General features: G+C 43.1%; 1 protein-coding gene across 3 annotated transcripts; it reads right to left on the bottom strand.

Annotated features, from left to right (window-relative positions):
- Window positions 1–409: 409 nt before the first annotated feature.
- Window positions 410–83,806, bottom strand: IL2RB (interleukin 2 receptor subunit beta). Of its 3 annotated transcripts, none has more exons than XM_073592480.1 (12): window positions 83,691–83,806; window positions 83,112–83,196; window positions 80,957–81,037; window positions 54,719–54,833; window positions 34,996–35,077; window positions 34,308–34,419; window positions 31,158–31,297; window positions 27,583–27,760; window positions 17,524–17,556; window positions 17,030–17,117; window positions 9,852–9,936; window positions 410–5,308 (listed from the first exon to the last, which is right to left on the bottom strand). In XM_073592480.1, the coding sequence occupies exons 3-12, from the start codon at window positions 81,018–81,020 to the stop codon at window positions 4,682–4,684; spliced, it is 1,524 nt and encodes a 507-aa protein (XP_073448581.1). In that variant the 5' UTR covers window positions 81,021–81,037; window positions 83,112–83,196; window positions 83,691–83,806; the 3' UTR covers window positions 410–4,681. The 3 variants fall into 3 exon arrangements, with proteins under 3 accessions (XP_073448581.1, XP_073448583.1, XP_073448584.1); XM_073592482.1 differs by lacking the exon at window positions 83,691–83,806 and adding an exon at window positions 83,511–83,673; XM_073592483.1 differs by lacking the exon at window positions 17,524–17,556.
- Window positions 83,807–121,896: the final 38,090 nt, after the last annotated feature.

Genomic DNA, 121,896 nt, shown 5'->3' with positions numbered 1-121,896 from the left:
GGCTGTAAAGAGAGGTGCAGGATCTCTGAGAGGAGTTCTGCCCTCTCTGCTGATGACTGCTGAGACAAGGTGGGGGAAGAGACAAGGGGGATACCGCAGCTGCAGGAAAGATGCAAGGGCTACATCAAACGGTCTGGCAGGTTGGATTCAGCTCGTGGGCATTGTGTTTGACACATGTGCTTTAAAGGAACATTGCTGCTAGAAATGCTAATCTTGACTCATGAGAACGGCTTGCTGACAGAGGCCTTTAAAACCTTAAGGTATGCAAAATGGTTAAACAGTAATTACTAAATAAAGTGGTGCATGACAAAACTTCAAGAATTGGTCTGGTCAACTAAGACATTGACCAGAAGCTGTGCATCATATCGATCAAGCAAATTTAAAAGACAAAGACAACAAACCACATACATAATTATTACTGCTTTTATTTATTTATTTTTAAATCTGAATTTATTATCTTTTCACAGCATTATAAAAAAAAAACACAGGGAAGCTGTGAACAAATTACATACTGTTAGTATGCTCTTGTTAAATAAACCTTTCCTTAACATGGGAGCTGTCATTCCTGACCTCCATTTGAAAACGCTAGTTGCCTGGCTACCTAGTTGACCCTCTGGCCTTAGTTATTTTTATCTTCTGACCTAGAAAAAGTAATCTTATCTCCTGGGTTAGGTACTCAAAATTTTGAAGCCAGCAAAAATGATAATGAGTCATTGATTTTCAATAAAAAAGTTTCAGTAAAAGAGTTTTGGTATACTGATGCTCCAGTGTCTGGTGATCAGAGGGGTTTTGGTGACATGGTACAACTTGGAGTTTAGAGCAGTTGGCAAACACATCCTCTGGCAGAAAAATCCAGTCACATTCATCCTCTAAGCCAGTGATTGTCAACTTATAAGCTTAAGGGAGCCTAAAATGTGGCCCCTGACATCACCAAAGGGCCACACATAATGTTAAATATATATGATGCTTGAGAGGACTGTGAGAAATTGCAGACCTAATAAAGGAAATAAGGTTCAGTGAGTGTGGACATGCTACATTTTTTGGCTTGGGATATGCTGCAGAAGACAAGACTAAACTGGGAGCATGAGGCTAGTAGAGAACAATGCTATTACCCTAATTAATGTACCTGCTACAGGTTGCTGATGTCTGAGAGCTGCATATCATATACAAAAGGGCTGCAAGCAGCCCTGGGGCCGCAGGTTGGGCACCAGGGCTCTAAGCAATCTCTTGGTACCCTCATCTAACAAAAAGATGCTTTGTTTGTTGCTATACACTATTGGGAGCTATGCAGCCAACTTACAAGGTGAGTATGTTTTAACTCCTTTATTCTCATCAATCTACCAACAGTGTGCCCTCTTCTTTTTGCTCTACAGAACTAATGAAACTACAGGACGGTATCCAAAATGCTGCCCTGCTACTGTGAACACATATATATGCTAATTCAGTGGAACCTCTCCAGATTTCAGAGGGGATCTCCCCAATAAATGGGGTAATTTCTCAGTGTTGAGGAATCATCAATAACAGCTTTCATGTCACAGGAAAGGTTACCTTCAAATGTTTTATAGAATCCTAATGCCAGGCCATGTTATCTGGCGCTCATCATATCTGATGAAAACATTGTTCACATGCTAAAACATGGTGGCCATTTTAATGAACACCTCTGTGAATTTCTTTTGCAGAAACAAAATATATAACCAAGGACATTTAACCTCCTGTGTTTGTTATTATTCATGTTATTAGACTTTAAAATGTGATGCTTGGATCAGCGGTTTTAGTACATGATATTGCTACATCTTTGCTTTATTGCTGGGCATAGTTATTGGTGCATTAGTGGCCACTACTGCTACATTATATGTTATCTGATGTGTAAGCATTTTACTGTGTACTAGTACATAATGCACAGCATGAAGTTCTACCCAATTAGAATTACTAAATCTGTGAGCCTTATTGCTTCTACAGTCTCAAATGCAGTAGACAAGAAAAAATCATTACAGATTTTTTTTCTTAATAAACTTTTGTTTTATTTTTTTTTACTATATCAATAAAGACCTTATGTTAAAAAGAATGTATATGTATACTAGTTTGCAAAGCATTAAAAGTGTATTGGCAGCCTTTGTAATTAATTTAGTTGGTTCTATTTCCACTAGGAAAGAGGGAGGTGGATGAGTCACTGGCTGAATCAGTTGTATGTGTTTAATCTGATCTCTTCTGACATAATGGCATGTGATGAATACAACAGTCATATATATAGAAATACAGTTTTATACAGAAGAATATGTTATATACATGGGACATACTATAATATATATATATATAATGGCAACTACAGTATTATTTTTTACAGAAATTCAAATCCTACAGCAAGGAACCACAGTATGCAGCCACATCAGCCTTTCTCAACCTGGGTTCCATGGAACCTTGGGATTCCTCTAGAGGTTGCTAGAGATTCCCTTCACAATGAGCAATTTCATCCTCTCAGATAAAGTAACTGCTGACACCAATTTTATTTAGCTGTAAGCAGGAATTCTGTCCTATGACTACAAGTTAAAGGAACATTGTTCCCAGTGTCCATCACGCTAATGTACCATGAGCTGCAAACGTAGTAATTATTTGCAGGGGTTCCTTGAGACCAGATAGTTATTTAAATGGTCACTCCATGTTAAAAATGTTGAGAAAGGCTGTTCTTTATAGTCATTCCAAAGCTTTTGCAGTATATGAATACAAATACTTTATCCAGAAGTTTTATTACATGCAAATAAAACCATGTTTTGAGTATGCACAGAGTCCTTTATCAAGACATTTATAAATAATTGATAAAGCAACCAGCTGTAACAGTCGTGTTGGTTTTTCCATATGCAATAAAACGTTGTTAATAATAAAGACTCTTTTGAGGTGCTAGTTCTCATTACCTACATACATACAATGGTTCCATTTGTTTGGTGATTAGAGTTCATAATAGTGGCTTTTTTAGATCAAGGTGTATAGTGTAGACTGTTTTATTACCCAATGGAGAGAATTGACACCAACTTTGTGTCCCTGTGACACCAGGACAATAATTGAAGGTGTCAGGGAATTCATAGACAATAAAAAATCCTCCCAGAGGTTCTAATCCTTTCCGATTCTTCTGATGGAAACAAGAAAAAAGGTGCAAGAAATGTGGATCCAACAGTAAACCTTGAACAATAATATTGCATGCAGTTTTGGTGCGAATAAAATAAGTCTTTAGTGATCAGTTTGAATTCCTCCTGAATGTGCAAATGCTTAATGTCCATTTTCAATTTGAACTTTTTGGTGCTAAAGATTAACAGACAAATGTAAGCCTCTGAAATTTAGTCATAGAAAATACTTCAGCTTGATTTATTTTTTCATAACCAAAGCTCATTGGATTCCTGTCAAGGCTCCCTATTTGCTCCAGCTTGAAGCAGCTTGTATGCAATAATAAAAAAATAGGACTTAAAAAATAGGCAACAGACAGGAAGGGACTACGGTTATTTTCTAGAGTACATTGAAAAAATTGCTGTACTGCCTGAAAATACAATGTTATGGCAAATACTGTATATTAAAAATTCATGGCTTAACAGAAAAAGTTGATCCCTTTTTTTTCTATAAAACGTAATAAACTTCTGCACTTACCATAATATATACTTTCATTTGAGGTGTGAAGAATGGAGGGATATAAAACACGAATAATGAAATCATATCTGCAGTTCCCATTCAGCAGCAGTGATAGTGTTATGCAATAGAAAAAGCAGTTTTTTTTACAGCCTTATGCCCCGTACACACGGTCGGACATTGATTGGACATTCCGACAACAAAATCCTAGGATTTTTTCCGACGGATGTTGGCTCAAACTTGTCTTGCATACACACGGTCACACAAAGTTGTAGAAAATCCGATCATTCTGAACGCGGTGACGTAAAACACGTACGTTGGGACTACAAACGGGGCAGTAGCCAATAGCTTTCATCTCTTTATTTATTCTGAGCATGCGTGGTACTTTTTATGCGTCGGATTTGTGTACACACGATCAGAAATTCCGACATCGGATTTTGTTGTCGGAAAATTTTATAGCTTGCTTTCAAACTTTGTGTGTCGGAAAATCCGATAAAAAATGTGTGATGAAGCCCACACACGGTCGGAATTTCCGACAACAAGGTCCTATCACACATTTTCCGTCGGAAAATCCGACCGTGGGTACAGGGCATTAGAGTTTTGGCACAGATTAGACATGTTTCAGAAGGCAAGGTTTAGTGCATAACAGTATTTCTCCTCAAATGTTATTTCATTTATGCTTGTATTGTATTTGTACAGGAGTGAATGCTTTCAATTTTAAGCGCACTGCCTATTTGCTATTGCTTTTCACAAACTGGTATTGGCTGCATCTTTTGTCTGGGAAGGAACATACCACAGTCTGGATTTGGTGATTCATAAGTCCATACTCTATTATATTGTCTTTACTGTATAGAGATATACTCCTAGAGTAATAGGTCTCTCCTGGATGCCTTAACTTGACTGTATCAAAACACAGAAACAATTAACTTCTCAAGCTGTGCCAACTCTAATGTATATTCCTCTGATGCTAGATTTATGATTAAGGTATGATAGGGAGTGCCATTTTGGGTGTCAAAAGGTGGTGTATCTACATGCTTCAGGGATGGAAATCCATCCATGGGTGGGACAATCACTTCCAGTGGCCAGCATGCTTCTGGTTAAGCTCATTCAAGGAGAAGTACCCTGCTGAATTATCAGATATTTGTGATGCAGGTGGAACATCATGAAACACCAAAGCAGCTGTGGAGGAAGCACCTGGTGACTCAATAAAATCTTCATTTTCTTCAATCAGTTCCTCGGTTACTGGTAAGTCTGATGAGCAATCATGTTGATTTTCTGCATTGTAAAGGATTTCCTCAACAAGTATTGGCCACTGCAAGTTTCTTTGGGGTGAATCCAGCTCAAATGACTTATTGTGGAAGCCGAGACCTGCTATGGAGAACGGGGCACATAGGTAGTCAGCATGAAAAAGTGGCATGTGTTCAGTTGGGGATGACAAAGGCTCATGAGGTGTACCTGTTTGGAAACTTTGGTGGTCAACATGGTCATATGTAAGACAGTTAGGGGTAAAGTACCCCCTGTTGGAGAAACTTGATCCACAATGTATGCTCTTTGCAGTCTGAGTCTCATGTGTGTGATCAAATAGAGATTTTTGATGATGTTCCTCCTTATTCCAGTTAACAGCCACAGGAGAAATATCAGGAGGACATGGTTCTGGAGAAAATGAAGAGAATGGGAAAGGAGAGGACAACCATTTCTGTAGAGATAGGAGAAGAACAGATCGTTAATAATAGCTGAATAAAACAATATTCTGTATGTCCATTTGCAATCTTTCTGGTTATTGGATCAGATCAAACTATAGCCCACGGGCCACATCTGGCTTGCTACAATATTTTAACTGGCCCGCAGCACCCCCAGTTGGCTAGCAATCGATGTGCCCATCTCCAAATTATAATACACAGACTGATGCATCCATTGTCATTGCCAAACCTGCACCACCCCCAGCAGGCCCGGACTGGGAGAAAAAAATAGGGCTTTTAGACTGAGCAGCCATGGCATATTTACTGGCCCCTTCCCCAATCTCCATCCTAATGGAGGCGAGGGGGACTGGGAAAGAGCACAGGGGGGGTCGTAGAGCATGAGGAGATGGTAGAGAGCATAGAGGGATCTGGAGAACGTGGGGGAGTGAAGGGCACTGTGGGGGGCTGGTGGCTGGAGAGCAAGGGGGGCCAGAGAGCATGGGGGGGTTGTAGAGCATGGGGGCAGAGAGCACTGGCGGGGTCTGAGACTTGGGGACTGAAGAGCACTGGGGGGGATGGGGAGCCTGAGAGTACGGGTGGGCTGCAGAGCACAGGGGGGAAGTCAGAGAGCATGGGGGGGTGGAGAGCACATGGGTGGGGGGAGCCTGAGAGCATGGGGGGCCGAGAGCATGGGGGGGCACCTGAGAGCCCAGGGGGTGTCAAAGAGCACTGGGGGGTGGAGAGCACATGGTGGGGACCTGAGAGCCCGGGGGGCAGCAGAAAGTAGCCAGATAGAAGGATATAGAATAATCAATCTCTCTATCTTCCTCCTGCATCCTCTGAATGCATGCGGGAGAGAGAGGAGGAGAAGCAAGTTTTAAGAGGTTGCAGGAGTAGAATAGAGAGATTAATTCTTCTATGCAGCCACCCTGCCGCTCCTCCGATCCAGGCGCACAGGGAGCTTACCTTCTTTCAGGTCCGGTGTCTCCTCCATATCCCCTCCCGCATCATGATCACAGATCACCTGACCTGTAGTTTCCGCCCCCCTTCCCCAGCCTGACGGCGGAACAGAACTGGCGTGAGCTCAAGGAACAGCCCAGCTGCTTTGGTCATACCAGCACATGTGGCCTGGCATCCCCGGCGTGCCCCATAGCCTGTCCGGGCCTGTCCTCCAGTATGTATTCTCCCCTCCCTCTGCCCTGGTTGCTTGCTAAAACTCCAGCCTGAAAGGTATGGTTGGTACTCTGCTAGGCATTTATGAATGTAAGGGGGGATCTCATGGGTACTTGAGCATGTAAGAGGGGACTCTGCTGGGCATTCCTGGATGCAAGGGGGGATCTGCTGAGCACTCCAGAATGCAAGGGAGAGCTAAATATTTCATTTCAATTTTATTCATTAATTTATAAAACTTATTTTTTTTAGGCATGTGAATATATGCAAAATAAGTGATGTGGCCCTAATACTGAAAAGTTGGAGACCCCTGAACTAGATTATGCATCTATTTTTTAGAATTTCACAATTATGGAGTTTGCCAAAGCAGACCATGATGTACCATAAAAGATAAATGAGTATGTTAGCACTTCATAAAATAACTTTACAAAGCTCTTCAATTATAACGTTCTGATTCAACCTGTGCACTGTACTATAGCTGTTGATGAAGGGGACTGTAAAACTAGTCATGGGTTTAAAGTAGGAGTCAAGTGTGCAAGCTTAGTGCACCTACTGGAAGATCTTTCGCTGAAATGTGGTTCCATAAAAAACAATACTTAAATTGTCCAAGCATAGGTGTAGTAGTAATAAAGGTAGTCGAATAAAAATATGCATCAGAGCCAATTATTATTTCCCCTAACATTGACTGGAGGCTGTTTCTGCTGGAGCCCATAGACCCTTGTACTTTTAGCAAACATGGGTGAGGCAGATTCATATGACTAGAATAGGTGATAGGAGAAATCTTGTGGTATCCTTTTTTCACAGAAGATTGAATATTTATTAAAATATAATCATTCAGGGTACTTGAACGCTAACACGAGCAGCTGCGGAGGAGCGGAGGAACATACGACCCAATTGGACCCTATTGGATTTTTATTATCTCCGTCAGAAATAGAGTGTGAGTACCCTGAATGATTCAATTTTAATGAATTTGTTTAAAACGATACAGCACTATCCAGCCTTATCTTCCATATATGTACTGAGGACTACATCACTGAATAGCCCAGGATCCTGCAGAGCCTATACAATAGAACCCAGAGGTGGTTCAGCTGCGTTGTCAGACCAAATTTAAATGTGCGCTCACACGCCCTGAGGTGAGGAGAACCACAAAGGTGTGGGGGGCACAAGTTTGCTGGCACGTTTGGATTAAGTTTGGAGCACCATCACAAAGTTTCCACTACAGAGAGAATATTTATAAGGATCACAAAGTTACACCTACATAGAAAATTTTATAAGGACTTTTTCATATTCAGGTTTACTACACGTAAATGATTAAGATATTATCAATTTATTATTGGCACGTCAGCACTTTACTAATAGAATGTATTATTCACTATATAGATTTGAATTTGCAATGGATGTATATATATTTGTTGCACTACAGGATCTCTTTTAAGTGTACAGCGTGGCACATTGGTCTGTATTATTCACTCATGAGCACACATGTATGGGAGTGTGATTAGTGCCAGCAGCTGAAATAACTGCAGTTATCTATATTAAGGTTATCTGAAGTGAATATCTCTGGCAGCTCGCAAGGTTTTTTCATGGAAAGGGTGGTGGTGTGGTTTGGTGACAAAATCAAGACAAGCACCAACCTGAGTAAACAATATATATACACAAGGATTTTTAAGGGGATTTTTTGGGTGCTGAGATATTAAAACACAAATTGTTTGAAAAGGTAATTATTTTTTTACAAATAGAAAACAGATAAAAATGTTTGCTCATAAAGGACAAACATTAAAATCAATACAGCTTGTTAAAGACATTCAGCACAGTGTGGGAGTATCTTATCATAAAGGTGGTGACAATAGTGTAATTATCCTGACATTTTTGCCACCTTGGGCTTCCTCAGGGTATATGATTTGTTACACGATATGCGTCACTGACTTTAGCTCTCAGAGACTGTCAAAACAGGCCAACGCCAATGCGGCAAGCCCCAAGGGCGCACGTAGAACTGACAGGAGAGGTCCAGATGGACCTCTCCTGATAGTAAAAGCTGTTGATATTGAAAAAGATCAAGGATGCCGTATAGTGTAAAGAACACTAATTTGTGATGTCCGATGTCCAAATGAGTGTGGTCAACCTTGTTGCATCAAGGGTGACCATACTCAGTTGGACATTGTTCTCAGCCTCCCTTTTTTCCACTATTTTCCCAACTGCGGCATATCAGATAATTAGTGTTCTTTACACTATACGGCACCCTTGATCTTTTTCAATATCAACAGCTTTGTTACTCGGTCCATCTGGGCCTCTCCTGACTGTTCTATGTGCGCCCTTCGGGCTTGCCGCATTGGCCTGTTTTGAGAGTCTCTGGGAGCTAGAGTTGGTGACGCATATCATGTTACAAATCATATCCCCTGAGGAAGCCCAAGGTGGCGAAACATGTATGTTTTTTTCATATTTAGACAGTGCTAGGAGGGTCTTTTCATGCGACTGAAAGGTCATTGTTGAAAATGCACAAATTCTTTACATAACGCGCTTGGAGGATACCTTACAGCTATGGTTTTACGGAACAGTACAATTTTCACAGACAGTATTAGCAAACGTGTGCACTAGCTGTGCATATTTGCCTGTGAATTTTTTTTTTCTTTTACAATTAGTTTGATATACATATAGTAGTGTCACCCCAAATATAATTAATTTCAGTTTGAATGTAGTAATTAAAGTAATAAAAGAAAAATGTAACAGGAAACAGTGTGGGATTCCTCTTAATATCCAGGTCTGTAGCCCTAATATTCTAACCAGATCCTTATCCGGACATGTGGCCTGGGTGCCTACGGAGCTTGCAATCAAAATTAACGTAGAGTTTCCTAACTGACCCTAATCTTCCCCTATAAGTTTGTCTGCCTTCCTTATCCTTTCTCTGCAACAGCTTCTGAACACTGACACTGCTGCTCTTTGGCTGCAGCATGGGTGCAGCACAGTATACCAACCATTTTTCATGTGGGTTAGCTGCATTTTTCCATTGAGTTCTATTATTCTATTATGTCCTGCCATTTTGGTGAGCTTTCTGAAAGTGCACCAAAAGTCCTGCATGTATTATTGGTCCTTCTAAGCCGGCTGACCAGCAGTGCATTAATATATGAATATGGACAAGTGAACGGTTGCATTGGTTTGGTGGGTCTGCAAACCATGAAAAGACAAGGTTAACTTTGAACCCATAGTAGACCTGAATGTGAACCTCATCCCTAGAATTATATTATTGTCATGGTATATGGTTGGTGGGTTAGGTTTAAAAGGACCTTCAGGAGGGAAATTTTTTCTTGTGCACCAGAAGCCCCACACTGAAGCTACCAGCATCTCAGCACTGAATGAAATGTACCACACTGACTTCATAAGTTTAATTATTACCTGAAAGTTTCCTTTGTATTCAGACATTAAAGGGTCAAAAAATGAAGAAGGACTTGGTACTCCAATCCAAATGATTTTCTTAACCCTGCAAGATAAGATTAATGGGACATGTGAGTTACAATTGTCATGTACTGAAATGAACGTTAGACATAAAACACATTTTCAAAAAGAAAACTCGCAGCATTATCTACAATATGAAGTGTATCTGAAGCCAGAATTTTATTGAAAGGCTGTTGTTGCAATCTGTGCACCTACTGGGGAAATTCACCTGTCCTGGTAACTATTGTCACTGGAACAAAAAATTATGGGATCCATAACTTTTCAGTGTCACTAGAACAGGAATACAGAATATATTTTCCAACTGGGACAAGTTATGGTGATAGCTTTCCAAGAGGGGATTTCTACTCACTTTGCAGAGGCTATTTTCGCACTTCCATTTGGCTTTAGATATATTTTAACTTTAATATTTGTGATTTTGTTGTGCCTTCTTCTGTCACAAAGGCATTTGCGACAGAAGAGACCGCTAGGACCCCTTCTGTTATAAAATCACTACATGTCAGTGGTTTTTAGCTTTTTAACTTAAAGAGTAACTTCACTTTTGTTGAGAAAAAGATATTCCCCTCTGGGTGATCTATGTACATTACAAGGATTGTAACAAACTATATTGCAGGTTCCTACCTTTTGTTATCCTGGAGAAATAGCTGTTTGTTTGTCTGTGTCCATGGGCAGAGTAAATCTGTATGGGACTGGTTTTATAATTATCAATCAGCTACTGCACCTGCAGGGCTCTAATGTGGAAAATTGCAGGATCTGCACCCCTTTAGATTTGATTTCCCTTAGGGATAGTTCACCAAAAATGCAATTTTTGTTGCAGGGGTTGCTCAAAATCGAATTTGTATCTTAGTGCAGACTTCTGGGAAAATCAGTGAGCCAATCACACAAGCAGGAAATGACATATCAGGGGAGCGTTCTGTACACCATCTGTGCACAGAAAACCTCCAGGTAGCCATAATGCATTGCATTTTACAGAAAATTGTCGCAATTGTATACGAAATATATTTATTTTATTATTTTCTCTTTTTTTTTTCCCCGCGAAAGTGGAAATTGCAACAACAATTATGCGGTTGTGTGACGCTGTACCCAAATAAAATTGATGTCCTTTTTTCCCACAAATAGAGCTTTCTTTTGGTGCTATTGGATTACTGCTGCGATTTTTATTTTTTGCTCTATAAACAAAAAAAGGAACGACAATATTGAAAAAAAAACAAAAAACTATATTTTTTACTTTCTGCTATAAAACACACCCAATAAATTAAAAAAAAAAATCTAATTTCTTAATCAATTTAGGTCAATATGTATTCTGCTACATATTTTTGGTAAAAAAAATCCCCATATACGTATATTGATTGGTTTGCACAAACGTTATAGCGTCTACAAACTATGGGATATTTTTATGACATTTTTATTTAGTTATTTATTTTTACTAGTAATGGTGGCAATCAGTGATTTTAGCGGGACTGCCACATTGCGGACAAATTGGACACCTATCAAGGGCGATGAAAGGGTTAAGTGTGCTAGTATCTGGTGCTTGCTAACTGTGTGGGGGATGGACTGACTGAGGGAACACAGTGATCCGTGTTCCTGCTTAGCAAGATCTGTGTCCTCCCCTTTCATATGGTGGTCTGCCTTGTTTACATAGGCAGATTGCCATTCTGCCTCTCTGGTGAAAGATTGCAGGTGGACAGCGGACATCGGGCTTCCCCTCTGTCCAATGGGTGTGCGCGCCCACAGTATCTATTGAACGAAATGACGTACAGGTATGTGATTTTGCGCAATAGAGCCGCCCTGTCACACTATATATGCGGTAGGCGGTCCTTAAGTGGTTAAAGCTGAAGTCCAGGATAAATGGATAAATACTCCAATGGAATATATGTATATAGTAGCTGTTTAACCTGCTAATGTATTTGATTCCTGTCCAGCGAGTACTAGAGGGGGAAAAGCCAGGCTGGTGATGTGACTTTTCCCCGCTGCAGTTAGAACTGAAAAACAAAGCCACCTCACTATCCCCAGCCTGTGAGTGGACAGGGATAAGGCCTCCTCCAACTCAGGTTATGTCTCTACTCTTCCATTCTGTCAACATTACTCTGACAGTTGTCCACACGGTAAAATGCTGCGTTTTACTGTGCAGACTAGTGTGAACAAGCCCTTTAGATACATCCACTTAGAAATTGATAACATTTTCATTTTTATATAGATTCAAGTCATTGATATAACTGACTTTTATCCACATGTAAAAACTCTAGGCCTTTTTGACATTGTGTTCTAGACAGCCAGAAGCACTGACCCTTTAAGGTTTGATAAAGACCCATCAGACTCTACAGCCAATAAGGCTCTACAACATACACATGTGCTAAAGGGAATTATGCAGTGGCGGAACTTTCAGGGTCGCAGCAGTCCAGTGGCGGCTGGTGCTCAAAATTTTTTTGGGGGGGGCGCAAACAAACGATTTTGTTGGCGCAAAAAATTCTGAAAAAAAGAAAAAAACATCAAACGCCGCCACTGTGCCATCAATTGTCGCCACTGTGCCTTCAATTGCTGCCACTGTGCCATCAAACACAGCCACTGTGCCATCAATGGCTGCCACTGTACCCATCAAACGCAGCCACTGTGCCCATCAAACACTCCCACTGTGCAGTGTAAGTGAAGCATAAGAGGGAGATATGCACATGAATTATAATATTATTCACTCCAGCCCCCCTCCCTTACAAATATAATACAACAGCCTGGCACTGACAGCCATCATACTTACCTTACACAGGCAGCTCCGCTCGGGCTGTGCGTCCCACGGAGCTGCCAATGTCACTTCTGGTTTCCATCTGGTCTCTGGAACAGGGAAGATGGAAGTAACTTGAACAACAAAGCATCCGCCCGTAGTAATACTACGGGTGGATTCTGCCCGGTGCAATGGATTGTGCCACAAGGCACCAGCCTTGCGGCACAATCCATCGTACTAGGCAACAAGCCCACAAATGAAGTTCCTCGTCTGCAATCTCGTGATTGCATAGACATGGCGCTTCCCATAGTGCATTGTGTCTGGCGCCCGAACACAGTGCACTCAAGGACCCTTTTTTCTATTTTTTTTTTTTTTAAAGGGCCATTTTTAAAAATGTTTTTTTCTTAATTTTTTTGTGACTGCCTGGAAGGGCGGCGGCACCCGTGCGCCCCCTATGGACGGGCCGCCACTGCAGCAGTCGCACTTGCGACTGGGCCCTGGTGTTCTGCCACTGTGGGGAGGCCCAAGACCCGGCATATCCCCTGCACCTCTGGATGCCCCTTTTAGTAAGCAGTGGGGGAAGGTGGGAGGTGGCAATCGGCAGCTCTTTGGTGTTCGCAGGTCACGGCATCTCCCTGGGGCTTGTAGTTCTCTCACCGATTGTATACAGTGGAAAGGGGAGGGGCCTCTGACCCGAGCATGTATCGGCTTCACTTTTCAGTGAGTCGCTCTACTTCTACACTCTTCCCGATACATGCACGGGTCAGAGGCCCCTCCCCTCTCCACTGTATACATTTGGAGAGAGAACTACAAGCCCCAGGGAGATCCCACGACCCGCAGGCACCATAGAGCTGCAGATCGCCGCCTCCCACCTTCCCCCAGAGACCAGTCAGGTACACGGGGAACCTCTGGAAGGGGGGGTGGCTGTTTAGGGACCCTGATGTAAGGAAGGGGCTGTCTGGGAACCCTGAAGTAAGGGGGCCCTCTGTGGGCATCTGATGTAAAGGGGGCCTTCTGGGGACCCTGATGTAAGGGGGAGCCCTCTGGGGATCTTGATGTAAGGAAGGGGCTCCCTGGGGACCCTGATGTAAAGAAGGGGCTCTCTGGGGACCCTGATGTAAGGAAGGGGCTTTCTGGGGGACCTTGATGTAAAGGGAGGCTCTTTGGGGACACTGATGTAAGGGGGGCTCTCTAGGGACACTGATGTAAGGGGAGGCTGTCTGGGGACCCTGATGTAAGCAGGGGCTCTCTGGGGACCCTGATGTAAGGAGGGGCTCTCTGGGGACCCTGATGTAAGGAGGGGCTCTCTGGGGACCCTGATGTAAGGAGGGGCTCTCTGGGGACCCTGATATAAGGAGGGGCTCTCTGGGGACCCTGATATAAGGAGGGGCTCTCTGGGGACCATAATGTAAGGGAGCTCTCTAGGGACCCTGATGTAAGAGGGGGAGGGCTCTCTGGAGACCCTGATGTAAGGGGGGTCTCTCTGTAGACCCTGATGTAAGGAGGAGGGCTATCTGGGGACCCTGATGTAAGGAGGGTTCTCTGGGGACCCTGATGTAAGGAGGGGGCTCTCTGGGGACCCTGATGTAAGGAGGGGCTCTCTGGGGACCCTGATGTAAGGAGGGGCTCTCTGGGGACCCTGATATAAGGAGGGGCTCTCTGGGGACCCTGATATAAGGAGGGGCTCTCTGGGGACCATAATGTAAGGGAGCTCTCTAGGGACCCTGATGTAAGAGGGGGAGGGCTCTCTGGAGACCCTGATGTAAGGGGGGTCTCTCTGTAGACCCTGATGTAAGGAGGGCTATCTGGGGACCCTGATGTAAGGAGGGTTCTCTGGGGACCCTGATGTAAGGAGGGGGCTCTCTGGGGACCCTGATGTCAGGAGGGGCTCTCTGGGGACCCTGATGTAAGGAGGGGGCTCTCTGGGGACCCTGATGTAAGGAGGGGGCTCTCTGGGGATCCTGATGTAAAGGGGAGGCTCTCTTGGGACCCTGATGTAAGGAGGGGGCTCTCTGGGGATATATATATATATACACACACACACACATTTTATGAATACATACATACACACACACACACACACACACACGTATATTATATACAGTATCTCACAGAAGTGAGTACACCCCTCACATTTTTGTAAATAATATTTTATTATATCTTTTCATGTGACAACACTGAAGAAATTACACTTTGCTACAATGTAAAGTAGTCAGTTTACAGCTTGTATAACAGTGTAAATTTGTTGTCCCCTCAAAACAACTCACACAGCCATTAATGTCTAAATCGCTGGCAACAAAAGTGAGTACATCCCTAAGTGAAAATGTGCAAATTGGGCCCAAAGTGTCAATATTTTGTGTGGCCACTATTATTTTCCAGCACTGCCTTAACCCTCTTGGGCATGGGGTTCACCAGAGCTTCAAAGATTGCCACTGGAGTCCTCTTCCACTTCTCCATGATGACATCACGGAGCTGGTGGATGTTAGAGACCTTGCGCTCCTCCACCTTCCATTTGTGGATTCCCCACAGATGCTCAATAGGGTTTAGGTCTAGAGACATGCTTGGCCAGTCCATCACCTTTACCCTCAGCTTCTTTAGCAAGGCAGTGGTCGTCTTAGAGGTGTGTTTGGGGTCTTTATGTTAAAATACTGCTCTGTAGCCCAGTCTCTTAAGGGAGGGGATCATGTTCTGCTTCAGTATGTCACAGTTCACGTTGGCATTCATGGTTCCCTCAATGAACTATAGTTCTCCAGTGCCAGCAGTACTCATGCAGCCCCAGACCATGACACTCCCACCACCATGCTTGACTGTAGGCAAGACACTCCCACAGACGCTTGACACTATCTGAACCAAATAAGTTTATCTTGGTCTAATCAGACCACAGGGCATGGTTGCAGTAATCCATGTACTTAGTCTGCATGTCTTCAGCAAACTGTTTGCGGGCTTTCTTGTGCATCATCTTTAGAAGATGCTTCCTTCTGGGACGACAGCCATGCAGACCAATTTGATGCAGTGTGAGGCGTATGGTCTGAGCACTGACAGGCTGACCCCCCACCCCTTCAACCTCTGCTACAATATTGGCAGTACTCATATCTCTATTTCCCAAAGACAACCTCTGGATATGATGCTAAGAACGTGCACTCAACTTCTTTGGTTGACCATGGCGAGGCCTGTTTTGGTGGAACCTGTCCTGTTAAACCGCTGTATGGTCTTGGCCACCGTGCTGCAGCTCAGTTTCAGGGTCTTGGCAATCTTCCTATAGCCTAGGCCATCTTTATGTAGAGCAACAATTCTTTTTTTTTCAGATCCTCAGAGAGTTCTTTGCTATGAGGTGCCATGTTGAACTTCCAGTGACCAGTATGAGAGAGTGAGAGCGATAACACCAAATTTAACACACCTGCTCCCCATTTACACCTGAGACCTTGTAACACTAACAAGTCACATGACACTGGGGAAGAAAAATGGCTAATTGGGCCCAATTTGGACATTTTCACTTAGGGGTGAACTTTTGTTGCCAGCGGTTTAGACATTAATGGCTGTGTGTTGAGTGTCATTTCTTCAGTGTTGTCAAATGAAAAGATATAATAAAATATTTACCAAAATGTGAGGGGTGTACTCACTTTTGTGTGATACTGTACATGTGTATGCCCGCTCAAGCGTATGACTCTCTTTACTTCGCTGCTATAGGCTCTAGCCCGAGATCTTTTGTAGACCTAGCAATGCCCCTGGTGGGGGCCCTTCATGGTTTCTTGCACCGGAGCCCTGAAGATTCTAGTTACGCCTCTGGAATTATGCTGACAGGAGAAGAGAGCAAAGTGAACAGAGCTATGACCTCATCAGTCCCCTGCCTCTTCACTGTCAAATTAGCAATTAGTTGAATTTTGACCACATTTTCTTGACCAAGCTATGATGATTTGGCTGTGTTATCTGTCATAGGTGCCTACATCACAGTAGCTGCATAGATTTACAAATACTTTCATCGGCTTTTTAATAGCAAAACAAACTATAGTTATTTTTGAAAGTCCAATATAAGCTTGCTTGAAAAATCTCCTTTCAGTTTGCAAGGTTTGCCTGCCTGCTGGCCTCTTTCCACAAATTCCTGGATTTTCTGCATGCTTTGCAGATTCTCCTCCGCTGTTTACTTTCAGTTTCTAAGGACTACATATCCCATAGTACCTTGCTGTCTATGAGCAATGATTCCTGTACTGACTCCGCCTCCTATCACTCCTCCTCTCACAATCTTTAAATGAATATATGATTTTACATTTTGACCAAAGATATACATTAAACTTTGTACATAGCTGCTTTTCTGGAGATTGGTGTTATGCAAAACTGAAGCTTCATTTAAATATCCTCATCCTCTAATATATGCAAATTCATAGTGCGGTTTTGTGTAATACTATACCTATTCTTCTGGTTGAAGATGATCACCATTACTATAAACAAGGGCACAAGGACCATAGCCACTATCAACAATGATGTCATGTTTGAGCCTGTAAGATATAACAAATGACAAATGTCATACTTTATGTATACTGTATAATATATATATATATATATATATATATATATATATATATATATATATATATATATATATATATCTGTATATATACAGTGGGTAAAATAAGTATTGAACACGTCACCGTTTTTCTAGGTAAATATATTTCTAATGGTGCTATTGACATGAAATTTTCACCACATGTTGGTAACAACCCATGCAATCCATACATAAAAAGAAACCAATACAATAGGTTCAGAAATTAGGTTATGTGTAATAAAATGAAGTGTCTGTTGTGCGCAACATTGTCAAGAAGTTTACAGTCCATGGCACTGTAACTAATCTCCCTAGACATGGACAAAAGAGAAAAATTGAGCAAAGAGTTTGCCAAAACATACCTGAGGAAGCCGAAATCCTTTTTGGAGAACGTGCTGTGGACAGACGAACAAAATTATAGCTTTTTGGTAAAGCCTATCAATCTACTGTTTTCAAAAAATGAAATGAGGTCTTTAAAGAAAAGAATATAGTCCCTACAGTCAAACATGGTGGAGGTTCCCTGATGTTTTGGGGTTGCTTTGCTGCTTCAGGCACTGGATGTCTTGCCTGTGTGCATGGCATTATAAAGTCTGAAGACTACCACAGAATTCTGGGGTGCAACGTAAGGCCCAGTGTCAGAAAGTTGAGTCTTCATCAGAGGTCATGGGTCTTACAGCAGGACAGTGACCCAAAGCACATATCAAAAAGCAACCAAAAAAGGTTTAAGTCAAAGTGCTGGAGAGTACTGAACTGGCCAGCAATGAGTCCAGATCTAAATCCCATGGAGCATCTGTGGAGGGATCTTAACCACTTTAAGACCGGGCCTCTTTTTTAGATGTGGTGTTTACAAGTTAAAAACTGTTTTTTTTTTGCTAGAAAATTACTTAGAACCCCCAAACATTATACATTTTTTTTCTAACATCCTAGAGAATAAAATGGCAGTCGTTGCAATACTTTGTAACACCGTATTTGCACAGCGGTCTCACAATCGCACTTTTTAAAAAAAAAAAAACACTTTTTTAATGCAAAAATAAGACAACAGTAAAGCCCAATTTTTGTTTATATTGTGAAAGATAATGTTACGCCGAGTAAATTGATACCCAACATGTCACGCTTCAAAATTGCGCCCGCTCGTGGATGGCGACAAACTTTTACCCTTAAAAATCTCCATAGGCGACACTTAAAAAATTCTACTGGTTGCATGTTTTACAGAGGGGGTCTAGTGCTAGAATTATTGTTCTCGCTCTACCGATCGCGGCGATACCTCACATGTGTGGTTTGAACACCGTTTTCATATGCGGGCACTACTCACATATGCATTCGCTTTTGCACGCGAGCTCAACGGAGCGCGTTTTTAATTTTTTTTCCCTATTTTACATTTTACTTTTTATTTTTTACACTGTTTTGAAAAAAAAAAAGTGTCACTTTTATTCCTATTACAAGGAATGTAAACATCCCTTGTAATAGAAAAAAGCATGACATGACCTCTTAAATATGAGGTCTGGGGTCAAAAAGACCTCACATCTCATATTTACACTAAAATGCAATTAAAAAAAAAAAAAAAATTGTCATTTAAAAAAAATAAACAAAATAAATTGGCCCTTTAAGAGCTTCCTCCCTGCAGTGTCATGGAGACGGGTGGGGGCCATCTTCCCCTCACTCATCTCCATGTCAGCCCAAGGGACAGGCGCGAATGCCTCTGCTGCTGCCGACGGCTCCAGTAAGCGGCGGAGGGCACCGGATCGCGGTGAGAGGGGGGTGTTGCGGATTGTCACTGGCCTGCCTTCAGATGCAGATTGTCACTTGCCACACCTTGCGGATTGTCACTTTGCCACGTCACCTGCCGCACATTGTGGATTGTCACTTTGCCACGTCACCTGCCACACGTTGTGGATTGTCACTTTGCCACGTCACCTGCCACACCTTGCAGATTGTCACTTGCCTGCTAAGGTGGTGTTTTGCTTGTCTCTTGCTGTCCCAGAGTCAGGCAGCAGAGAGATAATGTAATCTCTCTGCTGCCCACGCTGCCTGCACAGTGAGGGCGGAAGTTACTGCAGGGATGCAGGGCAGGCGCGGGGCAGTGAGAGATGATCTCATCTCTCTGCTCCTCTGCCCCCTGGCTAGCTGATTGGCCAGCTGCGCGCTCACACCGAGCCTGTTTTCTCACTCTCATCCGCCAACACACACACACTCAGCCACCCACAAACCGCGCTGCCTGGCCTGCTCGCTCTCTTACCCACCCATGGAGCTGCCCGTGGAGGCGCCACGGAGCCACCCGCTCTCACCCACCCACGGAACCGCTCGCGGAGACGCACGCTCTCTCACCCAGCAAAACATTTCTCGGGGGTGGCAATTTCCCCGTTGCCCCCCCCTGGATCCGCCCCTGCCTGAGCTACTGGAGCAAGGCAATTTTTATGGCTCAATCTGAGACGTGAAGGATGAAAGATCTCCAAATATGGCCTAAAATGCTTGCCTTAATGGACCACGTGTCATTTACCAAAGCCGTACCTATGTCCACAGAGGAACCACATAGTGCCCCTAAGGCATGTATTTGGGAGGCACAATCCCAAAATAACAGAAAGCATTCTGACATGGAACTCTTTACTGACTTACTGCGTTAGATTCCAAGTTTTTCCTGGGCTCCCAGCCAGAAAAGAAAAAGCAAACCTCTCTGGAGTGAGAGTGAGCGTGGAAACTGACTCTTGAGTTTTTCGGTCACCTTTAACTCAGCAGACATTCATCTTGAGGCAGGAAGCCAAACTGACCACTATTAAATTTAGGCTTGACCTTCTACGATCACGAAAAATGCAGTGATAGCGTTTGTCCTTGAAGGCCACAACATCTTCTGATAGTAAGGACATGTATATGGCCAACCCACAAGGGACACACACTGACCAGAGGGGTGATCCCAACCCCTGGACATCTTTCAGTTCAAAAGGGCATAACTTTCACATCCTGCTGTGACGACATACTCCAATCTTGTAGACCGAGCACTTGATCCATCCAACATAAGAGAAGTGTCAATCTGTCCTCTGGAAATACTTCCAAAGCTTCACTTCTATTTAAAGGCATTTCACCAACCTTACCAATCTGGACAAAGGTCATCCTCAGCTTCCTGTTCAGAAGAGACTGAAGAGGATTGATTGGCTTGAGAAAGCCCTGAATAGATGGCCCTTGCAGAAAATGAATTCAGCAATTCCTTTAGAGTGTCTTGACCATATGCTTAATTTTGACAACTTGGTCACCATCATCTTAATCACAGCCTGTCTGAACAAAGTAGGAATCACATTCATTCACCTCTACTTGGGAAGAACAACCGGTTATGTGTTGTCATCTTTATCCTTGGTCGCTTGAACAAGGCAACATTCTTCTTGCAGTCATGCTCGTCTGTCTTCTCTTTGGAAGAATCTGAAGCAGATTGCTTGCCTGGGAAGGCTTGAGACTGCTCAGTAACCCTTTCACAGAGTGAGTGGAAATACTCCTTTAGAGTGTATTGACCACAGGCTTAATGAATGTGACAACCTGTTAGGTGTCGTCATCCTTATTCTTGGTTGCTTGAACAAAGCAGAATTATGCAGTCATGTCCATCCGGAAATTCGGAAAATGAGCTGTTTCACCTGGTATGGCTAGGCAGCTTCTCAGTGCCAGAGCAAGTAACCCTTTCAAAAAGTGAGCAGAAAACACTCCTTTAGAGTGTATTGACAATGTGTTTATTGAATGTGACATCCTATTAGGTGACATCCTCAACCATGGCTGCTTGAGCCAGTGGGATACATACTGTCATGCCCATCCATGTATTCCTCTTAGAGTCTGAAGAGGGAAGTTTTGCTTGGGAAAGCTGTGAGACCGCTCCTTGCCAGAGAAGTCAACCCCTTCGAAGGGGAGTGGGAATAACTCCTTTGAGTGTATTGGCCACTTGTTTAATAAATAAGACAACCTGTTAGGTATCATCATCCTCATCTCTGGTTGCTTAATCAAAGGAAGATTCACACAGTCATGTTCCTCCACATCTTCCCCTTTGGAGAGTCTGAAGAGGCTAATTTGCCTGGGAAGGCTATTAGACTGGTCATTGCCAGAGCATATAACCATATAAAAGCAAGACTCATACAGCCATGTTCATCCACATCTTCTTTATTGAAGAGGGCTGTTTTGCTCTGAGACTGGTAATTACCAATAGATAACCTTTCCACAGGGTTTTTTTGTGTCATTTAACAAACCAGCCCAAAAAAATAATTAAATGCAGTAAAATAGTAAGGATGAGCTTCGACATGTTCGCACACCCCGCCTGCAGAGCCCGCCAGGAAGTCAGCACTGCACTACGCTAATCACAGGCAGTGAGACATTGTCCCGATGCGCGGCTGCAGAGATCGGGAAATGACTCACTGCCCGTGATTAGCGCAGCGCAGTGCCGACTTCCTGGCGGGCTCTGCACGTGGGGTGTGCGAACACGCCGGAGCTCATCCTTATAAAACAGTTAGCTTAGTAAAAAAAAAAAAAAACCCTGAAGGGTTAACCACTGCTTGAGGGAGACTAAAGCCTCCATCTGCAGCCCTGATTCAGCAGGTGGTTCATGAGCTAAACCTAGTCCTGCCAGGAATTAGGGCATAATGAAAAAGTTTGTTCAGAACAGTGACAAAAAAAGGTAGGCATTTTCAACAGAATTACAATAATATTCTGCAATGTACACAAACCAAGGGAATTGTAGACATCATAAACATGCTTCTCCCTGTTTTTTTTTGCTTGAAAAACTGGAGAGCACATAGAAATATAAAAGTATATCCCATATCTCAACAGGCCAAGGCTGGCTCCAGTAGTCATCCACAGGTGACTCCTCTACCTTCTCTGGAAATCCTGGTCTTTTGAGGGGGTTGGCATAATGGCAACAGTAAAGCAAACATGAGAAGCCACCAACAGGTTATTGCCATGTGTGAACAAAGTGTTACATTGTGTACCTGTTATGCAGAGTACCCCCTGTGGAGGAGCTCAGGCTATGCATAGAGGGAGCAAGGCACCACAATACCCAGCAATGCAGCATTCATTTTGATACAAAACATTTTTCAAATTCAGCTCACCCATCCTCCGTCATCCGACCTTAAACACTGGCACAGTGCGGGTGCGCGTGCATAGGGGAGACTCTGCCAACACCGCTGTCCACTTTACATGGACCCAGCGGACCCCAGACAAGGTTGTTAGCCCTGACAAAAGCTGCCCGAGGACCAGCAGCGGGGCTCCCTGGATTATGGGTCATTTAGCCAAGACACCAGGGACTGTGTCCAGTCTAATCCACACATGGACGGACGGACGGCCAGCTATTTAGACCAGCCAGGTAGAGGAGCACACTTAGGTCCTGTGCATAGGAGGAAAAAAAAAAGACAGCTGAGGCTGTAGGTGGGCTCAAATTTATATGAGTTAAGTCCTGGAGGCATGGGGGGGGTGGAGCCTATACCCAGCTGTGCTGATATAGAGCCGTCAGGAAAAGGTATTTATAAAGTTTTTTATATCTATACACAAATGTTTGCCTTTCATTTCAATTTTAAACTGAATGGGTTGTTTTACAAGGTGATCACTTACAATCACTTTAACTTTATATCCAAGTCTCCTTTTGTCCTTTTCCCACTTATACTTAAAGTTTAATGAAAGGCAAAACTTTTTTTTAGTTTTGGATAGAACTGAGATGGATTAGAACACCCACTCAGTTTCTTATTGCTGTTTGTGCCCCATTATGGAGATTACCCCTGCCCTTTTGTCCTGTTTACCATTATTGTTGAAAGTGAAAGCAAAAATCCCAATTTTTGGGTTGTGCCTGGAAAAGAAATATAGGGGAAATTTTCAAATGAAGATACTAGTTCTGGTGGCCTGGGGGGCCCAAAGGGATTTCCCTAATTTGCAGGGATTTTCTCTCACTTCCTGTTTTAGCTATGGCACAGTAAGTGTAGGTAGATCTCCCCAATGGGCAGATGGCAAAAAAAAAGATGGTTATAACCCTCCATTACACTGTCCAAATGTTCATATACAGTACTTTATTCTATGTAAAGTATTTTTAATACATGATTCTTTACATCATTACATTGTTTGTTACAGCTAAACAATCCAGCTAATTAAGCTAAGGCCAGGTGCCACGCAGTGTACACGCATTTTTTGTGAGGGTTACACTCAGTTTCCTATAGACTTTCTATCATGTTCCGTGTTTTTGTTGCGTTTTCTGAAAGCATGACAAAAATGCAGGACATAAAAGAATGTTTATGGGAAACTGTAGGTCGCCCACATAAAAATCCACAGGTACACTGTACTGCACCCGTGCTGCAGACAAAACGCAGCCAGCCAGTGTGAAAGTGGCCAAACCTGAAAAGGGGATTCTGTTTTCTAAAATAAGGACTTTCTTGTAGCTTTTCTCTCATCAGGGAGCCAAGATGTGAAAATGCATCCGTTTCATTTATCCAGGTCCAAGCACTAAAGGTTTATACCCAGAGTATATATCCTTTTGTGCTGATATACTAAAATAGCCATCGCAGCATCAGGGCAAGCAGTTTACAAATTTTCATAAAGAGGACTCAGCACCTTCTAGATCAACAGCTGTTTCTAGTGGAAGGTGGATGTGGATGAGTTTTAAAGGCTTTTTATAGGCTCTGAGGGGGGATGAGTTGCACTAAGCTAATGACATCACTAATAAGGGGTATGAAGGATTAGGGATGGTCCCGATGTTCGAGCCGATTGCTCACAAACAAACTGAACATATGGGGCGTTCGCGGCAAATTTCGAGCGCCACGGAGCGCCCCATAATGCACTGCGGAAGGCTGCTGATTGGCCAAAGCATGCACCTGACCTACATGCTTTGGCCAATCTGCTGTGAGAGCCATGATTGGGCAAAAGCAGGATGCCTTTAGCCAATCATGGCTCAAGGGGCAAAGTCCACATCCCACACTATGTAAGGCTGCTTACACGGCAGCTGTATGTAGTGTGATGTGGAGATTGAGAGAAATAGACCCCTTTCAAACTGGGGTGTCTGGTCCATTAGCGGTAAAGCGCCGCTAGTTTTATATAATACAGTGTGTACAGTTTCTAATACACTTCAGGCGGTGTACACAGTATATAATACAGTGCAGTCGATGTACAGTACATAATACAGTGCAGGCGGTGTACACAGTATATAATACAGTGTGTACAGTTTCCAATACACTTCAGGTGGTGTACACAGTATATAATACAGTACGGTCGATGTACAGTACATAATATAGTGCAGACGGTGTACACAGCATATAATACAGTGTGTACAGTTTCTAATACACTTCAGGTGGTGTACACAGTATATAATACAATGCAGGTGGTGTACAGTATATAATACAGTGTAGTGCAGTGTGAAAAAATATCCCCATCGTGTCTGGAAGGCCACCAAGGAGAGGCAGGCGCTCACAGGCCACTAAAAGAATGCAAGCAGCCTCTGTGTCTACAGTGAAAAATGGTGGCCTGCACATAGTGCATCCTCTGCGGACAGGGCACGCTTGTCCTTTTTTTCTGCTGCTGGCCCTGTTATTGAGCCACAACATGCAGAAGAGTTGATAACTAAGCTGTCCTCACCCTCCTCATCTTCTGTCACTCAGGCTCATACTAGTTTACCCTCCAACGCAGCTGCCAAAGCGGACTATTCCACCGGCTTCTTGTCCACAGCTTCTCCTTCAACTGCCCCTACTACGCTCAGTGCTGTCATTAGAGCAGAGACTGTAAGGGAATCTCACTCTACAAGATACCTATTGGGAACTATGTGCCATGGATAAGGAAGCTGTAAAGTTAGTGGGGGATCCCCTAACTGATCCAGACATTGCCACATTAGTTGTCCTCAATACCCTTATACTATTGGTTCTGTCAACCATCATCAATTGTCCTAAGGTCTCGGCTGTGAGGTTGCCTTATGAATTGGTTTAGAAGTAACGTGAAGATATTTCCCCCTGAATTTCAAGCTTCGCTGTGGATACTATTCTCTGCTTATCCTTCCCCTCTGTTTTTTGACTAAAAATAATACGCCATAAGCTCCTGAAGAAGCGTCTGTTGAATACGCGTAGAGCTGAGCTATATTATAACACACCGCCTTTTCATTCCTCTTATCAAATATTGGAGAGCAACCTGTTTGGTCCCCCATCTTTCGTAAATTACTGTATATGTATGTAGGTGGTGTGTTGTTTATGCTTCAAAGCATTTTTGTGAATATTCAATGAAATTTTATGCAATTGTTTTGTATGTTTTATAAATAATAAATGTAATACATTTATTTTATAATCTCTACTTGTGTTATGCCTATAAAGTCCTTCATCCACAAACCTATTTTTATATTTATATTTATTTTTTAATAAAGGAATTGTCCAAAACTGTCTATTGTGGTTTTTACTTTTTGACACTTTTTTTGGTGAATAAATTTAAATTAAAATCCATACCAGACCCGAAGGACCTGGTATGGACTGGGGGGGGGGGATCCACACCGATTTTTTCCTTGATTTTTCATCTATATTGCCGGAAGCCAGCAATACATTAAAGCCCCGAGCAAATTTAAATGACATTTTTTCCTTTATAAATGTAATTTGCTGCGGCACTGTTGTACACATCACACAGATGCGCCTCTTTACAGGCAGACTAAGGGGACCACCCAGGCAAGATATTCAAAGGAATATTTCATTTTTATTGTTTCACTTTAAGCATTATTAAAATCACTGCTCCTGAAAAAAACTTTTGTTTGCATTGATACATGTCCCCTAGGGCAGTACCCGGGTCCCCATACACTTTTTATGGCAATGACTTGCATATAAGACTTTAAAATGAGCACTTTTGATTTTTCATGTTCAGTGATTCTTTTTTTTAAATAACAAACATACTTACCTGCTCTGTGCAATGATTTTGCACAGAGCAGCCCGGATCCTCCTCTTCTAGGTTCCCCCCATTCACTCCTGGCTCCTCCTGCCTTTGCTGTACCCACCTTAACAAGCCACTTGCTGGGGAAGTGGGGACTCCTGCTGGTTGATCCCAAGCTGCACTGTGTGCATCTACTGACATGCACAGTGCGGCTTGTCCCTGGCCCTTTTCCCTTTCACTGGATTCAATTGATAGCAGTAGGACCCAATGGTTCCCGCTGCTCTCACTGAGTCCAGTGAGGAGGGAGAGAGAGAGAGCAGCGCCACTGCTCTCAGACACATCGCTGGATCCAGATCGGGCTTAGATAAGTATTTAGGGGGGGCTGGGTGGAAGCTGCACCTAAAAGTTTTTCTTTTACCTTATTTACAGAGAATACATTAGGGTAGAAAAACTTTTGCTTTTAGAACCACTTTAAGGGGGATATGGGGGATATGATCATCTTGTATAAATACAGTAAATGGTTTATATGGTAAACTTACAACAAAATTGTTCACTTTAAGATCATTGCGAATGACAAGAAGGAACTTTTTCCATCTGAAAATAAAAGAGGTTTAACCTCTGCATATGGAAAGGCTTTTGTACAGTAGAGCTGGAAAAATGTGGAATAGACTTCCACAGGAGCTAGTTCTAGCCATCTCTGTAGTTTGTTTTAAAAAAGAGTAGTTGTATTTCTAATGCCCTGTACACACGGGCGGACTTTTCGGCAACAAAGGTCCGACAGTCTTTCCTATGGACTTTCCACAGACTTCCGACGGACGTTCGAACGAACAGACTTGCTTATACACGATCGCACCAAAGTCCAACGGATTCATACGTGATGACGTACGACTGGACTAAAATAAGGAAGTTCATAGCCAGTAGCCAATAGCTGCCCTAGCGTCGGTTTTTGTCCGTCAGACTAGCATACAGACGAGCGGATTTCTCGATAGGAACTGGGTCTGGTGGAGTTCCAACGTAAAGATTTGAAACGTGTTCCAAATCTAAAGTCCGTCAGATTTTCGACAGAAACAGTCCGATGAAGGTCCGATGAAGCCCACACACGGTCGGATTGTCCGCCGGATTCGGTCCGTCGGACCAGTCCAGTCGAAAAGTATGCTCGTGTGTACAGGGCATAAATGTATATAATATAAGTGGCTGGTAATATTTAAGTAATAAAACTACAAATTGTTGATTCAGGGAGTATCTTTTGCTGGCTGAAGCAAATTACACCATACTTTATAAGGGTGTTTTTGTATTTCTCTGGGTCAACAGTGGGTTTAGGGTTCTGTGGATGTATGTTTTTTTCTGTTGGTTGAACTTGATTGACGTGTTTTTTAAATCTATGTATCTTTCTGGAATTTGAAGGGTCTCATCATGATTTACAACCAGGCTGTGAAGAGCTATTTAGAGTGTTTTTGTATCCAAAATTGTGAAATAAGATCAGAAAAGAGGTACACAGATTGTAACGTGTCTTAAAGGCAAAGCATAGCTGCTGTATATACTCCATGACCCTCCATCACAACAATGCATACAACACACAGTACCTTCGCTAGGCGTTCTCCATTCTACAGACGGGCTCCAGTGACTCCATTTTGCTCCTGGCTGATCTTCAGTTTTATACCTGGATTTTACTCGCACCTTGGCTTCATATGAAGTGTCGAGTTTGAGGCCACGCAGTAAAACGAAAAGCTCTTTCTCCCAAAGTGTGATATTGTTTGCTTCCTGAGAACAGTAAATATTTTAATTTTAATCTGTAAAAGTCAATACGCTTAATTTATCAACATTCAAGTCCATTAGTACAACGTGTTCCACATGCTTCCTAAAATCCTACTGTCAGTCTGCCACAGATCTCAAAATACATGGTTGTGTCAAATCCCTCTACCTTTTTGATTTGAAAATCAGGACAGTTGTAGTAATATAGTGCTAAATGAAAGTATGACTCCTGGTCTTGTACAGAAGACGTTTGTAACATATCTAGTATTCACAATGAATTTTTTATATTACCAATGTCTTAGTAAGGCTATTCATAGTGGTGATTATTTGATCATTTTGGAATTTATTAGATGACATTATCTAAGGATTTAGGCAGGCAACAGTTCTCATTGGAAACACAGATTGAATAGGTTAGAAAATGTTGTTCCCTTGTAAGGTGGTATCAGTAGTGGCATCAATATTGTATGCCTACATCAGTCTACTTTTGTTAACTCTGTTCTTATAAATATGAATGCTCAGTTAAGTTCATCTTTATAGAAACCCTGGCTATATAAGGTGTAAGGGAAGAGTTATGGACACCTTTTAGATACCGTATCTCACAAAAGTGAGTACACCCCTCACATTTTTGCAAATATTTTATTATATCTTTTCATGTGACAACACTGAAGAAATGACAATTTGCTACAATGTAAAACAGTGAGTGTACAGCTTGTAACTCAACAAATAGCCATAAATGTCTAAACCGCCGGATACAAAAGTGAGTACATCCCTAAGTGAAACTGTCCAAATTGGGCCCAATTAGCCATTTTCCCTCCCTGATGTCATGTGACTTGTGATGATGTGTTAGTGTTACAAGGTCTCAGGTGTGAAAAAGGAGCAGGTGTGTTTGGTGTTATCGCTCTCAATCTCTCATACTGGTCACTGGAAGTTCAACATGGCACCTCATGGCAAAGAACTCATGGCAAAGAACTCTCTGAGGATCTGAAAAAAAAAGAATTGTTGCTCTACATAAAGATGGCCTAGGCTATAAGAAGATTGCCAAGACCCTGAAACTGAGCTACAGCACAGTGGCCAAGACCATACAGTGGTTTAACAGGACAGATTCCACTCAGAACAGGCCTCGCCATGGTCGACCAAAGAAGTTGAGTGCACGTGCTCAGCGTCATATCCAGAGGTTGTCTTTGGGAAATGGAAGTTTAAGTGCTGAGAGCATTGCTTCATAGGTTGAAGGGAGGGGGGGGGGGCAGCCTGTCAGTGCTCAGACCATACGCCGCACACTGAATTTAATTGGTCTGCATGGCTGTCGTCCCAGAAGGAAGCCTCCTCTAAAAGATGATGCACAAGAAAGCCCGCAGACAGTTTGCTGAAGACAAGCTGACTAAGGACATGGATTACTGGAACCATGTCCTGTGGTCTAATAAGACAAAGATAAACATATTTGGTTCAGATGGTGTCAAGCATGTATGGTGGCAACCAGGTGAGGAGTACAAAGACAAGTGTGTCTTGCCTACAGTCAAACATGGTGGTGGGAGTGTCATGGTCTGGGGCAGCATGAGTGCTGCTGGCACTGGGGAGCTACAGTTCATTGAGGGAACCATGAATGCCAACATGTACTGTCACATACTGAAGCCAAGCCTGATCCCCTCCCATCGGAGACTGGGCTGAAGGGCAGTATTCCAACATGATAAGGACCCCAAGACGACCACTGCCTTGCTAAAGAAGCTGAGAGTAAAGGTGATGGACTGGCCAAGCATGTCTCCAGACCTAAACCCTATTGTGGGACATCCACAAAAGAAAGGTGGAGGAGTGCAAGGTCTCTAACATCTATCAGCTCCGTGATGCCGTCATGGAGGAGTGGAAGAGGACTCCAGTGGCAACCTGTGAAGCTCTAGTGAACGCCAGGCCCAAGAGGGTTAAGGCAGTGCTGGGAAATAATGGTGGCCACACAAAATATTGACACTTTGGGCCCAATTTGGACATTTTCAATTAGGGGTTTACTCACTTTTGTTGCCAGCGGTTTAGACATTAATGGCTGTGTGTTGAGTTATTTTGAGGGGACAGCAGATTTACACTATTATACAAGCTGTACACTTACTACTTTACATTGTAGCAAAGTGTCATTTCTTCAGTGTTGTCACATGAAAAGATATAATAAAATATTTACAAAATTGTGAGGGGTGTACTCAGCAGGGAGTTGCAAATTTCGATCCATGTGTTGCCAGTGCAGTTGAAAAAAAAAAGTCAATATACCAATCAACTTCTGTTCAACCACCCTGTCAGATAAAAGTCCTTTGATCAGCGGTTTTAGCCAATAGTTGCAGCTGCTGATCTGTGTATTCTGACAGTGGGGGAGTCATCCCATGTCAGAATACAATAGGACAGCAGGAAGGATCCCCCCATCCACCGTAAATGTGTGGATAAGGAAATCAGTTCAGTCTTTTTCGTTCAGCTTGATTGATAACTGAAAAAAAACTGAACAGCATATGGCCAGCTTAAGAGCTTTCCATAGACATGCAAGACTTTTTTGGCTGAAAATGTATGTTTTTGTACTATGCAGACACCCCGAGCGATTCCTGATATACATCCAGGTTAGTGACACAAAAAGTTTTGAAGGAAATGGAGCTGCATTTTTAAAAGAAGAGGTCAGCAAAGGAAATCTACATGTTCCCTCAGTACTGGCTACCTTTATGGCTTCTAAACATGGAGGTTTGTTTGCATCTGAGCTGCTGTTCTTCCCCATACAATACAACTCATTGTGAATGTAGAAACAACTCAATACAGCTCCAAAGTAGCTCGTACACAGCTCAAAGCTAACCAAAAACAATCAAAAGCAACTCAAAGAGCCCGAAAGCACACCACTTTTGAATAACTTCTGAGTTTGATGCCTGTATATACAGGTGCATCTCGTAAAATTAGAATATCATCAATAAGTTAATTTATTTCAGTAATTCAATTCAAAAAGTGAAACTTATATATTTTATATAGATGCGTTATACACAGAGTGATGTAATTCAAGCATTTCTTTCTTTTCATTTTGATGATTATGGCTTACAGCTAGTGAAAACCCAAAATTCAGTATCTCAGAAAACTAGAATATTACATAAGACCAATAAAAAAAAAAAAGTATTTTTAATACAGAAATATTGGCTTACTGAAAAGTATGTCCATGTATAGTATAGTATACACTCAATGCTTGGTCGGGGCTCCTTTTTCATGAATTACTGCATCAAGCCATGATCATCACAATTAAAATAAATAAATAAATGCTTGAAATATATCACTCTGTGTGTAATGCATCTATATAAAATATACAAGTTTCTCTTTTTTGACTTACTGAAATTAACTTTATGATAATATTCTAATTCTATTGATGTTTCGATCCAAGACAGATGCATAATTTGATTACCTGCCAGGATGCCCTTACAGGTTTATAGAGGACTTCAGTCTTTGTATAAAATATATAATTTGAAATAATGAGCCAGGTAAGATTCCATATACCATCTTTTGTCATCTTAATATCTATAGACTCTGGTGGATCCAGGCGCACTGTAAATAATAATAATAATTATGTTAATACTGTTTGTCATATAAAAACAAAGTTGCAAACATCCTTTTAGGACCAATGTGAAAAGAAAGCTTAAACTGCACCTCTGTCATCCCTGACCCATGCATAGATACACCCTGAGATGAGGAGTATTTTTTGAAGTGGCACTAGCAATAAAAAAAAAAGAAGATATTCTATATATTCTTAACCAAAAAAAAAATAACAAAAAACACATTCTATTGCTCTCAGCCTCCTCCAAACTATTTTTTTTATTGTTGCTGTGATCCGCTTTCCTGGTAGATGGTGGTTACGTTTGATCTCCATGGTCATACTCTGTGTAGGAACGTAGCCACCCTCTCTTACTTGCTCCTGAGATGGAATAAGGACTGTGAACTATAACATTTGTTGTGTGCATAGATGACCACAACTAACGTGCACTGCTTGTTCCAAAGAAAAGAAGAGGTTCAAGAGCTCACAGAGGATGTTACTAGGAGGTAGAAAGATACAGTAAGGAACAATTTAATTTAAGGTCACGGGGCCATTAAGTAGTGGATGTGTATAGATTATTTTTGTAGAGTAAGGATAATTGTTTTTTTTGTCACTTTAAAATCAGAGATAATATATTTATTTATTTATTAGTGCATTCTTATTTTTTATTATTCTGTTTTGTAAAGCTTAAGGCCTCTTTCACACGAGGGATCCGTATGTCCGTTTTTTATCCTTCCGTTTTCGGATGAAAAACGGACATACATGTATCCCTATGGAGGGTCGGATACCAGCGGTGACATGTCCGCTGACATCCGACCCGCTCCGATCCGAAAAGTGTAACGGAGGAAAACCCTACTTTTCCATCCGTTTTTGGATCGTATCGGGTGACGACGGACACTACGGTCCGTCGTCACCCGATCCCCCATAGGGGAGAGCGGCGCTCTGACAGGTCCGTCGCTGCACAGTGTGCAGCTATGGACCTGTCATCTTCCTGCTCAGCGGGGATCGGCGGAGCGGGTGTTCACGGGGCGGATCATCACTGATCCGCCCCGTGTGAAAGAGCCCTTAGAGTTCGATAAAACACTTCACAACCTGGTAAAGCTGCACTCAATAACTTAGAAATGTATCTCATACCTTAAAGCGTTTGTTACCCTACAAAAAAAAAGGATCCTGTTTCTTTAGAGCATGAATAACAGCACATTGCTTGTGCAGTGTCATTTGGCCCCCTGTATCACCTGAAATACCTGGCTGATCCTGCCTGGTTTTGCCCTCCCCCTGTAAACTGACCATGGTTTATCATGGCTGCTGAGCCCTAACACCGTGGTCAGTTTACGTGCCTCCAGCATATGCAGCTCTCCTCTCTGCTCTCCCCCGTCTCCCCCCTCCCCTCTCTGCCTGTCGGCTAGTGACAGTGTCAGCCACTCCTGCGGATAAAATATCATTTACATTTTATATAATCTTCTGTTTCCTAATCCTCTGTGTCCCTGTGTGTGTGTTTTATTAAAAACAATGCAATCTATACTTTATGCCAGAGCGTTGCTCAATGCTCAAGTGACCGTCTGCCTCTCTCCTCCTCTTCTCTCGACAGATGTCAGTGGGGGATTCTCTGCCCCTCCCACTGCAGCTGTCAGATGGAGAAAGGAGAAAGGCAGCCAGTCACATGAGTGAAATCAGGTGGAGACGGCATTTTCTTTTATAAAATGCACACACAGGGGCACACAGGATTAGGAAACAGAGAAGATTATATAAAAAGTATATAGTGGCTTAATAACCACTTTTAGGCTGGGTTCACACTTGAGAACACAGCAGCTCACAGCAGGAGGCCGTGATTCTCCATTCACCATTTCAGGTCTGATTTCAGCCAGAATTTTGGGCTGAATTGGGGCCTGAAATGGACCAAAAGACGCACAGGTCTCCCCTTAAATGTTTTCCAAACAGCAGTAGTTGTTTGCTTGCCAGCTGTCTTTCTCTAATTGAAACTTTGTATGGAGTTTTGAAAAGAGAAATATGGCAGAAAGATGAGTCATTTGATTTTCAAAACTGTAAAGCAATTGAAACATAAAATGGTGGTTTTGATTGATTGCAAGAAAATGTTATCGAAACTGCTTCAATTAAACCTGCCAGAAAAGTCGAATTGATTTCAATTAAATTGTCATAGGTCTTTTTCTGATTTTGATTTGATCTTTCAACAAACTGTATTGAAACTGTCAAGGTATTGCCTAATTTCCACTTTACAGTAAACAGAAATTTGGTGGTCAATCGAACACAGGGGTGCAGATATCTCGGTTTCTGATGATTACTTGTGATTCTATTTGTGATTCTTGGGAGCTAGAATGGAGTTAAAACCAGACCTTAAGCTATTAAACACTGTAAAAACTGACTAGCCTAGATGGGCACCTGCTGGCTAGAAATCATTTTTTTAATTAATCATTTATATGCCATATTTCATAATTATTTCATCAAAAATGAAAGCATCATTTTAAAACTATTAATTTTAACAAAGAAAAAACAAAAAAAAAACAAAAAAAATTATATATATATATATATATATATATATATATATATATATATATATATATATATATATATATATATATATATATATTCTCAATATATATATTATTATATATATTCAAACACTATACATTCCCTGTAAAATGTTTTATGCTCTGTCAGTTAAATTCAATATGGAAGATAGATGACAGTTGGCATCTCAATGTGTCTTTCTGCTTGGTGGCTTTGGAGCAATAACCATAGTTTAGTACTGACATTTGCATACACAAAGTCCATTCATAGTTTCTGAAATCAAAAGTGTCAACCACTTTCAAACCTTTCATTGAAAACAGAATGTGTAGAATGAAGGTTTGAACCTGATTACCTGTTCCTGGGAAATACAAACAATTCATTGTTTGACAATGAAATAAAAATTAAAAAAAGAAAGAAAAAAAAAGAAAAAAAAAAAAAAAAGAAATAAAGAAAGAAAGCATGAATACAGTGCAATAAAGAAGAAGAGTGACTGCTTACCATATTCATATGGTGCAATTTTTTTTTTACTTGTCACGATTTTCTTGGCATGTGCATCGCTACAGTCCACATTCATGTTTACCTCATGTGCAATTGTCAAAGGACTGTCAATCTAAAAAAAAAATAAACAAGACAGCACATAAACAAACAGGTCAGGTGCAATGCCAAAACACCATGGTGAACTGTTATTCTTTCTCACTTTATTAAAGAAAACCTGTGCTGATACCTTCCCTTTTAAAAATGCTAGTTGACTGAATCCTTCTAATTTCAATATGTTGAACCAAAATTAGAACATCATAGTGTTGTCAGCTCCAATTTTCTTCAGATAAGACTAGAGATATGCATGTCAGCCAGTGAATTCTCTCGTAGGACTATTGACATGGTCAAAGGGACCACATACCAGTTTACTTCCTGGCCCTTAACCAAAATGTTCTCTGCCCCCTGGACACATCTGGTCATTTGATAGGATTCAGTAGCATTATATTTTTAACAGGAGCATGACACCACTGTTTGGTGAACTAAAGTTCTCCGTAGTTTCTGTACAGGTCAAAATCCAAAGACACCACATTTAACTATGCATTGAAAGAACACTATACCATGCTTCATGTTACTATTTACATATTAATAAAAATACTTTAAGATAATAATTTAAGAATTCCAAGATTTAAGAAATAGCATTTATACTTACATATTTGCCATTATAGGTTAAACGAACTGCACAATTTCTTGGGTTTTCGTTGAGTGAAAGAGTGCAGGATCCAGATATATCACTGTAAGACAGATAGAAGATTGCTTTATAGGGACATATTACAGATATTCCAAGTTACTGTCACAGCTGCCAGCTCAATGTTTAATTGCTTATTGTTATTTCCTCCGTTACAATTTTGTGCAAACCTGAAATTTACATGTGCTGAACTAAAGAAGGGGACTGTGTCAGGGAAATTGTATGCATAATCGTGAACAAAGACGTGCACGAAGATGTGCATTTGCTAATAGGAATTCTCGAGTGACTAGAGGTTCCGTAACTCGTGTGCATGCGCATAAGAATTTGCGACTCACTAACATGCGTGAGTACTTGGCTCCCTCTTGCCTATTTCAAATGGATCTATTGACCAGAAGATCACTGCATGGTCGTCAGCTTCTACCATTTGTGACCGATCCTGTGCTTGTTCCTGTGTATACCCGGCCAGTTTGACTCTGCTCGTTACTGATACCTGATTGCTGACCTGGCTTGTGACCTGACTCTGCCTTTGGCCTACTGTTCCGGTGCCTTCTCTGCTTGCTTGATATCGACCCTGGTTTAGCCCTGACTCTTCTCTGGATCCGATTCTGTACCTCTGCTGCTTGGCCGTTACCGACGTCTGCCTGCCTGACCACCCGAGACCCTGTATCCTCCTGCTCTCCACCTTGGTTGCTGTCTGCTGTCCTGCACCTGCTGCTGTGTACCTGCACCTGCCAGTCCACCAGCCTGCCTGCTGTCCTACACCCTTTGGCGTGTATCCACATCAGCCAGTTCACAAACCTGCTGGCTGCTTGGCACCTGCTGCAAGTACCTTCTGTCCAGGATCTCCAACCAGGCACCCATGCCACTCCGTACCCTGTTATATGCTGTGACCACCTTCAGGAGAAACAGGACAGGAGGTGTAAGGGAAAGCCCTTCTGTCAGCTCGATCTCAACCAGGTATGTGACAGACTGACACTGCAATCTAGTAATCCAATCATCAAAGTCCTGATTTGCATAGATTGAAGTTTGCCAGAATAGACCCCTCAAAATTGTAATTTAGCTCTGGTTGACATTCCCGTATTTCATACATTACTAGAATGCGCGCATGATATTGCACCATAATGTGCATTAACGCACTCCATTAGGCCAGAACGATCTGGGTAGGCCCTTATTCAACCACCCTTTGAAAAAAGTGATAGCAGTCATGGAAGAGTATTATAGGCATTTTAATTATTGCTGATTATCAGAATAATTACCTTAGAAATAGAATACAGTGCCTTGAAAGAGTATTCATACCCCTTGAAAGTTTCCACATTTTGTCATTGTAACGGAACGTCCCACACTCTGCTTGAGTGCGTCCATCATCATATAGCCTCCTCAAGTCTGAACATCAGATATCAGATATAACAGCCCATATATTGTAACTACGAACCAGGTGAGACTAGCTCAGTTACACAGCTTGAACATAGAATGATTTATTGGACAAGAATACAGCCTTTTATACATTTGAGAAGTATGTCAGTAGTTCCAGTCCCCCAATGCCGGTATCCACACAGTACCCCAAATAAATTGTCCCAAACATAGCATTACTCACCCAGCCAACCTCTGCCTCTCTCAGAGAACATACTGTACCCACCGCTGGGGAGAAGTGCAGACTGGCTCTTCTCCCTGGAGTCCTTTTAGCTGCTGGAAAGAAGACAGGGTGGCTGGGCTCACTTCATCATGCTGCCAACTGCCCAGCATCCCTGGAGTATACAGGTGGACACTGCATCTTTTGTTAGTTGAGGGCAGAGGCCAGCAGCAATCTGCTTTGTTGTCAGCTCTTCTACTGGATTGGTGGCATCATTCTAGGGTGCCGTCTGCTGTTGGGAAGCGGAGCCAGCTGCTCCATCCCCCTTACCCTCATCAGGGTGCTGGGACGACAAGTCTATGGTACTGTCTCCCAAGTGCACAGATCTTTGCTGGGTCTGAAGGATCACTTCTTCCACGATGGTCAACTGTTTGGAAGGGGGAACGAACGCCTCCTCTTCCTTCTCCCCCTGGATCTTAATCTGCTGCTGGGAAGGGACCATCTCTTTCTTACCCTGGGCCTCCGGAACTGCCTCAGGTGTGGGGCAGAGGTCTTGTACCCTCTGTCCAGTTGTCAGCGCTTCAGCTCGAGAAGTTTCTGGCATCTCCACAGATGCTGCTGTTGGTGCTAGGCAGAGCTCAGTGATGTTTGGCCCTGATGCCAGCTCTTCTGCTGGAGGCTCACCAGATTGTCCTTCCTCAGCAGAGAAGTCTATTAAATCCCCAGTCTCTGGAACTGGTGGCTGGGAAAAGAGGTTCACCATCTCCTGTCCATAGAACTCAGAAGATGTTATCGGTGCTTGGCAGAGGTTAGCAGAGCTCTGCCTTGTTGTCAGCACTTCAGCTTTAGAGACGACAATCTCTGGAGTTACAACTGCCGATTCTCTGTCATGCTGCTGAACGTGTTCTAGCAGTTTCCTGTATGCCCTTTCCAGATGCTGTTCCTTCCTCCAAATATTCAAGGTCCAGTTTAAGCTCTGAGACCCCTGCAAGACTGAGCATAGCCTCTCTATAATCTCGCAGGTCCTCTAGGGTAGGTTCTCCTTCATTATCAAACACAAAACCTTCTATAAGGCTCTCGCACAGCAATCCAGGGCCGCCAAAGTCATATCCCTCCGGAGAACATTCTGTTGTCTCCCCTAAATATTCCTGCTCTGTATGCCATTGCAGAGCCCGATAACGATTGTCCAGCTCTATCTCCTGCTGGACCAGCCTGTCCAACTCAGTCACTCATTGCTTCTGGAGCCGCCCTCCCAGGCATGGCATCCGTACCTCCCGTTGGTCACTGGCTCGTTGCTCTGGGGTTGAAAAGCACTTGTCCTGTTGCATACCAGCAATCTGGAGGGCTCCAATCCAAAGCTCCACCCGAATCTGTTGCCTGAGCTCCAGGTATCCACATACACTGTCCTGGAGTATGCTGAAAGGACTATCCGCAACAACCCCCGGGAACTCTGATGCCAGATCCATATCTCCGCTGGGCTGACCGAAGTCTGCTATCCGGATTTTGGATCCAGGTGGAGGTTTGGATGTCCCAGACTGCAGAAAGCGTCCCACTGCTTGCCACCAATGTAACGGAAGGTCCTACACTCCGCTTGAGTGCTTCCATCAGCACACTGCTTCCTCCAGTCTGGAACTTCAGATATCAGATATTACAGCCCATATACAGTGGGGCAAAAAAGTATTTAGTCAGCCACCAATTGTGCAAGTTCTCCCACTTAAAAAGATGAGAGAGGCCTGTAATTGTCATCATAAGTATACCTCAACTATGAGAGACAAAATGTGGAAACAAATCCAGACAATCACATTGTCTGATTTTTGTAAGAATTTATTTGCAAATTATGGTGGAAAATAAGTATTTGGTCAATATCAAAAGTTCATCTCAATACTTTGTTATACATCCTTTGTTGGCAATGACAGAGGTTAAACGTTTTCTGTAAGTCTTCACAAAGTTGTCACACACTGTTGCTGGTATGTTGGCCCATCCCTCCATGCAGATTTCCTCTAGAGCAGTGATGTTTTGGGGCTGTCGCTGGGGAACATGGATTTTCAACTCCCTCCAAAGGTTTTCTATGGGGTTGAGATCTGGAGACTGGCTAGGCCACTCCAGGACCTTGAAATGCTTCTTACGAAGCCACTCCTTCATTGCAGTGTGTTTGGGATCATTGTCATTCTGAAAGACCCAGCCACGTTTCATCTTCAATGCCCTTGCTGACGGGAGGAGGTTTGCACTCAAAATCTCATGATACATGGCCCCATTCATCCTTTCATGTACAGGGACCTTTGCAGAGAAACAGCCCCAAAGCATGATTGTTGCCACCCCAATCCTCTTCTGGATCATCCACATGCTCTCTAGCAAACCTCAGACGGGCCCGGACATGTACTGGCTTAAGCAGGGGGACACGTCTGGCACTGTAGGATCTGAGGCCCTGGCGGCGTAGTGTGTTACTGATGGTAGCCTTTGTTACATTGGTCCCAGCTCTCTGCAGGTCATTCACTAGGTCCCCCTGTGTGGTTCTGGGATTTTTGCTCACCGTTCTTGTGATCATTTTGACCCCACGGGGTGAGATTTTGCTGGAGCCCCAGATCGATGGAGATTATCAGTGGTCTTGTATGTCTTCCATTTTCTATTTATTGCTCCCACAGTTGATTTCTTCACACTAAGCTGTTTGCCTAATGCAGATTCAGTCTTCCCAGCCTGGTGCAGGTCTACATTTTTGTTTCTGGTGTCCTTCGACAGCTCTTTGGTCTTCACCATAGTGGAGTTTGGAGTGTGACTGTTTGAGGTTGTGGACAGGTGTCTTTTATACGGATAACAAGTTCAAACAGGTGTCATTAATACAGGTAATGAGTAGAGTACAGAGGAGCCTCTTAAAGAAGAAGATACAGGTCTGTGAGAGCCAGAAATCTTGCTTGTTTGTAGTGACCAAATACTTATTTTCCACCATAATTTGCAAATAAATTCTTTCAAAAATCAGACAATGTGATTGTCTGGATTTGTTTCCACATTTTGTCTATCATAGTTGAGGTATACCTATGATGACAATTACAGGCCTCTCTCATCTCTAAGTGGGAGAACTTGAACAATTGGTGGCTGACTAAATACTTTTTTGCCCCACTGTATTGTAACAATCAGGCGAGACTAGCTCAGTTCCATAGTGCAGTTTTGTAACTGAGCTAGGTATGGTCAAACCACTTTCTCAAACTCAGTCTTTTTAAAACGGAGCTTATTCTTATTCTTATTCGTGACTTTACCATTAAGATCAGCAGCACAACCACTGGTCCCTTTACACATGCCAGAGTGCTGGGTGTAATCCTTGACTCTGACCTCTCCTTCAGCCCCCACATCCAATCACTGGCTAAATCCTGCTGCCTTAACCTCCTCAACATCTCCAGAATTTGACCCTTCCTGACTAATGACACCACGTCGGACAAGTCCAGTCGAAAAGTCCGCTTGTGTGTACGCGGCATTAGAATAGCCCAGTCAAAGTCCAGACCTAAATCCCATTGAGAATCTGTGGCAAGACTTGAAAATGTTCACAGAAGCTCTCCACCCAATCTAACAGAGCTTGAGCTATTTTGCAAAGAAGAATGCGCAAAAATTTCAATCTCTAGATGTGCAAAGCTGGTGGAGACATACCCAAAAAGCTGTAATTGCAGTGAAAGGTGGTTCTACAAAGTATTGACTCAGGCCCAGAGGTTACCCTGGACCCAAATTGAATCCACTGCTACTAAAGCTGATCTAAAGCACCTCTTGGAAACATCCTGGATCCAACAAACCACTCCAACACTGTCAGGTCACCTGAGTCCAGGTGACAGATGCACCCCGTTGGAGTCTGGAGTGCACCGCAAGGTAGTGGACCCTACGGCTCACTGCTGCGGATGGAGCTCTAGGATATACAGGAGAGCAGGTACTCTGTAGTACCTACACAGATGACACTGGGAGCTAAAGCATGAGATTTCCCAGGGCATGGAGTCGAAGAGTCAGCGGGTGTTCGCCAGAAGCCCCTAGTGGTGGGGATGGATTTAGCTGCAGTCTGGCTCCAGGTCACGACCCCTAGGGCCTCCCAGCTCATGATCACGGTAGACTACAGGGTGGTAGAGAGGAAGCAGCAGACTTCGACAGCAAAGGATAGTCAGGAGATAGCCAAAGGTTGGGGCAACAAGCAGGCAAGGATAGTCAAGAACGAGCCAAGATCGGTAACTGGAATCAGACGTAGAAGACACAGCAAGTCGCACACGAAAGCTAAAAACACAGTGTTGATCAGCAGCGCTGGCTTGCAGTGCACAGGTTAATATAGAGTTCCCTGATAGGGGCTGAAGTGAAGCCATGCTTTGAGGAAAAATTACTTAAGCAGCCAGGTGAGAGTGGCTGGTCTCTTAATCTGAACACATGGAGAGGCAAGCTGACAGACAAACATTACTGCATAACCATGACAGTACCCCCCTCTTACGAGGCCTCCCCCTCCCTTGCCTGGGCCCAGGCTTAAAGGGAAACTTCAGATGGAACCTCCTCAACAGATGAGGCATAAAGACCTCAGATGCAGTGATCCAAGACCTCTCCTCAGGACCAAACCCTTTTCAATGTACGAGGTACTGAAAAATGCCTTTACAGAGCCAGGAATCCAGAACTTGACTAAGCTCGTACTTTAGACTATCCTCAGAGACCAGAACCGAGATAGGGAAAGGACGAGAAGACTTATTGAGGACTATAGGCTTTTTAGGAATGGGTAAGGGCATGAGAAGACCATCAGGAGTCTGAGCAGGGTCCCCCAGACCCTTAAAGATGAGCTGGACATCCAGCACAGGACCAGACTGGGCAGAGGTCAGTGGATCCCTGAGGCCCGGTTGGTTAGAAGGTGATGTGTCACAGGAGTCAAGCTGGACAGCTGAAACACAAGCAGAATGCAGAGAGCCCTGAAAAAAAGGTTGAAAACCTCACCTGGCCGAATGAGGCAGTCTATCCAAAGGATGGATTGAGCCTCTTAGACAGGTTTGAATGGATGTAGTAGTAGAAGGGTGAGGCCAGGTTACAGAAGGTCCTGAATAAGAAAAAGCAGGAAGCTCACTGGGCATAGGCTGGACTGGCATAACTGGTCTAGAGGCCGACTGAATAGCATCGCCAGGTGTAGCAACTACCCCAATCGCAACGCCGGGCATAGCGACTGTGGAACTGGTGGACAAGTTATCCTGGCTGTGCGTCCAAGGGAGTTTAGGGACAGGCAAAGGTAAATGGTTATGCAAACTGGAGTGAATGATCGGCTCAGGTTCACAGGTGGGCTCCTCATCCAGAGTGCCACATGATCTAGAGAGTGCATCAGCCCGACTATTGCAGGACACATCCCAGAAATCGCTATATGCAGCAGGAAGAGCAGAAGATACTGGGATGGTGGCAACAGGAAGTTTCTCTTTTGGGGCAACCTTGAGTAGGCAGGATGAGGAACAGGACTAACCCCAAGCCAAGATCTGTCCAGCAGTCCAGTCAACGTGTGGAGAATGGAGCCGTAACCAAGGAAGACCTAAAACAATAGGAGATGAGGTCTTAGGTAAGATAAGGAAGCATATCCACTCCTGGCGGAGTGTCCCTACCGACATCTTAACAGGGAGGGTCTGGAAGCGGATAGGGCCCCCCGGGAGAAGAGTGCCATCAATCGCCAAGACCACCAATGGCGTTGTGAGGGGCAAAAGGGTAAGTCTCATGGAAGATGCAGTTCCCCAGTCCATGAAATTGCCAGCAGCTCCGGAATCCAGACATGCCATGCCGAGACTGAATGAGAGGAAGCACTGACATGAAGGAACACAGAAAGGAGAAGGTGATGTTTCAGGGTCCAATACTCCACCTTCCAGATGTATTAGCCCCAAGCGTTTTTCCGGACAAAGAGAGCAAGTGTCACAAAAAAGACCTTTGGCCCCACAATAGAGGCACAGGCGCGTTCTTCGGGAGATAGCTTGGTCCGGCCCAGCTGCATAGGTTCCTCAGTTGGCAGGAGGTGCTCCTGGGGTTAAAGAGAGGGGACAGGGAGCTCAGGCTGCCTAAAGAACGGGGAGTGCTGGCGTCTTTTGCCAGGGTCCTCTCCTGAAAGCGAATATCGATCTGGTTACACAAGGTGATGACACCATCCAGATCAGCAGGGATAGCTCTTCCCGCTAATTCATCCTTCACTCTATCAGAGAGGCCATGTAGGGGGGCGTGGCTTGCGGCTGATGGAGTAGGCAGCGCAGTGTGAGAGCTCCGCCGAAACTCTGCTCAATTATCCTGTTCCAGACATCCTGATACACCCGATGTGCACCTAACCAGCACCGGAGGGGTCTCCACACGGTTCCCGACCCAGTGGTACTACTTTGGCCACGATCTGACTTACGGACATGTCCTGCAAGACAGGTAAAGATTCTTGGCAGGCAACAGAGCATAGAGGCCAAGATGGCGCCCGGTCACAGCGCTCAGCTAAAGAGGCAGCCATGTGGATGTTCGGTGGCGCTTTGGGAAAAGGCACCACTTCCTGACCGCCTTCTCCACCTCTGGGCCCTGCGGAGCAAGATACCGACCCTGCATTACAGGGGCATGCCTGGCCGGAAGACGCTGCAAATTCCTCCACATGGGACACAGTGAGTACACCAGGCCCTGACAGTAATAACATGGCTATGCCAGGCCAGGAGGACCCTGCCCCCGAACCAACCCTCAGAGATATCTTTGCAGCAGTCACCTCCTGTAACATGTCTATCACTACCCTGACTACAGAGATTAAAGGGCTTAAAGAGGAGCTGAATCTAGTCAGACAGGACATGCAGAAGTTGCGGGATCGCACTGCGGCCCTGGAGGACAGAGTGAGTAATGTGGAAGATGATGTAGCACCTTTGCAGAGGGAAATACGCCACATGCAATCGGTAATCACCGGCCATTCAGTCCGTTTGGAGGACATGGAGAACAGGCAAAGGCGTAACAACGTCAGTGGGCATACCTGAAAAGGCAGAGGGAAAGAACCCTGTGGCATTTATTGAGAACTGGCTGACCGACACATTTGGCAAAGACGCCTTCTCTCCCATGTTTGCGGTGGAGAGGGCTCACAGAGTCCCACCCAGGCCACCTAAACCTGGGGAACCGCCCAGGCCATTCTTTTTCAAGATGCTGAACTACAAAGACCGGGACGCTGCCCTGTATCAAGCTAGGACCAAAGGGAACCTTATGAAAATTGATAACGCCTGTATATCGTTTTACCCAGATTTCTCTGCGGAATTGCAACGCAGGAGGGCTAAGTTTACTGAAGTAAAAAAGCGCCTCCGAAAATATGATGTCGCATATGCTATGCTGTATCCAGCCAAACTTAGAATTTCTGCAAACGGTGAAACACAATTTTTTGATAATCCTGCAAATGCTTCTCAATGGCTAGACCGTGTGGAACAATCCCTTCAGAAAGTAGCAGTGTCCAGGGATGGATGATGTCCTACCTACTATTTTTGTTCCTGATGACCACAACCCTCCTGGGCGGAAAACTGGGGGCACCTCTCCATTTCCCTATATCTTTCTGTAAGGCGGAGATTTAAATGTTCTATTGTTTGCATCATACTGCACCAATGACTTGGATTCGTAAGTCCCTTTGAATCAGTTGAACGGAAACGTTGGGGCCCCCCCAGCAACAGTCCTGCGTGGACATGCTCAACGAAACTGAACTCCTGTTTTGTTTTCAGGAAGCAAGATCCCTTTTTCATTCCTTTTTTCTTTTCTCCTTTTTTTGGAACATTTTTTGGTTATTTCTAGTTAAGGTTATACTCTCTAACCTGACCTCTGCCGGTTGCAGGGGATATGTTATCTCTTCATTTTTGTCTACTGATGGTCCTAATGGGGAAATATGGCTTTTACTAACTCCACTTTCTGTTTCTCTGAACCTGAAATGGAACTGCACTTTTAATGATTGCATTCTATGGGGATGTGGAGAATACTCTGTTATGCCCATATACCTGTATAGTCTCCTGATAAAATACCTCTCAATGTGTTATTAGATGTCTGCTGAATGTACTTTAGTGTCATGGAACGTGAGAGGGCTGGGTGATGGAGTGAAAAGAGTGGCTTTTTTTTCCACGATAAAGGCTCATAGGCCCTCCGTGGTGTGTCTGCAGGAAACTCACCTGCAGGCTGTTTCTATATCTACACTTAAGAGCCGTGGTTATCCCATTCAGTTTCACTCCACCCATACAGCCTATTCCAGGGGAGTTAGCACACTTATCTCACGGCATGTCTCCTTTTAACTGCTGCAATCTTTAATTGATGACCAGGGAAGGTTAATTTTTGTACTGTACAGGCTGGCAGGTTTGACGTGTATTATTGCCAACATATATGTCCCTCCACCCTTCTCCTTTGATGGCCTGAAATGTTTAGTACAATTTATGGCTCCTCACCCCAGCACCCCGGTTTGGGTGCTGGGGGACTATAATAATGTTATGGATAAAAACATGGATAAATTTAAATTTGGAACCCGTGGTAATGTCACACCAGGGGGCCCTACCCTCTTTGCTAGATTCCTTGTAGAGGTTGGCCTACGTGATGTGTGGAGGGACTTAAATCCCACGGCTCAATGCTATTCCTGCTACTCAGCATCATATACATGTTTATCGCGAATTGATCTCTGTTTGGGTAACGACCTGGCACATTCACTCTCTGTCTCGGTGAGGTATGCGCCATGTAACATCTCGGACCACTCTCTCTTACGTACTAGGGTCACCACTGTCCCCAGTCCCAGGTGCAGATTATGGAAGGTTAACCCCTTTTGGTTCACAATTTTTCCAGAAGCTGACCCGTCCCCCAAAGCTCTGCAGGAGTTCTTAGATTTTAACAGAGGTTCGGCAGGATCTGCAGTGATATGGGGTGTTTTAAAGGTCCACCTACGAGGGTTGATTATCACACAGATCACCTCTATTAAAACTAACACTAAAGCATGGGAACACTTAGTGATGAATGAGGCTGCCAAGGCGGAGGAAAGGCATATCTCTGACCCTAGTCCCGATCCGGAATGTAAATGGCAGGAGGCACAAGTCCTGTATCAACAGGTTTCCATTTCGGCTGCAGAGAATAAACTTTTTTTTTGCAGCAAAAATACTTTAATGAAGGGGAAAACACAAGTCACTTACTTGCTGTAATAGCTAAGGCCCAACAAGACACTACACACATTGATTCTATCCAGAACGCGGTAGGAGATACGGTTACTGATCAGAGCCGTGTCCCTGAAGTGTTCTCTGATTTTTTTCAAAGATCTATACACATCTAAGGTACACCCCACGAAGGAGGAGCTGGACCAATTTTTGGGCCAGTGTTCGCTTCCGTTGCTGTCACAACAAGGCCTGGTTGCCCTTAATAAACCAATAACTCTGGAGGAACTTACTTTGGCGGTAGCACAAATGGCAAATAACAAGTCATCGGGAGCCGACGGTTTGCCCACAGAAAAGTACGGGAAATATGGCGACATCCTTTTGCTTACCCTACTGCAAACCTTGAATGATACCCTTCAGGCAGGCAGTCTACCCGCCTCTATGAATGAGGCTATTATAGTAGTCATTCCAAAGCCCGGTAAAGATTTGTTACAACCCGACTCCTACAGGCCTATCTCACTTCTGAATGCAGATGTGAAGTTGCTGGCCAGGGTATTAGCCACCAGACTGTCAGCAGTAGTGGCACACTTGGTCCATGTTGACCAGTCTGGCTTTATCCCTACCCGCTCTACAGCACTAAATATCCGTAGGCTATTCCTTAACATTCAAATTCCAGTCGACAATTCCAATAATAGAGCTGTCTTTTCCCTCGACGCTGCCAAAGCTTTTGACAGCGTGGAGTGGAATTACTTGTGGGAGGTGTTGCGTCGTTTTGGATTGGGAGACAAATTTATATCCTAGGTGCAGTTGTTGTACGCTGCCCCCATAGCAAAAGTAAGAATTAACGATACCCTCTCTGAGGCATTCCCTCTGTTTTGTGGCACGCGGCAGGGGTGTCCGTTGTCGCCCCTGCTGTACGCCCTTGCATTGGAGCCTCTTGCGGCTATGGTGAGGGCCTCTCCTAACATCGTAGGTTTCCGGCGAGGGCAGTTCGAGGGAAAAAATCTCATTGTACGCAGATGATATGCTGCTGTACTTGGGAGACACTGAGGACTCACTAAGGGCAGTAATGGCACTGGCTGATCATTTTGGGCAATTGTCTGGTTTTGCTATTAATTGGCATAAATCAGCTCTTCTGCCATTGGACCCTTTACTGACCCCTTTACCAGAAGATCTCTCACATATACAGGTGGTTACCTCCTTCAAATATCTGGGGGTGGTGGTGACTAGGGACCCGGGAGATTACATTAAACTGAACTTAAAACCAATTTTGAAAAAATTTCAACAAAAACAAGCTAGTTGGGGTAAGCTACCGTTATCAGTAACAGGCCGCATAAATCTTATTAAGATGATATTGGCACCACAACTTTTATACATTCTACATAATGCACCAGTCTGGATACCACAATGCTGGTTCCAATGGATTGATTCACAATTCAGGGCCCTTATATGGAGAGGTGGAGTGGCACGTATTAAGCTGGCAACTCTACAGCTGTCGAAGGATCAGGGTGGAATGGCTGTTCCGCATCCACAAATGTACTATTTTGCGGCCCAGCTACAGCACTTTACGGGGTGGGACCTAGAGACAAGCAAGGACCCCTCTAGGAGGCTCCTTGTTGGCCCTGACGTAGCTTATACCGCCTTTTCCCATATGGAGATGGGATTCCCTAATACACCTTCTAATTGCCCCACGACCCAACTACTAATGAAATTATGGAAGGGAGTCAGGAACACACTTGGAATCACAGGGTATATGCATCAAACTCCCATCTGGCACAATCGCAGTTACTTAGACCTTGCCAAGATTCCAAAACATCCAATTTGGGAGAGAGTGAGGATTAGATTCATATCTCAGATTGTAGCTGACTCTAGATTGAAGCCATACTCTCAACTAGTAGTAGAATTCCCCGAGCTTAGGGGCCATCACTTTCAATATATTCAACTACAGCATGCCATAAGATCCCAGAATAAACATTCTAATTTGCACCTGGATAATTCAGAGTTTTTGAATTCTATATTTGTTGAACCTGAGAAGAAAGGGGCTATCTCAAGAATATATATCCATCTACTATCACATATACAGGCCCCTGACCTTTTACCATGTAGGGAAAAATGGGAAAAAGATATTGGTCCTATAGACGGAGAGCAATGGGCACAGATTTTGGAGGTGGGTCCACTGGTGTCAGTATCTGCAGCACAGAGGCTATCACATCTGTTTATATTGCATTGTGTATATCGCACGCCGGTGCAGTTGCACAAATGGGGTAGAAGGGACACCCCTATATGTCCGAAGTGTCAGGCCCAGCCTGGTGACCTTATTCATATGCTCTGAAGCCTAATTGGTGAGGTATTGGAGTTCCATTGTGACCAAAATAAATGGTACTTTTCAGGTGCAGTTGGATGCGGACCCGCTGACGTGCCTATTGGGGAGTCTAAATGAGGCCCTGTACACCCCATTGGTGTGCATCGCACTCACAAGGCTCCTATACATAGCCAGAAAATTGAATGGCCGTATGTGGCTCTCGGCCACTGCACCTACAATGAAACAATGGATTCAACAGGTTAATACCACCCTTATTAGGGAAAAAAATACATACCAACTTAGCAAATCACCAACTAAATTCTATGGTATATGGCAATGCTGGCTGGCCTCACCACAACTGGTACTAGATAGATTGCTGTTAGGACAGTAACTTTAGTGTGTGGACTTCTGGGAAATAAAAAGGCGGAGAAGAAGGCTTGATGGAGGGTGCTTACTGGAAAATGTATACTCCTAATAATTTTGGTACCAACGGTGAGACTAAAGAGAGTTATATGCTTGTGTTTTATGTTAGGTTTTTATTTTTTCCTTTTCCTGCTCTTTCTTTTTGTGGTGCCCCCTTCGGCTGGGGATACACAGAAGGCACTGGGTATTATACAAGGGTCTTTATGATATGGCATTGACAGAATGGGTATGCACTTTCATATATTAAAGATTGATTGAATTACATAATCTGTTTGTTTGGATTGTAACAAACATTGATGTACATTGCGTGCATACTCGTGTTAATATACCGTGTAGTGCCTTTTCATTAATAAAAACCTTTTTTTGTTGATTAAAAAAAGAGAGGCCATGTAAAAAGGTTGCAACTAAGGCCTCATTATTCCAGCTCAGCTCAGCAGTTAAAGTACGAAAATAAAGAGCATACTGTCCCACAGAAGCAGACTCTTGAAAAAGTCAGACAGGCTAGATACCACTGGATCATTCAGTTCCCACAGAGGGGCAGCCCAGGCTAACACCTCGCCGGACAGGAGGAATATAATATAGGCTACCTTTGCCCGATCGGACAGGAAGTTTCGGGGCTGGATGAATTGTGCACTGGCTAAGGCACCCCCTGCAGGCCTTGGGGTCTCCGGAGTAACAAGACTGAGCTGGCAGTTGTAGTGAATGTGTGGCTGCAACTACGAACGAAATAGGTGCAGCCGCTGGTTGTACTTGAGGTTGCTGACTCGGAGTTCCCAAGGAGGCCTGGAGCTGCACGAAACGGGAAGCCAGATCCTGGAGGAATCGCATCACCTGAGTCTGATTCGATTCCTGTGTCTCAAGTCTGTGGACTATGCCCTGCAATGGAGCATCTGCGGGAAGCGGCACGTCAGCCAGGTCCATGGCTGATCAAACTGTCAGGTCACCTGAGTCCAGGTGACAGGTGCACTCCGTTGGAGTCTGGTGTGCACCACAAGGTAGTGGACCCTACGGCTGACTACTGCAGTTGGAGCTCTAGGATATACAGGAGAGCAGGTATTCTGTAGTACCTACACGGATGACACTGGGAGCTAAAGCATTAGATTTCCCAGGGCACGGAGTCTAAGAACCAGCGGGCGTTCGTCAGAAGCCCCTAGTGGTGAAGATGGATTTAGCTGTAGTCTGGCTCCTGGTCGTGACCCCTAGTGCCTCCCAGCTCACGATCACGGTAGACTACAGGGAGGTAGAGAGGAAGCAGCAGACTGCAACAACAAAGGATAGTCAGGAGAAAGCCAAGGGTCGGGGCAACAAGCAGGCAAGGATAGTCAGGAGATAGTCAAAGATCGGGGTAACAAGCAGGTAAGGATAGTCAAGAACGAGCCAAGATCGGTAACTGGAATCAGACGTAGAAGTCACGGCAAGTCGCACACGAAAGCTAAAAACACAATGTTGATCAGCAGCGCTGGCTTGCAGTGCACAGGTTAATATAGAGTTCCCTGATAGGGGTTGGGGTGGAGCCATTCTTTGAGGAAAGATTACTTAAGCAGCCAGGTGAGAGTGGCTGGCCTCTTAATCTGAACACATGGAGAGGTAAGCTGACAGACAAACATTACTGCATAACCATGACAAACACATTTCCTGGATACCGTCAAGGCAACCATTAAAGTATGGAACTCAGTAGCTAAATTCTCTCAGGGTCCTTCAAAGCGAACACTCCATCTCCTTCCATTAAGATCACTCACAGAAATCTCCCTCTATGTTTTACTGGGAATGATCTTTCCAATTCTCGGCGGACATCTACCCGTGGCACACAGCCGCGTGTCCAACTTTGCAAACACTCAAGATGCCTTTCTCTTTGGGAATCATACCAAAAGCTCCTCCATAACTGGTACCTTACTCCTGACAGACTAGTGAATATCTACACCAACTACTCTCTACAATGTTGGAGAAATTGTGGACATACTGGCTCAGCCCCACATATTTGGTGGACTTGCCCCAAAATTCTAGCTTTCTGGTCCTCTGTGTTCAACTTAACCTCCTCCATCATCAAACAACCAATCAGTAGGGACCCAAAGCTAGCTCTATTTGGACAGACTCCTGGTCTCATGAAATTCACTCTATACTGACACACATATTCCTAGCTAAACTCACCATATCCAGGAACTGGAAACAATCGGTCCCTTAGGATATCTCAATCACTATCCGTATCCTGAATGAACATTCCCTCCCGAACTAATGTTCACCAAAACCCATCTTCAACCGGATAAATTTATGACTACATAGGCTCCTTGGATCACTCACCCTTCTTGTACATTTCGCTACCCTAGACCTACTAACAGTTTCAAGTCTTACAACTGGTACATTATGTTGTTTTCCAACTAGCATTGATTATTTCATATTGCTAGAATTTCTATGCGCTCCGCAAGTATCACAACCTTACTTAACTCAAAACACCCATTTCAATTTATTTCAATGTACCTCTCTAGCCCTCCATAATATGGTGTCATACCTGTCCCCTTTTTCTTCTCCTAACCTCTTACCTAATACCCCCCTCTTCTTCCCTACCTCATCTACCCTACCTTATTTCTTCTCTCTTATTACCTTCCCTTTACCTGCATTGTTGGCCTGATGGCTTATGTTATTTTTCATGTTTGCCACAGACCTATAATGAATATCTTGCATTTAAACCATCTGTGACAGTATGTTCTAATTGTTGTCATGGCTTATGAAAACAAATAAACACATATTGAAACGTGAAGTATTGACTCAGGGGGGATGAATACAGATGCCCGCTACACTTTTCAGATATTTATTTGTAAAAAATGTGGAAAACCATTTATCTTTTTCCTTCCAATTCACAATTATGTGCTACTTTGTGTTGGTCTAGCGCATAAAATCCCAATAAAAAACATTTAAGGTTTTGATTGTAACATGACAAAATGTGGAACATTTCCAGGGGCTTGAATACTTTTTCAAGGCACTGTACAGCATGACTGCCATACTAAATCAGAGAGGCTGTGCACTGGGTACATATCATCAGAATGGATACTCCATAACATCTTAGCTGCCAAAAACAGATTGGAGCAAATTCATAAATAGTATCATATACTCTTTAGCATTCCCTTGCACCTCCACACCAAAATGATACATGTTTGCAACAGATTTATGTACCTTTCAGGTAAATTAATCAGCTTAGGAGATGGTGGAACTGAGGCCAGAGTGTTCATACCAAACATTCCCGTACTCAGTCAAGTTCAAACTTAGAGCCATTGCACCAATCACATAGACAGATGCATAGCCAGGACGTTTAGTAGTGTGATGAGTGAAACCTGATGGGGACCTGAGATACTAGTTCCCCATCAGATCCACCTTGCTTTTTGATTGACAGTGCATGTCAGTGGGTGGGTGAAACCTAATGGGATAGAGAGGTCCACTCTAGAGTGACTTGCCATTGTCCAAATATGGATATTGCCATATTTTGGTAATGGCGTCAGCCAGTATCCCTAGCTTCAATGTTTACATTCAGCTGTGGGCTAGGAAATCTCCCAGCCGGCAGCTTAATGGGGCTGGAGATGAGTCATTGAGTGCTAGGCACAGACATCCTAGCAACCACATTCATGATAGCTTCCAGCTGAGAGTTGATCCTAAAGCAATTGTAACCCTATGATCCACTGCCAGCCCCCCTATTTTAAGCTGCCATAATCCATAGTGTCCAGCCTCTAAATACCTTTATGTAATGTATCTTCAGGCCGGTAAGGTAACTCCCGGATGCTCTAATACTCCGTTTCAGGGCTACAGCAGGAGGGGCCGAGCTCTCCCTCTGACCTCAGCCTGAAGGTCACGTGACCACCGTGCTGGCAGCTCGGCCCCTCCTGTTGAAGCCCTGGATCGGAGTAGGAGAGCGGCCGGGAGTCTTGTGACCGGTGTTCTGCTGAGAAAGTTCCGCTCGGCGGATAAGGACCCCCCTCTACTGCGCAGGCGCTGCGCCTGCGCAGTAGGATCCGGCGGAAATAGCTGAAGGTGAATAGCTGAAAATCTAGGTCCACTTGGATGGTGGGGAAGGAACCTGGACCTAGGGCGCAGGCGCTGTGTACAGCTGATTGAAAAGTTTGAGCTTCGGCTATCTCCGGCGGCTGACAGTAGTTCGTACTGCGCAGGCGATGCGCCTGCGCAGTACAGGGGGGGAACTTATCCGCCGAGGGAACTTTCTCGGCAAGACACCGGCCTGAAGATACATGACATAAAGGTATTTATAGGCTTCATTTTTAACAATTACACTGTGGATTATGGCAGTTTATAATAGGGGTATGGCAGCAAATTTTTTAAAACTTTTGTTTTCTACTAACAGCAGCAGGGGGGGGGTGGAGACAACTCACAGACTCCCAAGCTGACAGGCAGGGAGGGGGGAGAGGATGGGGGAGAGCAGAGAGGAGAGCTGCGGATGAAGGAGGCATGTAAACTGACCACAATGATAAACTGTGGTCAGTTTACAGGGGAAAGGGCAGAACCAGGCAGGATCAGCCAGGTTTTTTTACAACTTACAGAGGGACAGGTTAGATAGCACAAGCACTGTGCTGTTTAACCTGCTATAAAGGGAACAGGATCTCTTCTTTTTTTTTTTTTCTTTTTTTTAGGGTTACAACCACTTTAACTATCACCAGTTTCCTAATCTGCATATTTGCAGTAACTTTTTTTAATCTGTTGCAGCCATAGTGACAGGTTGCTAAAGTAGTGGAACCTGATTTTGTTGCACTTGGTATTGTTATCCAAACTTTCATAAATGCTTTTCTGAATTAGGCACAGGCAAGCGTTCCAGTTTTGACAGCTCATTTATTTGAATGGACTGCCAAACGAACGGAACAATGCAAAAAGTAGTGCAAGCACTAATTTTGCAAATTGTGTCGCACCAAACCACATGGTACTGTGGTACCATACAGTTTGGTGGCTGCAAACGTGTTACCTTTGCTAGATGTATTTGAGGTACCATTAACAATTAATGGCACCCGCGCCCGTCTCACAGGGACAGCGTGGTCACATGCAGTATGGAAAATGCGCACCAAACACATCTTTCTAGCAGCACATTCTGGTGTGATTGGGCCCTTAAAGTGAACGACTGCCAGAAACATGTAGTAAAATCTTTATTTAATTCCCCAGATTATCTGTTGTACAGGGCTTACTAGGATGAAACTTTCTGTTTGTACTTTATAATACATTGCATTTACATTCAATATAATAAACCCAATGAAAACCAACTGTATGAATTCTCTAATGCCCTGCATGAATATATGAGTTTGCTTGCAATGAAATGATCTTGTCTGAAGATAGGAAATAATCTAAACTCCAAGCAATGCACCTGCTCAATCATTTAATTAAACAAAAGCGACAAAAGACATGTTGTAACACAAGCCTTCACAATTATCTTCTCAGAAATGGTTACTCAAGGGATCACCCAGAATGACGTTTTGTTCTATGAATGTTCAACACATTTGCAGCTTGATTGTGCTACAAGCTTGAATATGAAGAAATATGAAAAAAATGGAATAGTTTGCCTGGTAATGATTTTCATATAAAGTTGTTTTATTGCTATATTATTGATGCCATTATTTAAAGGAGAGTTCCAGGAAATTTAATTTGAAAGGACAGTGGGAAGAAATTGGAATTTGTTAGAAAACAGAATTTTACTAAAATGTAAGGTCCTCATTGCGCATATGGGCAAAACAATCAATTTTTTGCCTACATATGTACGTTGTATTCATGTTTACAATACAATCGCCATATACACAAGTACAGCATGCTTTTCATGTCAGCCATTCATGTCAGTAAGAGGCTGTATGCTTTACCTGGGCTGCTTGGGTGGAGGAAATATGCTGACAATTATGTTGAATAGGCTCAGCCACCCATGTGCAAGAGCCCTTACATACTTGTCTACCTATCTAAAAATACCAAATTATAGTGGTAAAATAGACACCTGTGGATTAAAATTAGACAAGATACTTACCATCCTGCTTTTGACTGTGAGGGCAATGTCACGGTCCTTCTAAGGAGGTTTTTAAAAGACCTGAGGATCCCAAATTAATAGCTCTTACAAAGAAACTCCTGATGCATGCATTTTTATGGAGGTAACCTGAGAACCTAATCTGGCCTTTGGTCATGCCAAGAAAACTGCATGCATCGTTTATAGGGCTTGCATCATTTCATTCTCAGTGGTTTGTCTATGGCCACTGTAAGACTCTTACACAAAAATACCTGTAAAGTCTACTCTTCAAACATTTTGGGGTCACCATCTTGGAATCTTTTGCAAACTGTGTGCTGATTTACCTTTTACTTTCAGCTTTGGCCGACACATTGCACGGGGCTGTGTTGTACTGGCTATCTGCATTCCATGAACAAAACAAAGTTCCTCTGGTATTGTATAAACAGTCCAGATCTTCTGCTGCAATTCAAGATAAAAGAGTTATTTATCACTGATACCTTCTGAAAGCATATTAGACATTGTTTTGTTGTGTATGTCAGGTATAAAGAGGTAATGGCTTAAATAGGAAATTACCAGTATTTATTAATATGTGGTTTCAGAAAAAGTCTAAGGGCTCTTTAACACTAAGCTACACAATTTTGAGCGTGTGTTGACTAGTCTACCATGCATGGTACTGTAGGTAGAGGTGTAAAGAGGAGTTACAGCAGGTAAAGAGAGGATCAGATGGAATCCACTGCAGCTAGTAGCTAAGTATTTTCATATGACACATATACTTGCATGGAGATAGGTTGCATTTACTACGTTGTATAAGACATTACTGATTACATAGGGGGAGCGCTTCAAACTGTCTTTATTTGGCAATGGGTTATATATTTTCATTTATGAAATCTCTATATGCCAACTGGAACTGTATGATAGAGCATTTGTGGCAGTTGTTTTTACATTTTATTTTAGAGCATACCAGTTGGAAATTGTTGTTTCAGATTGGATACATCAGAGTGTGTATGAATATGTACTGTATATGTATTTTTGACGGTTTCTTGACTGTCTTTACGCATCAGCTGCTTCTCACAGTAGCTAGATTTGTTACTATGAAACCAGAAACTTTGCATATAATACTTATGTAGTAATCTATTCAGCCAGCAGATGGAGCTGGTTTCTTTTTTTCACATGTTTTGTGGGACTCCTTAACCCTTTTTTTGTAAAAAGCCTGTTGCTCACAGAGCTGCATAACCTAAGCTAAAATCTATACACCACAGTCATTCCTTATCAAACAGATTGGTCTTGGATTTCATATAGACAAAGCCAGTTACTAGGCATGCTGCTTCTGCTTTTCTTGTTCGGGCTAATCTATTGTGTTCAATAATCCTTTATCATTATCACTTTTATCATGTATCAAATAATAAATATATAAATATATATATATATATATTATAATATAATATAAACATCGGTTTTGAAAGATAAAGTACTGACCCATTGATCATCGACCCAGGATCATTACAGTCTTCTTTTAACCACTTAAGGACCGAGCCTCTTTTTGACACTTGTTTACAAGTTAAAATAATTTTATTTTGCTAGAAAATTACTTAGAACCCCCAAACATTATATACCCTAGAGAATTAATTGTTGGTTGTTACTTTCTATTACACCGTATTTGCGCAGCGGTCTTACAAGCACATTCTTTTTGGAAAAAGTACACTTCTTTGAATTAAAAAAAAGAGACAACAGTAAAGTTAGCCCAATTTTTTTTTTATTGTTAAAGATATTGTTACACCGAATAAATTGATACCCAACATGTCGCGCTACAAAATAGCGCCCACTCGTGGAATGGCGACAAACTTTTACCCTTAAAAATCTCCATAGGCGATGTATAAAAATTTCTACAGGTCACCAATTTTTGAGTAACAGAGGAGGTCTAGGGCTAGAATTATTGCTTTCACTGTAACGATCGCGGTGATACCTCACATATGTGGTTTGAACACTGTTTTCATATGCAGGCACACTCACGTATGTGTTCGATTCTGAGCGCGAGCTAGTCGGGATGGGGCGCTTTAAAAAACACCGATAAAAGTGATCTTGCAGCGAATCCGCCGCAGAGACCACTTTTATCCGGAAGAGAAACGCACACCGTTCCCGAAAATACTAGGGTTATGGCAACTAGCTGCTACCATAACATTGGTATTTAGTGTCAAAGTACCGACGTACGGGTACGGTGATTTGCGTGAAGTGTTTAAGCTCTGTCTTTGGTTAGCTGATGTTTGGATAAAGCTAGCAGGTTAAGGTCATGAGATAGAATAGTATGTGGCGCTAGTCCATCCTACCGTACCTGACTGTAGAGCAGCGAGATTAGCAATAATCTGTCAATCACCATCCATATATTCCTCCTATTACAAATAACGGGTGTGTGGCAAAAAATTATAGCCACTAAACCAATAAATAACCTGCCTGCCAAATATAGTCAATAAATGAATAAGGTGACTTGTGCAAAAGTGCAAACACTAGTGCAATAACCAAATCTCAAGGTAAAATAAATACTCAAAATAACATACTAGTGACTCTGAAAGCAGTTCAAAAATGTGAAAGTGCAAATATGCTTACATGTGCAAAAAAATATTATATGTGCAAAAAATTATTATTATAAAAAGTTCTTGCGTGCTATAACATACAATGTATGACCCCGTCTTCTCTAGAGTTTGACAAATAAACCAATGTGCAAAAAAAATCATATGCAAAAAAATTATGAATAGTAAAATGCACTTACAGATATAAAAAATACCTCTGCAACAATCAAATTATGAGCGTGAAATAAAACTAAACGAATAGTGACATAAGTACAATAAATAATAAATATTAAACACGCATCCCTTCAGTGTTAGATGCACAAAATACACCAACAGAAAAATGAAAAAAATAAATAAATAAGTGTAGTCCAAAGAAATGTGACAATGGTGCAATGCAATCCACACCGATATCATGCAATAAGTGACTTCAAGTGTTCCAAAAGTCTATTAGAGACGTGCAGATAACAGTGACTTTGTATTGTTCTTTGCTTCTGGTGCACACACCGATTGTTCCCCCCAGCCTCTCACCTCCAGTAGCGGCCCCCAGTGGGCCGAGTCAAGCAGGTGGATAGTGCTCTTATAGAGGGGATATGTCTCCTGCAGCAACAGCAACGGCAACAATATTAAAATACACAGCGATGAGCCCTTTGATAAAGTCACGTGGTGTGACGCAACGTGTCAGGGTAGGAGGAGCCAGGTGCCGACACTTCTCGCGGACGGCCGAACCCGGAAGCCTTACACTATTCACACTGCTCGCTGTGTATTTTAATGTAAGTTAATACGAATGCTACAATAAACGTGTATTTTAATTACTACACTATGAGAGCTATTCCTTTTTTCTTGACCACTGTCCCGGGGTTACTATGAGTGGAGAGAGGTAAAGCAGAGAGCCAGATCCACGGACACCCCGCAGAGAAGGTGAATGCCGTTGCTGTTGCTGCAGGAGACATATCCCCTCTATAAGAGCACTATTCACCTGCTTGACTCGGTCCACTGGGGGCCGCTACTGGAGGTGAGAGGCTGGGGGGAACAATCGGTGTGTGCACCAGAAGCAAAGAACAATACAAAGTCACTGTTATCTGCACGTCTCTAATAGACTTTTGGAACACTTGAAGTCACTTATTGCATGATATCGGTGTGGATTGCATTGCACCATTGTCACATTTCTTTGGACTACACTTATTTATTTATTTTTTTCATTTTTCTGTTGGTGTTTTTTGTGCATCTAACACTGAAGGGATGCGTGTTTAATATTTATTATTTATTGTACTTATGTCACTATTCGTTTAGTTTTATTTCACGCTCATAATTTGATTGTTGCAGAGGTATTTTTTATATCTGTAAGTGCATTTTACTATTCATGATTTTTTTGCATATGATTTTTTTTGCACATTGGTTTATTTGTCAAACTCTAGAGAAGACGGGGTCATACATTGTATGTTATAGCACGCAAGAACTTTTTATAATAATAATTTTTTGCACATATAATATTTTTTTGCACATGTAAGCATATTTGCACTTTCACATTTTTGGACTGCTTTCAGAGTCACTAGTATGTTATTTTACCTTGAGATTTGGTTATTGCACTAGTGTTTGCACTTTTGCACAAGTCACCTTATTCATTTATTGACTATATTTGGCACACACCCGTTATTTGTAATAGGAGGAATATATGGATGATGATTGACAGGTTATTGCTAATCTCGCTGCTCTACAGTCAGGTACGGTAGGATGGACTAGCGCCACATACTATTCTATCTCATTATCCACTTACTGAGGTGTTGAGTGCACCCATTCATGTTGGCAGCTTTCTGTCTGGCACCACATTAGAGTGTTTGCTTAGGTTGTATATTGTATTTTGGAGGTTGGGGTTTTTGCGCATTAGTTCTTATATCCTTGATTTTCAGGTTAAGGTCATGCTTTCTTTCAGTACTTGTTCAATTACAAATTGCACTACACGCTGCACTGATTTTCTATTAAAGCGGGGTTCCACCCAAATTTTGAACATTATCTCTATGCATTCTCTTCCTTGCCTAGATGCTGACATGCTGTGTAAAAAAAATTTAAATCGCCGTAATTACCTTTTTTTTTCTAATCTTCTTAGCACTTCCTGGTTTTCCTCCCATGGGAGTAGGCGTGTTTCTAGCCTCTCCCAGACCTCCCACAGTCCCCTGGGAGCTAGTCTCAGGCTTCCCAGCATGCATTGTGCAACAGCGTCATCACAACATCTCTGTGAATGCTGGGAGCACAGCATTCACCGCATCCAGGAAATACATGCTTGTGGGCTTCAAATGCCCACAATGAAGATGGAAACCGCCTTCAGTGAATTTTATAAGTTATTCTTTACAACGAAATCGGACACAGGCAGACTTATTACACAGAACATGTGAGTAGATAATCATGAGAAGAAAAGTTTGTGAATGAACTCCAAAAAAAAAAAACGATAGATAGGTGGACCCCCGCTTTAATTATGTTCTTGCAGTAAATAAAAACAGAAAAAAGAAGACTAAAAACTCAAATCACAACATATGTGCATAAAAGCATATTAACCACTTCAGCTCCGGAAGGATTTACCCCCTTCCTGACCAGAGCACTTTCTGCGATATGTCGATTTAACTGACAATTGCGCGGTCGTGCAACGTTGCACCCAAACAAAATTGATGTCCTTTTTTTCTTACAAATAGAGCTTTCGTTTGGTTGTATTTGGTCACCTCTGTGGTTTTTATTTTTCACGCTATATACAAAAAAAGAGCGACAATTTTGAAAAAAAAGCAATATTTCTTACTTTTTGCTATAATAAATAGGGGATTTAATTTAAAGGGGATGTACCTGTACGCCCATTTGCCCATCCGTGCCATTGTGCCGACGTACATTGTCGCACGCTGGTCGGCATGTGGTTAAATGGCACATAATATCAGCATAAATTTATATTTCAGTGCCCTCTGTATAGGTTTCGAAAATGTTTGCACATAATGAACGGGGGGAAGGTTCTGGGAGCACATACTCAAGATTTGCAACCAGTCAAGATTGTGAACATAATAGATAAAGACCAAAAGGTGAAAACCTACAGAGGTTACAAAAACAGCAGTGTCCAGTTCAAAACTAAACAGGTGACAACCATACCTACATCAATTTTTGGACAAGTGGCTGGCTGGTGTCTGGGCTGTGACCCAGCATTGTCAATGTCTTTTGGAGACACCTGCTATGTGATACATTCATACTAGAATCAACCAAACCAGAAGTTTCTAGTGGCAAATTCAGCATTCAACTTTTTTTCCCCAAGTGGATAGCATTATGTTTATTATGCTTTTGTTATGGATAGCAAGGTGCTTTTGGAGTAAATGGGTGAATGATAAATCTTTGTGTTGAAGCTATATTTTTTTCCATACTGATTTAACAGGAAATCAATAGTAAGATCCAGAAATGCATACAGTATGTACAGATTCCTTATCCATAAATAAATACAGTGGATGTAATGGTTTCCTTCAAGATGATTTATATACTGTAAGGCTGAGGTTTAAAACATCAATATGGTTTTTATGCAATAATGTGAGCAAACAGGAGTCAGGAAGTCAACTGCAGGCCAGCGGAAAACAGTGATGTATATGTCTCATTGTGCCCTTAATTGAAAAAAACAAACTGCCAACCTCTATAAAATGTGACCTTTGGGGGCATTACGGTATGCTTGGGCCATTTTGATGTTACCGAATAAAAATATTTTACAAGGTTTAATAAGAGAGACTAGCAGCTGGGACCAGAGACTCTACAGAAGGCTTTGCCTGGACACCTGCTAGTCAAACAGGAGGGGGGTTGGTGGCTTCCCAAAACCATGGTGGTACTGTGATCAATATCTAGTACAATGTGTAGAAATTCCTATGCATAAACCTCAGGTGCTGTGGGACTAGAAAAGTGCTCTGTAGTGCATGAAGTAGCATCACTTCCTCTCTCTAACAAGAACACAGTTTTCTTTTTATGGCATTTGAGGTCTTGTAGTGTAACAGGGCACATGGACAGTAGCATTAACCAGATACTCGCTGCAGCAGGCCAACACTTGTTAACCTGTAGTCCCTTATAGAGTGGGGCCCTCCCAGGGTCCCCTCCATAGACAGAGCGGCACTCAGGGAGAGTACACTGTTTGAAAAACACTAAGGTTAATCCAGCCTGACATAGCAGGAGTGCAGAACCTTTCTTTTGCCACATATGTTCCTCCCTATGATCTGTTTGCTTTCCCTGCAAGGATCCATGTTCCAGAAGACGTCCCCCAGTAGAGCAGATTAACTCAAGTCCACACAGTAAATACAGTTTTTTGCTCTTTACTAACAAACTAATAAAGATTGTGGGCAGTACTCAAACTGAATTGCATGTGGCAGTCGCAAGCAGATGGCTTACCCCCAAATTCACAGGTTCCAGGGCCCCTAAGGTTCTACACCCAATCTGTACTATCCAGTGCGTGAATGGTGGCCAAAGCCCAAATAAATTCCCTCATTTCCAGGAGTACTCACACATAAAGTCTAAGCACCAACTTTCAGGACTCAGCAGATAGGTCTACACTGACACTCACTTCTCTTGTTTCCCTCAACCAGGCATTGACTGTAATGATAGACATTTCTCTCTCTTATATATTCACATGGATGCCAAAGCTTGCAATAAACTTTCTTTACTTGCTTAGTTTAGAAGTAAAGAAAAACATTCCACATAATGGTAATGTTAGAGTCCAAATAATGGTGTGGATGAAGGAGTATTGTAGCAATCAGGAGGCATTAGGTATTTTGTGGCTCATCCAGATGATATACAGTCCTTCTCCTTATATCTGCCCCTATTCCCCACTGATGGAACTCCACATTCCTCGGAGGGGAGAATGATGGGAAAACCCAAGTTTCCTTCTCCTTCAGCTGTCCATAGTTCCAGCCTGGGAACCCAGAGCAGCAAATTGGAGAGCAAGGAACACTTCCAGCCATCCTTTTCCTAGGCAGAAGACCCAGTGGCCCAGCACCACTCACTTTAAATACGGACTCCCAGAATACTCCAAAATTGGGAGTAGCAGATCTCAAAGTGAACCTGACCCAACTCCACCTGCTTACAGATTGACTATAGCATATACGGTGGCCTATAGTGTGAATAAGTTTAAGAAAATCTCTACATGCAGTAGTAACTAGATGAGAGTAGTAAATGGAGGGGAGATCTGAGACCTGCATCCAGTCGGGGTAAAACCTAGTTCTTTGCTTTCCACCAATCAAGCAATAAAAATATTTCACTGAAATTCATAGGATGGGAAGGAGACTTGTCAGTGTTACTGAACTGCAGCACAGAAAAATCAGGTCTTTTGCCATGCCAGATAAGGCTGTGTTGTGTGGCAGAGCTGTGTAGATCTCAGTAGTGGATGGAGAGAAATACAAAATCTTTGGCAGGTAAAAGAGTTTCCATGTACAGTATATGTGTTTAGTTGTGTGCATAGAGTTCAGCTTTAACTATGTGGTTTGTTATAGTGTGCTATAGTAGGGCATGCTTAGTAAAAAACCTTCACAAATCACTTGTTCACATATACAAATTTGGTTCTTTCAACACCAACCTAACAAAGCAACAGCACACTCTTATATCCACATCCTCCCACAGGGCGTCTGAAGATGCCCTGTGGAAGGGACAACACGTGTAAGGAGGGGGCTATACCGCTTCTGGGTTGTTTATGCTTTGTGTGTTTGTAGCAAGGTCCCAGGCCTCCTTTTGTCTAATGAGAACCTCCATGGCCAGGGATAGCTGACATCCTTCTGTATGTAGTGGGTTGTGAGGCATGGCGGGTGCAGAGTAGTTGCAGTTATTGGGCATTAGACACTTCATGGATGCAAAAGAGATTTTATTTCTCTTAACTGTCCTTTTTGTACTGGGGGAGAGAGGGTTAGGACCAGGGACACCCTTAGGTAGTTGCAAGATTAATTGGCAGACTCTGAGACTTCAATAGGAGGACAGCCATGCAGAGAATCCAGCAAGACGCCACATCTGCATGTGCAGGAATGCTGTCTCCTATGGCAACAGTCTTTAACAGTTCTTAATACAAACGTAACAGTTCCTTTCTCTTTCACTACAACTCCTCCTTGTAGTTTTTTAGCCCAATGAGCTCCCAGTCTCTTACTAGATCCACTGATTCACTGTCCCTGAATCCCTTGAGCTCCCAGTCTTCATGGAGGTACCTTCCTCAAGCATCACCCCTGCTTCTTTGCTGGGTCCTTAGCTTGGCACACAAGATACCTCTCAAGCTTCACCCACGCTGGCCTGCTCAGTCTCGGCTTGACACACAGGGCTGCTCTGCAAGTGTCACCTCCGCTGGCTGGGTCCCTGACTTGCTTCCCACTGAAATTTCCCGATTCTTCACTGTCCCCGTCTGGTGGGAATGCTGCTCCGGTACTTGCTTTAGTTACTCACTGGTAATAAGGCATACAGTCCCTTACTGGGGACAACTTCCCCTCTACCTCCGACCACGACAGGTTCTCCGGCCGCCAGAACTGTTGTTTTTAATTGGACTGCAAGCCGCAGTCCCAACCCTGCGCTGCTCTCTTGCTTCTGGATAGGCCGTCAGACAGCCTAGCAGCCAGATGTGCCCGGGATAGGCCCAATCTCTGGCCTAGCAGCCTGGGCTATACAACACACGTCCACCCAGACAGCTGTCCAGGTGGCACAGAATACGATCACCTGACTCCACCCGAATATATAGATCCCTAACAATCGACCAGGATAATTATTCCTGGCAGGCAAATTTGTGAGGAGCAACCCTACCTAAACTCCAGGGTGCTACATCCTCCCCCTGCCCAAAAAAACTAGTCTCAGAGTTTAAAGGAAAAGAACAGTAGCAGCGCTAAGATTGAAAACAAATTGTGAATATAATATATAATAATAATATAATAATAATAATAATAATATTGATATTGATTGGTTAGCACCAATTTTAAAACACTACTAAATGAATCACTCAATTAGTTGATTAACAATACACGAAGTCCCGGAAGTAACGGGCGAATATCGAGAGCCGGCCGGCTTGAGTTACTTTGTAATGCTTTTAACCCAAGATAATCTTGTAAGTGCAATCTTGTTCTTTTAACGATTAATAAATGTTAAGGTATCACACTATGGAAGCCCTTCTTTTTAACATGGGGAACTGCTGATCGGGAGCCACTCAGAGGCAATTTAACAGAAAGAGAGGTGATATCTGGCTGGCGAATATAGAGACCCTGGCAGGGGTATATGCCACAAGTGAATGCGATCTCCTTAAAAAGAGATCAACGCAGCTGGTAAACAACAGTCATTTTCCAGGTGGAGGAATCTTTCTATCTACCTCTGCGGTGTTTTTTGGTTTTAAGTCACCAATAACCAGTGAACTAAGGACATTGCATACTATGTAATTGGCAACATTGCTCTCTATGAGGACTTTCTGTTAATAAGAGTTGTACTCAGAACACTCTTGAGATATATTGTGTAGCTAATTTAATAGCATTTATGTTTTATTATCATGATGCATATGGTTATCATATAGATTCATGTTAGTATTTTATTGGGAGTAATCATATCCTTCATTTGACATAGATAAATGTGGATATTCACTATCACCTTTTTATAGCCTCATGTTGCTCGGCTTTTTCTTTTTGATATTAACAATATCTATAGCGTGAAAAACCTTAACACAAGGTATTTATATTGATTATAAACTGAGTTAATTATTAACTGAAAGGTGTTCAAAATAAAAAAAATAAATAATAAATAATAATCAAAAGAATATTCAAAAAATGTGCAAAGGTGTTAAAGTTCATAAATATGGTAGAAATAATTCCGTGACAAATCCACCACCACATCCAAGAAGTGACCACCATGAGAAATGCAGGCTTACCAAACAGCAAGCAGGAGAAGCTTGTGATCTCAAACCCGGTCAGGGCCTTTATCCCAAAACAGGCAGGTAGCGCTGAATCTCAAGCTGGTATTAAGGACAGAGCGGATGTCAAAGGGAAATTCAGCATTCATCAGATGATATGGATAATCAGCAAGCTCTCTTAGGCCAGAGACCTCCGACAATCCATCATATAAAACCCAAAAAGAAAAGGCTCGCCATAGCGTTATACCATAAGGAAGATTTATTAAAGGATAAAAAATATATTGCACTTACAGAAATTAAAAGCAATCAACAGGGAAAGCCGGCCGGCTAGACAAAAAACGCCCATCCAATAGAGACACTGGTATGCGGTGATGTCAGCACGTCAACTCCTTGGGAGTTTCTCATGGTGGTCACTTCTTGGATGCGGTGGTGGATTTGTCACGGAATTATTTCTACCATATTTATGAACTTTAACACCTTTGCACATTTTTTGAATATTCTTTTGATTATTATTTATTATTTATTTTTTTATTTTGAACACCTTTCAGTTAATAATTATTTACTGATCCTATAATCAATATATATCCCTTGTGTTAAGGTTTTTTACGCTATAGATCTCTTTTAATCAACTAATTGAGTGATTAATTTAGTAGTGTTTTAACACTGGTGCTAACCAATCAATATTTGGAATTATATTCACAATTTTTTTTCAATCTTAGCGCTGCTACTGTTCTTTTCCTTTATACTATTGGGTGTATCTCAGCAGCAGCTGCACATGTTCTGTGTTGTGATATAGCACGGTATTCTACTTTTGTTTACATAGTCTCAGAGTTTGCAGAAAAATTATTTTTAAGCTCTCAAGCCTGAGAGCGAGTGTCCTGGTAAAAACTGGGATGGGTGGGGAAACAGGTAAAGGGTTAACAATATAATGCCGCGTACACACGATCGGAATTCTCGTCGGAAAAAGCTATGATGGTTTTCTGACGGAATTATGCTCAAGCTTCTCTTGCATACACGTGGTCACACCAAAGTCCGACCATCCAGAATGCGCTGAAGTACAACACGTACGACGGGACTAAAAAAGGGAAGTTCAATAGCCAGCGCACCACCCTTTGGGCTCCTTCTGCTAATCTCATGTTTATCTCGTGTTAGTAGAAGTTTGGTGAGAGACGGTTCACGTTTTCAGACTCCTGCTTTTTCAGATCGTTTTACTGCTGTTCAGTTTGTGCTTGTGGGTTCGTAGCTGTTTTTTAGTGCGTGTGGAGTCAGTTCGTATCTGTTTTTCAGTGCGTTCTTGTCCACTCATTTCTGAGTTTCAGCTCGCTCTTCACAGGCCTTACTGTTCTTCAGTGTGTTCTGTTTAGTTCGTTCTGACCAGCCGACCATTTTGAAGCCATGTTGCGGGTACGTGCTTGTCGTAGAGTTCGTGCTGTGAGGGGGCTTGGTGTAATAATCCTACTTATGTTGCCTCAGTTGGGCCTGAGGCGGGACTTTCAGAAACTCCAATGATGGCCCTGGCTTGTCCATCCTGGCTTGTCTCCCCAAAGCCCCGTGAAGTGCGAGAAAAATATGTTGAATATTTTACGGGTAGGGGGGCCATTGCTATGCCAGCACATTTTGAATAAATTTTCTTTTTTATCAGATCAAATCTTGGTTTTCATTTACTGCTTGGGTTTCTTTTAGCTGTCTCCTAGGTTCTCCTAGTGCACTTGTAGTGCCAAGTGGTTTTTTCATTATTAAATAACACCCATTGTCACTGTAAACACCATCTTAACACAAAAACTGGTATTGATCATTGAAAGAAGAAGCCACACATTGTTGATTATAAAACCTTTTACTCCATGCACATTCACATGTGCGTTTTATAAAACATTTGGCGGTAAAAAAAAAACACATTTTTTTTTTCAAAGTTTTACCTTAAAATTTCTGAAAAAATACAGAAACAGGCATGTTTAAAAACATAACATTCACAACTCTGGAACTTACAAAGTTCAACATTGCAAAAAAGAAGGCAATATCAGACATTTTATAGTGTGAAAAGGGTCTTGATCTTGCCTTCATCAGATGAGGTGAAGTCACCCCTGTAAAAGCCAAATTTAGAAGATGCACACAAATTGTGAGTCAAAATGGGGATTTCCTTTCTGATCCCATACCTAATGTCAAGATGTGCTATCTCCCAACCACTTCCTCTCACCTACCAGAGTTGTGAGGAAGGGGTTGCACCCACAAAACGCGTACATTGAAATCAACTGATAGCAGAGAGCACATGTTGACGCACTGTGTGCATCTTCCAAATTTGGCTTTTAAACTGTATTAAAACTTTAGATAATTTTTTTGTAAAATTTAGGGTTTAAATTCTCCCTAGTACATCAATCATGTTCTTCAGTCTTTGTTCAATCTCCTTGTTTTTTTCTTTGATAATGTCCAAATCCTGACTACAAAACATGATTTCCTGGGTCATCCATTGTGTACTGTCACTGGTAAAATCACTGGATTTTGGTACCACAACCTGAACATCACCTAAAAAAAATACACATCATGTATTGTAAATATGCAGGCATACATCTATTACCTGAATCTTTGGTGTCCGACACTGACCTGTTGTGGTGACAATCTCCACCACCTCTCCTTTCTCCACATCCTCAGGTTGTGACCTTTGCTCCCCTTCTTCAGGAAGTGGGGGGGGGTCCCTGGTGTCCTCATATTTTCCGAGTCTTTGTTCCCCTATGAGAATGAAACAAAAGGTATACTTAACACACAGATACTTGAGTCCAGAAATAGGAATATGAAACATTGTTTGGAAGTGGGGTACAATTGTCTGTTTTGGCAGGGTTCAAAGCTGAAGACATGATTTTTTCCCTTATCAAAGCTGGAATACTTCCTTTTTTTTGGACAATTTTCACACATGTAGACACTCCAAGTATCCACTGGAGCACCTGTGTGGGACACCCTAAAAAGTTTGTTCTTGTGTCCCACACTAGTGCTCCTGTGTCCAGATGTGTAAACAGCTGCTGAGTGTCCTCTCCTTACATTACACTGAATCAAGTTCGCAATTCATTCTAGTTTGAAACACATCTAGACAACAATGTCCTAAAATTATCATGACCAAATGTAGTTAACCCTGTATCTGGCAAAAACAGCGTATTTATTTGCAAACGAACAATGTTTACTATGACCGATTACTGTGCCCACGAACATGAAAGTAGCCATTTTAACCACTTCAGCACCAGAAGAAATTTACCCCCTTCCTGACCAGAGCACTTTTTGCGATTCGGCACTGCGCCGCTTTACCTGACAATTGCGCGGTTGTGCGATGTGGCTCCCAAACAAGATTAACGTCCTTTTTTTCCCACAAATAGAGCTTTCTTTTGGTGGTATATGATCACCTCTGCAGTTTTTATTTTTTGCGCTATAAACAAAAAATATCGAAAAATAGCGTTTTGAAAAAAAAGCATTATTTTTTACTTTTTGCTAAAATAAATATCCCCAAAAAATATTTAAAAAAAAATTTTTTCCCCTCAGTTTAGGCCGATACGTATTCTTCTACATATTTTTGGTAAAAAAAATCGCAATAAGCGTTTATTGATTGGTTTGCGCAAAAGTTAGAGCGTCTACAAAATAGGGGATAGTTTTATGGCATTTTTATTGATTTTTTTTTTTTTTACTAGTAATGGCGGCGATCAGTGATTTTTATCATGACTGCGAGATTATAGCTGACACATCAGACATTTATGACACATTTTTGGGACCATTGTCATTTATACAGCAATCAGTGCTATACAAATGCACTGATTCCTGTGTAAATGACACTGGCAGTGAAGGGGTTAACCACTAGGGGGCAGTGTAGGGGTTAAGTATGTCCTGGGGAGTGTTCCTCACTGTGGGGGGGGCATGGCTACGTGTGACACGTCACTGATCTCTGCTCCCGATCACAGGGAGCAGAGATCAGTGACACCGTCACTAGGCAGAACGGGGAGATGCTTGTTTACATTAGCATCTCCACGTTCTTCCTCTCCAGGAGGCGATCACGGGTATCCCCGCAGCGATCGAGTCTGCGGGACCCACGACCCGACTCACGGAGCTCCCGGGCCCACGCGCACGCAATGGCACGGCGGCAAATTTAAAGGGATAAATGGGTATGCCCATTTGCCCAGCCACGCCATTCTGTCGACGTACATCGGCGTGCGCCAGTCGGGAACCGTCCAACAGTAAAGAAAAGCACATGGCGCAGCATGCAAATGATAATAAGAATAGGAACACATGACAACTACTTACTTTTTAGAAGCACTTTCTTGATCTTTCTGTACTGATCCTGCTCCCTTAATTTGAGGTCCAACCAGCGTTTCCTCAATTGCTCCTTGGATCGAGATATCCCAAATTTCTGGCACAGACTCTTAACAACTTTAGTCATGATTTTGGCCTTTCTCACATTTGGGTTTAGGTACGGTCCATACTTCCCATCATAGCCCTCTTCAATATGTCCACCATCTCTTCAAAGGACATATTTGAGGCCTTAAATCTTCTCCCTGGATCGGGACATTTCTTGCTCCGGGCTTTCCTCCTCGTTTCTGCTACTACGCACCTGCTGAGTCTCCTCCATGTTGTCTCCCACTGCGATGAAAAAGACGGGGCGGGGAATATTCTAGAAAGAACGTCAGGGGCGGGCGACGCGGGCGGAGTTTCATGCATGCGCAGTGTATATAAAGCGTAACACGCGTGCGTCTTACGTACGATCTGTGAGCGGAGGAAGGTGTAGCGGAAGCGCCGATCGTTATAACGAAGGTACAATTTTAAGTTGGTGCATCAGTGGCCTATACTGCTTATAGATTGAGGCCTATATTGGGTCAAGATTAGGAGAGTTTCGCCTGACATTAGGGTTTGTCTTGTGTTGTGTCTTGCAGAGAAAATGGATCTATTCAATGACGAGGACTTTATGCCCATATTCATTGATATGTACAGGGAGCTGCCCTGTCTGTGGCAGGAAAACCACCCCTATTATAACAATCAAACAAAGAGGAAGGCAGCGTTGGATAAATTGGTGGAATTTGTGAAGCCGGTGATCCCCACGGCAGACATCCCCTATTTGAAGGCCCTAATTGGTGGCATGAGTAGCACTTATAATAGGGAGCTCATGAAGGTCCAGGATTCCCTGAGATCAGGAGCTGCAGCAGATGACATTTATGTCCCCAGGCTGTGGTACTATGACAGACTGCATTTTCTGGCAGGCCAGACTGAACCCAAGCCAGCACTTTCCAGTCTTCTTTCCACACTCCCCCCCCCCCCCCCCCCCAGCTGAGGCTTCTGACGTACAACCTGGGCCTTCCAGGCAGCAACATGTGGAGGAGCCCAGCTTGAGCCAGGTATAGCATTCTTCAGAATATTTCTGGTTGTCAAATTAATGATGTTCAATATATGCTAATTTTGATCACTAATTTCTGATTTCACAAAGTGGTTTACATATCAATAGACAGTAGTGGCCACAAATGATTGGGACAAGAATGAAAAATGCTGGGGTCAGAATGATAGTCGTTTCTATTTATTAACATTAAATTTGCATCAATCATGAGTTGAAAATTGTGTGTGATTGATAAACCAAAAACTAAAATAATGTCCCTTTTTCATACACAGGAAAGCCTCAGCCAGGCAGTGGAAAGTGGCAGCCAGGAGGTGGCTGGGCCCAGTAGCCTGCCAGAATCGCAGGTCCCTCCCCTCCGACTTCCACCAAAAAGTGTCAGGAAGAGGAGTAACATGAATGAGGCAGAGAAAAAAGGTATTGTTGCGCTACTAAGAAATTTTCTTTTTAGGATAAATCAGCAGCCAGCATCACCAGTATAATAACCGTGTAAAAGTGAGTATAAACAAAAAATAAATGCAGCGCTAGGTGACATCTAATATATGTTCGGTGAATACAGGGATGTGTCACCTTTCATAAGTGATATGTGTACTCATCAAACAAGTGTATAGTGATATTTTAAAAATCACAATAAAATTCATAAAACAAAGTAAAGTCCACAAGTGAAAATGAAGGATCTTTGACAGCAACACTGTGTTATATATGACGAGGAGGAAATCCAATATATGTTGCTACATCTGGTGGGTAATGAATGAGGCAGCAATTGGCCTATTTCTGAAGGCTACTGCGGTCCTCAGAACCCCCCACAGCGTTCAAGAGGACTTTGCATACATTACAGCATGCAAAATGCTGGAATGGAGGAGGGCCAATGCCTCTTATGTGAGGAAGTGATGTTACAAGCCCTAAACAATGGCTTGACGGGCCAACTCAAAAGTCAAAGCCACATTTGTGAGTTGAACCATGGTCCTCCTCCTCCACCTCCTGCCACGTCTAAGGAAGACCAGAGAGTGATGGCCTGGGTTCAGTCTGGTCTGGCAAAAGATGCAGGCTGTTGTATGACCACAGTCTGGGGCCAGATATGTCATCTGTTGCTGTTCCTGATCTCTTGTAGTCCTGGACCGGATTGTGCTCACTATTATAAGGACTCCTCAGGCCACCAATTTTGACTGTAAAATTATTGATGTCTGCTCTGGGGTACAAAGGCTTTGCAAATCTCACCAGTTTCTCCAGCGTTGCCTTCCTCTTTATTTTGTTATGACTCAGAATAAATGGATATTTTGTTTCCAGAAATACTTGCCTATTTGTTTTACTTCAAAAAGGACAGTTTTTTTTTGGAGTAGGCAGGTACATTTAAAAAATACAATGTCAAATTAACAAGGGACACCAACCAACCTCATTGAGATTTACAAAGACAAGATAATAATGGTGTTGTGGAAACGTGACATACAAAAAAATGGAGATCACTATAAAAAATAAGAAAAAACAACAGGAGATCTTGACTCAAAAAAAAAAATAAAAAATGACTATAAAAATGAATTATAAACATTATTACGGAGATCTGGCTTTAAAAACCAAAAAGATTATTCAGGAGATCACGAGAAATAATAAAGAAATACATTTGTGAGAAGTCTGTGTGAATATGAGCAGCAAAACAACTTCATTCTTCTAGCATTATAAAGAAGAAGAGAGTGCGATGCATTGTAAAGATTGAAAAATTTGCAGTGTGAGGAATGTGCCATCTCCATTACAAACGGTCGTTTTACCAGACTGAGCGGCTCCGTCTCGTACTTGATTCTGATAATGCGTGTTTTTTTGCGCGTCGGAATTGCATACACACGAACGGAATTTCCGATATAAACTTTTTCTGTCGGGAAAATTGAGAACATGCTCTCAATCTTTTGCTGGTGGAAATTCGGCCAGCAAAGGTCCGATGGAATATACGCACGGTCGCAATTTCCGACCAAAAGCTCTCATCGGTCTTTTGCTGGCCGAATTTCCGATCGTGTGTACGCGGCATAACGGTATAAATGTGTGTGTATGTGTGTATATATATATATATATATATATATATATATATATACAAAGTGGGGACAGAAAGTATTCAGACCCCCTTAAATTTTTCACTCCTTGTTATATGGCAGCCATTTGCTAAAATCATTTAAGTTCATTTTTTTCTTCATTAATGTACACACCCCATATTGACAGAAAAACACAGAATTTTTGACATTTTTGCAGATTTATTAAAAAAGAAAAAACTGAAATATCGCATGGTATTTATCGCATGGTAAGTATTCAGACCCTTTGCTCAGTATTTAGTAAAAGCACCCTTTTGATCTAATACAGCCATGAGTCTTTTTGGGAAAGATGCAACAGGTTTTTCACACTTGGATTTGGGGATCCTCTGCCATTCCTCCTTGCAGATCCTCTCCAGTTCTGTCAGGTTGGATTGTAAACGTTGGTGGACAGCCATTTTTAGGTCTCTCCAGAGATGCTCAATTGGGTTTAAATCAGGGCTCTGGCTGGGCCATTCAAGAACAGTCATGGAGTTGTTGTGAAGCCACTCCTTCCTTATTTTAGCTGTGTGCTTAGGGTCATTGTCTTGTTGGAAGGTAAACCTTCGGCCCAGTCTGAGGTCCTGAGCACTCTGGAGAAGGTTTTCGTCCAGGATATCTCTGTACTTGGTTGCATTCATATTTCCCTCGATTGCAACCAGTCGTCCTGTCCCTGCAGCTGAAAAACACCCCCACAGCATGATGCTGCCACCACCATGCTTCACTGTTGGGACTGTATTGGACAGGTGATGAGCAGTGCCTGGTTTTCTCCACACATACCGCTTAGAATTAAGGCCAAAAAGTTCTATCTTGGTCTCATCAGACCAGAGAATCTTATTTCTCACCATCTTTGAGTCCTTCAGGTGTTTTTTTAGCAAACTCCATGCGGGCTTTCATGTGTCTTGCACTGAGGAGAGGCTTCCGTCAGGCCACTCTGCCATAAAGCCCCGACTGGTGGAGGGCTGCAGTGATGGTTGACTTTCTACAACTTTCTCCCATCTCCCGACTGCATCTCTGGAGCTCAGCCACAGTGGTCTTTGGGTTTTCTTTACCTCTCTCACCAAGGCTCTTCTCCCCCGATAGCTCAGTTTGGCCGGATGGCCGGTTCTAGGAAGGGTTCTGGTCGTCCCAAATGTCTTCCATTTAAGGATTATGGAGGCCACTGTGCTCTTAGGAACCTTAAGTGCAGCAGAAATTTTTTTGTAACCTTGGCCAGATCTGTGCCTTGCCACAATTCTGTCTCTGAGCTCTTCAGGCAGTTCCTTTGACCTCATGATTCTCATTTGCTCTGACATGCACTGTGAGCTGTAAGGTCTTATATAGACAGCTGTGTGGCCTTCCTAATCATGTCCAATCAGTATAATCAAACACAGCCGGACTCAAATGAAGGTGTAGAACCATCTCAGGGATGATCCAAAGAAATGGACAGCACCTGAGTTAAATATATGAGTGTCACAGCAAAGGGTCTGAATACTTAGGACCATGTGATATTTCAGTTTCTCTTTTAATAAATCTGCAAAAATGTCAACAATTCTGTGTTTTTCTGTCAATATGGGGTGCTGTGTGTACATTAATGAGGAAAAAAAATGAACTTAAATGAGTTTAGCAATTGGCTGCAATATAACAAAGAGTGAAAAATGTAAGGGGATCTGAATACTTTCCGTCCCTCATATATATATATATATATATATATATATATATATATATATATATATATATATATATATATATATATATATATATATATATATATATGAGAGACACAGGGGCTTCCCAAAAACCTGAAACAACAAAGGAAGGAGACTGGGAGGAGAAGAAAATACACTGAAGGAGAGCATACATCTGCATATATCAGCATATAAGGCACATTGGACTCACGTGCTTATGCATGGGGTCCATAGCTTCTGGTGAGTGTGAGTACAAGAGAGGAGCACAGAATTGTGTCTGCAGAGCACATAATTGATTTTTTTGGCACGAGAGATTTCACGGGTGTTACCATACTAACACAGATGAAACAAGTGTGAATGATTATCTGATATCCATTGGATTTTTTCAGCATTGGAAGGACCGTGAGAACTGCCTAATAATACTGCGGACTGTATATGTTACTACATGTACATGATATGTGCATGTTTGAAGGAGTAATAGTTTTGGATGCAGCATTTAAAATAGTATTGTGATAACACATGATTTCCTATAAGCTAGACATTATAACTTAAAGGCGTAGCGCTGTGAGTAGTGTTTTCAACAGCACACTCTAATTTGGAAGTAAATCGATTGCTTCACATGGGTCTGCACCTGTCTGCATGAAACATATTTATAGTTTGGCTATTCAGTTGTTAGGTGCTAAAGCCAACTTCAAGATTAATGTAACTCCCCCTACCACCCCTCTCTATCTGAACGATGGGTTAACAAAAAAACCTCTCAAAATCCACATTTTTACTTACCTGAAGCCTTGGCACATGATCATCTAGCAATGAGCCCTTCTCCTCACAGTTTATTTCCTGGTGAATCCTTCTTCTGGGTGTCCAGTCCACATCGGTAAGGTCCTCTTAAGATTCAGAAGAAAGTTGATGTGGACTGGGGGAGTGAAGAGTTAACATGTGACGATGGACTAGGGATCCCTGCAGGTGGAAACACTGTCAGCAAGGGACCTGGATGGGAGGACTCAGCGGAGTATAACTGACATCACCAGGTAAGGAAAAGTTAGCTGGCAGGGTGGGCTGGGAGGGAGAGATGGGAAAATTGTTTTGTGGAGTTGGGCTTTAAGATAGCCTTGATAATAGCAAACACTTTTTTGTGATCATTGGATATTTTATTTTGTTTAGTATTTATATAATATTTATAGGAAATACATTTTAACCAGTTAACGACTGCCGCCGCAGTTGTACTGCGGCAGGTTGGCTCTCCTGCGCGATTCAGGGTCATTGTATGTCGGCTCGCGCAGGCACAGTTGCGGGTGGGCTACAAGCTACGGGAGCTTGCTCACGGGTCGGGCAGACTCGATGTCCACCAGCGACCCGTGATCACCTAGTACAGAGGCAGAATGGGGATCTGCCTTTGTAAACAAGGCGGATCCCCATTCTGACAGGAGACATGACAGAGATCTACTATTCCCAGTGATCAGAAACAGTGATCTCTGTCATGTCCCAGGCAGCCCATCCCCCCAACAGTTAGAACACAACTAGGGAACACAGTTAACCCCTTGACCGCCTAGTGTTAATTCTTTTCCCTGCCAGTGTATTTTTTACATTGATCAGTGCATTTTTATAGCACTGATCAATGTAATAATGTCACTGGTCCCCAAAAAGTGTCATTTGGGGTCAGATTTGTCCGCCGCGATGTCGCAGTCACGCTAAAAATCGCAGATCACCGCCATAACCAGTAGAATCAATTTTTTTAAAAAGTCCCTAAATCTATCCCATAGTTTGTAGACGCAATAACTTTTGTGCAAACCAATCAATATATGCCTATTGCGATTTTTTTTATATATATATATATATATATATATATATATATATATATATATATATATATATATATAATAAAAAAATAAAATAAAATAAAATTGTCACTCTTTGTTCATAGCGCAAAAAGAGAGGTGATCAAATACCACCAAAAGAAAGCTCTATTTGTGGGGTACAATTGTCAGTCAAAGCAACACAGTGCTGTATTGCAAAAAATGTCCTAGTCATTAAGGGGGCAAATCCTTCCGGTTTTTAAGTGGTTATAGTAGATTTATGATTGCCCTTAGTACAATTTGGCTCACTAGATACCATTTTCTGAATTATCCGTAGATAGATTCATGACCCCACTGGGTGGCAGCATGCATCTTTTTGATTCTATAAACTAATTCCATAGCTCAATCCTCTTCTGTACTAGGGTAATTTCCAAAGTATTCTTCAGGCAATACATTTATAAGTTCACAAATTATTGTACAGGAGCTGCAAGCTTCACGTTTGTCAGATTACATTTGCTGCTGTTAAGGTGCCTATGATAACAGCTGTTATTGAAAAATATGAGTGCTGGACGGTCAATGAGCAGCATCATAAAATATACAATGAAAACATTAGAAGCCACCCTAGACAATGAGTTTGACGTTCAAAAATGTTCAGCCTGGGGTGGTGGGTAGTGTGTAGGGACCTATTTGTATAATATTTGCCCTTGACCCAATTTAAACTTCCATCACTAAGCAATTTTTATTGACATGGGCCGTCCTGAGGTGAATAAAGTGTTTATGGGGACAAAGAGTCAGAAAATAAACACATAAAAAAAAGCCTTCCTATTCCTTATGTAAAGACCTAAGGCTGAACTGCAGGAAAAGTAAATATCTTCCCTTGCAGCGGTGCTGCCCCTGCATTGCAAATTTTAACTGCTCATTTATCTCTTGGGGACAGGAAATGCACTTTTACTTACATTGTTCTCTGCTCCCACAGACTCTTCCACATTACTAGACTGGTTCCCACAGACTCTTTCTCTATGATATGGCATTTGGATTCCCTCTGACATCATCAAGCCTGATGCAGTGCCCATAGTCTTCAATGGACTTGAGGGCTCAAAGGGAAAGTCCCCTGCTGGAGCATAGGAGGGCACTGGCTGCTAGGGATGTGGAGGATGGGATGGGTAAAGCTGCTTTTTATAAAAAAACAGTTAACCCTTGAAGTTCAGGGACACGCCACTGATACTCAACCATTTGTAGCGACACCCAAGAAAATGTGCTCTTATTTTTAATATACTCTCAAAAAATTGGTCACCGAACTATAATGATACATTGTGTGCTACACAAATTATGAGTGGCCAAATTGCAGTAAGAGGGGCTTAAACAGGTATGCTTAAGCAGCGATACAGGTATGCTTAAGCAGCGATACTTCCATAAGAGCTGCAGGAATACTGTCCAGGTATTCCCCACTAGCTTCTCCCCGCAGCCAGGCACACGGGCTCATTCACACGTTCATTCAGTGATCAATCTAGAGGTGTTGTTATTGTTTTATTTTTTAAGAAAATGCATAGGGTTAAGGGAATTGAGTGGAATACTCCAAAAACAGGAACTATGTACAACTTGAGGACTTAGGCAATTCATTTTGGACAAGCTATATTAAAGACTGTGCTTGTAGCAAACAGTACATTTCAGCTTTAAGGTAACAGTAGTAGTAGTTAACTGCAAACTCATTTCTTTGAGCCATAAGAGCAGAATCCCTTTAAATAGAAGATTAGACAGACTTTCTCTCCAGGACACCAGCTGGTGTCACCTTTAACTACAGCTGACTCCAGCACCAGAGGGGTGGCAAAAACACAAATGTCCCCAAGATCTCTCCGATGATACCAGACTAGATCTTCAGAGGACAGCCCCTCCCTCAATCAGCTTTCTTTCTAGCTCCAGGGTCTCAGCATCCCAGATCCTTAGGTCGTACACCTGAGGCCTCACGACAGCAGACATATAGAAGCATTGCCTGGAAGGAAGGACTAATCTTCTCCAGTAAAAGACCCAGAGCTCAGTGTGCTCACAGAATATATACAGTCTCCCAGCATACCTTCAGAGCCTGCCTCCCTGGGATTTGCCAGGCCAATGTTGATGGAGCTTTGGCTCCTTTGCTGCAGACTGAGATCTGGGTCTTTATATGGAGAGAATTCAAGCTGCCATCTGAATAGCTCTATGCCTTTCATCCAGAAACTTCTCAAGCTTTCTGGATGCAAAGCGAGCTATCAGACTGACAGAAGCTGAGCACGCTGAGCAGACCTACTAACAGAATGTAGCTGCACTGATTATAGTGAGCAAACAATGCTTTTCCCTAACAAATAATCACAACCACACTGGCTACAGGGTGGCAACTAAATGTACCTATCAAAACACATACTATTTCAATCTATCTAATCCTAGCACCTATCTAGGAGGATGCTACATGCAAAAAAGTTTTGGCTCATGCTGTGATTTAAATACTTTGATCTGTTTGGGAAAAGTATGAGTGTATTACTTCTTCTGGGCCTCGTTTCTGAGGCGAAATCTATGTGTTTTGTTAGAAATTGGCATATACATATTTTGGACAAGGACTCTTCAGTATCAACACTGGTGACAAGGGTGAACTCTCTAGTGAGGTCAGTGGCCAGGACTTATTATTTCTATCTGGTTGGAGTTGGACAATATGTAGAAGATGAGGTTTCTTGTGAGAAAAAGTATTCATTCTTGAAGTGTTAAATACTGTACAAGCCAGTAAAGATCTTAATGAGAACTGGATGTTCATCATAGGCAGCAATGCCAGTGTTGTCGTGGAGTAGAATGGTGAATATAGGAACTAATTTACCATTTCATAGTTTGTATTTTATTGTACTAATATAGATATGTGATGACCAGTCTAGTCTTCTTTCTGGTTGTGGTATGTTCACATTCACATCATGTTTTCTTACATATCTGTCCTTCATTAAGAAACTATACAGTTTTTTAACATGGAAATAATATAGAGGTAACCTACATGCAGATATGAGTGAACTTTGAAACTGGCTGTGCTGCTGATTCCTAAACAAGCTAACCAGGCAACTCAAATAAAAATGCTAATTAGCTGTGATCAGTTTCATTGTCTCCTCTCATTATAATTTCTCAGCGGAGATGAGTGAACTGTTCTCTGCCAGACAGAATACTAGAGCAATCCAGGTCAAATGCGGATCCATCAGCCTGATTTTGTCATGTGTACTCATCTGCTTTGCTACACAGAAATATCAAAACGAAGCTTCTGGACTGTTTAGTAGTGTCTGCTATGCTTATATGAATAGCTTACTTTCCATTGACCAATTCTTATGCACCTTTGCCTGTCTTTGATAGTCCTTAAATATTAGAAGAATATAGAGAAAATAGCAGAATATAGAATATAGATTATTAACAGATGTAAAAGAAAATCTAGCTCTGAAAGACCAGTTGATGACCCATGACCCTTATCTTCAACTCAGGGATTAAACTGGCCACACACCTTCTGAAAATCGGTATTTGCATTTGATATTTAGGGGGCTGTAATTGCACATACAAGGAGAAGTAGGTAGTTAATGCTAATATGTGTCAGCAGAGGGTGCCTGTTAAGGTTCAATTTAGTAGTAACTGCTGCAATAAATACACTTGAAGTTCTTAGGTTTGTAGAGGTTACGTGTTCTATAACCTTATGTCTTTTGAAAAAGTAAAAACTCAAAACTAATAGAGATGAATCGCAAAATGTTAACATGGAGATTTCAAAATCCCATTGGACTCTGTGGATCTCATTGAAATGTCGAAAATATGAATTATTCTGGTGTGGGCGCTTCGTAAATTGATCCTAATAATAAACAGTGTCTTTTGGTAAAGTTGAAAGAAAGCCATAAACAATTAAAGCTCTGTTTTTGAGGAGCAAGTCCCTGACAAGGGAACTATTTTATTTTTTGATTAGAACCGCACAGGGTATAATTTTCGAACAGTAGGCAACCCTCCAAACCCTTTCCGTGACCTGTATCTTGTAAAAAAATCTACCTTTTGGAAAGTTCATTTGTTATCAAGCAGAAAATTTGATTATTTTTTGGCTGATTAGTCTAGTAGCAGAAGACCAGAAACCAACATAATGTTCTATAGACTATTCCAGTCTACTATAGACTTTTTCAAATACCTCTTGGCTGATCATTCTCAGAGGAAGAATCAGTTAGCCAGCATGAATTTTTCTGGCTGGTCTTTATCGTTCTTCTGATATAAGACTGTCAAATGAGGCAGTGAATATACAAGGCAAGAACATGAACACTTGGCTGTCAAGTATGCTCATTTCAGCGATTATCATTCTATAGAATGAAAGCCTGACCACTGCCTTACGCCGATGTAACCCTAACAGTTATCCCAGTCTGTAAACAGTGTTTATTGAAGTTGGAAAACCTCCATAAAGAATATGGTCTTTACCCAATACTGCCGTAAATATCCAATAATATTGTGGAATTGCCATAGTTAAAGGAAAGTAACATTCAAGCGAATGAACAAAGGATCTAGCAGAAGATAGGTAAAATGATGTCCAGTTTACGTAAGGAACCAGTAGATGCTACCAAAAGCCCTAGATACGTTCACCTAACCAGGCACCTTCTGATCTGACAAAGGACATCAGACATTGGCATTTCCTGACCAATATCTAACTCTCAACCAAGATAAGGCTAGTTCTGGAGGTTTGTTTAGACCAGGGGTCCCCAAACTGTTCAGTATGAGGGCCAAATTGTTTATTTTTCAGATATTGAAAAAAATCTGAAGAAATAAAATTGAAATGTTCTCCAAGAATAAACTTCCTATCAAAAGCCCCATCACATCAGAAGTTCCCCCTTCACATCAGAAGCCTCCCCATCATTTCAGAGCCCCACTTACATATCAAACTTCCCCTTACATCAAGGTCCCTCTTAGAGTTTCCCCATATGTAAGGGTCCCCACCAGATTTCCCCCTCACATCAGAGACCCCATCAGAAGCGGAGATCAACTGACCTGAATCATCAGTCTGTGCACTGAATCTGAGTATGCTGACCTTTTATTGTGCCAGATGTGGCCCACGGGCCATAGTTTGAATACCCTTGGCTTAGAGTATAAATATAACAGTCAGGCAAAATGATTTTCCATATTTAGCAACATAACTGTTTAAAATAATAAGCTTATGGTTTTATTCAACTGCCATGTTATGTCTATGTTCAATCTTTCATTCCACCAAAGCTATCTCTTTAGTTTAGAGTGGAGTTACAAATGCACGTATGCAATGTGTGCCTGTAGATATTAGGATATTTACCAAGTATAAGAGTCTGTGGGAAGAGAATGAGGAAATGTACCCAAGCGTGAGATGGAACTGACATCCTGCAATGTGGGGATCCTGTCAAAAAAAAAAAGGTTATTCAAAAACGTAATTTGAAATATTACGTAGGAAAGAGATTAACACAGTTTATCATTTAGCTGTTCAGATGCAGCACACAAATACTTCCTTGCAAGTCATCTCAGTCTCTACCTTTCTATAATACATCTCACATTTCTCGGTCTGACTCAGATCAATGGCTGTTAAGTGCTATACATCCTAACCAACCTTTATCCTTCCCATAAGAGTGACTTCAGTGATCAGACAAATCATGTTCCTGTTGAGTCTTTTGGTTAACCTCTTATCTTATTCATCTGTTTTCATAATCTTTTATCACATTACACACCTCACTTTTTTCCCTTCCCACTACATGTATCACAAAAATGTCCCCGCTACCCATAATTCAGGGTGCACATATCATTTACTCGTAGCACTAATTTCAAGCTTGTGATATGTGAGTAATATTTAGTTCCTCTAGCACTCCCTTGGAGAATTTTTTTGGTTCCTTTAACATCTTAATCTCCTTTCTCTCCATTTTTTAAGGATGGATCGGGAAACAAGGTGCAAACTTCAGCACCAAACATTAAAATAAACCTTTTATATACTAATAATTCTATGACTGGGTTTTAGTAGGGTTCCTAGTTCATTACCAAGCATGAGACCTATTAGTGACATCTAACTTAAAGTGGCTAAAAAGCATGTGTGGTACATTTCATGCATATTTAACATATTTTATCCCTGTGAAGATCTTGCAAGGACAAAAAAAAAACCCTGCACTAATCGTGTCCTGTTGTGGGCTGACAACACAACATTCTTGTAGACTGAATGGTGTCAGCCCTGCCCAGTTGTCTTTTTTAAATTCATCAAACTATGTAATTTCTCTACAACATAGAGATTTATGTAAATATTTATCTAAATGTATCTAAAAATTCTGTAGTCAAAGATAAGAACTAGGGAACCCAAGACAACTCTGAATTTCTATAATGATCAACAGGTACTATTTTGCACCTATTGAGCGGATAAAACAATACACTTTCAATGGTGTATTTACCAGACGAAAAGGTTGCAAATAAGAGAAGTTCATTGTTAGGGTTTACACACACTTTATTGCTCTAATACATAATTTTTCTGGATTCCTTGTGGATGCTAACATGTAGTGCTCAATCCTGGCATATGGGCATCCAAGGATTTCAAGAGGCAGTGAGTGGACTAGCTGCCCATTGATCAGTGAAGAGCACACCATTTAAAATTTGTGCTTCGTAATCCCTATATGTAATGGATCTGGAATGATATGATGAATTGGAGCCCCACAAATGTTGATCTAATTGAACCTGCAATGCCAATATTGGAGACAAACTCTATAAATCTTGCAAAGTATGAATTTTCTATTTCGGAATCCCAAGATTAAAGCCATTTTTGGAAAGGTTAAAACTTTGTCAAGTATGTATTGTTGTCTCTGATTCTGTTGGGATGATTTTCCATTACTTTTTATTCTTATGACTCCAGGACAAGAAATAGGGAAATCGGGGTCATTGGGACAGGATAAAAAGCCAAACTCTTCACTACCCCTCTAAAAAAGTGTATTGTTACTATGTCTGTTCCCACTGGACATATTTCCAATCAATTCCTGTGTCATGGATTTACTGTAACAAAGACTGAAAGTGAGGGGAAATCAGTTTAACGAGGATACAGGCAGTAATAATAGATGGCAAAAATTATAACACTTCCCCACTCCATCCAAAACTAAGAAAACGCTTTTAGCTAGGGTTGAGCTTTAACAGTACTGCCACAGATGTCCATACAATGCAGCATCACAGCTACCATAGTGGATGCTAATGAATTTTATTTATCCCTCTTTTCCAAGTGCTAAAAGCAGTTTTTTAAAGACTATAGTGAGCTGTCTAGGGGCCAAGAAATTTCAGCTGGTGCACATGAATTATCCATGTCAATGGCTGATCAAGGCTCAGTCAGCAAACAAAGAGATGTTTTTGCCTTTTTTCATTTAAAGTACTCCTAAATAGAATTTTTAAAAGTTCACATTTTTTTAATCAAATAATAGGAAAACAGCAAAAGTGCAGCAGAGGTAAGGACTTACCACTTCATTCCACTGATGTTGCCAGTTCAGAACAATGCCAGGATTTCAGCTGCCGTTGTTCTCCACTCCTCAAGAGAGCCCAAGGCTGGGAAACAAAAAGTTGAGCTTTGATTTTGTACAAGAGCGCCCCCTGGTCTAACCTCTTTACTTCTTTCCACAGTTTCTAGCCAAGCTTGGACAGACATTCATTCTGGGTCACATGGACATTTTCAAAATCGCCCAAAAAAACAGTAAGATGGATACATGGTAATTATCCATTGTGCTGGTGTCTTTTTTATTTTATTTTTTAACAAGAGGCATTTTGTAACAATTTTTTAATGATATACAAATTTAACACTGCACCTCAACCTAAATAGCGTCTATGTCTCTTGATCTAATTTTCTCTGTTATATACAATACCTGTTTCACAACCAGTTCACATCTGAGTCCTCCTCGCTCTGATATGCCTGGCTGCTTTGTGGTGTCTATTACGGTATCTGTCACAAATCAATTTATTTCAGCTTTTCCCTTGCTATTCAGCGTAGACTTTCTGTGCCTGTAATTCTGTAAGTTCTCAGAAGTCATGGTTAGTTTCCTTACCAGTTCCCGCACAGCTGGTGACGTTGTCTTTTGTTGTCCAGTGCTCTCTATGTGTCTGTCCCCTTATTTGGGGACCTCAGTCATAAATGTCACAGTTAAACCTAGCTCACTATCACAGGAAACTGTGGGGAGGAGGAGCACCACATGTGTGTATTTTGGGGAGCTGTGGCCAAAAATACTAACACTGTCACTTGTAGCTCTGCTAAAAAAAATATATATATATATATATATATATATAAAATGCTTCACCGAAGCAACATATATTACAGAGATAAATATATTTATGATTAGAAAATAAAATAATCTGTTAATGGTTAAAAACATATTAGAATCAGTATGTGTTTAAAAAAAAAAAATTCCTTTGATGTGAACACAGAGCACCATGAAGCTTCCCCTGTAATCCCCCCACTGCTCTGCAGGTTACTATCAAGGGGGGATATTCAAACACTGAGAGGGGCAGCAGAAAAATGCGCAGCAAGATTTAAAATTTCCTGAAGGATTTTTAAATTGGGGCTGCAAAGGGAAAAATAATTTTACATATAGGTTGTAGTCTCCATTCTGCCCATTATCACCCTTCTCAGATAGTTTTTTTATGCAATAATTCAAGTAACCACATGTGTGAGCCTTTAAAAGAAAACGAATTTGGGGCAATTTTACATTTCTTTAATCTATTTACTTTTGATGTTTTATATCTGTTTCTTACTATCTACTGTACATATACAATCAACAGTATATAAAGTCCTCTGTCTCAATCAGGTTTGTATGCAAAAGTTAGCTTGGGCTATTTAGCTCAGTAAGCACCAAAACAGCTATGAATAGACAGGTGAACACTTGAAAAGAAACCCAGAGCGCCACCTTCTGGATAGAAATGAGCATATTCATAAGCAATATTTCATATGTTTTTCAGTAAACAAATAAATAAGAAGTGTATTTATTTAGTCCTGACCATAATAAGTAAGTACATATATACAGAACCACCATACATTACCTTTACAGCTAAATGTCAGGCAGGTATAAAAAGATCAAATAGATGCAGCTCTATATTCATTAATACATCATTAAATGTATGCTGTATTTTCTTAAATGCAAGCAGTGTGAGTACTTGAATTTGACTCAGTATCAGTCTCTTGCAATGCTGATAGGAGAGAGTAGAGTGACAAAATGTTGAACTTATGAGTCTGTTGCTTCTCCTGTCCAGTCAGAGACAGAGAAGGGATGAAACCTGTATTAGTATGGGTTTCCAAACAAAAAAAATGTATACTCCTAGGTGGACGCAGCATCGACTCGACACGTTGCAGCATTCTCCACTCAGAATTGAGCGATCAAACACCCTCGATCACTCAGGCTTTTGAAATTTACAAAGGTAGAAATTCTGAAACTGGATGAAAGATTTAGCTCTGGGAATCACTTTTTGAATGATAAATAGTGCATCTTAAATACAACTATATAGTTAAGACCAAAACGAGGGACAAATGAGGAGGAAAGAGGGACAGGGGGACTTTGTTCCAAATCAGGGACAGTCCCTCGAAATCAGTGACAGTTTGGAGCTATGTCTATAGGAGAAGTAGGGCCTTACTTCTCCTTTAACTGCAAAAAATCTGATCGTCTGCCCTGCCTGACAGACTTGTGCTGTATTGCAGAACTTTCTAAATCCTAGTATTACATAGACAGAAATTGAAATCCTGTGCTAGGTAAGCTATTCCTTTAAGAAAATGTCATCTGCATATTTAGCTGTTTACTTGCAGTTCAGCTTTAAGCTTACTTGTAGGGAAATGCAGTGGCAATGTGTATGGTGCACAAGGGCCCCAAGGGAGGTGGGGCCCACTGTGGTCTCACAAATCGCACAAGAAATGTGAGGAAATGCTGTTCTGTCCCCCTTTTGTGTCACTTGTCACAAGCGGCTACAGCAGAAATACTGTTTATGCTGCGGAGGGGCGTGTGCTAGAGCAGGCATGGGGAGTCGGGGTGCAGGGCTATGATTGACTGTTATTCGTTTATCTCTGTTTTCCTTCACCCTGGACTCTTCACAGTATTTGGGGTACTGCTGCTCTGGCTCACTTTTGACTTTTAAACTCTGTCGTAAGTGACACAGAGGTTAGTATTGATGCAGAGGTCAGTAGTAAGTGATGCAGAGTTCAGAGGTCAGCAATAGGTAATGCAGAGTTCAGAGATCAGCAATAGGTAAGGCGGAGTTCAGGAGTCAGGAGTAAGTAACACAGAGGTCAAAGTTTAGCAGTGACCCAGAGGTCATTAGTAAGTGATGCAGAGTTCAGGGGTCAATAGTAAGTGATGCAGTTTGGGGTAATTAGTAAGTGATGGAGAGTTCAGGGGTCAGTAGTAAGTGATGCAGAGTTCAGGGCTCAGTAGAAAGTGATACTGAGTTCAGAAGTCATTTGTAAGCAACTGCAAATTTAGGGGTCAGTAGTAAGTGACACAGAGTTCAGAGGTCAGTTGTAAGTGATTAAAAGTTCAGGGTTTAGTAGTAAGTGATGCAGAGTTCAGGGCTCAGTACTAAGTGATGCAGAGGTCAGGGATCAGTAGTAAGTAAGTCACCTACTACTAACCCCTGAACAGGTGCCCCAACATCTAATGCATGTGCATGGGAGCCAACGGTCCCTTTAGAAACGGCACAATCGTTGCGCCTTCTTCAGTGCGCATGTGATGATGACATCGGCGTCTGTATACTGCGCCAATGGCGTAAACGGCGCATGCGCTCTGAAGGAATGGCTACCCGTGTTGTTTCTTCAGAGCTGTGTTCTGTGACCAGAAGTGACGTCACGCGGCTCCAGCCAGTCACATAGCCGGAGTCCATGGACCTGGAAGGAAGACAGGCAAAGATGGATGCGTCCAGCGAGGACGATGAGGGCTTCGTTGGCAGGTAAGTTTCACATAATGTGCTAGTATGCAATGCATATGGGCACATTATGCCTTTACTTTGCAGGTAAGAAAAAAGAAGAAAATAAAAAACTGAGTTTACTTCCTCTTTAACAGGGGCACGGACAGCAATAAAAACTGACAAGCATTCTAATCCCTCTCCACTCTATCCAAAACTAAAAAAAAAAATTTTGCGTTTAGTTATACTTTAAGGTAAGAAACCTTCAGCCTTTAGAACCACTGTAAGGACTGGGGTTTTCTAAAAAAGAGGAACAAATATAAAAAAGGAAATAAAAATGTGAGAGGATGTGTGAGAACATGAACCTGCCAATCTACATACTGAGAATAGTATAATGACATAGAAAAGTTCAGCATCCGGCTGGAGTAGCAACCAGTTTTGCTGGTGTTTTGTTTTTAAGAGGGCGCCATTTTCACTGGGAGAATGAATGAACCATGTATGATTTGATTGATACGACACACACTGCGGGAAGCTAAAGAGGGGTGGGAGGTGTGTGGCTGGATGCAAAGGAAGTATGGACTGCAAGATGAAAAGGCAAAAAGGAGAGGGCCAGATTTCACTCCAGCATGACAGCGGGAAGGGCCACCTCACTAGAACCGTCCAAGTACATGTGTCTGAGACCTGGGGAATGTGGGGGATTTGTGTAAGTGGATGGTGGTATTCTTAAAAAAAGAACTGCACCCTTATCGTATAAATTACAGCAAAGGCACCTTTTTCATACTTGCCAACATTTATAAAAAATACACAGGGACACCTATTTTCACTGTGTCCAGCAAGCTGTTGTAGGTGGAGATTGTACTTTCACTGGGGGGGCATTCATTTGAAATGGTGTGGTTTTACATGAAGCATATCGTTAACCTAATGCCATACTTTAATTAAGGATATATAAGAGAGCTGTAGTTATGGGGCTAAAAAAAAATACAAAAGTAAACAATTAAAGTGTGCAGAGCAGTAAGAATTGGCAGAGAAAAGCTATGGAGTGTATGGTATGTAGCAGCAGGGCGATCAGTGAACAGTATGTAATGACAGGGCAACCAGTGAACAATATGTAATGACAGGGCAATCAGTGAACAGTATGTAGTAAGAGACTAGTGCAGTATGTAGTAGTAGTAGGGCAGTCAGTAACCAGTATGTAGTGGTAAAGCAGTGAGCATTATGCTGTGGCAGGGCAGTGAGCATTGTGTATTGGCAAGGCAGTCAGTGAGCAGTATGTAGTGAAAGAGTGGTTAGTGAGCAGTATGTAGTTGTGGGGCAGCCAGCAAGCAGTATGTAATATCAGGTTGGGGCAAAATGTAGTATCAGGTGAGGGCAGAATGCGGTATCAGGCTGGGACAGAATATAGTGTCAAAAGGAAAAACAAATTATAGTATTGTGCTAAAGTCAAACCATAAAATGTGCCACTCCTTATATAGTCCAAGAACCACGCTGTGAAACTAAGAAAGAAGGGATCTGGCAGCTCAAGGGTCTAGCAACTTTCATGAATCCACCAGGCAACAGACAAGCTGAGAAAACATAAAGGAAAAAGAAAGTGCAAACCCTAGCTGGCCACTTACAAGGAGCTGCGGGAAGATATACAGATGCCTTAAAAATGCTTTTCTGTCCTTTGTCTTTCCTTTTCCAGACTAGAGCAGAATGTAGTGTCAGGGTGCCCAGTCACTTATCACACAGGAGATGGAAGACTTCCTGGGCTGCTTCATACAGGCTCCTCCTCTGTCCCCATCTTCAGCTGGGGGATCGTCCAGAATAAAAAAGCCACCTGTGTAAGCCACACCTGGCGCCGCCCACCAACTTCACCTGCCTTAGGTGATTATTAGGGTAAGAACTAAAAAAAGCCCCCACTGGGCACCCATGATGACCGGATCATACCCCAATACATATTTAGCTGGGATAACAGGGACAGTCACTGTAGCTGTCCCCATGGCTAGGATCTCAGCACAAAGCCTGGTATAAAGCAGTGATTGCCCCGACAGATCCAGGACTGTTGGTAAGTATGCTTTACAAATGTTTTGTAATGGCAATCTACAAACCGATACTTATAGATAATTGTGGCCTTTTTATTTGTTGCATACCATATTTTTCTTTAACTTCTCATTCTTTTCACTGTAGCCATTTTCACTAAGGGCAGATTAATACATCCCCTTTACTTCCTGGAACTCTTGGTCTGCCTCCTTGAACATGTAACAGTGCACATTATCTAAAGGGGGAGGCATTGGTGATGTAGCCTTCCCAGGACATATCAATAAGGCCCTCATTAAGTCACCCTTGCCTCAAGAAAAGAGTAATTGTAAGTAAAAACTAAAATGCTGGCTTAACTATTGAGTGTAAGATTATGTCATATCAGCATGCAGAGCTACTGTACATGTTGATGTGATTTTTAGTTAAAGGGGTGACAGGGTCACTTTAAGTGGAAGCAATGGAATGAAAAGATTTAGTGAAAATGGGGGGACTGAGGGTGTGATTATGTAAAGATCAATAGGCTGTAGGGTGATTACATGACCTATGATAACTAAGGTGTTAAAGTGGATTGGGCCAATTGACTCTTGCAGATATTGTAGACTCTTGCTAAAATTGTAAGTTAATACTGAAAAGGTAAACTGGATGATCTGGGATGTATCACAGTTAAAGTAAGCAGCGCTAGATCTTATTCACAATGTATTGGGGCAGGATTGTGTTCCTGCTGAATGGTGGAGATGTATAATCAGTAAGGTGAATAAAGAGCTAAACCAGCTCCTTTGTAAGTGGGTGGTGGATGACATTTAGATATGATTGGTAAACTTGATTGATGTTGGCAGAACTTAAAAAATTTAATAACAGGTGGATGATAATCTAAGCTGTGACTAGTGTGGGGTTGGAAACTGTTATGCCCTGTACACATGGTTGGATTTTCCGTCGGAAAAGTGCGATCGGATTGTGTTGTCGGAAAATCCGATCGCGTGTGGGCTCCATCGGACCTTTTTTCGTCGGAATTTATAGTCCCGCTGTACGTGTTTTACGTCACCGCGTTCAGAACGATCGGATTTTCCAACAACTTTGTGCGACCATGTGTATGCAAAACAAGTTTGACCCAACATCCGTCAGAAAAAATCCATGGATTTTGTTGTCGGAATGTCCGATCAATGTCCGACCGTGTGTACAGGGCATTAGTGTATGGAATATGGAGACAGGTGTGGTGGGAAGCTATGGGTGGTCTGTGTGGGTAAGATAAATGTGGAGATCACACAAGATAAGAAGAACTTTGAGGGGGGAACAAGAGGATGGAGGAGAGGGAAAAGAAAAGGTAGGGTGGGAAGTGAGAGTGGAAGTTGTTAAAGGGTGAAAGGGGGAGAAGGAAAATGGGATATGTGATGATGTTAACCAAGTCTAACACACAAGTAAGACATAAAATGTATGCTATCAAAAATGTCTCTATTGCTTCATTCAATCCATCAAGGACAAGAGTTTTGGGGTCAAAGTTCCAGAGGTCTCACATTTGCAAACTCTTGTGAATTTGTTATAGGTCTTTGATTCAGTGATATGCTTGGTTATTGTTGCTGAGAGTGAACTAGGATCTTTGTTGTAGTACATCAAAAAGTGTCTGAACACACTGGGGTTGATTTACTAAAAGGCAAATAGGCTGCTTACTTTAAAAGGAAATTTGCACTTTGCGGTGAAATTTCCTCTTAGCTTAATGAATACCTAATCATGTGCAAGGGAAATTTAAAAAAAATGTTTTTCTTGCACACAATTGGATGATGGAAGTCAGTAGAGCTTCACCTCATTCACTCAGCTAAAGCTAAATTTCCTTGCAAAGCAAACATTTATTGGCACAGTGAACAGGTTGTCTGCATTTTTTTCAATCAACTCCACTGTGTTTCTTGAGTCCTAGTCAGATATTTGACCTGTGTTTGTTTAGTCTTGGAAGCAAAAATCTGAAAGCATTGTCCTACAAACTGAAGATTGCAGTGGCATCTGAAATCATAAATGACAAATTGTGAGGAACGGGTCAAAAACGATCTGATGGGCCATTACATGCCAATGTTGGTAAAGATGATGATGTCAGTCTCTTTTCTAGGGACTAGGGCAGGCATTTTGGAATACCACGCTGGAAGCAGCCTAACAGGTTTTGGGCCTATTTTTTCCTAGGAGAAATTCTTGTCTCCACATTGGAGACTTTACTGGGTGCTGGGTATCCTTCAGGGTAGGTGCTCTGCAGTACGTGATGCTTGTATGAGTGGATAAATCACTTTTCATTAAAGGACCTGCCTTCAAAATGTGCCATTAGAAGAAGGGAGAAGGGATTCCCGCTTTTTGGCATGCTCCTTCTACTAGGTCTTTTGAATATTGCTCTGCCATTAATCAGTCTTTGAGTTAAAGTTTGCCTCCAAGTTGCAATTTCTCCTTAAAGTGTTGCTAAAATACAACAGTAAAATCTGTCTGTATATGCAGAATAGCATACTTTTTATACTTATGTGGAACTTAAGTGAATAATCAATTGCATTGTGTAAAAAGGCTCTTTGATCTTGTATGCACAGATCTTCCCCCTCCTGCAGGGTCACTCTGGACTAGTCCAGATAAGAGACAGTCAGAGTAGTCCGGCTGAACATGCTCAGTTTGGTCTCTATTGCTGGGGAGAACATTTCCTGTTTGATCAGAGCTATTCAGGTCACATGGTATTGACCAGTGGCGGAACTACTGCCATAGCGACCCACGCAGGCGCTATGGGGCCCGCAGCCGAGTGGGGCCAGGGGAGGATGAGGAATACATACTGTACTTGCCAACTTTTTTTTTTTTTCCTTGTGGCACTGGTCATTTTGCAGAAGACCAGTTAAGGAAGAACCAAGAGGTGGAGCCCAGGTGGCAATGAAAGCGGCTGCTATAGAAATGGAGCTCCATCTTGCTACCCAGGCTCCGCCTCCTGGTTCTCTAAAAGGTGCAGAGACGAGCACAGTGAGTCCTGAGCGGCGCTGAGGCCCGAGGGAGAGTCCTGTGTCCCGGTGCCGCGCTATCCCTGTCTGACTGAGACTCAGTTGTCTCTCTCACTGGTTGCTTCCTATCGCATCGTACTGCCTGGAGAGTCAGTGACAGTCTGAGCAAGTAACTCTCCGGGCGGCTGCATAAATGGGGGGGCGGTACTCCTGGGGGGGTGAATTCTCCTGGGAGAGGTCTGTACTCCTGGGGAGGTAATTGTCCTGGGGGGGGTGAATTGTCCTGGGGGTCTGTACTTCTGGTGGGGTGAATGCTCCTGAGGGGGTCTGTACTCCTGGGGGTAAATTGTACTGGGGGGTCTGTACTCCTGGGGGGGGTAATTGTCCTGGGTGGTGAATTGTCCTGGGGAGGTCTGTACTTCTTGGGGGGGGTGAATGCTCCTGGGGGGGTCTGTACTGCTGGGGGGTAAATTGTCCTGGGGGGTCTGTACTCCTGGGGGGGTGAATTGTCCTGAGTGGGTCTGTACTCCTGGAGGGGGTCTGTACAGATGGAGGGGGTTGAGTTGTCCTGGGGGGGTCTGTACAGATGGGGCTGGTTTGTCCAGGGGGTCTGTACTGATGGAGGAGGGTCTATACTGATGGAGAGGGGTCTGTACTGAGGGAGGACTATGGGGGAAGGGAGGTAACGCCATGTTTTTCTGCACAGGGTGACACCAACCCTAGTGACGCCACTGGTAACTGGGGACAGCTGATGTAAGGTGGGACTCCACTGGGAATGCCTGATGTAAGGAGGGACTCTACTGGGGGCACCTGATGTATAGAGGGAATCTACTGGGGACACCTGATTTAAGGACGGATTCTGCTTGGAATGCCTGATATAAGGATGGACTCTGCTGGGAACACCAGATGGCATCTGGTGGCAGGCGACGTGGCAAGTGACACACTCGGGGCTCCCACTGATTCTGCATTATGGTGAGTTGAACTATTTCATTTTATATTACAATGTAATAATAGAAATAATGCGCTTTAATAATCCTGACACCATAACAACCATTGTGCCTTGATGATTGAAACGCTAACACCAGGTGTTTGGAATATCTTTATCTGTTGATTGTTTAACTTTCTGGAATACATACAGTATATTGCTATTGTGGTGTAGTATCTGGGCCTGTTGTCCCTCCATCCCTCTTTCCTTCTCTCTCCTTCCCTCTCTATCTTTCTTTCGTTCTTTCCTTCCTTCCTTCCTCCATGCCTCATTCATCTAAGACTCGAACCACCCCCCCTTTGAGCCACGCCCTTTAAGCCACACCTACTATTTAATTTAAGCCCCGACATATTTTTTTTGGGGGGGGGGCTGTTTGCAGGGGGGGGTTGTTTGCAGGGGAGGGGGGGCCCATACAACATTTTGCTATAGGGCCCTGTGATTTCTAGTTACAACCCTGGTATTAACATCACACATTTGGGCGTGTATACAGATCCTAAATGACAGCCCAGTCCCCCCCTCCTCCTCCATGCCCAGTAACTAAAAAAGTAGGTTGGATGTCACATCTTGATTGATGGATGATCCGCCTCCCATAACAGCATGAGAACACAGGCTGTAGTGGATTTCAAGAAGCAGTAATTCCCATAAACGAGTGAACACCACTGTACATGTTCTTGCAGTGTTCTTTTTTGACCTCTCCAAGCATCAGTTTAAGCCTATAGACGTGCATATTGAGGTCATAGATATTTCTAAACTTTTAAGAATACATTTATTTCCCAATTTCTAAATTCATTAATAATACAGGTCATGCCAAAGATGTGTTATGTTTTTTTATATTTGTGATCCTTCTTTCTCTCTTTCTGTGCCTTTTCTCTTTTTCTCTCTCTCGCCTGTCATCCTCATCCCACTTGGCTGACCACTGCCACTTTGCTAACACACTAACCCCTGTCATCCTCATCCTCCACCCACCTGATTCCCCACTACAACCTTGCTGACACCCCACCCCCTGTTATCCTCATGTTCACACCTGGCACCTCACTCATACCTTGCTAACACCCCACCTCCTGTCATCCTCATCTTCATCACACCTGGCAACCCACTGCAACCTTGCTAACACCCCACTCCCTGTCAACCCCATCACACCTGGCACCCCACTGATACCTTGCTAACACCCCAACCCTGTCATTCTCATCCTCATGTTCATCACACCTTACACCCCGCTGATACATTGCTACCACCCCACCCCCTGTCATCCTCATGTTCATCACACCTGGCACCCTACTGCAATCTTGCAAACACCCCACCCCCTGTCATCCTCATCTTCATCACACCTGCCACCTTGCTAACACACTACCCCCTGTTATCCTCCTATTACCTGGCACACCACTGCAACCTTCCTAACACACTACCCCCTGTCATCCTCATCCTTATCTTCATCACACCTGGCAACCCACTGCAACCTTGCTAACACCATACCCCCTGTCATCCTCATCTCATGTTCATCACACCTGGCACCCCACTGCACCCTTGCTCAGAACCTACTCACTGTCATCCTCATCTTTATCACACCTGGCACCCCAGTGCAACCTTGCTAACAACCTATCCCGTCATCCTCATCACACCTGGCACCCCACTTCAACCTTCCTAATACACTACCCCCTGTCATCCTCATGGCACCTGGCATGCCACTGTTACTTTGCTAACACCCTACCTCATGTCATCCTCATCCTCATCACACCTAGCAAACACTGCCGCATTGCTAACACCCTACCCCCTTTCATCCTCATCACACCTGGCACCCCACTGCCACCTTGGTAACACCCTACCTCCTGTCATCCTCATCACACCTGGCACCCCACTGCCGCCTTGCTAACACCTTACCCCCTGTCATCCTCATCAAACCTGGCACCCCACTGCTGCCTTGGTAACACCCTACCCTCTGTCATCTTCATCCCCCTATAACCCACTGCCAGCTTCCAAACACCTGCATTGGCAAAGCAGCTTATTCCAATGTTGAGGGGGTCTCTTCTCCACAAATGTGTGGTGGTGGATAACTTGGTCTGTGGATGGGAGCTTATTAAAATATGGAACACTATGTTAACAATAAAGATCACACCCCAGGTGATTGAATAAAGTGTTACTAAACCCACAACAGTAAAATCAGTCTGTACAGTATATGCAGTAAAGCATGCTTGTTATACCCCTTAGTTTGGAACCTAAGGGGTTAATCCTCTGCAAAAAGGCTGTTTGATCCTGTCTTCTCTGATAATCTCCTTCTTCCACAGACTCCAAAAAATAACCTAATATTTACAGAGTCCATGTAGTCAGGGTGCACAGTTTGGTGTGTATTGCTAGAGAGTTTTTTTCTTTTTCTTGGGAGGGTGCATGTGATCAGTACAGGGCCAATCAGCACTGTCCAGACATGTCCAGACAGAGGATCAGGGGTCTTAAAGCCTGATAGGACAATTGTGGGAGAAACGAAAACTCCTATAAGCTAACAGCACACACTAATAGAAGTCACAAGATTGCTTTAACTGCTATTCACAGCTGATAAAAAAAAAGGTATTTATCAGTTTATGTTTACGAAAAGTATTGCATTTCCATGTTCTGTGTGCTGTGGGAGACCAGATATACGGGCCTGAGGAAGGAGCATGCATGCTCCGAACGCAAAGCACCACCCGCTGACTCCGTTCCCGGATGTGACAACATCACGACACCATGGAGCATCCACGATCTACGTCCCAGCCTCCCGGAAGCGCTGTGTGCAACTGGACAGCTATAGGATTGATGATGGTTTCCACCGGCCCGTGAACCTTACACAATTTGGGGACCATGTGGATGAACCATTGTATTCTTATAATGCTGGAATAATACTGCTCCCATGTGAGTGTTTTTAATCCATTTACATTAAACTTATTGTAAAACACGCTGCATTTAGAGGACGCCGTTCTCTTTTCTTTAATCAATGTATAACAGCAGAGGATATTCCTGAGTATTTTTGTGCTCTTAGAGTTGCCAAAGTCATAAGATTGTGGTACATTTGTGCCTTTTCCAGCAAGCCCTGGGGTAAGCAACTACAGTGATTTAACCTTTGGTAGCTCTTGTAAACCGGGAAACGCAGCACTTTAGAACCTCCGCTTTATTGCCTTGACGCTTTGACGTACTTGGTGGACAGTATCTAGCACTTTCTACCTAGTGATTTTTCCATAAACAACCAACGGACTTTAAATATCACTAGTTCCAGTGAGTAATAGCAGGTGCATTAGCTGGCAGCTTTTATTTTCATACTGGTCTCTCTGTCTTGGACCCAGTAATATATGTAGCTGGGAGTGGGAAGAGAAAAGAAGAGGAAAAAGGGAATCCAGTACATTTTGGTGGTGACATTAATAGACGTTTTTTGGAAAGGAAGAGAAAAGGGGAGAAAATGTATTATTTTTTTTTTTCCTCTCATAGCCCTCTTTTCGTGATTCTGGTCTAGTGCTTTGCCATGAATAGCAACATGACTAGAAAGAAACAAGAGGAGCAGCCACACCAGGAGAATACTGGGTCCCAAGCAACACGGTCGGCAAAAGGGAACCAAGCTGCAGCTCCAGCCAAATTGGAGCGGTTTTCTCATACCCCTGGACAGTTGCCCAAAGGGTCCTAGCAGCCACAAGCAAAGGGTCAATCTGGACCTTCTTTGGATAGAAAAAGCCATGGCCAAATGCCTACGGTATCTACAGGTACAAAAACGGCGGGTAACAGTGGGTCAGAGGGCAAGACTCCGGGACCTGTAGTCGTGTTGGTCACCGATACTGCTCTAATACTACAGGAGGAACCAACACTGAAAGACGTACTCTGTGCTGTTAATGCATGTAAATGCTCATTGAACAGTCTTTGCGAACAAATAGGGGGAATTAAGGAAGAACTACTTTTAATGGGCCAGGAATTGCGAAGGACGTTGGAAAGGACAACTGCCCTAGAGGAGAGGCTAAATCTAATTGAAGATGATTTTTTTCCCTTAAAACAGAATGTTAAAGTAATAAGAGAACAAATGTGTCTTTATGCTTTAAAGATGGATGAAACGGAAAACAGGTCACGTAGGAGCAATGTGCGGTGGCGGGACTCCCAGAGCAGTGTGAAGGTCCCCACCCCATAGAGTTCCTAGAGAAGTTGTTTAAAGAAATATTTGGGGAGGATGCTTTTTCACCTCTCTTTGCAATAGAGAGAGCCTATAGAGTTCCCTCTAGAGCCCCGCCACTGGGTGGTTACCTTCAGTCAATACTTCTGAAGTTTTTCAACTATAAAGAGACCCTTTTAAGGAGAGCTAGAGAGATGGGGAACATTCTCTACAATGGAGTCAGGACATCATTGTACCCAGATTATTCCCCAGTTCTACAAAAGCATAGAGCAGAGTTTATAGCGATCAAATGTTCTCTGCAGAAGTATAAAATTACATATGCTTTGTTGTATCCAGCACGCTAGCGAATAACGGCCTTTGGGGGCACCCAGTTTTTTGATACACCTACAGATGCCGCAAGATGGCTGGAAGATAATAAGAAGAACTTATAGACTAACGATGGGGTTTGGGGGGGAGTGGGGAGGGGAGGGGTTTGTGTCCCATGTGTCTCAATTTGTTCTTGGCTTACAGGTTTTCATCTGTGGCTATAGGGTATTTTGTGTTAATTGGGGGTGGGAAGGGGGAGGCACATGAATGGTAGTAAATACAATGTGTGAGGTGGGTATCTTATTGTTTAAGATGTTCTGGATGGGTTTGATATTGGTGGGAGGTGGGTGGGGGGAGAAGTATGCAAAAGAAGGGAGAAAAATAAAACAACGCACAACACTGGATTGGTGTGAGTGGATGGAATGGGATGTGATATGGGAAATGGTCACACATAAAGCCTTTGGGGCTAGCCTAGTTAGGCATGGGGAAGGAGGGGGAGTAGGGGGGAAAGGTAGAGGGGGGGTTTGGGGGGGAAGTGCACTACAACTGTCACTATTTATACACTGGATTAAGATAAAATGCATAAAAGAAGCAAATCGGATAATGTCACTAAACTGGAAATCCATAAAAGAGAATTCACTCATAGATCAATTATTAGTTAATAAGTATGTAGGGAATATCTTTCAAGGTCTAATGGTAGCAAGATGGTCCTTTTTTGTTTTTGTTTTTTTTTGTTTTTTTTTTGGACAAAATTGGAAAATCACAATAAAGAACTCACAAACAGATCAAATACTTGGAGATAAAAATGATGGGAATATGAGTCAAGGAGTAGCCCAAGTAGGTTGGCCCTTTTTTCAGGATATTCCCTCTTGTTCCACTTTCCCGCTATTTTTTTTCTTCCTCTCTCTTAGGGTTGTTTTTTTTTTCCCTCCACTTATATATACTATATTTTGTTTTTTTTGATGCAGCCCAGAACATTTAAGATAGGTTCCTGGAATGTCAGGGGATTGGGCAACCCAGTTAAAAAAGTCACTGTCCTCTCTACGTTGGAGACATATGGAGTGGACCTGGTCTGACTGCATGACACACTTCATGAAGGACACTATTGCACAATTCTGCAGTAGAAAATTTAAGTATCAACACCATTCAGTTTATTCCTCTTACTCCAGGGGGGTGAGCATAATGGTGAGGAATGGGGTGTCTTTCTCTTGCAGGGAAATCAGTATAGATAAACAAGGTTGCTATGTGTTTTTTGTACTGTTTAATAGAAGACAAGCTATACAGTATGTGCTGGCAAACCTTTATATTCCCCCCCCCTTTTAGACTGGAGATCCTATACAAATTAATGGAATTCTCAGCTGATAAAGAAGGAACTCTGGTTATAGTGGTGGGGGACTTTAACAAGGTTCTTGATAAGAGACTAGATAGGGTCTCAGAGAGTCGCCTACCCCAATTTCTGGAAGAGGTGGGACTGTGCAAAATCTGGAGATCCCGGAATCCAAAAAAGCAGCAGTATTCCTGCTTTTCCAGTTCATACACAACATTATCTAGAATAGACATGGCCCTTGGAAACGAGGAAGCACAGTCGATAGTAAAAAATATAGTATATGGCCCAAGGGGGGTGTCGGATCATTCACCTTTAGTGCTGACGATGTACACTGGGATCCAAGATCCCCCGAGAGATTGGAAAATAAGCCCATTCTGGCTGGAATTAATGGGAGAACCGACTGAGGTTATAGTTAAATTGAAATAATTTGTGGCATTTAATGCAGGTACAGCATCGACAGAGGTGGTGTGGGATGCCCTGAAGGCTTTTTTTTAGGGGATTGTTAATTTCAGCAGATCACAAAGATTAAGAGAAGGTCCCCGGAATGGGAGGAGAGTATTAGGAAGGAAGTGTTGCTGTCAGAAAAACAATACGTGGAAGATCCAACCCCAGAGAGTCAGAGGAGGGGGCTTAATAAACAACAGGAGTATACAATAGCCGTAATTAGGAAGGTGGAGAACAAGCATCTCTTTCAGAAACAGTGTGCTTATGGCGAAGGGGAGAGTGTGGGACGTATGCTCGCACTTTTGGTTAAAACCAATACCTCCCCATCGACAATTGCGGCTGTCAGGATGCCAAGGGGAGAGAGCTCCGCTCAGACATCAGTGATTATAGATACATTCAGACAATACTATGCAAACTTGTATAAATCAAAAGGGGAGGAAGTGATGGGAGAAATTGATACTTTTTTGGGGAAAATAGAGGTACCGGCTCTCTCAGAGAGGGATAGAGGTAAAATGGAAGCCCCTATAATGCTAGAGGAGTTGCAGCAGGCAATAGCTAGGATGGCCAATCAGAGATTTTCTGGGCCGGATGGACTCTCAATAGAGATCTACAGGTGGTATGGAGAGGTGTTGTTCCCAGAGTTGCTAAAGACATTGGGGGGCGGCAGTTGAGGGGAGGCTGCCCACCTCAATGAAGGAGGCCACAATAATAGTATTGCAGAAGGAGGGGGAAAGACCAGTTGGACACATTCTCTTATAGGCCTATATCATTACTGTGCTCGGATGTCAAAATACTAACAAGGGTGTTGGCAGCTAGGATGAATAAATGCATTTAGAATCTTATACACTCACATCAATCTGGGTTTATCCCCAACAGATCCACCAGCACTAACATTAGGAGTGTGTATTTGAAGCTGTCTTGTCCTTGGATGCCGCCAAGGCTGTTGATAGCCTGGAGTGGGATTATCTGTGGCGGGTCTTGGAGAAATTTGGGCTTGGTCCCACTTTTATTGGTTGGGTAAAAACACTTTACAATGCTCCGAGTGCTAAGATAAAAAACTAATAATTTATACTCAGAATCAATTCAGCTTGAGAGAGGGACAAGACAGGGGTGTCCCTTATCACCTTTGCACTTCGCACTTGCAATGGAGACACTAGCAATTGCGACTAGAGCAACGACAGGGATGCAGGGATTCAAGAGGAAGGCGAGGGAGGACAAGATTGCATTATATGCAGACCACGTCCTATTCTTTCTTGGCGACACTGATTCATCTTTGTCTGTGGTAATGAACATAGTTGAGGAATTTGGATGGTTGTGGGGCCTGGTAATAAATTGGGAAAAATCCGCACTTATGCCGGTAGATCCATTAAGAAGCCCTATGCCGGTTAGAATCCCCCAGATAAAAATGGTTGACAGGATGAAGCATCTACAGTAGGGATATGGTTGTCGAGGGACCCAGGTCAATACATTAATAACAACTTAGTCCCACTTTTGCTCAAGCGTAAGTGCGAAATATGGAGCCGTTTCCTTCTGTCTGTGGCGGCGCAAAGTAACCTGATTAAAATGATTTGGATGCCACAATTATTGTATCTCTTGCGTAATTCCCCAGTCTGGATAGGAAAGGAATGGTTTAAGAAAACTGGGCCCCTTTTTAGGGAATTAATCTAGAAGAAGGGCCATGCTAGGATTATGCTGCATACACACGATCGGACTTCTCGTCGGAAAAAGATTTGATGGCTTTTCCGACAGGATTCCGCTCAAGCTTGCCTTGTATACACACGGTCACACAAAAGTTTGCTGAACTTCCGACCGTCAAGAACGTGGTGACGTACAACACTACGATGAGCCGAGAACATGAAGTTCAATGCTTCCGAGCATGCATCGAATTGTTTCCGAGCATGCGTAGGAATTTTGCGCGTCGGAATTGCTACAGACGAGGCATTTTCGGATAGGAACTTTTCAGACTGAAAAATTGAGAACATGCTCTCAATCTTTTGCTGGCTGGAATTCAGCCATAAAAAGTCTGATGAAGCATACACATGGTCACATTTTCCGATGAAAAGCTCTCATCGGTCTTTTGCTGGCCGAATTTCCGATCGTGTGTACGCGGCATAAGTCTACAAACATTGCAGTTGCCAACAAATGAGGGAGGAATGGCTGTTCCACATCCTCGCAGCTATTTTCTGGCTGCCCAGCTGCAGCATCTAGGGGATGTACTATACCGAGAGGGGGAAATGAAGGGGATAAAGAGAGGTGGTTCACAAGTGGAGATAAAGTTGTAACCTTGCACTGACATATTAGAGTGAAGAGAAGTAGACGAGGGGGGGGCGTCGCCCCCATGCGTGGACACAGTTAGACTCCCAGATGGGGTGTCTGTGAGTGGGGACGGTGACCCGGCGACTGGGATTAAGAAAACATTTTATGTGTAAGGTTTAAATATGATTTTGGGTACATTAATGGAATTATGTAATTACCTCATCGTTTACATTTTAAGGTATATTAAGCTATGTTATGGCCTCCGTCTCTTCTGTTGTTGGTAGTTTTTTTGTATATGTGAAAACCTCAATAAAAGAATTATTGAATTTAAAAAAAAAAAACATTTTGAAATAATTCTTAGTTGAAATTTTGCCATCTGCATTCCATTCTAGTGTAGCTTGTAAATATTTAGTAGTCGTGGGTCGTGAACATGAGGCCACATGAGCTGTTGTTTAGGTATTGGGGTAAAAATATTCGAGGGGTCACTTTCCCAAATGAAAATGAAATCTTCAATGTAATACTTGTAAAAGATGATGTTACTGCAAACAGGATATTTTGAAGACAGAATAAGGTAGTGTTACCATGCTTAGATATATAGAGTGTGTTAGCATAACTGGGTGCAAGATGCGTGCCCATAGCTGTTCCACACCATAGTGAAGCACCACCTTTTTGCCTTCTCGGGGAGATGTAGATTTCACAGCAGGAAGTCGAGGCGTTTCTCACACATTCGTATGCTGAAACTGCCTGTGGTGATATGTATAAGTAAACTGAATGGACATCTGTAATGCTTCTTGGGTCACCTTTGTAGTCATTGATTGTTCTTACCTGTTGTGTGAAGCTGCTCTTTAAAATATCTCATGTATAATGTTAGCTCCTTGCCACTGAGAAATTGTAGAAGGAGATAGTTATGTTTATCTGCTGTCATCTAGGGATTTTTCTATGTGCCCACCATCAACAAGGCACAATGGAAAATTCACATAGTAATGGAAGGGAACTATACGGGCAATACAAACTATTTATGAAAGTGATCATTTTCTATCCTGATTTGGTTATATACAGTAGTTCATTACAAAGTAAGGAGATGGTGATCTCTTTAAGCAAATTAAAGCTAGAGGTTGAGATTAGAGATTGGGGATCTCCAAAAGGAAAAGTAATGGAGATCTAGGTCTGAACACAGTTATGGAAGACATGGAACTTACAGCGTGAATTGAAATCATGAAAGAGTCCATACATAGTTACATAGTTACATAGTGTCAGGGCTGGGCTCAGCCCTTCCTTCTCTGAGCTGGCTGCTCAGCTGTCGGCTAATTACTAGCTCCCATCTCTCTCCACAGTTACCCAGCTGTTGATGATCCTGCTCATCAGTCCTGCCTACTTAAGCCGTCCTATCCAGAGGAGCTCTGCCTTCGCCTTGGTCACATCACAAGAAACTATCTCCTGCGTTCCTGTTTAAAGACTGGCTTTGCTGACATCCCTTCTGGCTCCAGATCCTGCTTGCTATTCCACTACTTTGATCCCTGACTTCTGCTTGGCTGACTATCCGTTCAGGTTACTGAACTTTGGCTATGTTTTTTACTACGTTTGTTCTTTTTACATTTATTATTAAACGAATGTGATTTAACTGTACTTCTGTCTCGGTCTGATTTCATTGTTTCTTACACATAGTAGGGGAGGTTGAAAAAAGTCCATCAAGTCCAACCTATGTGTATGATTTTATGTCAGTATTGCATTGTATATCCCTGTATGTTGTGGTCGTTCAGGTGCTTATCTAATAGTCTTTTGAATTTATCAATGCTCCCTGCTGAAACCACTGCCTGTGGAAGAGAATTCCACATCCTTACCGCTCTTACAGTAAAGAACCCTCTACGCAGTTTAAGGTTAAACCGCTTTCTTCTAATTTTAGTGAATGTCTGCGTGTCTTATTAAATTCCCTTTCACGGAAAAGTTTTGTCCCTACTGTGGGGTCACCAGTACGGTATTTGTACATTGAAATCATATCCCCTTTCAAGCGTCTCTTCTCCAGAGTTAATAAGTTAAGTACTCATAACCTTTTTTCATAGCTAATGTCCTCCAGTCCCATGATTAGTTTTGTTGCCCTTCTCCGAACTCTCTCCAGTTCCAGCACATCCTTCCTTAAGACTGGTGCCCAGAACTGGATGTCATACTCCAGGTTCGGCTGGACCAGAGTCTTGTAGAATGGGAGAATTATTGTTTTATCTCTGGAGTTAATCCTCTTTTCAATGCATGCCAATATTCTGTTTGCTTTACTTGCAGCAGCTTGGCATTGCATGCCATTGCTGAACCTGTCATCTACAAGGACCCCCAGGTCCTTTTCCATCCTAGATTCCCCCAGAGGTTCTCCCCCCCAGTGAGTAGATTGCATTCATATTTTTGCCACCCAAATGCATTATTTTACATTTTTCTACATTAAACCTCATTTGCCATGTAGTTGCCCACCCCGTTAATTTGTTCAGATCTTCTTGCAAGGTTTCCACATCCTTCAGGGAAGCTATTGCCTTGCTTAGCTTAGTATCATCTGCAAATACAGAGATTGAGCTGTTTATCCTATCCTACAGTTTGTTTATGAATAAATTAAATAGGATTAGTCCCAGGAGAGAACCCTGGGGGACCCCACTTTCCACCCCGGACCATTCCGAGTACTCCCTATTTATCACTACCCTCTGAACTCGCCCCTGTAGCCAGTTTTTAATCCATGCCCTCACCCTATGGTCCATGCCAATGAACCTTACTTTGTACAATAAACGTTTATGGGGAACTGTGTCAAATGCTTTTGCAAAATCCAAATACACCACGTCTACGGGCCTTCCTTTATCTGGATGGCAGCTCACCTCCTCATAGAAGGTTAATAGATTGGTTTGGCAATAATGATTCTTAATGAATCCATGCTGATTACTGCTAATGATTAGGGATAAACCGAACACCCCCCGGTTCGGTTCACACCAGAACAGGCAAAACATTCGGAAGAACACATGGGTACCATTAAAGTCTATGGGACACTAATATGAAAAATCAAAAGTGCTAATTTTAAAGGCTTATATGCAAGTTATTGTCATAAAAAGTGTTTGGGGATCCGGGTCCTGCCCCAGGGGACATGTATCAATGCAAGTTTTTTTTAAAAACGGACGTTTTTTCGGGAGCAGTGATTTTTTTTAATGCTTAAAGTGAAACAATGAAAATGAAATATTCTTTTAAATATCGTGCCTGGGTGGTGTCTATGGTATGCCTGTAAAGTGGCACATCCCCTGTTTAGAACAGTGCCACAGCAAAATGTCATTTCTAAAGGAAAAATTGTCATTTAAAACTGATCGCGGCTGTAATAAATTGTCGGATCTCGGACAATTCCGAGACCAGACAACCTGAACCCCGAACCAAATTTTAAAGAAAATGGTGTAGGGGTCCCCCCAAAATCCATACCAAACCCTTATCCGAGCACGCAACCTGGCAGGCCGCAGGAAAAGAGGGGGGGGCAAGAGAGGGCCCCCCTCCTGAACCAGACCAGGCCACATGCCCTCAACATGGGGAGGGTGCTTTGGAGTAGCCCCCCCAAAGCACCTTGATCCCATGTGGATGGGGAGAAGGGCCACATCCCCACAACCCTTGCCCAGTGGTTGTGCAGGTACGCAGGCAGAGGGCTTATCGGAATCTGGAAACCCCCTTTAACAAGGGGACCCCAGATCCTGGCCCCCCATGTGAATTAGTAACGAGGGGTACATTGTACCCTTACCATTTCACAAAAAAAGTGTCAAATATGGTAAAAAAGACAAGAGACAGCTTGGGCCAATCCTTTATTAAAAAATAAAAAAATAAAAATGTCCAGCGATGTAAATTCACGCCGCCCGAGAGACCAAAAAAAAAAAAAAAGCCGCAACCGTTCCGCCTCTGCTGGGTGACAGTTCTTATATAGCTGAGGGCAGTGCCACCCGGTGATGTAAACGGGTGATCCCGCCCCCTCTGATGCCACGGGGAAGCCACAGTCCGTCGGGCGGCATGAATTTACATCGCTGGACATTTTTTTTTTGCGGGCTCAGACAAGGGTCTGGTATAGATTTTGGGGGGGCCACTAAGTAATTTTTTTTTACATTTTGGCACAGGGTTCCCCTTAAAATCCACACCAGACTTGAAGGGTTTGGTATGGATTTTGGGGGGACCCCTACGCCATTTTTTTTTTAAGTTTAGCGCAGGGATTCCCCTTAATTTCTATACCAGACCTGAAGGGCCTGGTATGGATTTTGGGGGGACCCCCAGGTAATTTTATTAAAAAAATTTGGTTCAGGGTTCCCCTTAAAATTCATACCAGACCCAAAGGGCCTGGTAATGGACTGGGGGGGGGAGCCAATGCCATTTTTTTCAAGTTTCAAGTTTTATCTATATTGCCAAGACCCGACAATTCATTACAGCCGCGATCAGTTTTGAATGACAATTTTTCTTTTAGAAATGTCATTTTGCTGCAGTACTGTTCTAAACACGGGAAAAATGCTCCACTTTACAGGCATACTATAGACACCCCCTAGGCTCGATATTTAAAGGAATATTTTATTTTTATTGTTTCACTTTAAGCATTAAAAAAATCACTGCTCCCGAAAAAACGTCCGTTTTTAAAAAAAATTTGCATTGATATATGTCCCTTGGGGCAGGACCCAGGTTTCCCAAACACTTTTTATGACAATAACTTGCATATAAGCCTTTTAAAATGAGCACTTTTGATTTTTCATGTTAGTGTCCCATAGACTTTAACAGGGTTCCGGTGGCTTATGCTCGGGCCGAACTGTTCACCCATCTCTACTAATGATACCGTTGTCATTACTAAACTCTTGTATATAGTTCCTTATCATCCCCTCCAAGAGCTTGTATACAATTGATGTTAGGCTAACTGGTCTGTAATTCCCAGGGATGTATCTTGGCCCTTTTTTAAATATTGGTGCTACATTGGCTTTTCTCCAATCAGCTGATACCATTCCAGTCAGTAGACTGTTCGTAAAAATTAGGAACAATGGTCTGGCAATTATTTGAGCTCCTTAACCACTTCAGTACCAGACACTTTCCCCCCTTCCTGCCCATGCCAATTTTCAGCTTTCAGAGCTGTCACTTTTTAAATGACAATTTGCGTGGTTATGCTACACTTTACCCAAACAAAATTTTCATCATTTTGTTCCCACAAATAGAGCTTTCTTTTGGTGGTATTTGATCACCTCTGCAGTTTTTATTTTTTGCTAAACAAATAAAAAAAGACCAAAAATATTGAAAAAAAAAAGTTTTTCTTTGTTTCTGTTATAAAATGTTGTAATTAAGTAAGTTTTCTCCTTAGCTGATCGGCACTGGTGAGGCTGCACTGATGGGCACTGATAAGGCAGCACTTATGAGGTGGCACTGATGGGCACTGACGATGGGCACTGATAGGTGGCACTGATAGGCGGCACTGATAGGCGGCACTAATTTGCAGCAGTGATGGGCATTGATAGGCGGCACTGATGGGCACTCATAGGTGGCACTGGTAGGCACTGATAGGCGACACTGGGCACTGAAAGGCTGCACTGATAGGTACTTATGAGTGGCATGATAAGCGGCACTGATGGGCATTGATCTGCACTGATAGGTAGCACTGATGGGCACTGACAGGCAGCACTGATGAGCACTGATGGATGGCACTGATAGATGGCACTGATAGACATCACTGATGGCACTGGCAGGCATAGATGATGGGCCCTGATTGGCATCTGCCTGGGCACTGATTGGCATATCCCTGGTGGTCCAGGGTGGCATTCATGGAGGGCATCCTTTGTGGGCATCCCTGGTGGTCCTGGCGGTATCCCTGGTGGTCCTGGACGGCATCCGTGGTGGGGCTGCGCTGATAAACAATCAGCACAAAACCCCCCTGTCAGGAGAGCAGCCAATCGGTTCTCCTCTACTCGTGTCTGTCAGACGTGAGTGAGGAAAAGCCGATAAATGGCTCTTCCTGTTTACACTGTAATCAGCCGTGATTGGACATGGCTGATCACGTGGTAAAGAGCCCTGTCAGAGTGACACACCACAACAGTGATCGCCGTGCTGCTCGCCTCCTAGGGTGCCAGATCTCGGCTTTTCCTGCTGGATGTCACATGGTGCCCAGTCAGGATAACTGAACCACTTCCTGGCCGTCATTTTGCTATAGGCCAGGCGGGAAGAGGTTAAGGACCCTCTGGTGCAAGCCATCTGGTCCCGGTGACTTATTAGTGTTAAATGTTTTAAGTCTATTTCTAATTCTGTCCCCTGTTAGCCATAAGGGTGCTTCCTGTGACGTGTCATGAGGATAAACATTGCAAGTTTGGTTACTAAAGCCCCCCGATTCCCTTGTGAAGACTGAGGAAAAGAATACATTTAATACCTTCGCCATCTCTCCATCCTTAGTAATCATATTCCCTTCATCATTCTTTATGGGACCAGTATGATCTGACCTCCCTTTCTTTACCATTTATATACTTAAAGAATTTCTTGGGATTTTTTTTACTCTCCATCGCTATGTGCCTTTCGTATTCTATCTTAGCCGTGATTGCATCCTTACATTTCTTGTTACATTCTTTGTAAAGTTGGAATGCTGATGATGATCCCTCAGCCTTGTATTTTTTTGAAGGCCTTCTCCTTTGCTTTTATATACATGCTTAGGTTGGAGTTAAGCCACCCAGGACTTGTATTAGCTCTTTTAAATTTATTTCCCATTGGGATGCACTGGCTAATATCCTTATTTAATATGCTCTCAAAGCATACTAATTTTTCCTCCGTGTTCTTTGTTCGTGATTTTATCCCATTTAGTATCTTCTAGCAACGATCGTAGTTTAGGGAAGTTGGCTCTTTTGAAATTCAGTGTCGTCGTATTCCCCTTATGTTTCCTATTTGTGTGATTTATACTGAAACTAATTGACTGGTGATCGCTGTTTCCTAAATTGCCCCATATTTCCACATCCATGATCAGGTCTGTGTTGTTGGTAATCAGTAGGTCTAGTGACACTTTGTTTCTAGTTTATGCATCTACCATCTGACCCGTGAAATTGTCCTACAAAACATTTAGGAACTGGCGAGCCTTAGATGAATGCGCGGTTCCTTCCACCCAGTCTATGTCTGGATAATTAAAATCCCCCATTATAATGACACTTCCCATCCTTGCCGCTAATCCAAATTGTGATAGGAGTTCCGCCTCCGCCTCCTCCTCCTCCCACCGGTTAGGGGGCTATAGCATACTCCCAGTATTGCTTTCCCCTTAGTCTTCTCCCTTTGTAGCTCTACCCATAAGGATTCCACCTCCTCCCTTGCTCCATTAGTGATGTCATCTCTCACATTCACTTGTACATCATTTTTGATATACAGGCATACCCCTCCCCCTTTTTTACCCTCTCTATCCCTGCAATATAGGGAATACACTTGAATTATTGCCAGCCAATCATGAGAGCTGTTGAACCAAGTCCTACAAAATCTCAATCCTCCTCGTACAACAGTAGCTATGGTTCACTCATCTTATCCGCCAGACTCCTGGCATTGGTGAACATGCCACATAGTTTAGACTGGTCACATACTATCCCCTTATTGGGTGTTCTGAGGTTAGGACTTGTTTCTGTACTTACCTCGGGTTGACTTGCTTTAGTCAACCTACCACTAATGCCCCCAATACAACCCTCTGGAATTTGTTTTGTGCTGACAATCTCTACCTCAGGACCCCCCCCGTCGCCTAGCTTTAAAGTCCCTCTAACTTTTCAGCCATCTTCACTCCCAGCCGATCTGCACTATCCTCATTTAGGTGCAGTCCATCCCTTCTATAGAGCTGGTAACCGACTGAGAAGTCGACACAGCTCTCCAGGAGCCCAAACCCCTCCTTTCTACACCAGCTCCTCAGCCACTTGTTTACTTCCCTAATCTCCCTCTGCCTTTCTGGTGTGGCTCAAAGTACCAGTAGTATTTCTGAGAAAACTACCTTGGAGGCCCTTTTCCTCAATTTAGCTCCTAAGTCCCTAAAATCATTTTTTAGGACACTCCATCTACCTCTGACTTTGTCATTGGTGCCAACTTCCCCAGCCCCTCCCAGTAATCTGTCAGATTCATGATGTGCCGAACCCGAGCGCTCCGGTAGGCAACATACAGTTCGGCTCTTCAGGTCTTTGTGACAGATTGCCCTCTCTAAGAATTGAGTCCCCTACCACCAGAATCTGTCTTTCATTTCCCTTGGCTTTTCTCCCACCCTTACTGGAGGAGTTATTCCCCTGGCAGCTAGGGGAGTCACTCAGCTGCAGCAGTGTTGGTCCCTGACTGGTTTCACCAATGTCACTCAACGGGGCGTACTTATTGGTATGTTCCAGCCCAGGACCGGCCTCCCTGGCACTTTCCTCTCTATCCTTCCTGACTGTAACCCATCTACTCTGCTTTGGTGCCTGCCCCTTATCTCCACCCACCTCTGTGCTGGCCCCTGCCAGCACCTGCCTGGTATGATCCCAACTCTCCTTCAGTATAGAGTGTCTTCTCAGTGTTGACAGTTGCTTCCCTAGATTCAGAACCTGGGCTTCCAGGGAAACAACGTGCTTACAGATGAACACCGAATCGCATGTCCACACCCGCTGTGCATCGTACCTACTAATTTAGTGGGGATTGGGGGTTATACCCTGTCCAAATTAACTAACAACTAGTTTCCTGACACTAATACTCAACAATACACAGGTTCTTAACAAGAAAATACATGTGCACCCACAGCCCACGTGCACTCACAGCACTCGTGCACTCGCAGTCCACGTGCACTCACAGTCCATGTGCACTCACAGCGCTTGTGTACTCAGAATCCACGTGCACTCACAGTCCACGTGCACTCGAAGTCCACATGCACTCACAGCACACAGGTACTCACAATACTCTCAATTCACAGGTACTCACACTACACAGGTACTCACATTACACACAATACTCAGGTACCCACAATACACACAATACTCAAGTACTCACAATACACACAATACTCAGGTACTCACAATACTCAGTTACTCACAATACCACACACAATACTCTGGAACCTGGAGGCACACACCCCCTCCACATAGGCAGAGACTTGCAGAGCTGTGCTGGGAATAGACCTATTTATAGCAACCTCCCCTGACACAAAACTCAGGCCGGAGAAGGAGAAAGCCACGGGACTTAGGGCTTTGAAGAGAGATAAGAAAACACTGCAGATATATGTGTCTAGGTTAAATTTCATGAATGGGATTTACGTCCACTTTAAGCCTGTTCCTGGGCCCAAAGGAGCCTCACATCCTCCGTAGCTTTGCAGGCTGGGCTGATGCTTTGTGCCAGCACAGTCCATTAAAGTGGTTGTAAACCTCTGTCATGTAATATGAATAAAGCATATCCCTCTTGTGTGTACTTGTCTCAATCCACAGCACTAAATGTCTTTTCTGTCTGTTGCTTCATTCCTCTACTATCTGTGCTATCTGCATGAGCCACTTCTTAAAAGTTTTCCTGAAACCAAAAAGTAAAAAGGTGACAGGGGAGGGAGCTCCAGCACCCAGCCTGTGATTGACAGTTTCAGCTTTGTTCCTGTGTGCTGTGTGAAGGGGGGGGGTGTCCCTTCCCTCCAATCAGCTCCCAGCTTTCCTGACTTAGCTATGCAGATTATAACTTCAGCTCCCCACCCCCTGCTTTCTGAAAACCCAGACAGGCTGTATACATTTTGCCCTTTAAACAGCTGTGGAGAAGTAAAACTTATGTGGGAGGATTTGTTCATCTCTGTGTATCACTTGAGGCCAGTCACTTCACTGGGTATATGAGAAAGTTTTACAAACCACTTTAATGGTTCCACTTCTCAGGCTTATGTCCTAGATACGAGTATCCAATTCACTTTAATACAGCCTCTGCTGATTCCATGGTTTTAGGTTCAGTTCTCATGTCACCTGGGGCATGTGACGCACGGGTGGGTGCCCAAGCTACACAAACTTTGTATCGGAGGAACCCCTTGTGGGGACCACCACTGACTGACCTGCTCTAACTTACCACCACCACTCTTATCCGGAACCGACTGTTATAAAAGGTTTTCCTCTAGGTATTTGCTGATTTCACACAAAGGTACAGTACAGCATATTATAAGGCTTAATTGCTGTTGTTGACTGCATGCAGCCATTTGCCAAATGCCCCATTCTACATGCTTTCATCTTCCACATATTAAATGGAGGCAAGGTTTCTTTCAACACTTTACTAAATGATTTCCAATGTGACATTGGTTGGACATCATTCATTTGGTGTACCTGTACAGCAGAGCTCAGACTGAAAGAGGAAAAAGCAAGAAGCACACCATTTGTATTGATTGCATCAACAGGAACAAGATAAATAGAGGAGAAAATAGAGAAAGACCCCTTTCACACTGAAGCATTTTTCAGGCGCTTTAGGGCTAAATATAGCACCTGTAAAACACCTGAAAACGCCTCTCAAGTCTCCCCAGTGTGAAAGCCTGAGTGCTTTTACACTGGGGCTGTGTGCTTGCAGGACTGAAAAAATAGTCCTGCAAGCAGAGTCTTTGGGGTGGTGAAGGAGCGGTGTAAATGAAAATTGAGGTAGTTGCGCGCTAATATGGTGTGAAATGTGAAACTTAGAAAAACATATAATAGTGATAACTTTTTACTGCAGCTGTCACTAATGTGCTCCCACAGAAATCAGTAAAAAACAATATAAGTGTGACAGCGCTGTAAAAGTGAAATAAACAATTATAGTGATAAACACTGATATTGCAATAATATGAAAAAAGTCCAAAAACATAAAATGAATGAATCCACGTTGTGCAAAAAAAGAAAAAAACAAGCTTGTGTGATATCTTCAGACAACCTCCATGAACGGAGTGCTCCCACCACCTCATGCAATGCTCGCTCACCTCCTTTAAATGACCCTGCAAGGGGTCAAACACGCCTTGCACCCTGTGCAAACATTCCCTCCCAGGGATCGTTAGAGATTCTTGGTGGCTCAAAGGATGAAAGTAATCAAAAGCAGGTAGGTACTGCTTCCACTGTGCTGCTTCAAACTTTAAATCTACAATGACTACCGGTAAGTTCAGCAACACATGAACAAAAAAAATTAGAGAAAGTGCCTCCTATAGTGCAGTATCCAAGGGGTTAAAAATGAAACCACTCCACTCCAGCTAGCATTGAACTCACATTTAATGAAATTTTAAAAGTATTAAAAATGACATGACAGTCTCACTCAGTAGTAGAAGTCCACCACCAGGCTCCACCTCTACTAGTTTCACCACCTCCCATGTGGCTTCATCTGGAGGAATGAATACACCGCTCCTTCACTGCCCCTGCCATTGAAATCAATAGGCAGTGCTGACGAAGCACCTGCAAAGCGATTCGGCAGCTGCGCTTTATGGGTGCTTTTAACCCTTTCCTCAGCCGCTAGCGGGGTGCTTTTCATCGCCGCTAAAACTACGGTAAAGCGTCGCTAAAAGTAGCGGCGCTTTACCGCTAACATGGCTGCGCTAGCAGTGCGGAAGGGGTCTAACAGAGAGGTGAGCCAATCAGCCTGCTACTTTACTGCACTCTCATAAGCTAGGGTAAGGAAAAGCCCTAGTCGTATCCACTGCTCTACAAAACAGTCAGGTCTCCAGGCTGGCTGTGTTGTGTGCTAGGGCTACATACATCTCAGCAATAAACACAATCCCTTTGGTAACAAAAATAGCTCATAAGTAAAATAAGTATTGAACACGTCACCAATTTTCTAGCTAAATATATTTTGAAAGTTGCTATTGACATGAAATTTTCACCACATGTCTTTAACGACCCATCCATACATACAAAGGAACCTAAACGAATACATACAGAAATTAAGTTATGTGCAAAAAAATGGAACAACACAGGGAAAAAGTACACTGATATAAATGATTCTTGTGGCTTGTAAATTTAACATAAAAATTTTATAATTTTCAACATAAAAATAAATGTTAATTAATTTACTTTGATATTTACCTTACTTAATTTTCATTAGTTCTTAAAACACATCTTTTACATTTACAAAAATAATGTATAATATTGAGTAATGTAGACAAAACTTTTAAGGTATGTGCATTTCCATATTCTGATTGAGTTACATTTACTTAAAAAATTATTTTCATTTGACTGAAATTGCGGGACGCATGTTTGCCAAACGTGCAATCGCACGAGATTTGATGCTGTATATTTACTCGAACATTGGCTGTTCACAAGTTCGCCGAACAGCGAACAATTTGGGGTGTTCGCAGCAAATTTGAAAGCCACGGAACACCCTTTAAAAGTCTATGGGAGAAATCAAAAGTGCTTATTTTAAAGGCTTATATGCATGGTATTGTCATAAAAAGTGTTTGGGGACCTGGGTCCTGCAAAAAAAATCAATGCAAAAAAAAGTTTTAAAAACGGCCGTTTTTTCGGGAGCAGTGATTTTAATAGTGCTTAAAGTGAAACAATAAATGTGTAATATTCGTTTAAAATTCTTACCTGGGGGGTGTCTATAGTATGCCTGTAAAGGGGCACATGTTTCCCGTGTTTAGAACAGTCTGACAGCAAAATGACATTTCAAAGGTAAAAAAGTCATTTAAAACTACTCGCAGCTATATGAATTGTCGGTCCGACAATACACATAAAAGTTCATTGATAAAAACGGCATGGAATTTCCCCACAGGGGAACCCCAAAACAAAATTTTTAAAAAACGGCGTGGGGGTTCCCCTAAATTTCCATACCAGGCCCTTCAGGTATGGTATGGATATTAAGGGTGACTTGGTTAAATTGATGATAGGCAACTCCTATCCTCATATTGATTATTGGTTCAAAATTAATAATAACTACTGCAGTAGGGAACAGACACAAAAGGTACGCTCAGCATCTTTCCAAATAACTGTTCTGCTTTATTATGACGCAATTGAAGGTTTTTATACACATGATTACGTAGGTATCACATTAATATTACAATTGTACGTTTATGGTAACAAGGGGCGTTACATAAGCAGGCTAATTCTAATCAGGACTCGAAAGAATGTAAACATTTACTGAAAACATTATTAGTGCTGTGTGCACAGTGAGGGCAGTGTGCAATACATACAAAATAGAATACAATTATTTACAGAACATACAAATTTCCATTACAGTCTCCCCTCTTTTGATCAATATTTTGATCCCTAACCATACCTGCTATCACCTATAACCTGGAACCTCCACACGCTTAGGTGGAGGTAGTTCTAGCCAAAGAGGCAAAAAAAACTCCATTGTGGAGAAAATAATAGCTGAGCAACTTTTTTTCATTTTTTCATTGTGAAAAACAAATGATTGATAAGACATATTTACAGAGAACTGGCTGTACACTACTGTGGCCAGAATGGCCTTCTAGCTGAATTGTGGGCATGCTGACTTATCAGCATATGTAAACACAGACAATTCTACATAAAATGGAAGACGTACAAAAGACAAATATGACTTCAACATGGCTAAACTACTTTTCAAATATATATATCCCTTACAATTAAAGTAATTGAATCAAAAAGTACTCTAGACTGTGATCTCAATAGGGAAACAAATCAAACACAGAGATTTCTTTAATTTAGTCATTTTTGCAGTGTCTGGTGTGGATCCAGGTGACTTTTCCTTCAAGTTTTGCAAAAACTGTACATGAAATAGATGCTGTATAGAAAGGCCCATAACCACAGCATGTAATGCATAGGTGGAGGGCATACATGACTGTGGCAGCAGTGGAGTTAACAAAGTTGGGGGGAGTTGTTAATAGTTTAGCCGAGAGGGTGGTACTAGGAGGGTCTTTATAAGTTGATCCCGCCCTGGGGGGAGGAACAGTTTCCTGAAGAAAGTTCCCTGAAGAGCAGCTTGGCTGACTTGGAGCGCCTGATGGAACAACTCAGAGAAGAAGCAGCTGTGAGAGGGGCGGCCTGGCTCCAGGACACCATCGACGCAACTGTACGGGGGACAGAGCCTGCAGCTGGCAGGGGGGAACGAGCGGCACCAGGACGCGGCGGTCGCGGCCCCCTGAAAGGTTTTCCCCTGACCAGCGGCAGCCCGGGACTCACACCGGTCCCTCGGCGGGCCCGCTGCCTAAAAGAGTGGCAAGTGAGGTGGATGGATGGCTGAGAAGGGATGTCGGAAGGCAGAGCGGTCGGCGAGATGGAGCAGGAGCGGCGCGGCGGCCTACTGGATCCAGAGCGGAGAGGAGCGTGAGCCCCGCCCCCAGAGTGAGTGAGTCGGAGGTGTGCAAGGGAACACGTGGAGAGATCCCCAGGCCTGCTTGTTCCACGGCAGGGGATTGCAGACGGGGTGAGAGAGGTCGGCCTGGGAGAGCAGCACAAATACCTGATGGCAGGACTGTGGTCTCACACACCGGTACAGGCTAGGTACAGGAAAAATCAGCTAGCAGATGGGATGCGTGGAGGCGGGGCGTCCGGCTGCAGTTTCAGCGGCAACCTTGGCGACCAAGCCGGGTGGGCCTTCATCAGCGGAAGAGGAAGAAGGGGAGTGCAATGTGGAGGGTGAGCGGTCCAGGTCAGAGGAAGAATCGCCCCCCCGCTTCCAGGAGGACTGCAGCGGTGGAGAACAGAAGTCCGGCTGATGAGGTGACGCCTGTGCAGCCTGGTGAGTCTAATGTCACTATTTCTGATGCAGGTCTGCCTAGTAATGGGGGGCTGGGGGTTGCAGGAGTGAGTGCGGTTAGCAAAGTGAATGAAGTAAGGGGGGGGCCTCTGGCTTAGGGAGTTTTTTGGCAGGCATAAAAGAGCTGGTGCAGTGTTTTGAAGTGGCTAAAAAGGATCGCACGGGCCTGGCGTCAGCATGGGTTCCACCGGGGGATGCCGGGCGGTAGGGGCAACAGGTGGAGCAGGAAAAAACGGGGGGCCGGTTGTTCAGGCAGCAGTTGCCTCGCCCAACCCGGTGGTGACGGTGAGTGGGGCCGCGCAAGGGACGGAAAAAACTGCGGAGGCAGCAGGCGGGCAGGACATAACAAGGTTGGCTGACGCGGCAAAATGCGAAGTCTATGTTTGTTATGAGGGACCGGTAGGGTCGCATTTGAAACAAGAGGTGCGTGAAAAACTGTGGAAAGGTGAGTATGTGGAAATTTTTTCACTGCTACCATTGGAAAAATTCAATCTTGATAGGGTAAAGCCGGATGATTCTAAGAAGGAGGACGAGGAGAAGAGGAGATATCGTTTAATCTCTAGAACATTTGCCAACTGGTTGCAGGCGTTTGCGATTATGGCAAGTGTTATAGGTGAAAAGCAACCCGAGCATTGTTCGGCGCTGTTTTGTTATCAAGATGCTATTGGTAAGGCGTACAGAGTTTATGGGGGCACAGCGTGGTTGAGGTATGATGAACAGTTCCGACAACGGAGGGCGGTTAGGCCGGCACTGCGTTGGGATCACAAGGACATCAGCCTATGGATGAGATTGATGACGACGGCGAGGGCCCCCAATCAGTTTTTTCAGGGGGGGGCCGGTGGACCTTCGACCCAGGGACATCCGGTCGGAAACAAAAAAGGGGTTTGTTGGCAATACAACACCGGGACATGCAGGTTTGGAGTCGCATGTAAGTATAAACACAAGTGTTCAGGATGTGGGGGCTCTCACCCTGGGTCAAGATGTTTTAAACAGGGCAAAGGTCGTCCAGGGGAGACTGCAAACAAAAGGGAGGACCCCGGTGAAGGTGGAAAGGATGCGGCCGTTTCTAGGTAGGTATCCGGACAAGGCAGCAGTACAATTGTTGGAGGCAGGTTTCTCGGTTGGTTTTCGGATCCCATGCAAATTGACGGTTATCCCATTGGTTCCGCGCAATTTACGGTCAGCAATGTAACACCCGGACGTAGTTTCAGAGAAGCTGAGGAAGGAGGTTGCATTGGGGCGGATGGGTGGCCCATTTCCAGTGGCGCCGTTTGACGATCTGGTGGTATCGCCGCTGGGGGTGGTCCCAAAAGAGGAACCGGGAAAATTCAGGCTAATTCATCATCTATCTTTCCCAAAAGGGGGGTCGGTGAATGATGCTACAGACCAGGGGGCGTGCTCCGTGACCTATAACTCATTCGATGCGGCAGTGGGATGGGTCCGTCGTTACGGGAAGGGAGCCCTGATGGCAAAAGCGGATGTGGAATCCGCTTTCAGGCTACTGCCGGTGCACCCAGACAGTTTTCGGTTACTGGGGTGTCATTGGAACAACGAATTTTACGTTGATAATTGCCTACCCATGGGCTGCTCAATATCGTGAGCGATATTTGAGCAATTTAGCTCTTTTGTGGAATGGGTTGTGCGGGATGTGTCGGGGGTGAATTCTGTAATTCGTTACCTAGACGATTTCCTCTGTATAGGTCCGGTGTCCTCAAGGATCTGCGCTGTGCTGCTAGCCACGCTGGAACACATCGCAGATAGATTTGGCATTCCATTGGCTGCTGACAAGACGGAGGGACCTGGCACGGTCATCACGTTCTTGGGCATTGTCCTGGATTCGAATGCGATGGAATGCAGACTGCCGGATGATAAGCTGGAAGACCTGAAGAGGGAAATTTCAGGGCTTCTGGGAGTGAGGAAAGTGCAGCTACGGACGCTACAGTGGGTATTGGGCAAGCTTAACTTTGCATGCCGCATATTACTGATGGGGAGGGTGTTTAGTCGCAGGCTTGTGTCTAGCACGAGTGGAATCAAATCACCGAGACATTTCGTGCGATTAAGAGAAACGCACAGGGCGGACTTGAGAGTGTGGCATACATTTTTGGAAGCTTTTAACGGTAGGGCAATCTGGATGTCTGGTCCAGTCAGCAACTTTGACTTGGAACTATTCACGGATGCCGCAGGTTTCACCGGTTTTGGGGCGTTTTTTCAGGGACAGTGGAGCACAGGGCCCTGGCCCCAGTCATGGGTAGAGGCGGGATTCACAAAGAATCTGGTGCTACTGGAGTTGTTTCCAGTGGTGCTGGCGGTGGGACTGTGGGGAGCATCATTCAGGGATCTGAAGGTGCGTTTCCATGGGGACAATTTGGGGGTGGTGCAAGTAATTAACAGGATTACGGCATCATCTCCCCCGGTGATTAGGTTGTTGCAACACTTAGTATTGCGCTGTCTGCAATTGAATGATTTCATTCATGCTGTCCATTTACCGGGGGTGGAAAATGTTATAGCTGATGCATTGTCTCGCTTCCAGTGGGACAGGTTCCGGAAGTTGGCGCCGGAGGCGGAGCAACAAGGGGTACCTTGTCCCGAATGGCTGTGGGGGATAGCATTGGCCTCATCGCTGGATGGATAAGGAAGTCGGTGAGTGGGTCGACATGGGCGGCATACACTAAGGTATGGAATGAATGGATGAAGTTTGTACGAGGAATAGGGGAGGAGCCAGTCGGTCGAGATTTACGGTTGCTGTTGATTTACTACATTGCCAGAAAAATGGAGGAGGGTGTGTCCGTGTCGGTGGTGAATAAGAAAGTAGCGGGTTTGGTCTTTCTGTTTAAATTACAAGGCCAGCTGGACTTTACTAAGGATTTTTGGGTAAGGCAGGCGATGAAGGGTTATAGGAAGTCGATGGTTAGCAAGGATGCTAGAAGACCGGTAACATTTGAGATCCTGCAAGGTATTATAGCACATTTAGATGGGGTGTGCTTATCTACCTACGAAGTTATGTTGTTTAAAGTGGCATATTTGTTGGCGTTTTTTGGGGCTTTCCGGATAGGGGAATTGGTTAGCCCTTCTAAGAAAGTAGAAGGGGGGCTGGATTATCACGATGTGCAGTGTGGAAGAGAGGGGTTGAAGTTGTGGTTAAGGAAATCAAAGACTGATCAGCTGGGTAAAGGCAGAATGGTACAGGTGTATCCAGTGAGGGGATCGCAGTTATGCCCGGTGGAGGCGGTTCAGGAATTTTTGAGGTTTCGTTCAGAGGGACCGGGCCCCTTTTTGGTACATGTAAGGGGTGAATTTTTTATCTAGATTCCAATTTGTGGCAGTTTTTACAAAATGCATACGGGGGTTGGGTCTGGATGAGAAGGATTTCTCGTCCCATTCGTTTCGGATAGGAGCAGCCACTGAAGCAGCCAGAAATGGGATGAATGTGGACGCAGTGAAACGAATTGGGAGGTGGGAATCTAATAGGTTTCAGTTTTATGTTCGGCCCCATCTGGTGGTAGGTTTGTAGAAGAAGAATTGGACAGTTTATGTTAGAAGGGGTGATGTGTTAGTGAATGTTGAATATAGGGGTTTTTTATAGTACGGTTTGTTTTCTCTTTTCTTCTATTTTCAGATTCGTTGCCGGGGATGGTCTGGATCATGGGCCATTCTTATGTGTCCTGGGGGGCACGGAGAGGGGACGCCCGATTTGAGGGTAGGCAATTGGGTTTTAGTAGACGGGAGGCATGTATCAAGTGGTTGGGGATCCCCGGCATGTTGTGGGATAGGTTGGTTGGGGAGGTGCATCGTTATGCACAACGAGATAGGCCGCCGGACGTCTTAGTCATTCATGTAGGCGGTAATGACTTGGGCATTAGAGCCATGGTGGACATCAAACGAGACATAAAGTTGGATGTTTGGCAGTTGAAGGAAGCTTTTCCTAAGATGGTGATTGTCTGGTCTGACATGGTGGCTCGGACATCATGGAGGATGGCTAGGTTAGTAGAAGGTGTTAACAGGGCACGTAAGAAAATAAACAGGGAAGTGAGCAAGTTCGTGATTAATAGTGGTGGTTTGGCGGTTAGACACCTTGAACTTGAGCGTGAAACCTGGAGGTATTTACGGGCTGATGGGGTTCACTTGAATGAAGTGGGTATTGATTTGTGGGGCTTAGGTTTACAAGACGGAATACAGAGAGCACTTCAGGTGTGGAGGGGCACCCAAGATTAAGGTTTTATTCTTGGGTGCGGTGGCGGGCGTTGGTCTGGGCAAGAGAAGGAAGATGGCAAAAAGTAGGTTTTTTGGGAGCTAGCGTTGATATGGCTCACGATGGTGGTTCCCGGTTAACGGAGGTTAACCGGGAAGTGATAATGGGGCACTGCGGTCATTGGTAGTCTCTGAGCCAGCTTGTCGGCTTGAGGCCTATGTGATAAATTTGATGGGACCGCAGGGCAAGTTTTTATTATTGGACACAGAAGATTATTAAGCTATTGCTCAGACCAACGCTTGAGAAATTAATCAGGCTGTTTAAAAGATGTTGTTGTTTTGCTGTTTTATGATGGATATGTTTTATATATTTATAGTTTTGATATTTTAAGATATATTTGTTAAATAAAGTAGGCTGCTACGGCCTTTTAATACTCCAATATCGGTGTCATGAGTCTCCAAACATTTCCTTATATATAAATGTCTCTTAACAATCCACAAGTCACCTGGCTTTAGTTTTAGATCCTTCCAAACTTTTAGGATCTGGTTGGGGAGAAAACACATAAATGAGTTTGTTAAAAAACCTTAAAAGATCAGCAACGTTCTCTGTGAGATCCGAATGGAGGACTTCAGCTGCTGAGACAAAATATAAGCAAGTGAGTAACACACTCCCAAACCAAATCCCATAGGGAGAGAGTCCAACATCCCCTTAGGGGTTTGATAAAATATAAGAAAACATTCAGGCAAAAGTTTTCTAGTTTCTTACTCTACTTTGTCTGCTACATTGTAGACAGTAGGGGGTGTAAAAATAAAACCTCAAAACTTCTAGTAAGGACTCTGCTATAAAAATGATTTCCTCTGTTGCTCTCTGTACTTTCTGCACTCTGTATTTACAAACCACTTCTGATAACACTTTTTACTGTGGCCTTTGCAGTAGCATTTGCCACTGGACATCCAAAAAACATGTCCATACAGACAAAATGCATACTCGTAAGATCCTGACTTTTTTTGTAATCTCTGGAAGGGATGTTCAGCTTTTGGTAAGACCTTTGGTAACAGGTAAAACAAGGTAAAACAAGAAGGTAAAACAAGAAGTGGTATGTTATAAAAACAACTGTGGAGAACCCTGGCTCTATCCCACGCTCATTTACTAAGGCAGCCATAACTGCTTGTGACTGATGACACGGTCCATGTGTCAAGCTGGAGGGAAAAGAGTGGCTGGCAGACATAAATGATCACCTTTTCCAAAGTCCTATTTCATAAGAAGTTGCCCCCTGTGGACCACTTGTTCTTCTCGTTTTGGGGTCCTTAAAGTTGAATTATTAATCCCAGCTATACTGGGCCAGAACTAGGGTGGAATCTGTGAGTTGCACAGACCCATCAAGTGTCCGGGGCTGTAAATGCAGCATCCTTAGTCACCTGGTCTGCTTCCATGTGTGAGTTTTAATGTTAGTATGGCTACCTCAGCAAGAACCTGGAAGGCTGAAAACAGCCAATCAAATTAACTTGGCATGCTTGATTGGTTTACCTGCCGAAGTAAAAACAAACTTCTGGCCCTTCAAATGGAACCAAAAGGTCTCTATATCTCGACTATCTATATAAATATACATTCTTTTTATAGCTCACAGGCTTTGCTAAAACATGGGAGCTCTGCTTATTGAGCTGGGGAAAAAAAAGGATCCAATGACTATGAATACAGAGTATCCTTTTGGGTGATAAACTGCATCCTCAAATCTACAAAAAATTTAATATCTGGGTCTTCAGGGAGTATGTCCTGCACTGGGCTCACAGCAGCTGATTCCCACATCAATTTAACACATGTGGTTTCCTTTGTCTCCAGCCTCCTCCAATAGAGGCAATAAGGTGGCTGGATTCAAATGTACCATATATACTCGTGTATAAGTCGAATTTTTCAGCCCCTTTTTTGGGGCTGAAAGTTCCCCCCTCAACTTATACACGAGTCACTGCCGTCTGTCTGCATGATCAGCGTGTCATGCAGGCAGACGGCGGCCAGCGTGTACTACATAGCACTCGGCGGCGGCTCTCACTGTTCAAAAGCTGCGCCTCCTCGTCTGTGATAGGCAGTCAGTGTACAGCCTATCACAGACATTCTCTCATCCTCGTCCGTGGTATGAGGATGAGAGAATGTCTT

Source organism: Aquarana catesbeiana, linkage group LG07 (assembly GCF_042186555.1).
Source record: "Aquarana catesbeiana isolate 2022-GZ linkage group LG07, ASM4218655v1, whole genome shotgun sequence".
In the NCBI taxonomy this organism is placed as follows: domain Eukaryota; kingdom Metazoa; phylum Chordata; class Amphibia; order Anura; family Ranidae; genus Aquarana; species Aquarana catesbeiana.
The sequence above is the reverse complement of the archived record's forward strand: the minus strand, read 5'-3'. Positions and strand labels throughout refer to the sequence as shown.

Coding starts and splice junctions, on each gene's coding strand:
- IL2RB (XM_073592480.1), bottom strand. CDS start 81,020: ATGTCAGTTCCATCTCACGCTTGGGTACATTTCCTCATTCTCTTCCCA. Junction 17,557..27,582: donor ATGGAGAACGCCTAGCGAAG/GTACTGTGTGTT, acceptor GTCTGTCCACAG/CACGTTCTCCAAAAAGGATT. Junction 17,118..17,523: donor AAGGATTTCGGCTTCCTCAG/GTATGTTTTGGC, acceptor TATATCTTACAG/GCTCAAACATGACATCATTG.